The 134,992-nt window shown below is 42.4% G+C and overlaps 6 protein-coding genes and 1 long non-coding RNA gene across 9 annotated transcripts in view; 2 read left to right on the top strand and 5 right to left on the bottom strand.

Moving 5' to 3' along the window:
- Positions 1-22,148: 22,148 nt before the first annotated feature.
- LOC116925172 (zinc finger homeobox protein 3) lies at positions 22,149-107,983 on the bottom strand. The gene is given in 10 exon segments (XM_045175728.1): positions 22,149-25,881; positions 25,883-29,174; positions 32,266-35,623; positions 49,391-49,465; positions 58,310-58,450; positions 79,334-79,423; positions 107,146-107,231; positions 107,294-107,408; positions 107,474-107,528; positions 107,666-107,983. Coding segments are annotated over 3 exon segments (10,230 nt in total). The 5' UTR covers positions 35,471-35,623; positions 49,391-49,465; positions 58,310-58,450; positions 79,334-79,423; positions 107,146-107,231; positions 107,294-107,408; positions 107,474-107,528; positions 107,666-107,983.
- Positions 107,984-108,351: 368 nt separating this feature from the next.
- LOC116925171 lies at positions 108,352-109,206 on the top strand. The gene is made up of 2 exons (XR_006648048.1): positions 108,352-108,587; positions 108,660-109,206. It is a non-coding gene; the product is annotated as an uncharacterized LOC116925171 (long non-coding RNA).
- A 1,036-nt stretch (positions 109,207-110,242) lies between these two features.
- On the bottom strand, positions 110,243-122,689 carry LOC116925159 (protein APCDD1). 2 transcript variants are annotated; one of them, XM_032931800.2, is made up of 10 exons: positions 122,594-122,689; positions 122,292-122,504; positions 118,392-118,632; positions 115,553-115,648; positions 115,292-115,459; positions 113,830-114,409; positions 112,257-112,437; positions 111,958-112,193; positions 111,756-111,864; positions 110,243-111,395 (listed from the first exon to the last, which is right to left on the bottom strand). In XM_032931800.2, exons 3-10 carry the CDS (start codon positions 118,601-118,603, stop codon positions 111,064-111,066), a joined length of 1,914 nt encoding a protein of 637 aa, XP_032787691.2. In that variant the 5' UTR covers positions 118,604-118,632; positions 122,292-122,504; positions 122,594-122,689; the 3' UTR covers positions 110,243-111,063. The 2 variants fall into 2 exon arrangements, with proteins under 2 accessions (XP_032787691.2, XP_032787690.2); XM_032931799.2 differs by lacking the exons at positions 122,292-122,504; positions 122,594-122,689 and adding an exon at positions 120,225-120,590.
- A 29-nt stretch (positions 122,690-122,718) lies between these two features.
- LOC116925155 (splicing factor 3B subunit 3) lies at positions 122,719-131,834 on the top strand. Its single transcript, XM_045175236.1, has 16 exons — positions 122,719-122,877; positions 123,193-123,473; positions 123,532-123,702; positions 123,880-124,156; positions 124,269-124,419; positions 124,627-124,868; positions 125,035-125,213; positions 125,275-125,430; positions 125,689-125,840; positions 125,901-126,056; positions 126,121-126,276; positions 126,459-127,372; positions 127,533-127,911; positions 128,072-128,419; positions 128,487-128,663; positions 128,743-131,834. Exons 2-15 carry the CDS (start codon positions 123,248-123,250, stop codon positions 128,625-128,627), a joined length of 3,648 nt encoding a protein of 1,215 aa, XP_045031171.1. The 5' UTR covers positions 122,719-122,877; positions 123,193-123,247; the 3' UTR covers positions 128,628-128,663; positions 128,743-131,834.
- Positions 128,618-129,718, bottom strand: LOC116925164 (C-reactive protein 1.4). The gene is made up of 3 exons (XM_032931806.2): positions 129,576-129,718; positions 129,411-129,516; positions 128,618-129,331 (listed from the first exon to the last, which is right to left on the bottom strand). The coding sequence occupies exons 1-3, from the start codon at positions 129,696-129,698 to the stop codon at positions 128,739-128,741; spliced, it is 822 nt and encodes a 273-aa protein (XP_032787697.2). The 5' UTR covers positions 129,699-129,718; the 3' UTR covers positions 128,618-128,738.
- Positions 129,916-134,049, bottom strand: LOC116925157 (integrin beta-PS). Of its 2 annotated transcripts, none has more exons than XM_032931789.2 (20): positions 133,707-134,049; positions 133,419-133,632; positions 133,125-133,351; positions 132,993-133,053; positions 132,851-132,902; positions 132,736-132,787; positions 132,606-132,672; positions 132,279-132,554; positions 132,050-132,205; positions 131,852-131,980; positions 131,557-131,788; positions 131,457-131,487; positions 131,280-131,394; positions 131,150-131,216; positions 130,988-131,085; positions 130,803-130,914; positions 130,585-130,734; positions 130,470-130,502; positions 130,288-130,394; positions 129,916-130,223 (listed from the first exon to the last, which is right to left on the bottom strand). In XM_032931789.2, the coding sequence occupies exons 3-20, from the start codon at positions 133,280-133,282 to the stop codon at positions 130,149-130,151; spliced, it is 1,971 nt and encodes a 656-aa protein (XP_032787680.2). In that variant the 5' UTR covers positions 133,283-133,351; positions 133,419-133,632; positions 133,707-134,049; the 3' UTR covers positions 129,916-130,148. The 2 variants fall into 2 exon arrangements, with proteins under 2 accessions (XP_032787680.2, XP_032787679.2); XM_032931788.2 differs by having other exon boundaries at positions 131,144-131,216; positions 133,707-134,046.
- A 31-nt stretch (positions 134,050-134,080) lies between these two features.
- LOC116925162 (oplophorus-luciferin 2-monooxygenase non-catalytic subunit) overlaps positions 134,081-134,992 on the bottom strand; it is a 1,174-nt gene continuing 262 nt past the window's right edge. The window contains exons 1-2 of the mRNA XM_032931804.2: positions 134,483-134,992; positions 134,081-134,399 (exon numbers count right to left, since the gene is read on the bottom strand). The exon at positions 134,483-134,992 is cut by the window's right edge and continues 262 nt beyond it. Coding sequence (XP_032787695.2) covers positions 134,365-134,399; positions 134,483-134,992 — 545 coding nt within the window. The 3' untranslated portion in view covers positions 134,081-134,364. The remainder of the gene's footprint in view (positions 134,400-134,482) is intronic.

Raw genomic sequence — 134,992 nt, 5'->3', positions numbered from 1 at the left:
ATTTGAATCTCCGCGACTTTTTCACGATGAATTTAGCCCATTTAAATAATAAAAAGGAAAACCTTCGTTCAGTCGAATTCGAACTGCTCTGGTGAATCAACATGGCTATAATCAAACTATGACGTGATAATGAAAATGAGAGATGGTGGGTGTCGAGCAGCCTGTTGACGAAATAATGACCCATGTTGTTTTGTTTTTCTTTAAGTCATCAGAAAGAGAGAGAGAGATAGAGAGAGCGAGAAACACTGAATGTCAGCCATGGAATCCCAAGGCTCTGGGGTCGTGTATACATAACCACAGAGACATACACACACGCACTCTCACACACACACACACAAAAAGACACACACAGAGTTTTCTTAATTTGAAATCGAAAAAAACAAAAAAACAAACGACGAAACAAAATGTTGTCTGGGAATGAAAACGTTTGCTCAAAATGTCTTGCGAGAAAATCGGCAGGATTCCGCCCACTTTGTTTTCTTTCGGGGAAATATTTTGGAACACAAACTTGGCGCCACTCTACGTACACACACACGCATACTGTACAACACACCACCTCGTCGGGAATGCTCTCTCATGTGTCCGTTACACATAATAATACAAAGAAAGAATGTTCCAGCGAAGGGATGTCTTACGTGACAGAGAGACTATGTGTTTTCATTTTCTTCTTTTCACTTTGATGTTGATGTGTTGTTGTCGTCATCAGAAAGGCTTTATTTGATAGGAACTTGAGTATCCAGGTGAGGTAGCCTTGGATAATGATCATCATCATCGTCGTAAAAATAATAATAATAATAAAAGACGAACGATTGTGTCAAGAAAATTAACACGACAAAAATGTTTCAAAAAAAGGACGAAAAAAAGAAAAAAAAATGATAACAGGAGAGAGAACAAAGAACGTGGAAACCACCAAAACGTCAGTAAATACAACAGTTGTATAAATAAATAGTCGTAACTGCTACTCCGATTCACGCAAATCGCAAAACGCTGCGCATCACATGACATCCTCCTTTGTAGTCATGGGATTTTTTCTTACATCAGACGGACATTTTCCATAAGCCCTTTGCTATTTCTACTCGTAAACGGAATGGCAGCAAATAGAGGAATGAATCATCAGTCGCTTTAATTTCTTCTTCTCTCCGTGTGTTTGCAGGCAGCGTCTCAAGTGCTCGCGTCATCAACAGAGACGCACACATAGTGAGGAAAGAGAAATACGAACGCCGATTTAAAGCAAACAATTTGTAGTGGCAACGCTGTTGCTGGATATTATTGCTGATGGCGCCACTTTTGAATTTCCTTCTCTCTCTTGCCCCCAAAAGAAAATCAATTGGCATTTCGGGAGTTAAAAAGCGAAAAATAACAAACAAAAACAACAACCACAATTTTTTTGTTTCTTTTTCGTGTGTATAATAACGAGAGATGGCGTCACGACAGCTCCAACAAGACGACAGTGAGAAAGAGAGAGAGAACGAAGATAATTTCGACCGAAAAAAAAGTACTGATTTTTCTTTTGTTACGTTCACAAATAATTTGAAAAAAAAATATCCAAATAAAAAAACGACAAGAAAACAAAAACACGAGAAATAACAAGAGACGGAAAAATCGGGAAATTCATCGTCTTTTGCTTTTCTCCACTCTCGTTTCCTCTTTAAACAAAAAAGCTTCAATATTTCAAAATGATTCCTTTTTTTTGTTTTGTTTTGTTTTGTTTTTGCTTCTCTTCTTTTCTTCTTCTTCGATAACAAGGCTTTCGACGTAGGAACGTTCGTTCGTGGTGCTTGTGGACAAAGCAATAGGCGTTGTATAATAATATATTCAGAGATAAATGGGATCATTGGGGGAGGGACCATGGGAGGGTAAAAATGGGGGGAGGGTATTTTTTTTTTCAAAAAAAAAAAAAATTCTTGTATCGCAAAATAAAATAAAAATCGTATCGCCTCGATCGCAAATTGTGGGGAAAATTTCCATTTTCGTGCCCCCCGCTGCGAATGATATGACGACAGGAGCAAAACATTTGTGGTGGGAGGACTTTTTCATGAATGATAATCGCATAAGATTCGAATGAGCCGCCGGTTCCCCATTACTCATCTTTCGTCTTCATCACCCAAGATATTTTGCCAATTTTCAAATCATAAAAAAGAAAAGAGAGAGAATGAGCAAATCGAGGGGGTGGGGGTGTCGTGTCAACAAAATCGTGGGAAAAAAATCGATGAGGGAATTTCAACAAAAATATGAAATGAAAATTCAAAGAACGAGAGATTTGCACGCAGACATACAGCAAATATGTGTAAAATAAAAACACAGAAATCTAGGGTCATTTGGGCGGGACGGGAGGGGGGACTCGTGTCAAAGAAAAAAACAAATGTTTCTTTTCCTTCCATAAAAATTAATGAACAGACGATGACATCAAGGACGACCAATAAAAACAAAAAATTTGGGTGGAAAGAAAATGCCTTGATTTTTTTTTTGTTTTTTTTTCATTTTTTTTTTTAAATATTATTAATTATTATTATTATTAATTATTATATATGTATGTACTGGTTATCACTACGTGAAATAGGAACCATGTGAGAATATATCCGGAGCTATGGCCAGGTTAAGCGACGACCATTGGAAGTGGCGGAGACCCAAAAGAAAAAACTGGGGGAAAAAACGTTCCAGTCTCTTAGTTCCAGCACATCAACGTCCGTCCGTTTACTCCAGCTCATAGCCCGGAATATTGTAATGGAGGGAAGGGTTATAGAGTAGTAGTAGTAGTAGTAGTAGTGGTAGTAGTATATAGGAGTAATAGAGTGCCAAACACACACACATATACATTAGACACACACACACACAGGTAAAACAGACACGGCTGACACGCACACGAAAACTAGAGAGCGAGCGTTCCAGAGTTTGGTTGGGACTCGTGAAAGCGGCAAAAACACTGCAATTGTCTCTTTCCAGTTGCCTCGTACAACATCTCACAAACGAAGATTAAAAACGTCGTCGATGAATTTCTAATTTCTTGGTCACATTCGATGGTGTTCGTCATAATCGGTAGGGGATTCGCCATCAAAGACTCCGTCCCACTTTACTGTCCGTAGGTAGCGGCTTTGCGCTGGGCGATGTTGGCGTTTGTGTCGCAATCTCCGCTGTTATTTTTGCCTCCGAAGGATGGCGCGACTGTCGATCCGGGTCCGGTCGTGGCCTGGGCCAGGGCCGTCAACTGCTTGACCACATCCTCGATCTGCGAACTGGAGTCCGCTCGACGGAGAATTGGCTTGCATCGGTGGAAGAAGAGGCAGCTGATCCTCGGCCGACCTGCTGGATGTCGAGGTGGCGTTTCCGTTGACCATATTGCCCGTCAACTTGGCCGCCTGGCGTCGATGAGGCTCGCCGTTGAGGTGATTGCGCAATTCAGCCAAGGTGGGGCACTTCTCTTCGCAGGCCATGCACTCGTGTTGCAGCAAAACCAACCGAGTGGCTCCACCGCTGGAAGCTGCAGACGACTCGGCCGTCTGAGGGCAGCCGGCCCTTTGGTGTTGAACGACGGCAACTTCCGAGCCGTACAGCGTTTGGCAGGCTTTGCACAAGACGCCTACATCCGTCGAATGAGTCCGGATGAATTTCATTTCTGTCGATGTCAAATGGTCGGCCAGTGAAGATCGAGTGCTACCATCCAGCGTGAAACGCGCCTCAGATACTCCCGACTCCGAGAAGGTCTTGGCAATTTGCTGAAGGGCTGCTGGACTCCTCTGGAGCATGGCCAGCAGATAGTTCTCACCACCTTGACCCCACATTCCTCCTGGACCTATCGAAAGAGAGCCAAATAAAGAAACACGTTGAATATTCAATTCGACATTCGGATGTGAAAGAGCTCGTCTGACGTCATTCAACCGGATTTATAAAAAAAAAAAAAAGGCGTCCAATCAGCTTAACGCTAAACTAAACTTTTTTTCTTCTTGTTCTAGCAATCAGACAGTAATGTGGGGAAAAGTGGACACGGTATCCCATTACTTCAATATAACAAAAGACGTACGTCATACGTATACACCGCACCACTTTACTTAATGGGGAAAATCCGGCGTCCGCCTTTTTTTTCTTCTTCTTTTTCCAGGCAACGGAATAGAACGTAGCCACGGGGGGAGTATTTAACAAATGAAAGAAGACGAGCTTATTTTTCTTTTTGAAGCAACGACGGAAAAGAATGAGAGCGTGCGTTAAAAGAAGAATAAATAATAGAAGAAAGAGGTCATCGGCTTTTATAACTTAATGATGAAGAATGGGTTCTCCAACTGTAGTAGCAAAGTCGGCCGTCTTCATTCAATTTCTGGCTATTGAGAAAACGAAGACACACAAAAGACAACTCGTTCTGATTGCAATTAATTACAAAAGCCCAAACTGCGCCGGGCTTCTAGGGCGGCCAACAACGACACACACACACGTACATCTTATGTAGCCTTGATAGATTTATTAAGTCAACTAAAGTATATAGTACAGTACGTATAGAATGAAGGGCGCGCTGGATCGTGAGCAAATTGGACGTTCGGACGACCCGACGTGGTCCGTCTTCATTAGACGCTAAGGAAGCGGGCAGAAAAGAAAGAAAAAAAAAGAAAAAGTGCGGATGAGGGCGGGGCAAATTCGTGACAAGGATGTGTCATCAACACGATTCGATCTGCACGGGCCCAGCTGTAACCACTGCTGGACCCATGGTCGTCTTGATTAGTCAATAACCCAACAAATTGAAATAAGGATTGTCAGTTTCGAGTTTGTTCCATCAAGCAAAAGAAATAAGTAAATACAAATCAAATAAAAAAAAGGCCGTTTTCATTTGAAACCATGGCCACCACGATCGCTAATTAACCACATCCGCGTTCTTTCATTCCAACCCCCATTTTTCGTTTTTTCTTCGATTAATCTCTTGTGTGTTAAGATATGAAACAAGTGGAACTCGTCTGGAACTGTTGGGTGAATTTCTCTGTTGCAGAACAAATTCCGTATGGCCAGCAGACAATGAGAGACGGACGGTGAGAAAAGGAGGATGAAGTCGTTGGTCGATTGACGACAAAGAGATATACGACATCCCAGTGAATACGTGGACATTACACAGGATATGCATTAGTGCTCGAGTTAATGACAATCGTCATTACACCGCACGTTTGACATTCCCGAGCCGCGCTACGCTTTTTATGTGCGCCATGACGTCACCACAACCGACGCCGCTAGGGTTAGCTGCGTGTCACGCAATCCAAGCGGATGCGGCCAGCCATCGCACTGGGCGGCGATTTTAAAAACAGGGGGCCCTTTTTTCTTAGTCCTGACGCATGAACAATTAATCAAAAAGAAAAAGAAAAAAAAGAATGAATCAACCGGAAATTCTTCCGTTCATTTTCCAAGTTGATTGAATGATTCAATCGACAAGAGTCAGGACCACAACGGCCGTTCACCAAGCCCCTTCGGTCCTATAGTTAGGAGCAGTAAATACAATCCAACTCTTCATGTAATCTATGCGAGTGAAACGGAGAAATGCTATCAATTGAGGATGTAGTGGTGTGCCTCCCCTCTTTCGTAAAGCTCTCGTTTTTCTTTCCCTTTTTTAAATGCGCGATAAAGAGTAGGCCTTACCCACATACATCCAATCCATTCCAGACACTACATAAAAGAGCCTCCCCCCAGTCTGTACTAGGTACACTCCACACGAAAAGAAAAGAAAGGTCGATGTTATTATCACATAGATTGGAGGCCTAATGAACGCCAGCGAACGGCGAATAACAAAAGAGGGAAAAGATGGAAGGAAGAAGTATATATATATATACGTTTCTTCTCAATGTGTATTCGCCTTATTTCCATCACGTTGGCGAGCGACTGGAGCAAGCCAACAGAATGAAAAGCGATAAGAGAGAGAGAGAAAAGAGATCTATTGAGAGTGCACAGTCAATGGGACTAGAGTTCTTATATACGCCGCGCTTTTGATGTAATATGCACGTTCCAGTGCACATCGGGGTCACGCCCGATGGCGCTGCTAATCATTTCTGACTGAAAAAAAAAAAAAAACGGACCATAAGACGAGACAAGAGAGAAATGAGAGTCCAGTCTGACAAGGGTCTGTACGTAATTAGCTCGATGACAGTTGTCCCCCATCTTCTTGTTCTCTCGTCCAATTGCGATGCATATATAGAAGAGAGGGAACTCTGCCTGCATTTTGGCCCCCCTCTCGTCATGTGGATGAATGAACAATTTCTTAATTAAGCGTGTACGTTAGATCTATTGTTTATGTATAATCATCTTTCCGCCTGAAAAGTGTGCAATTCGATCTGTGCCCTTTTTTCTTCTTCTTGCGGTTCCGGTTTGGGTCGTTAAAATAACCAGAGACTTTGAACAAGTCTCCGATTGCACTTGGTATATAACTGCTGCTAGTTCACCTATCGGCTAAGAAAATAGGAGCTTAGCCTCTAAATGAAAAGCTTCTCCTTGGCAACAACAAAAGATTCCCCAATCTTGTTTCTTTTACACTGTCAGAATGCAAGAAAGAAAAAATAGAGCAGTCGATTCCTGGTAAACCGCAAATTCAAACAATCATCGCAACATGTTTTTCTTTTTTCTTTTCTAACGTACTATTGGGGATGAGTCGATCGGTTATTGAAGTGCCCATCACGTGTCTGCGTACTAAACAATTCATTTGATTCTCTGGGAACGAAAAAGGCTGGACAAAAAAAAAAAAGAAATGAGGGAAAAAAAAACTTGAAAATCGGGGAATGATCCCACGGCCAGAACAAAACGATCGGCTGCACACATGAGAAGAGCTTCTCTCTTTTCTCTTTTTAGTTTATCCCGGGGAAAAAAAAAGGAAAACAGATAAGAGAAAAAAGGGACAAGAACAAAAAAAAAAAAAGCATTGAATCACCCCACTATCAAAGAAACAAAACGAAACAGAACACACACACAAAAAAAAGCTGCTACTGTATACACACATTCTGTCTCTCTCTCTCTCGTATATATATAAAGTTCCACATGTGTGTGATACGGATCACACAAAAATGGGGGAATAACAAAAATCTAAAAAAAATAAAATAAAATAGGGGTTAGAAAAAGAAAGAACGGAAGGGAGACCATTAAGCACCGCTCACGTAAGAAGGGCGTCTGTTCCCTATTTTTTTTTCTGGGGGGAGTTGAACATATATATGCATTGATACAGTGGGTGTAGGGTATAGAGAGAAAAAAAAATACATATCCAGGAAAGAGGGATTTGTATATTATGTAAGGAAAGAGAGAAGAAAAAAAATATATTTTAGAATTAGTAACGAAGGGGGTTACTTTGTGCATCGAAAAATTATAATACTATACAGAATGGGAATCGAAAATGTCACTTTGTTCACCCCCTACCCTTCAACTTGGAAAAGAAACCGTTGTGAATATTCTTTGTATTCTTAAAAAAAAAAAAAAAAAAGATTTTGTCCTCATCTTATTTCCCTTTTTTTGGGGGGGGGGGGTAGAAATAGGGGAAACGTTAGCTGCCGTAGATGGAGGGGTTGACCGCACTGCGTAGCTTTTATTATAGTATTTATATCATTCTAATTTAGGAATGCAGTCGATCAAAGTCTGACATTTATTGGAAAAAAAAAAATGAGTTGAAACTACTTTTCGCGTGATTGACACACACGACATTAATGGCAGTACTCATTGGACTACGAATCCCGAGATTGCAATCTCGATCGACAGCTGTCCATAAATTAAAAATAAAATACATTTTCGGCTAAAATTCGGGACCATCCTGATGCGTTTAAACTATTCACATTTTGCGCACCGGTTTCCGTTAGTTAAATAATGTTTTGAAATATTCATCGTAATCTGACATGCTTCATGAATCTCGAGCTAAACAGCTAAAAACGACTGTTTAAAGCAATAACTTGAGGGAAAAAAACGGTCGCTTGTCAAAAAAATTTTTTTCTAAACAGAGGGGGGAGGGCATCTAAACAAAACACCCCAAGGAAAAGAGCGACTGCAATCCATAGTAAAGAAAAAAAAAAAAATCAAAAGGCAACAACGGCAGCAGATGTGTCACCTTTTGCTTGTACAAGTTTAGCGGGCGGTATCAATAAGAAAAAAAGGCAACAAGGGTCCACAGAAGAAGAAGAAAAAAAAAAAGAGGTTGAAGGTGAAGAAGCCGATGGGGGGAGGGGGACTTTTACCTCAAAATGCCATCAAAGTAGGGGACGTATATATATATCTTAACAGAAAATAAAGGCCTCCTTCCTTAAAGAAAATAGAATTTCTGAACAAAAGCGCGAATGCAAGGCAAAAAAATAAAACTTCTTTTCTTTGAACGGAGGAAAATAAAGTAGTAATCGTAAAAATAAAAGAGCAAAGATTCTGTGTCCAGGTGCTGGTAGTGTTGTGTCGGCAGTGTGTGTTCTATTGGTACGCGCAGGTATAAGGAACATGCGCGCGCGCGATTATAAGGAGGGGATTTTCGAAAACGATTAATGACACAGTTTACTACTTTCTTTCCTCCCTTTAAATCATACAACTTTTTCCTTTTTTTTTGAATAATAGAATTTAAAAAAAAAAAACGCGATACGGTGTGTGGGTGGAGTGAAGAAAATACACAAGTAAAAAGCAGATGGAAATTTTGTTCTTTCATCACAGAGGCCCATTAGTTCCAGAGTCTTTTAGGCCGAAACTGAAGAGTGACACCTCCACAGAAATGAATTCTTTTAGCTGTATGGCATATTGCCGGTTCACATGGTGTCAAGCTCATCATTTTCAAAAATAAAAGGCGCTTCCCATCGGAATCAATCAGAAAGCGCAAGACAGAGGCCTTGCAGGATAATGCGGAAACATTGGAATATATAAATTAAAAAAAATAATAATAATAATCAGTGAGACCTGAGCAATCGCATCGTCCAACGCGGTCGTGAGCGGACCGCTACGGTCGCTCACATACATATTTATGCATACATACACTATCCATTGGAATGCAGTTTGATTGACCGCGGTGACATGAATATTCAAATGACTCTCAACAGCAAGAGACGAGACCAACAAAAGCTTTTTTCTTTCTTCTCTCTCGATGGAATTTGCAATCAAGTTCTTTTCTTTTGCCCTCTCCCATTTTCCTTTTTTTTTTTTAAGTTTTGGTTAAAAATTCTATTCTTCCTATTTGGCTTGTTCGGTGGCGCTGCATGCGGCCGCAATTGACAAAAAAGCAAAAAGAAAGAAACGAACGCGGAGCGATCCTTTCCGTGAGTTGCCTCTAGTTTTGTGTCCTTGTTTAACAATCACACAAACACTAGCAACAATGAGAGACCCCCGACAGAAATTCAACGAACGAGATACACACGTAACATTGAATGAATATGCTAATCGTTCTCCTTGCGGATCGGCACGCGCTATACCCGAAATATTCTAATCATCATATGGGATGAAGCCCACCAATAAAAAAGAAAAAAATAAAAATAAAAAAAAGAGTGTTTAATTATTTGAAAGATCACGTGGATTATTGCCGTGTATATTTCCGAGAGAAAATGGACAGCTGTTTGGATTGTTCCAACATTTCTGTTCTCTATTGAGCTGGTATGCGGGATGACGAGGAGAGGCAAGAAGGTGGTTTTTATATGTATGCGCTTCGTGTGTTCTTTATCAACGTAGGTATTGCTCACACACACACACACACATACACACAGAGAGAAAGAGAGAGACTCACTGTCGGGGGTTGACTGTTGTGAGAGAAGAGTCCGGACGTAAAAGGAGTCATCCACAGCGAGGGGGTTTCTTTTTTTTCTCTCTCTCTCTCTCTCTGTTTCTCGACATTTTGGCCTTGTAAGTTGGCATATACAGGTAACAAACAACCACGTCCAGAAAGCTTTTGCGATGTGGTTGTTTGATAGTCGAGACAGAGAGAGAGAGAGAGGCCCATCTCAAGGATTGAAAGCTGCGGGAAAAGAGTGGGGTCCACCTTCTTCTTCTACTTTTTATATACATCCTCCCTCACTTATGGCATGCACCATGCAGCGCGGCCGGCCGCTTGACAGCGCTGCTTAACCTTTGCCCTGCCTGCCCGTCCATCTTTCTCTTTTCTCTCATTCTCACATTTTCTTTTTCTACTTTTTTATTTTATTTATTTATCTCCCCTTTTTTTTTAAGACGAAAAAGATAAATAAATATGTGTATAATAAATACTTTTTAACGGTGAGATCTAGACACAAAAAAAACGAAACGTTCCCAAATTTCTCATCTTTCAAAATAAAAATAAAAATACGAACAAAAGAAAAGTTTTTCTTTTAAAAAATCTCGTTGTGTCCCTGTTATCTCGCCCTATATCGCAAGAATCGCGTCTTTTCTAGTCATTTCCAACGCATTAAACATGCTCGATCAAAATCAATAGAGTTCGCACACACACACACAAGACAATTGAAAAAAAAAGAAAAGAAAATATATCAAAGTAAACAAAAAAAAAAAAAAGGAGAATACTGTGGCACTAAATCTTTGGCCGACTGGCGGCTTGATTTCCGCGTTTTTTATACGTATATACATACAGTATCTATAAAATATAAAATGGCTTTAAAAGGAAGTCCCGGAGAAGGGTCGCATAAACACACGCAGCGCTGATGCAAAACGTTTCTCTTTTTTTTTTTCTTTCTTTTTATCCTCCAATTCTAAACTGTCCCTAAGCAAAAAGAAAAAAAAAAAAAGTTACTGCCAAATAGCGTCGTAAAAAATTATTATGGCAAGGGAATTTCAATGCTTCAACGGTCAGTTCTCTACCAGTGTTTTTGTTGTTACACTACGCGCACAATTTTGTCTCCCCCCCCACTTCCATCAGAAAAAGGTCACAGATAAAAAAAAAGAGTTGCCTTTGATTTTTTCACACAGAAAAATCACAAACAAAAAAAAAAAAAACGAGTCGAATTTGGTTTTCTTGCTGAATGGGCAATGAATGTGTGGTAGATGCTACGTGGATCCCATGCCGTGCCGTTCGACTTGAATGGCAGGTTTTCTTCTGGGGTTCTCCTCTTGGAATTGTGTGAAGGGCGCAGAGGGGCCGCAAGAAGAAAGGCAGGAAACTCGAGGAATTTGCATGCCATTTCCACACAAAAGAAAAATAAGAAGAGGGGGGACCCCACGGTAGGCTACGCATTTAGTCTTTTTAGTGTGTGCGAGTTGGCGGACCTGAATGTGTCGAGCAGAAGCTCACGAGGGTCGACAGACACAAGAGTGGCATACAAGTTGGAAGCAGTACTTTGTTGGCTGCGCATGAAAGACGGACAAGAATAAAAGAGAGTCCAGCCGGATATATATATATATTATAATGGCCGTGTTCGAGACACAAGAACAGGCAAAATCAGGAAGGAGAAAATATTAAAAAAAAAGGAAGAAATGAAATTTAAAATAAATTTTAAAAAAAGGGGGGAGGAAGAAAGGCTTCTTTACTAAAAGCATTCGACTACGATGGCTGAGATAAAAGAAGAGAAAACCAGCAATTTCAATCAAAAGAAGTAACATTCTATTTCCTTCATTTCCTTTCGTTGTCTGACGAAAAATAAAGAAATCGCCAGTCTTTTCCCTTTGAACTTTTTCCCTTGAAAAAAATCAAATCCAAACAGAAATCACGCAATCAAACGACCACCGAGTGAGAGAAAAAATAAATAAATAAGAAAAGACTTCGATAAATGTCAACCAGACAAAACACATAGAAAAAAAAGGTCATTGTCGCTCCTTTCTACCCTGCAAAAATTGGAAACCCATCGACGCGTTTCTTCAATGCGTGTCGTCCTCTCATTTATCCACATCAACCAGTGACACACATCAGTGGCATACCGGTTCTTTTTTTTAAAAATTCAAAATAAAAAGAGAGAAAGAAATCCCCCAAAAGAACATTTTCTCTATTGCAATGACCTTCTTTTCACAAATGACTTTTCTCTCAACTTGGGTCTTTTGTGTGTGCGTCCAACACCGTGGGTTAAATGGTGTGAAGTGTACTTATACATGGTAGCAAAGGTAAACGGTAATGGACAGCGTATATAGATTTTGTACCCTCCAACAATTGACTGCCCCGTCCCTCCTTTAACCCCTCAGCTGTGCTGACCAAGGAAAAAATCTTGACCGCCTTTCATTAATGAAAGTCGAAAAACGCCGATTGTCCCCCCCTTAAGGGGTCACACCTGGGCCGACACAATGATGTTGACCTTTCCCTTCGTTTGATGTTTCACGTACACAGACACACAGGGCATACAAGTTTTCCGACAGCATCGACCTCACTGCGCTTTCATACTCGAGGGACACGTCATGGATGGGAGAGACCCCCAACAACCGAGAACAAGCAAATATATATATATATATATATAAAGGCATCTATTTATAAGAGAGGATTGTGATTGTGTGGCGGTGGCGGCGCGGAAGCTTTTTCCAACAAGAAACATTTTCATAAAACGGTTTATACCACTAAGATGTAGGAGAAGCTTTGAGAGAATTATTATTGACCATATTCTTTTTTTTTTTTTCTTTTAAAGGAAGGGGGGAGGATAGTCGTGTTTAGCTTGAACACCTGAAGAAGGAAAAAAACAAAATAAAAATCACACAAAACGACTCGAGACTGGCCCGCCTGAGAAAACTCCGCCTCTCGGTCACAATTCTCAACACACACACACAAAGACCTTGCTCGGCTATAGAGGAGAAGGCAAGACATCTAACAAGAGCAAAAACATTAAAAAAGAGTCCGTGAACTTGTTGTTTGTTGTTTGTGAAAAAAAAAAACAAGTTTGCTGCTAGATGAGAAAACGGTACAGCCTAGTTTAGCCTCCTCCCATTTTTGGCGCCTCTCTCCATCCGCCCCGTTTGAAATCCATCACAGTCGAATGGAAGAGGAACCAAGAAAACAAGACATCCCTCTCCTTTTCCTACACAGCACTTGCAACTTTATTCATCTGAATTTTTTTTTTTTTTGAATTATTATTATTTTAAAAACCAGAGTTATAAAAGAAAAATGGCTATAAACATCAGAGCAGCGCACGTCTCTTTTAGCTAAAAGAAAAAAAAAATTGATGTAAATGGAAAGGAGCAGCGCCTGTCGGCCTACATTTTCTGATCGAAAAGAATTTGTACGAACGTTTAAAGATAACGTCATCGACCTTTTTTGTTTTCTTTTTCTTTTCCCCTTGGCTTTCCTCTCTTGTCGATAGGCTCGATACGATTGACCGGACTGTGACGTGACCGAGACGGGATGGGGTCTGATCAAATTTCTCTGATAAAAAAAAGAAAAAAAAAGAGACAAGTTTCTGGACTCGTTTAGCTAAAAGAATGGAACACTTGCGCACGCTGTGTTTGTCCAGTAAAATATAAAAAAAAATAAAAATGAAACAGTTTTTTTTTTTTCAAGCGGTTTTTGTTTTGTCTAGTCTTGCTCCCCTTTTCTGTTAACCACTTAACACGCACACAAACTAAACAAGGCAATAGACAGTCTAAAAACTGGAACATGTGTGACGACTCAAAATGCGGCAACCCCCTCCCCTCACGCACCAAAACCGCAGACAAGTGGACCGACGCCATTGAAAAATGAACGTCCAGTTGTCGCTGTAGAAAAACGGATCGATCATTCGATGAAAGTTACAAACTGAAAAATGCTTAGATTCCGAAGGAAGACAAAGAAAATGTCGGTCACATTGCCCTTCTCGAAGTCGCCCACTTTTGTTCTCATTATAAACATGTTTTAAAACAAAAATTGACGCAAAATCAAATGAGCTGGAATGTGCGGAAATGAAGACCTTTTTCGTGTTTTCCATCGGACGCTTTTGTTTCTCGATGAAACAATACACACTCGGATATATAGGGACAGATTCGATTGAGATAGGGGCGCCATTACATATTGCATGAGATATCAACATGGATAACGACACGGCAAAAGCCAAAACAAACGCAACCGCCCCAAAAACAAAAGGCCAATCCAACAACGAAACCTGTTGAATTATTACGTTTCCTACGAATGGCCTTAGAAAAAACACAATTTTTATATCATGTTGTCGGTATGTCAAGGTTCCATTTATCCAGTTTTGTTGTTGTTTGTTATCGTATCTTCGTTCACAGATCTCTGAAACTCTCCATCATTGATGAAGAGGATCGTTTCTCATTCAACAACAATCAGAAAAAGTTAAGGAATTTTAGAGGCTATTTTTTTTATTTTTTTTCAAAATTTCTCTGTGTGGTTTGATGAGAGAGTCGAAAAAGGAAAAAAAAATATCATCAAAACATGTGGGAAAAATAAGAGTTCTTTTGGGATGATGTCATGTGGAGAGAGAGAGAGAGAAAAAAGAAAGAGCAGATCGATCATTGAAATCGATATCCAAGGTATGTCTGTGTGTTTTGATGGCGAGGTATATAGGCGAGCATTGGGGGTCTCTGGCATTCCTTCGATTGTCTTCTTCTTCTTCTTCTTCTACCTTCATGCTCTTTCTCTGTTGTGTGAGCGCACACGAAATGTCGGTCTTGGAATTCTCCGCATACATTCTCTCCATCTCATTCTTATTTTTTTCGATCTCTCTCTCTCTCTCTCTCGACTTTTAAGATGATTGAAAAATCCTTCACATGTGGAGTATTGTCGACTTTTGGGAGGCAGCGAATGAGAGATCAAAAGGAGAGAGAAAAAAATGAAATAAAAAAAGAAGCTTGGAATAGCGATGGAAACAACATAGTTTCATCTCAATGGCTATTTTGTATCGTATCGTGCCGCCACTGATAGATTTCTGCCTATTCGTTGTAAAACGTGATTTCACCAAGGCCGTACTACTTACACACACACACACACACAAAAAGTAACATGTCGCCCTTTTTTTTTTCCTCTTTTCTCACCTTGCCCGCCTTCGTCCCTTTTAGCTACCCGCCGACAGAGAGGTGATGCAAGTGCTCGCCTCCGTCCCCCCCTCATGCCCGATACAAACACACGGGAATTAAAATAAAATAAAATAAAGACCGAGCGGCATTTTTCATTTTCAAATTCAACGAAGAAAAAAAATAAAATAAAATTTAAATAAAAATGAAGGAAACAGAGAGCTTTTTTCTTCCCTTGATGCTGAACTTCTTTCTATGGCCAAAGAGGTAAGAACGAGAGAAAAATATTAAATAAAAAAAAAAAATAAAATAAAGGGAGTTGAAGATTGATTGATAAGTCTCCTTTTTCTAACCAAAGTAGAGAGCTGCTCCAGCCCCCCTCAAAATGGCGGCCATTAGTCGTGACAATGAAAATGCACGCATTGGACCTCGTTCTCTCTCTCTTTTTTTTGTATAGATTCCCCTATTTCTTTTTCCCTATTTGATACACACACAAAAAGAAGAGAAAGAGATTTATAATACATATACACTATTTCAATTTTTACTTTAGTTTTTTTTTTATCTGTTACTTCTGATGGGGTAGAACATGTCTCTTTGACAATACCTGTCTCTCTCATCCTCCCCCCCACCGTCTATTTTCCACAGTCTACGGAGCTGTGTGCGTGTGTGTGTGTTCTTTAAATAAGTAAAAGTCTTGCTGCAAGACGAAGAAGCAAAGATGCATAAAGAGGATTAAGAAAAGAATACAAAAAAAAAAAAATGAAGGTTTTCCATCCCCTGTTTGTTGTACGAAGACAACCCTATACGTGAACGCTCGGAAATGGCTTTTATTTTGGTCTCTATTATTCAGTGTCTCCACAGCTGATTTTTTCTTTTTTCTCCACCCCCCAAAAAGGGGGGGAGACAAGGAACATGAACAGAAAAGAGAAGTGAAAAAGAGAGATGGCCTCTGCCAGGGACTGTACAGTCTCTATGTATAGAGCTTGCAAGTATACAATGGCACAGCATATACACACACACACAGACACACAACCTGTTTGGCATGTTAATGGACCGGACTGAAGGATAGGAGGAAGGTGCTAGAGAGAGAGAGAAAGAGAAAAAAGTGAGGAAATATCATAAAAAAATAAAAAATAAAAGATGGTGGAGGGAGGAAGAGAAAAGAAAGAGGTGGGGGAGGGAAATAAAGGTGAGTCCAGGTGTGAGCCCAGTGTGAGAGAATGACTGAATAGAGCGCACACACCAAGACTTGCTGCTGTTGCCAGTCGGTGGGGAAAACTGCGCTCGTTCGACACAGTAAAAAAAATGGAAAATAAAAAATACACACGAAATGCAAGAGATGAAGAATCAAAAGGGAAGGCAAACCGATTGGAAAGAGAGAGAGAGAGAGAGAAAGAAGGGCGAGGATAAAATACACGTACATGTACACAGCATCTTGGTGCGGTAGAGATATGCATGTATAGCTACGCGTGTGTGTGTGAGTGTGTAAAGAGAAACATAGCGATGGGATGTTGATGAAGCCGGCTTTTCTTCTTCAGAGTGTCTGCCCTGTGGCACTGATAATTGTCACTCGAAGAGACTCAAGGTATGCGCAGCCGTCCCCCACCCCGTTCCCCTTTTATTTCTCTCTCTCTGTTGAAACAACTTTTTTTCTCAAGATGCCGCCGCGCCATCGTCCTCTTCCCATAATTACAACAAGAGGTAAAAACCCATTCACCTGTGGAATTCGCCATGTCGATTGATGGCAGCGTTTCCAATCCTGCGTCCATCCAGCCGAAAATGAATGCACACACGGCAGAAGGAGGCGGGGCATTATTACTCAACAGCGCGGATAGAAAGAAAGGAATTGAAATCAAAAATAACCGAATGAAAAAATCAAAGTGGACGGAGATAATTCAATATTTGTTAGATTATGATTTTATTATTATTAGGGTATTGATCCGTCTTTCTTTTTCTCTCCCTCCCCCCAACCTCCATTCGGTTTACATGTCGCTGCAGCGTTTCGTGTAATCGATTCACGATTTCCCGTCAGGCTGGGCTAGCGCAGGTGGGCAGGAAGCATAGCCCTCCTATTTATTCCTCATTCTTCCTTCTTTCTTTCTTTCTTTTTATAAACGTTGCTCGGTTTGGAGCTTCAACGTCAATAAAAAATATTTAGAAAAACACAAATCGATGAGAAACAACTCGCCGTCACCTAAATTTACCCTTGTCCTTACGAAACAAGAAAAACTTTGTTCCAACTCCTCGAAGAAGGATTAAAAAAAAAAAAATAAAAATAATGCTTCGGTCATCACTTCACATTGATGGAATGAGGAAAGAATTTTCTTTCTTTTTTTTTTTTTTACGACTTTGAGGCCCTGATGATGTCGTAGAGAGTGATACCCTTCAATATGTACATGTTAGACTAATACGTGTATAGTTAATAGCTGGTAATAGTTAAATAATAATAATAAAATTTAAAAAAAAAAATAAAAAAGGACTAAGTTCCTGCAACCCGAGTTGGTCACGATCGCTCGGGTCCCTTTTGGTCATTATACAAAAAAAAAAAAAAAAGGAAAAGAACACGAAACGAGCAATGACGGCTAAAAAAAATTTTTCAAATTGAAAAGAATTTGAAAATTTCTTAAAGGGAGGAGGGGTTGCTTTTTTTTTTGGTGTGTGTAGAGTATCTTTCATACGTCGTAGCCATTTTCTTTTTTTTCCCTCTCTCTCTTTCTTTTCCTGTCTACAGAGAAAACGTTGAAGAATAAGTGAGAAGAGAGCAGGAGCTAAGGCGTTCACGGCAACACACGGCTCGTAATTACCGAGAGGTTCGGGCGTTAATTACGCAGAGCAAGACGAGGGGGCAGTACCAGCAGCCAAAAGCAAGCGGCTGAGTCAGGAAGAAGAAGAAGAAGAAGAAGAAAAAAAGGACCTTGTTGTTGGTGCGCTGATGTTTTTGTTCCACCATCGAGAAAAAGAAAAGAAAAAAAAAAAGAGGCACATGACCGGCGGAGGAGACACACAAGAGAGTAGAGAATGCATAATGAAGTTGAGAGGGGCAGAGAGAGGAAGGCGTGCAGTACAGGATATATTCGAAATATCCCATATAGACACACACACACACACACACACACACAGACACTATAAGAGAATATTAAATGAACACACAGACAAAAAGTGAGGGGAAATGAGTGGCGGTGACATGGCAGACTTTTCTTTTGCTGGACATTTTCGAGACGAAGGAGTTGAAGAAAAGAAGAAGAAAAATTATCCTGACAGCAGCCCACCATCTATAGTGTATCTACGCGTGTGTGTGTAGCATAAGGAGGGGAATTGTTATTAAGGCGGGCATAGTCTTTTGGCGCACTGTTGTATTTGAACAAGGAAACGGTGCTCGTCATGCTGACGTCATCTTTCTAAATTAATTAAGACCCCTGGTCACTACTATTGCGCCTTTTCGTTCTCTCTCTTAAACATCGACTTCTTCTGCTTGGCTTGCCCGCTCCGCCTCTCTCGTATCCCACAAACCATCGCCGGCGACGCCAACTCGACATAAACTGACGCAATCGACCAAATCTCTTTCCTCATTCGATTTCGCCCTCCTTCCATGGCCATGATTAACTCGAAAAAAACAAACAAAACAACAACATCAAAAAAAAAAAAGAGAGAGAGAACACATTCAATGGAGGACTTTTGAGACGCGTTTCGAACCGTGTGGCCCTCCCAATTGCGCAATCTACCGCTCTACCTTTGAAAGAGGAAAAAAACAAAAACAAAACATAATAAAGATTCTTTATCAAAGACAATTGGCGAAATACCAAACACGGGGGTGATGGAGGCTGGGAACGGAGACGGACGACAACGACGACGATGATGATTCCTAAGTCAGACCAAACGCCATTGTATGCGTCAGACGCTCGTTAAGGCTCGACAGCTTAAAAGCCAATGGAATGAGAGATAGCACTCGAGATAGAAAAGAGAAAAACTTGTTGATGTTTTTAATATCGTACTGTCTGCTCACGTTAGGGCACGGACGATCGAAAATAAAAAAGAAAAAGAAAAAAAAAACGTTGACGGGTTCCCAAATGACTCGAGCGAATCACAGCCTCTCCGACAGGTATTATACGATTTCCATAGTTTAAGGTATTTATTCCTTTCTTTGAATTTTTTTAAAAGAGGGAAAGATATTTTTTTTTTCTTACTTGGGGGAGTTTACGTTGATTTAAAAAATTCATCTAACGAAGAATGTCGATTTTATTTATTCAAAAAAAATATATTTCTTCTTTTTCTCTTCCAAATAGATAGATAGAGATAGGCAATATTATACGAAGAAGAAATGAATCAACACCTTAACGCATCGGAATTAAGATGGGTCGTTAAATATAGGGCGGGATTGCTGGAAAGTAAGAAAAAAGGCAACCAGCAGATGGTATAAGAAGAAGAAGAAGAAGAAGAAAAAAAGATGATGATGATGAGGGTTCTGCTTTCGCTGGCCCTGCAGCGCACCGTGTTTCCTTTTTCTGTTGTTGTTGTTGTTGTTTTGTTTTAGTTTTTTTGTGTGTGTGTGTGTGTGTAATGGTTAGATGCTTGCATGAAACATCTCTCCGGCTCACTCTTTAAAAATAAAAAAAAATAAGGTCTGGGCCCCTCATCACATGACTACCAAGACCGCCTTAGTCGTTGGGCTGGATGGTGTTGTTGTTGTTATATGGTACAACACTATACGCGATTGACCTCTCGCGATTGACCCGAGCACGTGCCCTGCAACTCTTAGTATGTGCCTACACGTATAGGGTCCAGCAGCGCGCGTGCGTACAACACACACATGGACAGATGGCCAGGTAGTAGGAAAAAAAAAAACAACAACAACAAAACACGCATGAAAATAAGAGGCCATTTTGAGAAAAAAAAAAAGAAAAGAAAAGAAAACGAGTTCTATATCCGAGTTCTCTCTCTCTCTGTGTGTGTTTGGACGATGCAACGGCTTGTAAAAGGTTAGGCAAGCGGCAGCAAGACGACCGTAATGAACTCAAGTCGGGACGGACTTGGCAGCGCAGCGGGAGACAAATGAAGGGAACGGTTATGATCGATGTCGAAAAGAGAACTCTGCCAGCACTGCGTTATGGCCTCTCTCTTTCGACGACGAGAGGAGAACAACAAAAATTGAGCAAGAAGCTGTGTGTGTATGTAGATATGCTCCGTTACACACAAGCTTATAGTATAAAGCCATCGCCATAGCCCCCAAAGAGCGTGACCTTTTAACGCACACACACAAAAGAAGAAGAAGAAAAACCCAAATAAATAAAACACGAAAAATTCCTCGAATTTCCATCGAGGTCCTGCGGATGATACATACGAAAGAGAATTCCAATCGATTCATCATTCCTTTTTCTTTTCCATCGCTCTTCTCGTCCAACGTTTTTTTTAGTTGAAACAAAAAGGCAGCGTCAAGGTGGTGCGCTCATTCAAACAAACAATGACCTGCATTCTTTTGATTCGTAGAAGGAGAAGCGCAAACGTCGGCCAGCAATGAAATAAGCAAAAAATAAAAAAAGGCTTCCATCAAAAGTTGCAAGTTGAGTACATTTTTTCTCTCTCTCTCTCTCTCTCTCATTCTTCATTTGACACGTACGCATAAAATATTGCGCGTGCGCACCCCGATACGATCTACGAGTTTGATTGTTTCTCTCTCTCTGTGTGTGTGTGTGTGTCTGTCTTATTATTTCAAAAAAAGAAAGAAAGAAAAAGAGAGTGGTGCCATTAGCGCCGCACCTTGATACGGACTCGGGCGCGAGCCGGAGCTTCTTCTTCTTCTAAAAGAGGAAGAAGAAAAAAAAATAAAATAAAAAGACGCACATAAACTAACCTCGGGCCACCCTCTTTCTCTGTGTCTTTTGCCCTCTTTTTTTCTAAAAAAAAAACAAAAAAAAACAAGTCAACGCGCGAAATGCAACGCTCCAAAATCAAATCAAAATTGTTTCTTTCAATAAAAACAAAACAAAAAGTTGAAATGAAAGAAAAAGGTTATTATTTTTTTCCCTTTCAAATCCCGTGAATCGTAGAGATATAAAACTACTATACAGTCAACGAATTGAAACAATCGAGGGACACACTCAGTTTCCTTGGTCGATGCCGAAGAAGGGGGGGGGATCGGGTGTGCCGCTCGAAAGAGGACGAAAGCGAAACAAGAGTTTGAACACAAGAGCCTTCAGTTTGACTTTTCTGTTACGCAATTAGTACAACGGCTGCTCTTTGAAAAATGTCGTTGTTACCGTTGTTAACGAAATAATAAAAAAAAAGAAGAACAAAACAAAACAGACCAAAAATAAAAATAAAGAGAAAGAGAAAGAGAAAGAAACAAAAAAAAAAACGCCGGTTTGTTGGTTGCATTTTGATTTCGATTTTATTTTCCTTTGAAAATTTTTTGGACGGGCATTTTTTTTTCAAGGGGTGGAGGGGGGACGGTGGGAAAACAATGACGTGTCGGCAGACGGGACCGAGTCAAAGTCGGGAAAACAAAAAAACAAAAAAAAAAGAGGAGACGAAATAAAACAAAATAAAAAAGAGAGGCATCTGAATCACTAGAATGATATGTATAAATACAAAACAATAAGAGAGGAAATAAAAATAAAAATGGAATCAAAGAAACTGAGGAAACGAGAGGGAGATGATCAAAAAGGCTATGGCCCATCTAAAATGCAACGGCCCAGGTGATGTAGTAAGACAAAACCACGACCACCCCCGCTGTCGTTCTGTGTTCTCTTCCTTATTCATTCATTCTTTTTTTTTTTTTTTTATTCCATTCGACTAAAAACATTTTTTTTTTTTTGCCCCACCAAAACGAGAAAACAAAAAAAAAAAAAAAGAAAAAAAAGAGGACGAAAACACAGGGGAGAGAAAAGAGAGAATAGAACGTGGTCGTTTTGGCTATACAGCTACGCGCGCCGATGCAATTAATTTATTCAAAATGCAGGAATCTCCCGCTAAGGAAAACTAATTAATCCCTCTCTACCTCCATCGGATTCCCCGTCTGCAGGTGTTTTTTTTTTTTTGTTGCCTTCGCCTACACACACACACATACCTCGTCTTATTCCAAAATAACAGATAGACACACACACACACACACACACAGAGGCAAATATCCAAAACGAATGGAAACAACAAGACAAATCTCTTTCATTTCCGCGTTTGTTTCGCTTCTTGCTGGACGGCCAGCACGAACCAAACGCCAAAAACAAACAACAAAAAACAAGATGACCGAAAATCGAGTGCCTCTTTCCGTCTTTTCAAAAAGCTAAAATTGACGGCCGATGGAAACGAACAAAGAAAAAACGCTGGCAACTACAGTGAGAATGAATGGGAAGTCAAGACTCACCGCCAGCCATGACGTTGGTGCTCGACTGTTGTTGCTGCTGCTGTTGCTGTTGCTGCGCGTTGTTGTACGACGAAGAGGCGGCTGCGGCGGCGGCTGCGGCCGCCAAAGCCGCAGCTGGAACACCGGCCGCTCCGTAGCCCATTCCGTACAGTTGGTGGAGGAGCAGCGCTTCCAGCTGGGCCGATTCGGCTGCGTTGCCGGGCGGCGAAGTCGTCGTCTCGGCGCTCGATCCGCCAGTGCCGACCGGCGTCGATGGCTCCTGACCGTCTTGCTGATGGCCAGAGCCGCTCTTCGATGGGCGGGCCGCCGATGTGGGCATGTCGTCGCCGTGTTTGGCCGACTGCTCGGCCACGTGAATCTTGACACGCTCGATGTGCTGATGCGTGAAAATGTGGTCCTGAACAGCGTACTTGTGCGAGTATTTAAAGTCGCAAAGGTCGCAGCCGTCGGGCTGTTTGGTGCCCAGGCTGTTCTCGATGCCGGACAAGTCGCCGGCCGCTTTCTGCGCGTTCAGCTTGTTCTTCTTCTCCTTGGCGCGCGCGTTTTGGAACCACACCTGCACGACGCGCTTGGGCAGGCCAATCTCGCGGCCGAGCGCTTCACACTCGGCCATGGTCGGCGTCTTGTAATCGGAAAAGAGCGACTTCATGACGCGCACCTGGACGGCGCTCATCTGAGTGCGGAATCGCTTGTTCTGGCCGCCGGACGCAGAGCCCGTCATGCTGGCATTGCCAGAGTTGCTCTGGTTGCCACCGCCCCCGCCGCCCATCTTGCCGTAGGGCATCGGAGAGGACGGATTGCTCTCGTCGAAATAGTCCATGTAGTGCTCCGACCGATTGTCGTCCGTCCCGACGTCCGACTGCATGGCGCTCTCCGGCCGGCCCTGAGTCAGACCTTGCGGCAGCGACAGGGGCCGGCTCAGATCTAGCGGAATGTCTCCCGTTGGATTGCCGGTCGACGGGCGCTGTTCGCTGTTGGCGGCCGCCGCCGCCGTCGTCGCGTTGGCCACCGCAACGGCCGACGAAGCTCCTCCGTTGTGGCCAGCGTTTCCGGCGCTGGCCAAATAGTCGCTGGCGTAACGTTTGAGGGCGTCCTCGGCTTTGCCCTCGAAGCCGGGCAGCGGGGCGACGAACCCCTGCGAGTAGAGGGACGAGAGCATCGAGAGCGAGGCCATCGACTGCTGGTAGTTGGAGACGGCCGAGAGCCTCTTGGTGAGCGCTTCCTGGATGGCGGCCGCCGAATTGGCCTCGGCCGCCGAGACCGACCCCGACTGGACAGAGTGGCTGGAACCTAAATGGGGAGACGAGCTTGTGTTCAGGTTCATTCCAGTGTCCGAGTCTTCGTCGGTCATGTCGGGCAGGGCGTCGATGTTGACTTCGCCTTTGGCCAACTGATCCGGATGACGACCGGCCAAATGAGACTCGAGAGCCGATTTGACTTTGAACAAGGCCGGACAAAAGGGACAACGCTTGTTGATGACCTGGGCGTGCGCCCGGAACTGACCTTTGCGCTCGCGGGCTCGCGTGTTCTGGAACCACACCTGGACGACGCGCTTCTTGAGGCCCACTTCGCGCGATATCGTCTCCAGCATCTTGCGAGACGGATTCGATTCCAGCTGGTACTGCTGGTACAGGAAGTCCAGCTGCTCGGGAAGGATCGTCGTCCTGAGGCGCTTGTCGCGCGGTTGCCCGTCTCCGTCCGTCCCGCCGCCTCCGCTTCCGCTGCCGCCGCATCCGCCAGCGCCTCCACCGCGATCTTCGTCGTCCTCGACCACCTCGTGCTTCCGCTTACTTCCAGACGGAATCAAAGAGCCGGCGGCCGATGGCGGAGTCATCTGACCGCTGCTCCCGGCGCTGACGGCCGGAAGGCTGGCCGACAGTTGGGCGGCAGCGGCCGCCACGACGGCCGCCTGATGCTGCTGGATCAAAGCGGCGTACTGATTCTCCATTCCGGCAGCCATTTTGGCCGCCGCGGCGCTTCCGGAGAACAGATCGGGATTCATGATGTGGACGATTTGATGTTCGCGCCACAAATCGAATCGGGAAAACGTCAGTCCGCATTGCTCGCAATGGAAGGCAGAATCGTTCTGCGACTGTTGTTGTTGTTGTTGCTGTTGTTGCTGCGTCGATGGTTGAGTTTGGAACTGCTCCGTCTGCTTGGGTGGTGGTGGTGGAGGAGGTGCACTGACGTTGGCTTCCGTCTTGATGACCGTCGTGGCAGATGATTTAGGCAAACTAGTCAAGAGCGGAGCGTTGCCGCAAGACGAGGCCGTTCCGCTCATGACGGACGCGTCCGCCAGCGAGCTGGAGTTGCTGTTGTCGTTGTCCGACGACGAGAAACAGGCAGCCGCCTGGGCGGCCGCTGCCTGGGCGACTGCCGATCGCTTGGCGTCCTCCTCTTTAAAGCAGTGAGTCTTCTGGTGGCGAATGAGTTCGTAGTAGCGCTGGAACACGAGCAGACACTTTTTGCACTGATAGTTGAGTCCCGGGGTGCGCTGGAAGCGACCCGAACCGTCGGCATCCGTTCCAGCTGCCGCTCCTCCGCCGCCCGACGTTCCGGAGCCCGGCGTGGCCGAGCCGGATGTGGAAGCCGGATCGCCGGCCCCGCCAGCCACGGCCGGTTGATTCTCGTAGACTTTGCGGGCCTTCTGGCGCGCGTTCTGGAACCACACCACAATCACCCTGGGCGAGAGGGAGAGCAGCTTCGACAGGTATTCGAGATCGTCGTCTTTCGGGTAGGCGTTGTTCTCAAAGAACTCTTGCAGCACCTTAATCTGATAGTCGGTGAAGCGCGTCCGGTTGGCGCGTTTGCCGGTCGACGATCCAGGGCCGCCTCCGCCGCTGCTCGAGTTGCCTCCTCCACCTCCTCCTCCTCCCCCACCCGGTGGGGTGAGAGGGGCCATGGGTAGCGGAGTCGACGTGGCGAAGAAATTGAACGGGCTCTGGTCGGTGCTCATGCGGCCCGGGCTCAAACCGGCCAATCCGGCGGCAGCGGGACTAGGTAGAGCCGATCCGCTCGTCGTCGGCCGAGGAGGGAACATGCCCCCACCGGCCGCCAGGTGACAGTTCTTCGTGTCCACGTTCAACTGGGAGCTGATGAGCGAGGCGAGCGAGAGGTTCGTCATGGGCGAGTTGCTGCGCATGTGGAACGGATGGCCGGGCGTCGTCGGCAAGAGCTGCGGAGTCGAACGGCTGGCCACGTCTTCGGCGCTAGTTTCCTGCGCTTCGTATACGGCTTCTTTCTTCACTTGAACCAGCTCGGCAGCAGGGGCAGCGATAGCGGCAGCAGGTGCAGCGGCTGAGGCCATCGTTGCCGCCACGGCGGCTGCGGCTGCGGACGCGGCGGCCGCGGCCGCCGTCTTGGCCGCTTTGCTGTTGATCGACGGCACTGGCCGCGTGCTGATCAACGCCCGCTGGATCTCCATTTGCTCTTCGGCCTTCAGTTGCGTCACTTTCGTCTCGCCCGTCTTCTCGTACTCCTCCAAATTGAGCGTCGTGCTGGGCGGGTTGCTGAAGTTGTAGGGCGAGTCTTTGTTGCGCTGGCGCTCTTTGAACAGCGTGTTGCGGAACCAATGTTTGATGACTTTGGGAGGCAGGCCCGACTGGCGCGCCATTTCGGCGATCGTCTCCTCCGACGGCGAATTGTTGATGTCGAAGTGGGCGCGCAGGATCTTGAGCTGGTCGTCGCTGATCCTCGTTCGGGCCCTCTTTTGCTGCTGGCCCGCTTTGTTGTTGTTGCTGCTGCTGTTGCTGATTGCTGGCCGCACTTCCTACCTGCGAAACGTTGGCCGACGAAGAGCCACCAGCAGCCGACTGTTGTTGTTGTTGTTGCTGCTGTTGTTGTTGCTGCTGCTGCTGCTGTTGTTGCTGGAGCATTTGCTGTTGCTGTTTGACGTATTGTCCGGCTTGCTGATCCATGGCCGATTGCAGATACGGGTTGTTCTGGGCAGCCTGCGCAGCCATGGCCGCCTGAATGGGATCGAAATGGCCAGCGGCCATCATGAACGGATTCATCAACGGTGGTTGCATGTTCATAGCGGCCAAAGCGGCGGCCGGCATGTTGAAACCCAGCCCGGCGGCACCGTGAAGGCCTAAACCGGCCAAGCCCATCATCATCGGGTTGAATTGCTGTTGAAGCTGCGACGCCAATCCCATGGCGTTCAGAACGCCCTGCATGTCGCTCATCTGCTGCGCCAATTGCGACTGCTGCATCTGGGCGGCCTGCTGGGCCTGAGCCTGGGCCGCCGACTCAACGGCACTGGTCGAAATCGGAGTAGACGAAGCCGTCCGCGGAGTGGGCGTGTTCTCGGGACGCGGAGTGGCTGACGTCGCCTTCACAGAGGCGGCCGCCGCCGCCGCCGACGACGACTCGACGGGCAAATCGGCCGTCGGTTCACGCTCGGGTCGATCGATATTGCCCGGCGGTGGGAGTCGTTCGACGGGCGACAAATGAGGCCCCACGCCGGCCGGAGTCGACGTCGACGTGTTATTCAAATTGGCCGTCCTCTTAATCTCGTCGGCGCACTGTTCGACGCAGTGGGGCGGAACCATCTGGCGATGGACCTCCTCGCTGTGCGCCTTCAGGACCCAAATGCTCGAGAAGCTCTTGTGGCAAAGCGGGCAGACGCAGCGCTGGATTTCGGGCGCCTTGTCCGTCCCCGATTGAGAGTCTTGCGTCTCCATGGCGTTCTCCTTGTTCTCTTCCTCGGCCGGATCGTTGCTGCTGGCCGTCGAACTGTTGAGATTGTTATTGACGCCAGATTGTTGTTGTTGTTGTTGCTGCTGCTGCTGCTCGTCGCCCCGTTGCAGTTGTTGTTGCTGCTGTTTCGGTTGGCCGGCGCCGCGCTGCTTCTGGTGGCACTCGTTGAATTGCATCACCAGCTCAAAGCCGTAACTGCCCAGCAGGTGTTTGAGCATGCGCGACGACCGCCGGGCGGGCAGGTTCAATTTGTTGTTGTTGTTGGCGTTGTCATCGGGTAGCGCAATGGGCGAATCGTCGGCCCGTTCGGCCGTCTTGACGCTGTTCTGCCAATTGCTGTCGGCATTGTTGAAGCCCACGGCAGAGTAGTACTGCTGGACCAGCTGCTGCTGCTGTTGCTGCTGGAATATTTGCTCGGCCGACAGGCCGTAAAGTTGTCCGAGGGCCATGGCCAATTGTTGTTGCTGCTGCTGGTGCTGCTGCTGCTGGTCCAGCCCGTTTTCAATGGCGATGGGGCTCGTCTTGCGACCGGGCAGTGCGGGCGATTCGGGCGAGCTCTGAATGGCGGCCGCGCCAGGTGCCGGTTGTTCGATCAACGGTCGAGTCAAGTCAATCTGTCCGGCGGCGGCCAACTCTTGGAGTTTGGACGCTCGCGTCTGATGGAGAACGGAGCGCAAGTGAATGTCGAGCGTGGAGCCTTGACTGTAGGCCACTTTGCATATGTTGCACTTCCACGGTTTGCTGTTGCTGTTGACGCCGCCGGCCGGCGACGACTCGCTGGCGTTTGCGGCGGCGGCTCCCGTCGAGCAGTTGGAACTGGCCGTGACGGGGCGTTCGGGTCTGGCGATCAACGGCGGCAGGGTGGGCGTGACTGGCGAGGCTGCGGCCGGTTCGGCCGCTCCGGTGATCGACGCGGCCCGTTTGAGCTTGTGCAAATGGCTGACGGAATTGTAGTGAACGAGCAAAATGTTTTTCTGCGTGAACGACTCCTTGCAGACGTCGCACTTGAAGGGCCGGTTCGGGTCCAGGTATTTCTCCATCGGGTAGTGCAGCTTCTCGCCCTTGCGGTGCTGCATCGTCTTGTTGTGACTAGTCAGATAGCTCTGCGACGTGAACGCCATCTTGCAGCGGTGGCACTTGTGCCGGCGCACCGGATCCGCGTACGTCTCCTCCGCCACAGAGGCGCTGTTGAGGTATTCTTCCAGCGGAGTTCCCTGGTGGACGGGCTCACCGTGACCAAAGCCGCCACCGCCACCATTATCACCTGCTCCTCTTCCTCCGGCCGCATTTCCGCCAGCCCCGCCCATCTTCTGGCTGTTGTGATGAAGCAGGCCGGAATCGCTACCCATTTGGTCGTGATCCATCTCTTCGCTCTCCTCTTGGCCTTCGTCCATGGTGTTGGCCAACAGGCCGGAGCTGTGAAGCAATCCGGAATCCTCCTGATCCATGTCGTCTTCGGCTCCAGACAGTTCGGCGGCGGCCGCCTGTTCGCGGCGCAAATACTCGCTAATGGCCGCTTCGCTGGCCTGGCCGGCCAAGCCGCTGAGCAGCAGCGGATGCGACAAGAGGCTCTGCCGCAGCACGTTGGCTTCTTCGTCCGTCAGCTCGGCGTGCGAGCTCTCCAAGTGCTTCTGCAGCGACAGGATGGAGCGGAAAGAGCGGCCGCAGAGCGGGCACTTTGTCGCGTCCCGGATGACGTGATATTGCGAGTGCAATTGCAACTTGTCCAGCGTTTTGAAGGCCAGCGAGCACTGCGGGCAGCGGTACTTGTAGGCGTGCCGCTCCGAGACGGTGGCGGCGGGGGGCACGACGGCCGCCTGTTGCTGGCCGCGCTGCTGTTGCTGGTGGACGTGAGGTGCGACGGGCGCGGGCGATTCGCTTTCGTCCTCGCCAGAGGTCGGCGATTCGTGCCTCGAATCTTCCTCAGGTCGGCAGAGTGCGTTGTTGTTACCTGGAGTTGGTGGCGGTGGCTGTCGTTGTTGCTGCTGCTGCTGCTGTTGTTGTTGCATGGCTGCGTTGAGCCAGTTGGCCTGTTCGACGAGCAGCATGAGCCGCTCCAATCCTTCGGCGTTGACATTGTGCACCGTGGCGGCGTGCTGCTCCACCTGAGCCCGGTCGGCGAAACGGTTCTGGCAGAGCGGGCAACTCACGCCCTGGTTGCCTTGTTCACTCGACGATTTGGCTTCGTTATTGTTGGTCACTTGTTCGCCTTGTTGTTGTTGTTGTTGTTGCTGCTGCTGTTGCAGAGCTTTCGTTGTTGACGCAGCAGCGGCGGCGGCCATGTCGTGCTCGGCCAGGAGGTGAGCTCGATCGGCTTCTATAACAAACACAGACGGGACGTAATTATTAGAACGATGCGCAACATTCGCGTGTGGCTATTGCTATGACGTCTCACGTCCGGTTCGAACCAAATAGTTTAATACGACTGTCTGTTTTGTGTGTGTATGTATGTTTTTTTTTTTTTTCCATTTTTACTTCGCCATCTTTTCTGATCAGAACATATGCTAATGTGTGAATATAATATTACGATAAAAATACATAAAAACTTGTCAAATAGGCCGCAGCTGGTTTCTGTCATTTTGATTGGACAAATAATACCCCACGCGTTTTTCCTTTTTTAAATGTATGTCACCGTCATTTGGTCGACAGATAAGTCACTCGTTAATTTATTAATTTTTCGGGGTGAAGGTGGGGCATTTCAAAGTCCCACACACTCGTGCAAAAGGGTCGCGATGAGTTTTGTTTTGTTTCTTAAAATATTCACAAAACAACAAAAAATCTCGAATGGAAACAGAGACAGACACACATTCGAGGATATGGCGTAGAGAAGGAGGTAAATTGTCGTTTGACCATATGAAGAAAAGCAGAGAGAAATACATACAGGTGACATGTCAATGCATCCATTAGTCATCCGACCAATCCGGTTCGCTATCTCCTATTTTTCTCAATTTCTCTCTGTCTCTCTTTTTATTTCTCTCTCGTGCGTCTCTCTTTCTCTCTCTCGCTCTCTGTCTGTCTGTCTGTGTGTGTGTGTAATCATCACATTGTATAGTCACCACCCCATCGGCTCGCTCTTTGTGAGTCTTTGAATAATAAGCGGGTTTGGTTGCCTTTTTTTCTCTCTCTCTCTCTCTGATTTTTCTTCGTCTTCTTGTCAAATGACGAGAAGAGCCACAGCAATTTGGGAGAAAAGTTGGAGGGTTCCAAAAGTAAGACTGAAAGAGAAGAAAGAGCAAAAAGAAAAAAAAAAAAAGAATAAAGAGGAAAAGACGAATTATTTATTCATTCGAGCTAGCCATCATCGTCGTATGGCGTAATAACAATCACAACTATTTAAAATAGAATAAAAGAAAAAAAAGAAGAGAATAGAGGAAGAGAGAGAGAGAGAGAGAGAGAGGGAGGAGAGCCTAAAGAACAGGATGATAATGAGCGGAGTCGAGGAAGGAGGGACACGACATGGCCTTGATTTCATTCCGGAATATCAAAACCGCACAACAAAAATTTGTATATGAAAAAAAAAAAAAAAAAGGGAGAGAGAGAGATAAAGATAGAGAAAAATAATTACAATCATTCTGAATAAATTTAAGAAAAAAAAAAAAATGAAATGAAATAAAGAGGAGGGGGGGAATGCGACGTTGCGCGCGAGTACTTTGCGGCCGGCCGCAAATGACTCATTCGTGATCCAATCCAAATGGTTTTTCTTTTGTGATTTCACGACTTGTCTGTCTAACCCCCCCCCCCTACCTCCTCCTCCTTTCCTCCCTCGCTATATCCCTCCACCTTTTTTGTTTGTCGAAATTACGATCTGACATGTATGTACGGTGCAAGTGGGTGGGTCGGCGGGTGGTTGATTCGCTGGGAAATATTACATGAATATTCACAAATGAACAAAAAAAAAAAAAAATCAAATCAAATCAAATCAATCGTGCCACGACCAAGTGGACTCACCGCACGGCACGCGCGCCTTAAAATGAAGGCCAACACGACGAGATCACGAAAATAAAAAAACAAAAAAAAAAACAAAAAAGCCAAGAAAAAGAAAATAAATAGATAAATAAATAAAAACAACACGAAGAAAGAAAGAAAGAAAAACGAAGAAGAAAAAAAAAAAAGGAGAGCGGAGCACATTAACATTTCATTTCATCATTCTGTCTCTCGAGTATGAGCGCGCACACGATAAATACCTGAAAAGTCTTAAGGAAACAAGGTGCATCGCTGCACAGATCGCTAGCGAGTAAAGAGAGATGGAGAGGAAAGGAGAGAAGGACGAGTCGTCTACGTATGCAGCTGGAGGCTATCACAACGGCTAGCAAAGACCCTCATCTTCTTCGTCTTCGTCTTCATCGTCCTCTTCTTCTTCTTCCTCCTCCTCCTCCCAGAGAGAGAGAGAGAGAGAGAGAGAAAAAGAAGCGCGAGAGAGGGGCTGAAAGAGGGAGCAAAGGGGGCAACTATAGCGTGCCAAATTACCGTGCGTGTCGAGCGGACCGCCATAAAATCAACACCCGGCCTTTTCCTCTTTTTTTTTTTTTTTTTTTTTTAAAGAAAAAGAAAAGACGCGGCTGAGCGCGCAACGTTTCCCTCAGGGCCTTCCCGAAAGAAATAAAAAGAAAACAAAAAATATGAAGGGAAAAAGGGGAAGAACGCCTCACACCAGCTCAACCACTGAACCTCCATAAATGTAAATATCGTCTAATAAATAATCAAAGGTGGGGTTGTGTTTCGCTTCCTATATTGTCGGACGGTACGATGAGAGGAAGGCATATATATATATATACATATCTATATGTATATATAAAGGAGAAAAGATAGAGAGAGAGAGTCATCTTTGACACCTTGTATATTATACATATCGGCGCGGCTCTTCTTCATTTTTCTACTTCCCGAAAAAGGGGGGGGGGAGGAGGTGGGCAGGAAAGGTGTTTAATTTTTCTGATATTTTATTTACGCATTTTTTTGTTTCGAAATTTTTTGAAAACCCGCATCCCCCCCCCACTTTTTTTCTTCTTCTTCTTCTTGTTGCTACTGTGTCAAATTTCAAATTGGCTCGCGCTAGAGGCCATCGCAATTTTTATTCCTTTTTACCTCTTTTGAATACCCAATCAACCCCCCCCAAAAAAAAAATTAAATATAATAAAATGAGGAGGTTGACCGGTGTGTAGGCTATTTTCAGCAAGTGTGTTGCTTGGTGTCTTAATAAAGACAACGATTGCGCAACTGAGAGGAGGAGGTAAGGAGTGGGGGCGGAGTCGAAAGATGTTACAGTGATTGAGATGGAACGCGTGTTGCCCCGTCTCTGTTGGGGTTCTGAACACGAAACACACACACACACACACACACACAAACACAAAACCGTAGGTCAAGTAAGTGCAAAAAAATAAATAAAAAAAGAAAAATAAAAAGAAACGTACCTGTTCCATTGGCTGACTGGACTTGGCTGACTGATGGCGCTCCTTCGTCATCCGAATCGGCGGCCGTTGGGACGGCGGCGAAAAGGTCGCGCAGTTCGAGCGGCGCGAGCATCGCCTCTTTGGGGCCGGCAGCGCTGCGTCGTTGAAGTTCGGCCAGCTGTTCGAGTTGACAGTGGCGCAGGGAGCGCGCGTGTTGGAGGAGGGCCGTCTTGTTGGGGCAGTCGAATTGGCACAGCCGACACTGGAACTGAACGGCACCGGCGCTCGACCTGGCCAAGGCTGCCGCCTCGTCGGAAGCAAAGCGGAAGAGCTCGACGGCCAGCTGATGGCGAGGACTGGCCGCGTGCACCTGCAGCTTGTGGACGCTGTTGGTGTAGTACTCGCACACGTTGCAGCGCAGCTGGACCGGGTTGGTCGTGCTCGTCACGTACTGCAACTTCCAGTCGTTGCGGGCGCCGCCCTCCTGGATGTGCGTGGCGTGCTGCAGCCGCTGCAAGTGCTTGTCCGTCTTGCAGTGCAACTGGAAATTGGCCTTGAGCGTCGTCTTGTAGGCGCACAAGCGGCACAGGTAATGGCCGCCAATGAGGAGGAGGGCCTCGTGCTCGCGCTGGCGCGATCGATCGGCCGCCACGTGCTGGCCAATCACTTCGGCCACGTCGCCGCTAAACACGCTGCACACCAGACACTGGAACACGTGCGACGGGTTGGCCTCCATCGGCTCCGGCAAGGGCTCCATCGTTTCGGGGTTGAGGCCCGGATCGAGCAGCGGGCCCACGCCGGCCATCGACTGTCCGGCACCGGCGGCGGCCGCCGCCCACGGCGACTGCGAATCCACCATTTGCCCGCCTTGTCCAGGCAGTTGCCCTCCCGTCATCATCTGGATGAAGAGCGCCTGCTGGTAGGCCATGTCGGCCAGCGCGGCCTCGGCTCCGCCGGCCGACGACTGCATGGCGACCGAAGACGGGTCGTGCTGCTGCAGGGCCGACAGCTGTTGCATGCGCTTGACGTTCTGCTGCAGCATGATCATGTTGTGCGTGTGCTTCTCGCTCGTCATGTGAATGCGCAAGTTGCGGCCCACGTTCGTCTCGTAGTTGCACACGTCGCAGCGGAACGTCGGCTTACTGGCCGGCGCCGCCAGTTTGGCCAACTGGCTCGACGGCACCGAACAAGAAGAGGTCAGGTTAGCCGGGCTGCCCGTCAAACTGTTGACGGCCGCCGCATTGTTGACAGCAGACTGCAGGGACGGGCTCTGCTGCTGATGGTGGTGCAACAGCGACGAGCCGGAGCTCGTCTTCGACGGCGACGTCAGCGACTCGGCGCTCGTGTTGTGAGCGCTCGCGCTTCCGCCTCCTACCCCGACTCCGACTCCTCCGCCAGCGCTTGCGGCGTTCGTCTGTTGCCCGTTGTGCTGCAGCTCCTGCGCGTTGTTCAGATGCTTGTCCGACTGCATGTGGATGCTCAAATTGCCTTTGGTCGTCGTAGAGTAGTTGCACACCTCGCAGCGGTACGGCTTGTATCCGCACGTGTACGTCTCGCCGCGCGCCAGCCGCGGGTGCGGCTGGCCCGTCAGGCAATACAGACACGACGTCTCGCTTTCCGGGTGCTTCTCCTTCATGTGGATCTCGAGCGTCTCCTGGTACTTGTAGTGCCAGTTGCATTTGGGGCATTTCAGCGTCTTGCACGAGTTGCGCGTGGCCAGCGCCATGGCCGCAGCGGCCGAACTGCTCAAGCCTGGACTCAACAGTCCCTGGACGACGTCGGGTTGTTGTTGCTGCTGCTGCTGTTGTTGTTGGTACATTTGTTGCTGCTGCAGCTGTTGACTGAAAAACGGGTTGCCGAAACTGGCGGCGGCCGCCGCGATCGACGCCATGCTGACGTTGGCCGGCGTCAGCTGGAGCTGCGGCGAAAGCGGAGACGGCGTCGCCGAACTGGCGGCAGACGGCGACGAGACGCTCGTTGGGCCGTTGTTGTTGTTGTTGCCATGGTTACCGACGGGACTGCTCGAACGGGGCCGATTGAACGAGACGGACGACGTCTCTTTCGTCTCAAACGACTCGTCGTTGTTGGCCGGCTCCGCTTTGATGATGTCGTCAACGTCCATGCCGTCGGCGGACGACGAGTGATTATTGTGACTGTTGCCGGGCTCTTGTTGCCCGGCTGTTAGCTGGCTGACGGGTGACGTGACCGGCTCGAGAAACGAAACGACCGGCTCTTTGCTCTTGCCGACCAGCTGGAGGATGGCCGACGTGTTGGCCTGGCCCAAGATGCGCTTCTCCTCGTCGTCCAGCCGGACGCCGTGCTCGGCCGTCGCGTGCGACACCAACGTCTTGGCCAGGCCGAACGACAGTTTGCACACGAAACACATGAGGATCGGTTTGATGGGCACCGACGAGTGGCTGCTGCAAGCGGCGAGCGAAAAAGCGGCAGGTACTGGCGCCTTGCTGTTCGAATCGCAATTGCGCCGCGCAGAGTAGACGCGGAAGCTGTGCATGACCGGCTCGGCCGCGTTGGCTCTCGCGCCGGCCGAATGTGTGCCACCGTCGTTGCCGGAGCACGCGCTGCTGCCTCCGTAGTAGGGATGCTGTTTAGCCTGCGGCCGGGAAACGTAGAGGGCGCTGGCAATTTGCGGCAGCGAAGCGGCCACGTCGTGCAAGTTCTGCGCCCCACGACGCCCGTCCACGATGGCGCCTTCCAGCTTGGGTAACCTGACGGGGATATCCTCCAAATCGCTCCCGCCTCCCTGGCTGTTCTCCTCGATGATGTAGGCAGATCCGTCCGGGTTGTAAACGATTTTGCCGTCGAAGCGTTCAACATCATCGTCGTCCTCGTCCTCGTCATCATCATCGTCGTCATCGTCGTCGGCCGCGGGGGCCGACCCATTGGCGTTGGCCGATGTTTTCGACGTCAGATTGGGCGTCGACGAGTTACTACTGTGGTGATGACTACCGTCTTCCAACTCCTCGTCTTCCTGACCAGAATCACAAGAGCCGGCCATGACGTCGCGAGCGTCGAGCCGGGCGTGGACTAGGGTCGTCTGCCCCGTGTCCATCGAATTAGGCGGCGGCGGCGTCGTCGTCTGTTGCGGCGCTACAGACGTCATGGCCGCCGTCGGCGAAGGTAAACTGAGGGCCGCAGAGGGGGTGGCAGAGGCCGTCGTCGCGTCCGAGTGGACCCGCGGACTAGGCACCGCTATCGACACATCCATTTCTTCTGTTTTGAATCGGGGAAGAAGAAGAAGAAAGAAGAAGACAAACAAATCCCTTTTCTTTCGCACCAATTCGATGATTGGTGTCCGTCTCTCTCTGGGTCTTCCTTTCCCGTTCTCGTCGTGCTTTACTTCACGCTACCACCTCATCACCTGAAATGACACACACACACACACAAATGAACGTTTTTTCGTTAGAACACAATTTTAGATTGGACTACATGTCGATGAAACAAATGAGTTTGAAAACAAGGCGGGAAAGACTGATTCGTCGGCTAGCTAACCTATAACTGGCCCGTGTGTCGTCAATTGTAACAAGAAAGAAAGAGAGAGAGAGAGAGTGAGAGAGAGTCATCTTGTTTCATCCAGTCTAAATAGACGACATCATTTTCTATTTGGACAGAGACACTTTTCTTTTTTGCGCCCTCACTTTGGGCGGGCGCTAAAAAAAAATAAATACGAGGAAATGCAAGTGATGAGAGCGACGCACAAAATAAAAGAAGAGTAAAAAAAAAAAATTAAAAAAGAAATAAAAATAAAATGAAGATGAGACGATGAGGAGGAGGAGGAGAGTAGGAGGAGGAAGGAGGTCTGCAGCAAATTGGATGCGGTGCGCGCGCCGCTGCAACACACACGCAGACAATCATCACGAGTACGGCGGCTCCCATTTAAATGTTTCTTAACGCCACGGCGGCGGCGCCTTGCCTTTTTTTTGTGTTTCTTTTTTTTTTTTTTGTTGCTCTTACTGCTGCTCTTGCGCCATAGCGCGCGTCTATGTACACATCGACTCTCTCCCATGATATATGGCTGGACACGGTGTGTGTGTGTGTGTGTGTGTGTGTATATATTCAGTATATATATATGTGTGTGTGTGTGTGTAATATAAACGAGCACTTGATGCCGTTTTGGTCGTCCGAATCGCCACCTGAAGGTGAACAAACGGAAAGAAAAGAGCCAACAATCAAGAATGAAAAGAATAATTACAGAATATATGCGCTTTCCCTCCATTTCAACCCACCCACCTCAATTCGACGTCGAAAAAAAAAAAATAAAAGAGCTCGGAGCACATCGAGCAAAGAAAAAGACACACACACACACACACGTACACAAGGAGAGGATTTGGCCAATCAAAATTAACAATTGACTTCCGGTTATTATTCCGTACCTCCCTACCACCACCACCTTCTCCTTTCTGGTGTTGCCCTTTTTTTTTTTAAATATATATTTCAAATTTCTCTTATCACGCGGCCGTTGACGACCGTCTCTCTTTTTTTTTTTATTCCTCCGCACCCCTCATTTTTTTTTTTTTGTTTCTGTTTAAAAATGTCTTAAATGCGCACACACACACACAAGACGAAAAAGAGAAAACCCGTCGGCGACAACGGCCTTCTATGCGTGTTGTCGTGTCTTTTTACCCGAAGGGGGCGACACTCGGGTTTTTTTTTCTTGGGGGCTTCCACAATTCCATCAAATGAATAAGAGAAGTGGGAAAGAAATAAAACAAAAACCAGAACCAAAGGAAAAAAAAAGAAGAAAATGATAATAATAATAATAAAACGGGGAGAAAACAAAACAAAGGAGCTACGACAAACGTCGGTCAAGAGAACAACAGAGCGTAACACATATAAAGCGAAAACGATGAGACGATTTTAAATAAAAAAGAAAGAAAAAACAAAAAAAAAAAACAGAAAACAAAATGTCGACTGTTTTATTATTATGACGACGATTCGACTCGACTCGGCTCTTTTTCGAGATGGCCAACGGATAAGACGGAAGCTGGAATGCGTTCGGCGAATAAAAAGAAAAAAGAAAAAAGAAAAGAAAACGGGCCGATTCAAAGTGGTCACACTACAACAACAATAACAACATCACGCCAAGTGCTCGGAAATGGACGGCCAACGTGTGGCACCTTTTCTCTTTCTCTAGCGAACGTTAACATTTTTTTGGTTTTGTTTTTGTTTGTTCTCTCTTTTTTAGCAGTTAGAGATAGTCACCTGTCACCGGCGTGTGTTGCCTCCAATTTGCGGGTACCAATCAAACGCCAAATGTAAAATACAAATCCTAATGAAAAGAGACGCCAACAAGTCAGGCGGCATTGCAATCGGCCGAAAATGGCCCACACACCACACACACACACACACACACACACGCACAAACACGGTTCACTTCCAATACGGAGAAATCAGAAGAAATTGCAACGCAAGCGATTCAAAAAAACCAAAAAAAAAAAAGGGACGGCGAACGCTGACCAACACAGTTGGTATTTGACACAATTTTTGCTTTTCTTTTCTTCTTTCTAACCACCCGATTGAGCTAAGCAAAGATGAGTCCAGACAAAAACTGATGGCACCTGGGTTACTATGACGTAGCAACTGATTTACATAATAAATGATTGAATCATTTTTAAATGGCAGACAGGTGCGTGCAATCAAGTGGATTCGTTTTTTTTTTCTTTTCTTTTCTTTTCCCTTTATATATATATAAAAAAAAGGGAATGAAAGAAAAAGAAAAAAAAAAAAAGAGAAATAAAAAGAAAAAAATAGCGCGACGCACTCGCAGGGCGCGCGAGAGCGAGGAGAGAGGGACGCACAACCCTAGTCGGGTTAGGGACTGGCAGTTTGACGAGTCCCCGCACGGGACAAAAGCAAAACTGAGAAGCAAAGCGCAGGTTAGTGGGCTAGGGGTAAGTTGGGTGGCGGCAGCGTTGACGTGATAGGGCTAGAGTGGGTGGGTGGGTGCGCACCAGCGTCTCGCATTGGCGTCGTCGTTATCATCAGCGTCGGTGGGCGGTATAGGCAAAAAGAGGAATGGGTGTGACATGCAGATGCGGGAGTCTGCAGTTGATGCCGCGCGCACCTCCTCCCCCCCCCCTCCTCTTAAAGACAAGACAACAAGAGCGAGCAAAGCAACGCGCCGAGACTAAAGCAGTGAGAAAGAGGGAAAGCGGAAATAAAAGAATTAAAAGAAGATGAAAAAAAAAAAAAAGGGGGGGAAGCAGAGCATGACATTGGAGGGAGGAGTTCTATCCTCCTTTTCTTATATCACCCCCCTTATCTTTTTCTTTCTCTTCTTCGTTGATTGTCTTTATCTTAAGGGGGGTGCCGGAAGTCTGCGCAGACTCCGAAAATGATTCCGTCTTTTTCCGGCACGCATCACGACAAGAAAGACTTGCTATACCTATACCACGACATCTGAACGTACCGACATTTTTATGCAGAACAACAACACATTTTTTTTTTTTTTAATGCTACCATTGCACGTTGCATCAGCGATTGGACAGAGACGAACGTTCATCCTCCCCCCCGCACGTTATCTCCACGCCCCAATATCGCCTATTCTCTTACAACCCTGCACGCTGCATCCATCCGACTTTAGCAGAGAGACAAATGCCAATGTCGCCATATTGAAGAAAAACAAACGAAGAACGTTTGAATTTGAATTGACGAAACCAAGAAAGACGACGCTGATTAATTACCCAACTGATTGTCTGTCTCGTAAAATGGCCTCCATCTTTTCCTGAATTTATTTTATTTTATTTTTTTTTTTTTTTTCGTTTTTAGTTTGAAAATAAGGAAAGAACAACACACACAAAAAAATCAGACAAATGACCGAAAGGTGGACGAAGGAAATGTCTTCGGAAAGTCATCCGTTTCCAACGACGGCAGCTCCCGCACAGATAAAAAGACATTTCGGTTGGGTAAGGTCGGCGGCCCAACAACGGCCGAGGCAAAGAAATCAAAGAAAATGAAGAAAAAAAAACAAAACAACTAAACTATTGTGAATGAATCTCACGTTCTCGTTGACGATTAAAGACTTGAAACTCTTTTTTGTTTTCTTTCTTTCTTTCTGTTGGCCGCTGCATTTGCGGCTTCTCTTTTCTTAGTTCTGAAACGCATTTTTGTTTTCAACTTTTTGGTCGACAAGCTAAAGTTCAACAAGACGAGAAAGCAAGTCCCAAAACTCTTGATTTCGTACAAGGCCTCATCCCTTCATTTTAGTTTAAAGATGTAAAAAGTAATGCGAGAGGTGGGGAAAAGGTGGATCGTCTCGTGCAGCACGTCGTTCCATTTTGTAAATAGATTGAATCTCGCCATTTCGGCTGTAAATCTACACATGTGTTCCCCGGGCTGTTTGGAATGTTGTTGTTCTGCTCGGCCATTGAGAAGCAAATGGGCGAGGGACGAACGAGAGCAGGCCCAAGAATTTCGCCAATCCCACCGTTTTCCACAGTGGCGCACAACAGGTATTTTGTGATTGTGAATCATTTCACTTGATTTTGCTCAGACAAAACAAAACAACAACTTTCAGGCAGAGTACAAGTCTTTTTTTCGAACAAATCTTACAACCCCCCCTCTCGGTGTGCGCAGCTCAACACAAAGAGAAACCAAGCAAGTCCAGGAGATCATTCGTTTTGAAAGAATGTCACGTTCTTCGTATACGATTTTCTGCGCGTCTCTCTCGTTTCTTTTCTTCTTTTTTTCTTCCGTTTTTTCAGTTTTCTACCACATTACTTGGATAAGCATCTCTCCCTCTCTCTCCCACAGCCTTCCGTTCTCTTTTTTTTTTTCATGTCATTTCATTTATACCTCCTTTTGATTTCTGGTCAAAGAGAAAAGGGGGAGAAGGAGAAGAAGAAGAAGAAGAAGAGGGGAATGAAAGAAAACAAAACGAGAAAATAGCGCACAGCTGAACGTAGAAAAAAGAAAAATAAAGGGAGACACGATATGACCGATGACCGGCACGTCGGTTGATGCTACGAGGAATCCATTCGATTGTGGAATTCCACCGACGAGAGAAAAATAAGGGAGAAAATATGTCTCTTGCCCATCCATCGTCTGTTGTACCTGTGCTTAGTGAAGGATCTCGTGAAGGGGCCACTACGTGAAATCAACATAATGGCGGTTGGGATTTTCACAGACAGCGCCACCGTTTCTTCTTCTTCTTTTTTTGGTGGGGGATTTAAAAAAAAAAGGAATCAAAAATGCATACGCATAGCTCTCCCTCGACACAGGCAAGAGATAGGAGATCAACTGCTCACTAGTGTGTCCTACCAGCATCATCAGCGACTCTCCAAAGAGGATTACACACACATATAAGGAGCTTTTGATTAATTATCCCGATCCAATCAATTCAGAGTGGCTCAACGGCTAACCCAAAAAAAAAAAAAAAACTCTAAATGCGCACATGACTGACTACTAGGCTATGACTTCGTGCTATCGTTTCCTTCAGTTATTCGGTCGTGGCGAAAGAAGACGAGAAAATGGGAGGCCGCAATGAAAATTCCTCCTCGATTCGCTTCTCGAAGGCAACAGAAAATGACGCATCTCATTAGTTTTTTTTTTGTTTTTTAAAATTCCATTTTGCCTTTCCAGTGTGCAAATTTTTCATCTGCCAACTGATCCAGGCATCGTCCTGGAATGTTTGATTCAAATGAGCGAAAGACAAACAAAAACAGGTCAGAGAGCCAAATTGAGGAATTGAATGCGACAAACAAGCGGCCGGCAATCGCACACATCGTTCAAAGGTTTGTACATTTCAGGCAAAGATAGCCAATAAGATAATTAGGTGAATCCAACGTGTAGCTATTGCACCCACCTCCCAGGTAGGCGAGAATGAATAATAAACGTGCAAGACAACCAGAAACTCCAGTTGTAAATATCGCTTTAAGACCGTTGTTATTACAGCGTATCAGAGGGCATTCGGGACTCGGCCGGTGACAGACAGGTGAAACGGTCAATTGGGACAAACGAAGCTTATTTTTTTTTTTTCATTTCTACATATAACTCGCATTTAACAATCGAGATAACGATGTTGGCTCAATTAGATATTTTGGATTCATTATCAATATGCTGTTTTTCTTGACCCTCCCAACTCGTGGCTTGTCTCACGTTACACACATCAGAGAGATTATCGACATAGGACTGGATGACACCGAGGCAGGGGGGAAAAGAGGGGGGTACACCTTGGCTACGTAAATCGCCTTTCCAACTAGTTCGATGATCGAGGCCGCCCCCTGATAAAAAAAAACTAACTGAAAATACTTCGGAACACATTTTTTTGAAAAAAATATATATATAATAATCAAAAACAATTTGAGAGGTGCGTGTGTCAGTGTGTGTGCGTAAGGGCCGTGAGCGTAATCTCTTGTTTTTTAATCCAGACAAGAGCTAAACTAAACCTGCCTCGTGTCCGCACGTAATTTATACCCAACCAACTTCTACTACCCACTGTTCTCCCCCCCCCCCATACTCCTCCTCCCCCTCCCCCCATCCCACCAAGAAATCAACCCGAGCAAGTCAACTCTACGTCAATCAACCAATAGCGATGCAATGCGGACTAATTTGAAAATGAAATAAAATGTCACCGGTCAACGGACTGTGGCGGAAAGTTTGGACGGCCATCATTTCGACATTTTCTCAAACAGAATTACGATGTTGTTTCAGTTGTCCTATTGTCATATTAACTATCCCGCTAGCCGACGTCGTTGCTCAATTTCCCTTTTCTTCTTGCTGACTTCCACGCCGTATCGATCTTTCGCAACGACCAATCGACATCGTTTCAACGGCAAAACTTTTAACGCTATTTCCAACTGTTCGTACCGTCCGCCCAAGCAATCGAATCGATACGACGTCGCTGAGTACATCGCGTAAAAGTAAACGATTTAGGCCTACGTGTACACCGCGTCCGTGTTTCGTCCGTTACTACGGATCGACTTTGATCGCATTTTTATTCTTTCTTACCCAACTCATCTAGAAATTTATTAACCAAAAACGTTAAGACCTTAAAAATTTGAAAAAAACAAAAATGAACCAATCATAAATGGTGGAAACCCGAATCCGACGGAACCGGTTCAAGTGGCTGGTGGTAGCTATGGTAGTAATGGCGGCGAGTTTATCTCATTTTTTTCCCCCTTTCTTCTTCTTTCCCTCTTTAAACATTTTTATGTAAAAAAAAACACAAAAACAAAATTCTTATTGTCTCGTTGGTTTGTCTGACAATTTTTTTCAGAGGCAAAGCCTAGACCAAAATGTTGCGTTTCAAGTCAGTAGTGTGCGCAGACTACCCCGGAAAGAGAGCCAGCAGCAGGGGGGGAGGAGGCGAAACACGCAGAAAAAAAAAATGGGGTCCAATCGACATTGAAAAGTCATCCAGAACGTTTGTTTTCGATATTTAAAAAAATAACAATAACAATAAAAATTGTAAATAATTTTTTTTTCTCCCTTGGAAAAATCCTATATGGCTGTGGTTGCACACAACGATAACCGAAAGAATCAGTTGACCAAAACGAATAGGAAAAAAAATAATAATAATAATAAATGTGATAATGAAGAAAAAAAAGAAAAACGAAATCAGGTGTACGGAATCGGAGGAAATGAAACAAATGTTTCAAGAAAAAAAAAGAAATAATAATAAACTGACCTTTGGCAGAGGCCAAGACGGTGTGGCGTGGCCGGACTCGTGCGGAAGCGCATTGACTCGCTCCAACACAAGACACCACACACACAACATACACTAACACATACACACACACCACTGACAAGACACTGTGGACACAAAACACTTGGCACGATCTCAGCACTTGGTTCGTTTTTTTTTTTTTCTTTTAATCCACAAAATGTTGGTCCATTCAAAAGAGAAAAAATTATAATGTGTTGTCTTGGGAGAGTTGTGTTTGTTTTTTTTAAGGGACCACCGATGAATCGAATACAAATCCGGTCAGCTGTTGGACCGATCCGCCGGTTGATGTTGGTTCAATAAAGTCGGCATCGTAATATTCCGATCCAATCAAAAAGACAATCAGAATTGAAATAAATAAAAATTTAAAAAAAAAAGAGAGTCTGATCTCAAGGTGGTCTGTTCTTGTCAACTTGTCAGCGATGCCATTCGTTACTGATTGGCCAACCGTAAACTTCTAGCCGACAGCCGAAAAGACTTTCACCGAAATTTCTGTTTTGCCAAGGAAAACACACAAATCACTTACAACATCACTTTGATTTGAGCGCGCACAAAACGCATATCGGTGTGATGAGTGTTTAAAAAAAACCAAACCAAACACAAAATTGTTTTCAATTTAAAGAGTTGCGAGCCTGAATTGCTTCTCTTTCAAACATAAAAATTGATTGGCAACTGTCAATGTCCTCGTCGAGTTTGTTTTTTTTTCTTTCAAATTTCTTTTCTGTTCAACACAAGAAATGAAGTTTCAATCGAATGTGCTGCTACTCTTATTATTCGTTTCCCCTCTCTCTTTCTCCTTTTTTCGATTGGCGGAGTGGTAAAAGAAGAGACCCCGTCACACAAACAAAAACAACTGAAATAATAACACACACACGGCGGTCGCAGCACAACCAGCACACTCACTCACACTCACACGACGGCAAAAAAATGACGCGGGTTGAGCGCGCGGGCGCGACACGACACGGCGAGGGTCACGGGCCGACTGACGGCTTGTCGGCCGGCTGACCACTTGCACCAAAAAGCGAAAAAGAGAAAAAGAAAAAGAAAAAAAAGAATACTCTCCGAGGTGGAAAAGAGGGAGGGAGGAAAACAGTCTCAACGCGGGGTGGTGCCCATACGCAAAAAGGAAGGAGGAGGACGAGTGGGTGGGTTAAAGGGGGAAACACGTACGGTACGGCGGTGGGGCTGCCTCGGCTTTGGCGTGCACCACCATACAGGCACCGTGTACCGAAGGCAAGGCAGAGGAGTAAAGGAGGAGGAGCTCAGGCTCCGCCTCTTTTTAAAAGCCACGATTCTTTTCTTCTTCCATTTCCCTACGGTGCGCCATGGATGCGTGTGTGTGTGTGTCTGTGTGTGTGGGGTATACTACGCACCGGAATCGAGAAGCAAAAGTGTTTCATACCCCCCCCACTCGCTACTACAACCCGAACGAGACGCTCATTTTATTTTATTTTTTTTCAATGCGCAGGCTCGATTCGCACGCCACCTGCCGGTGTACCGCCCACTTTTATCATCTTTGCTCTCTCCCTAATAAGAAAGAAAGAAAGAAAAGAAGCTAACCGCTACCATACACATGTACAGGTCGTCTTTATTACAGGTGTACGAGTTAAATAGGGAAGAAAAAAATGGGGGGGAGGGGGATGCAAATGTAAGGAAATATCTTTTGAATTCTCCGCCTTCATTTGATTCAGTGCTGGGAGGCGGATGACGACTGCCCCTCCCGTCACACGTCCACGAAAAAAAAAAGAAAGAAAAATTCGAATGGATGCAGCCCAAATGTACCGTACCCTATCCAACCTGCACATTGTCACCTGACTTTCTTCTACTTGTATGCGTGTGACCTCTATTGACCTCGTTTCTGTTTTTCTCACACCTGGACCCGGCTCTCTCCTGTCCACCCCCTCCTCTCAAAACACAGGTGTTCCCCATTTGGAAACAAAAAGAAAACCCTCAAAGAATTTGGATTGATTTCCCTTTTTTTTTTTTTTCTTCTCTCTTTTTCTCTTTTCTTTTCATCTTTCGATGTTCATTTGATTTGAACAAAAAAATAAAATAAAATAAAATTCAGGTATGCCATCTGAGAGACATGGGAAAAAATAAGAAAGGGGGGGGTGGTGAATGGAACAAACAAAAATGAAAAGCCATTGGAGAGCCAAGGAGAAGACGAAAGAAATGAATAAAACAAAAAAGGATTAAACAGTTAAGAAATGAACGAACGAATCAACGGGAAAAAACAAAACAAAAACGATCCAGCCTAGAAGCACATTAGCATTAGGGCGGATGGTATTTTTTTTTCTTTTTCTTTTTCTCCTTCAAATTGTTGGGATGCCAACCTCTGCTGCGTTAAATAGGTTTCAACAACGAAGAAACCCCCTGGAAAAAGCCAACCCATCCGTCCATCCGCACAGCCATGATCTATAAGGGAGGGAAAGAGCGGCTGTGGCATGTGCGGCTCCGTCCCAGAAGGCTAACCTACCACCCCCCGTCCACACAAACACGACAGATCTCCTTTTAACCTACTCTCTTCAAAACTTCTACATCCCACGAAAAAATATAATAAAATAAAAAAAATAAAATAAATAATAATAATAATAATAAATAAAAAGATTGGAAATCGAATGCAGCTCACCCCACTTTGTACCGTCGTAATAGTATCAATAATTTTTGTTAAATAAAAATAAATAAATAAATAAATAAATAGATCGGTTGGCCCAAACAGTCAAACATGTAGAGGACACGCTGAGAGACGGACCAGCCGCGTTCGCTGGAACGAAACGGAGAAACAAACAAATTGGCTCAAATAATAACGAGAGAGAAAGAAAATCTAAATTCAGATTCTCCATTTCGATTCAAATCGAAAACAATTCCGTTTTAATACAAGCAACATGTTCTCTCTCTCTGTGCGTGTGTGTGTGTGTGTGTGTGTGTGTGTCGGATGGCCCATTCTCATGTGGTCGTAGCCCTACAGCGTCGATCTCTCCCTCTCTTCTTGTTTAATGGATGATGCCCAGCACACACGACGTGATTCGATTCATCGCCTAATCGAGGAGCTGATGCTGAGCTCTGACGTGTGTGTGCAGCTTTGCTGCATAAAGACGAAAGAAGAAGAAGAAGAAGAAAACAACAAATTTAAAACGAAACCAAAGTTGGGAATGTGTGTTGTTGTTGTTGTGCTCTTTGGTTTCGGTCATCGTCAACGGGGGGTCTTCTCTCTTAGCTGACTCTCTCAGAAACGTCTATAGTCTGCCGTGTGTGTATGTCTGTGTCGTTGATCCTCCCGCCGATAGAGTTTGAATCGACAGAGACCCAGGCCTTTCTATCTCTCCCGTACCTCTGTGTGTGAGCGCGTCTTTTTTGCCTTCTCTTTCCTTCTTTTTTGTGCCCGTGTCCGTGTTATCGATCGCTCTTTCTTGTTTGATGGATGAGGCAGACAGGAGGACAGACAGTCTCTCTCTCTCCTTCTTTTTCGGTCACCGTTGGATAACACAAATGTAGCCTTATGCAACTCAGTTGAAGGTGCAGTGCACCGACGGTATCCCAGCCCCAAATACGTGGGGAGGAGGAGCCAAAGAGCGCGCAATTCGAAAAGAGGAACCCCCCACCCTTCATTTTTCCGCGAATTCCATTGCAACGGCGGAAAACGAAGACAAAAAATCAAACACGGTCGCATCGTTCAATGTTTCCTTCCATCCGAACGCAAGTCCAAAAACGCTCCAACTCAACAACAAAAAACAAACAAACACAAACAAACAAAACGGATAGAGATCTCGCAGTTAAGAGTGATTGTAGACAAGCCAAAATAATAATAATAAAAACAAAAAAATAGACAGATATTTCCGTTTAGTTTGAAACAAATAAATCTCGCCTTTCTTCGCTTCTTTTGCTCTCCTTTTTTTCTTCTTCTTGCACAGAGGGGTTCGTCTTCTTCAGCTGATTTACGCGTCACGAATAAAGACACAACGAGAAAGAATGGAAAAGAAAAAAAAAGAGCCCGAGGAAGCAAGACGCACAACACGAAAATGTACGTGTATGTATATATATAGGCTAACTGCTGGGCTGGCGTGAATTTATGAGGCAGGCAGGCGCGCAGGTCGGCGCGAGCTCGCCCAAAGGCATTTTCAACAAGGAAACCAACACATATTTAACGTTAAAAAAAAATAAAATAATAAAGGATCAAATAATAAAATACATATCCTCCACGCACACACACACACACACACCCAACCCAATCCATTTGGAAGTTAAATAATTTTCAAAAATACCAATAATAATAAAAAAAAAAAAATTCTTTAGGAGGAGGAATGAAGGGTTGGTTGTGTGGTGGTACACACAGACAACGATCTCCTCGGAATAAATCACGAAAGCCAGTCAAACGCCGAGTTATGTCTCTTAACAGCAGGTTCACGAAAACGATCCAATATGAAATCTGCTTGTTCCATCTTTTGTTCTCGTTCCCTCTCCCTGACTATTTGTTTTATTTCAACAGACGAATAAAACAAAAAATAAATAAATAAAAAAAAAAATCAAAGCTCTACATAGCAATCGTCATTTCCCACGTAGACTTTTCGATAATTTATCGATACGTATACATGCAATACCTTGAGGCGTGGTGGATTGGGCGCCGATTACATTTCGATTCCAAACCAAACAAAAACATTCTTCACACCGACTGGCAAATGTCCGTCTTCTGCAATACAGAAAAGACACACACACAACACGCTCGTGGGCGGGCAGATAGCAAAGAAAAGAGGAATCAAGGAGGGATCAAGAAAAAGAAAAAAAACAAACTCGAAAAGGCTAAAAGGGACTGACAGCTGAGGCGGTAACTGGGCGGCCATTAACAGGTCAGCCTCCCGCGCGCGGCTCCGGTCGTAAAAGTCCGCTACTACAGAAGAAAAAAAAAAAAGCTTTAAGACGGAAAGAAAGAAAAGGAAAAAGAAAAAAAAATCCCAAATGTCTCTCTACGCGTCTTGTGTGAGCGCATTCTTCCTTCCTTCCTTTCGTCCTTTTTTTTTTCCTTTTTTATTCCTGTGCGCAGGCAAAAATGAATTACGAGACGACACCACTATTACACTCGTATAACTACTACCGGCCAAAGATGAGAAAAATATCGCATTAATTCTTCATTTTCTCTTTAGTTTCCCGCTCGTCTCCAAAGAATAACACCGTTTCTTTTCTTCTATACTTTTCTCTCTCTTTACTGGACCTTTTTTTCTTTATAACCTTTCTTACATTTTCTTTTTCCCTCAACTTCTTCTTTTACCACACGCATCCGCACAAGGGAGGGAGGGGGAAAAAGGCAAGATGGAAAGTATTAAAAGACACATTTGTGTACGAATGTGTCTATGGTCCCATTTCCGGTGTTTTGTCGTCGGGTTTTTTTCTCATTGCGATTCGTTCATTCGTTGTCCAGTTAAACAAGAAAGAAAGAAAGAAAAAAAAAAATTAAATGAAAGAGCTGTTTCTCTCCTTTTTGTGTGTGTGTGTGTGTGTGAAGAGATCCGTGTTTAAAATAAAAAGAAAATCACGCAAAAAAAGGGGGAAAGAAAAACGAAAAAAATAAAAAGGGAAAATGGTTGACAACATATTACGTTATGATAAAAACGAATATCAAATTGATTTCAACCCTCAAGTTGTGCCATTCTCAGAGTGGGTGGGTGAGGGGGGAAAGAGAGGAAAAACAAAATATAATTTTCTTTTTTCTTTCGAACGTCGTGAATTTCATGTCGCGCAGTGAAGATGAGTCTCCCCAACGTCCCACCGTAAATGGCAAGACGGATAAAAGGGAAGAAGAAAAATGCAAATGTCTCTTCTCTTTCGTTCTTCGTGAGCGCTATTTGCCCGTCCATCCGTGCGAGCCCTCGGCTGTTTGCAATGGACGGGGAAAAAAACAAAAATAAAATAAAATAGACAAAAACAAACGACAACTTTGAAAATCCGCCATCGGCCTCTATGCGACCCTCTCCAATTTGTTCTGCAAACAGTGAAAATCAGTCGATTGTTTCTACCTCCTTTTCATCCTTTTTATTTCTTTCTCCTATTCCATTTCGTCATTCCTCTCCATCTATTATTTGTCGCCTTCTATTTTGTTGTTTCATTCTCCTTTATTTAATTCCCCCCCCCCCACCATGTCCGTCTGTGTGTGTGTGTGTCGTGTCGACGTGCCGCCCCAAACCGAAAAAGTCTCTGGCGGCAACAGCGGCGAAGAGCAATTAATCGCCAAAAGGTAAAGTAACAAAACACAAAACAAAAACGTTTCCCGGAGCATGTCACCGGTGTATACATTGCCCCTCGTCCTCAACTCTCTTCTCCCCCACCACCCTCCTTATGTGTGTGTGTGTTACCTAACCTTCCAAGAGGCCCTTCTTCTCTCTGGCATCTTGTAAAATGCGCAATTCAAACCTTAATGACAAGAGTGGCCAAATCTAAAAAAAAGCAAGACGGAAGAAAGAAAATAAAGCTTACCTTTTTTTTTTTAAATCTTTGGCGTATCGAGCGTAGCACTATTGCCTTGGTCCTTGGTCGCTTTCGTTTTATGACCTGAAATCAAAGGGGAGAACAAAAAATAAATAAATGAACTAAGAAAACTTGTGCGCAAACATTAAAAACGAACAGTGTTAAAATAATAAACAAAAAACAAAACACAAAAAAAAAAACATTTGAAAATTATGTCATCCCTTACATCTCATTTTAATTCAACAAGAAAAACAATAGAGTTCTTTGCTATCTCGCAATACAAGTCGGTTGGTTCGTAACTAGAGATTAAGCATGTCGCTGTACATAAAGAGGGGAGGGCGAGGGGATCGATAAAGGTCCAACCGAAATCTAAGCGACGTGTTTCTCTGCCAACAAACGTCGGAATTAGTACAACGACCAACCCAAAAACCATTTATGTAACAAAGAAGAAAAAAAAGGAAAACAAGAAAAGGAAAAACAGGGTCGCCGAGAAACAAACAAAAACAAACTACAAGCGATCGAGTCACAGATTGAATTAGACTGATGGTGTCCAGTTCACATCGGACAAGAAAGGTAAGAAAAGCAAGACACACACACACAGCAACAACAATAAGACAAAAAAAAATTACAGCCATGAACAGGCAAGTAAATCAAATGCAAGTTTTATTCAAATCAGAAGAATTAAAGAAAAAGAAAAAAAAAAAAATCGAAAAGAATTGAAGAATTAGAAGAAGAGAACGGTCGGCTTCTTCCTTTGTCTTTCAATTCCCGATAGCCCTCACGACGACCGACTACACACACGGACCATGTCCTTTTAGTTCTTGTCTCCAATATCGAAATCAAACAGCGGTACACACACGAACACAAATGAAGGAAAATCTTTTTTTTTTTTTGTTTTTCTCTTTCTGTCTTTTCTTTTCGAATCACAACTAAAAAGCCATCGGAGAGTAAATGTTACTGGTTTTCTTCCTTTTTCCCTCCCACTTTTTCAATTTCATTTGATTTATTTATTTCTTAGACAACAACAAGCCTTCCGGGTAAATTTGACTGTGGCTCTTTTTTTGTTATTTTTGTTCCGTGCCTATCGTTCCACAAATTCAAATTCAGAGAAAAATAACAAAAACGAGGGGTCAAGCGTTGCGCGCCTGTTAATGCCTGCTCACACACGTTCATCGGCCACCCCGCGTTCCACTCCACTGGCAATGATGATGTTTTTTTCGCATCGTCAATTTTGGAATCCATCCAACAAACAAGACGGAGATGAAAACCGTATATAAAGCGCAGAGACGGAAAAAAGGTTGTGAGGGACGGCAGAGAGCAAACAAAAAACAACAAAACCACGGCGCGCGGATGGGCCAGCAAAGTTTTTTTTTTTTAAAATAAGACGGACGCGAGACGATTCGGCGGCAACGACGGCGGACACCACGAAAGAGAAAAAGACTAAAAGGTTCCTTGTTTTGTTTTTTCTCCTGTCCATTATGAACCCCCACTAAAAAAATGTCGAGAAAGACTTTCTTAATTTTGTCTTTCTTCTTTGTTTAGCCTCCGTTTTTGAGAGACAACGAGCCTTTTAAATATGGTAGGGTCACTCATTTAGGACCCCCCTTACCATAATACTTCTTACCGAAAGCTTAGACGAAAAGGTTGGCGGCCGAGACACGACGGCACGAAGGCGACATCTACCTGTATCCATCTTTCCATTTAGCATTTTTCTATCTTTTCGGGGTTCTTTCTTTCCTTTTTTTAAAATGTTGTTTGCATGCAAAAAAACAAATGAGTAAAAAAATGCCAACGGCCTTTTTGTCTCGTTTACCTTTGGATCACGACGATATGATTCACACACAATAGATATACACACACACACACACACACCGGACGGATGGATGGATTGTATCGTGCTGTGGAATTTCCTCCCTCACGTCGGGCGAACAACCCCCCTCCGCTTTGAAGCGCGGTGACAAATCCTCAATAAGAAAATCTTTTTAAAATCTATTTTTATTATAATATGGCTCGGCAATGAAGCTGCTAGAAGAATTGATATGGAGAATAACCGAAAAATGAAGGTTACATGCATTTGTCGTCTTGGTCGCCGTCGAATAAAATATGCATATAATGTATAATTATTCAACAGATGACAATCACATGTATACAAATCTTTTTTGAATGATCGTTTTCTTGATTCCCCACCCCCCTCTCTCTCTCTCTCGCTTTATTCTTTGTTTTCAGAAACCTTGACGAGGAAAAAGAGTTAGCTGTTAAAAAAAGAAGAAAAAAGGGAATAAAAACGAAGGTGTTCCAATGGTATGTGATTGTGTCGCAACCGGTTTCTTTACCTTTTTTTTTTTTCAATTCCTTCCCTTCTTTTTGGCCGCACACGCACAAAGACACACACACACACACACACACCTCTCATCTCCACTCAAAAGAATCTTTCATCTCTCGTTATTTTCCAACTCCTCTTTTTTTTTCTTCCCTTCTTAAATCAATAAATAAATAATAAGAATATTAATTTAAAAATCAAAGAGAAATACAAGAACATCCGCTCACTGTCGCTTCCCTTCTACACGATCATCATTTTCTTCCAACCGTAAAGCAAATCACGCGATGCCGCCCTGCCCAAGTTTACACGTAACGCACACAGCATCCATCAAGAGACCAAAGAGAAGGAGAAAAACAATTTGAAAGATTTTTCTTTTCTAATGGGAAAATAGACACTGGTCCCTCTAGGTAGAGGACACATCCAATTTCTCCCCCCCTCCCTTATTTTTTTAGACAACGTTGCACCCTAAATATTACATAACAAAAGGACGCATGAAATAAACAAAATAACGTCTTTCTCCATTTTTTTCTTTCCCTTCTTCTTCCTATAATCATTTTCTTCTACTTTGGGATCGGACACCCCTCCATTTTGTGGAGAGCTTCAACGGTTTTCCCCCTCCTGACACACGGCCACTCATTTCCTGGGTGAGGTGGGACAACAACAACAACAACAACAAAAAAGTAGATTCTCCTTTTACTCGTTTAAGAAAAATAGCCAGCACCGTGTATGTGTGTGTGTGTATCTGTAGATTTTTCGTTTTTAAATAAAGAGAAGAGGATGGCTGCGTGTTATAGTGGAGTAATCCCTCACCCCCTCTGTTAGTCTCTCCCCCTGGTTTCGCTGTCGTCTTCTTTATGTGTGTGTCGCACTTAATCCTATTATGTGCGGACGGGTAGACGACCAACTTGCAAGTCTCTCTCTTTTTTTTTTGGTTAAATTCTGTTCACCTTTATTTTTTTTTAATTTCACTTATTTCAGTTGGTGTGAGCGACGCTGCTTCGTGGCAGCAACAACTGACGGAAGAACATCGCCTCGGGCAATCTTTACCTTGACGGAGCGCATATTATAACCATCGTGAACGCGTGCGCCAAATTTTATTTTCAATTTTTTTTTTGATTTTTTTTTTTTTAATCTTTGACGTACTATCCCCCCCGGTTAGTTTGGATGGTTAATTTTTGTGTGTGTGTTTTTCCCCCTTACTTTCGTTGAAGACCCGTGTGTCTTTATTTCATTTTTCTTTTTCTTTCTTTCATAGTATCAAAGATGTCGTCACCGGTTTGATGATCCCTCCACTGGTTACGCGTTCCATGTGTGCGTAATTGAAAATTCTACTAGTCGGCTCGTCTTTTACGGCGGGACTCCTCCTGCACCTCTATAAATGAAAAACTCTTTTTTCTTCTCATTTCTCAACAGATGAACACATAAGAGGCAACGCAGCGCAGAATGAGGATGGCAGTAGGTTTTAAGCGATAAAGGGAAAACACACACAGATCTAACAGCTGTCGAGGGGAGAACAAAAAAAACAAAACAAATGCTTTCTTCTCCAGGCATCTTGTTGCTTTTATAGATCCGAACGAGAAAAAAATAAAATAAAATAAAATAAAAAGAACTAAAAGGGGAAGAAGAAGAAGAGAATTCCGTTTCACTTTTTGTTACTCAACAGAATATTAGTGCAGGCAGTGCGCATCTCAAAAGCGATCAGACCCATTGGCACCGAGGCGGTCAGTGAACTGCCAACCAAAAATTACCATTTCCGAACTCCAAACAAATCAATTCATCGAAGAGACCGTCATCAAAACGGTGGACTTTTCCACGCCGTTTTTGTCGTTTAATTTGTTTACAGAACAAACAAAAAAAAAAACAAAAAACAAAAAAAAAAAGGCGAGGGGAGGGCGGAGCAGAGTGTTTCATCATCATCATTCGTGTATACGTTGGAGTCCGCGCGCGCACACGCTCCCGCCAGACATAATGATGCTACACTACCCCCTTATACTCTCCGCTCTTTCTCTCTCTCTCAAACTCATTATGCGCTTCACCCAATCCTCTTTGCTACCTACCGGATTTCATTACGCGGCTTGTTCCAACAGCAAAATGAACGCTAAAGCTCTCCCAACTGCCATTTTTATGCTGTTTCCTTTTGTTTGCGCATCGAAAAAAAAAAATTAAAATAATAATCTTCCATCTGCCTCGTTATTTGATTGACTCACGACGATAGGCACCCAGAGTTCAATAACACATTCCTATCGTAAAATACAATAAAAATTGATATCATTAAATAAACAAAGAAAAGAAGACTATAAAAGTTCGATAACCTTACGGGATGACGATATCATTAGTTGTGCTGCAGTGTAGAAAAAAAAAAAAAATGCTCCGCACATGTAATTTCCCTCCTTTTTTTTTCCCTATTTACCTAATTGCGTAGTCTTCTTATCTTGTTCCGAGACATTGCGGTAAAGACTTGGTGGTTCCTTCTTTTTTTTTTTACTTAATCCTCCAGATTTTTTTCTTTGAAAAAACTAAAACTAAAATGCTCTACGCCATGCCTCCCAAAAACGAAAGAAAGGTAAGAAAAGAAAAAAGAAAATAGAAAAAAAAACAAGTGACGATGGATGGAACATTTATCTGCCGACAGACGAGAGAGCTGCCAGCTCGGAATCGGTGGTGCGCGACGAACAATGCTGCACTCGTGCAAGCCCTATACACACGCTATATACTCTGCTACACACTGTGTCTACCGACTAACTGCACATGTATATCGATAGAGGCGGCAGTATTTATTTATTTATTTTTTGGTAGAATAAAAAAACAAAAAAACAAAAAAAAAAACGGCTTTCCTGTTTTAACCGCCCACCTAATCTTCTCGAATCGACGACTCCCTCTTTAGTTATTTCACATCAATTTTTGGGTTATTTTTATTGAATTTTTCTTTTTCTTTTCGTTTCTCGTTCACTAAAAGGAAAGGGGGAAAAGAAAAGAGAGAAAAGAAAAGCGGGTGATTGCTGTTTGTCGGCTTGTTTTCAACGACAGCCTGCAACGAACCAACAACGAACCGATTTCTTGTTCAAATAACAGTTAGCGTGCGTTACACATTGCAAGGAGGGCAGTTCCGCTTTGTCTGGATTTTTCGGGAGTGTCCCCTCCTTGCTTATTACTTTGAAAAATAGAAATAATCGAGAAAATAAAACAGAAAAAAAGACCTCTCCGTGTTCGGACGGGAACGAGTCTAAACACACAAAGAACAACTCGGAATAACAACAACGATAGTGGTAGGGATACGGGGTGGAGGTGGCCTTATTAAAAATCATTTGGGCAACAATCAGGCCCGAAGCGTAATTCATCTTCGTCTCCTCTTTTCTTTCAACTGACAGAGCAACGAGCGAAGCAAAAAGAGTCACCTTCTCCCACCTTCCTCGACAGTGGGAGGTAGGTGGAGGAGGAGATATCCACACATCCCCACACCACACACACACACACACACACACGAAAATAAAAAGGGAAATGTTATAATAATAATCTGAAACAGGTATATAGAAAGAAAAGAACTGACAGTGACGCCGACCGTCTGATTGCCATTGGCTTTTGCACTCTCTAATTATACCATGATTATTACTCTCTCTGTCTCTGCCTTGTATTCCTCGACTTGTTGTTCGTTCTGCTTCTAGATGAATCTGACGAGAGGCGAAACCTTTTCTTTACTTGCCCTACGTGTCTGTACCTTTTTTTTCTTTCCGACTTGTCACGAAAAATTTCAAACCCATAACGCAGGGCGCCTTTTCTTGTAACTGCTAATTACACACATCTACTCTTACCTTTTTTTCTTTTGGGGAACTAGAGGGGGGGGAGATCATTGGTTTGATGACGACACCCAAAAGATGTGGCATAATTAAGTTTTTTGCTTTTTTTTTTTCTGTATCTTGTTGTTGTTGTTGTTGTTTCCTGCGCATATTATAAGTAGAGGCACCAAACATAAGAACAGAGTAACGAGTGACACGACAGTTCCCCCTCCCTCCGATCTTGTTATTATCTATAGACTTTTGAATGTGTGTGTGTGTGTGTGTGTATGGCAAGTCCCTTTTGCGCATTTTCTCTCTTCATACAGCCAGGGACAGGTAAAGTTTAATTATCAAAAGAAAAGAAAGGAGGCCTCACTCTGTTCTAATTACACAGCTGCAGGGTCGCTCGGTCTGTGGGTTCATAGAAAGAAGAAAAAAAAAAGTTGTTTTTTCTTCGTCTTCAATTGTGGAGGGGGGGGGAGCAAAGTTTTTTTGATTGACATTTCTTTTGCGCTCGACATGTTTGGGAAAGTTCGTTTTCTTTCATCAAGAAAGACACACACACAAGACGTGAGGGGTAAATTAACATAATTCATTATTTGGTCGTTGATTAGTTCTTTGATTGAAAAAAAAAAGAAACATGAAGTCACGAATAAAATAATAACCCATCCAAAAAATTGTGTGCGGTGTGTGTGTGTCAAAAAGTCGCCTCCCCCCCACCCCCCACCTACCATGTATAAGAACGATGCGCGCACGGCCACAACGCACCACATTTATACTTTGTAATAAAGTTCTTTGATTCCCAATCAAAAAATGAAAAGAAAAAAAATAATGCTTGTACGTGAGAGAGAGAGAGAGAAACTACAATAACAACAGTGGCGTGCTGTGATGGTCATTCTCGTGAAAACTTTGCGTCTGTCTTTTTCAGCTTTGGCCCCCGTCTGTTTCATTTTTGTGTATGTTGTGCCCGCTGTCGCTCCCCCCCTTTCTCTCTCATAGTTTTACCAACTTTCAAAACCCTCATCACCTGGTCCTGTTTGATTAGAATGAAAAGAAGAAGAAAAAAAAAAAAACTTAAAAGAAAAAGAAAGAATCGCCCTTCGCTCAACTGTCGGGCAGCATGTTTTTTGCCTTGTGTTTCTAGCTACGTGTGTTATCATATATATTGTTTTTTTTTTTTGTTTTTGTTTAAAAGGGCATATAAAACTTGTGGTCTGGCTATATGCTGGACGCGTTCAAAGCTCACAAAAAAAAAAAAAAAAAAAATGAAAATAAACAAGAAAAAAAAAAAAGTTGGCCACCAATAACAAGCCGACCGTTGGAGGTCCGCTCGCTGGCGACGGCCGGTGGTGTGTGCACCGGGCAATCATCAACTGGACTTATCATATAAATATTATATTATATAGATAATATCGTGGTAATATTACCGTCCGTTTCTCTCATAGACCACGTATATAGAGAGGGATATCGACACGCTATAGTCAACTTTTCGAAACCCTTTAGTGCAGCAGCCCCCCCCCCACCCCGCATTTCTCCTTACCCCACCCTCTCTTTGTTCGGTAGCATTGCCACTCAAAAAGAAAACAAGTCTTCGTGATTCTCCATCAAGTTTAAACGGTGGAAATTGCTGGAAATGAATCAAACGAGCTTTTAAAAAATTGCGTCAGATATGAACAACGAAAAAGATAAAGGGGGGAAAACAAAACAAAAAATGATAGTTCACGCAGAGGAAATGTAATATTAGAAATGTGTGCACGGCCCAGTTCACGGATAGTGAACAAGTCGGTAACCATTCGGGTAATTTGAATAGACAATATGGACGCGGCCAGCGACCTACTACCGTGTGTTCTCTCTCAACGCATCAAAAGAAATACGCCAGACAATGTCTATGAACTGGACGCAACAATAGGAGAGACAAAAGAGTTCCAAAATAAAAAGCGGATAGCAAAAGACACAAGGTTTCCGATCACAACGTTACACAAACAAATGGCTACACATTTTCTACAAAACTGATTTCCTGTTCTCTCTCTCTCTCTCTCTCATTCGAATAGAAAAAAAAAAAATCTAATATAAAGCAGGGCCGCATATATCCCCTTCCTGTTCTTTGATTTCAGGACTCGAGCAGCAAATACGCACACAATCATAATCATCATCATCATCATAATATAATAATAAAGTCCATCCGCTTTATTTCATTTTAGCCAAACAATAAGTCCTCTTCTTTTCTTTTTTTTTTTTCGTCATGAATAAAAGAAAAAGAAAAGCTTTTTTTTTTTTTTTTAATCAAAAACCATTTCCAAAGAAGAATGTCATGCGCATAATTTCGACTCCCCGCTTTTCTTTTTTTTTTTTTTTGCTGATTGAGCAAGAAATAATTCACTTGCCAATAGTAGCAGCACTCTATTCATTTATCTAACCCGACGAGGGACCCATTTTCCTTTTTGTTTTCTGACTTTCATTCCCTTTTTTCTTAATATGCAAAATAGCGTTTTAAAAATGCAACCAGCATACATCCTCCACCTATTTGGTCGTGCTGTTATAATAATCATTTTTCTTTCTTAAGAGAAACCCCCCTCCCCCCCAAAATGGGAATCGAATAAATACAATGCAAAATAAAAATAAAACAAAAAAAAAAACGGGATGTTGGATGGTGTGATCAACGGATGCCATCACCAATCCCTCTCCCTTAAACCACCCACATTGTATCTTTTCAGAACATTGACCGAAATATCAAAGGGAATGTCTGCGACATATCGCAACGACGGCAAACACCAACAACAACAAAAAAGAAAGAAATAAAAAGCCAAAAATATTTTTGAAAAAAAAAAATCCTACCTTTTGTCCGTCGTAATCTGCTGCAAGTTTTCCGAGATTACGAATCACACGATCCAGCTGGGAAAGCGCTGCATCACGTGACGGCCAAATGGGGCGACTATTTAGTACGTGGCTGTCCCTCCGTTACCGATGGTAGATGTCCTAAAAAAAATAACAAAAAAGAAAAGAAAAGAAAAGAAAAAAATGAATCAAAATGGAAAAGCCACAATCAAATATTGACCAGAAAATATTCAAACACACAACAACATGAAAGTCTCTCTGCCGCTCTTTGACCCGTCTCTATCCGGAGTTTCAGATGTTTTCGGCGGGAGAGGGGGGATCCTCTTCATATTTCTTTGACTATCTAATGAGTATCTCTGCGAGAGACTGGGGCTGCCCTATGGAGATCAAACAGTCAGTTGCAGAACGCACCCGCACCCGACATGCATTTGATTAATGCACGATCATGTGTGTGTGTGTGTGCCTATGCCCTTGTAGTGTGCAGCGATCGTCATCTGCATCAATGTTCTATGCAACAATATGTTGTAATATTCAATGTGTTTGCCTACGCATATAAGTAGACCATGTATACATGTATCGACGGTGAGGGGTCACCGTGATCCACACGAAAATCAACATAGTATATAATATTCCCTTCATTTCTAATGCATATTCTCATCAACGGTATGAAAGCCAAAACAAACCCGCCTGACCAAAACCAAGAACTCATTGGCCGGGCGGAAAATTCGATTTCAAAATCTCTGTCCGATGTCAACACAATGTTCGGAGATCACAGAAATGACTTCTATATTTAGAAAAACAAACAAACTGAATCTCAAATTTAAAACTCGATGGGTGAATAAAAAACAAAAAACAAAATGACATTCAATTCAAATGGACAACGATTACTTCCTCAATCAAACACAATTGGAAAGCGCTAAAGGATTGACAAGAAAAAAGTGGCCTGTCCCGTCGTCGCGTTCGAGTTCATTCGCCTCAAACGGTGTCAAAAAAACGGAGTATTAAAAAAAAAAAATACACAAAAAGGAAATCGAGACTATAGAGGACATCAAAATAGAACGAATCTACTTGAAGAGCTATCTGGCAACAAGTTACGCCCTCCAGCACGAACGTCTAATTAGAGTTGTCTTCTTCTTTCGCAGCTGCCCTCCCTCAATCCAATTGTTACAAACTAATACAACATTTTCTTTGCTCTCGACAACCAAACCAAGGGCTTCGTTCAGGTGTTGATGAAATATCACCTGATCAAACACAACAGACCCCTCTAGACTGCCAGGAAATGCGAGACGTCCTCAACTGCACAAAGACGAGTTTAAAGAAGAAAAAAAATATATAAAAATAAAAAAATAAGCCTTCATCATCAACAGTCACGAAGAAACTGACTGCTGTTGGGCAAACATCCAAGAGATCATCGAGTCAACGAGTCACAGCTTTTGGGAAAATCCAGAGACACTGGGCACAACAAAAAAAAAACGCGCACTGTTTTGAAAATATCGTCTGTGTCCTTTTGCGTTTAGGAGTATCACTCTCATCTGTATACCTGGCGCTGTCTGGCGACGTTGATCAATGGCGTCGATTGGAATTCAAAAAGGAGAAACGGGCCACCCTTCCCTGATTAACCGTACGGGAAACGGAAAAATAAAATAAAAAAGGATACACAATGTGTTGAACAACAAACGCTCCAAAATAAGAATTGAAAAAAATAAAAATAAAAATAAAAATAAATAAATTGATTGTTGCGACACTATTATAATTTTGAAGAAGAGGGTGTTTGGAGGAATTATTGCGCAAGCATTCAACAGTGAGTCCCGTCCTCAATGAGTTCGCGGCCGGTGCGCCGCTTGCCCATAAACGGCGAGCATCGAAATTCGCAACACATGCAAATGAGCAGAAAGAAAAAGGCCACACTACAATGGCACGAAAGAGGCATTTTATTTTTTCTCTCTCGTTTTCACGGCGTCTTCTGAGAAGAAGAAGAAAATGTTGGCACATTTGTTTTGCGCTCCCTATACAAGTGGTTATTTGCTAAATAGAAGCGTCTTCCATCCATCTTTTTTCTTTCCTCCTATTCTTTCAAACCAATAAAGAAAAGAATTCCCCCCCAAAAAAAAGAGACGAATGGACCAAAGGGTAGAAGATACACATACAAAGTATTTATTCATTTGTTTGAATTCAATTCCACGGCAACGGTCAGAGTCAAGTCGGTTGAGAATTCAGCATCATTGCTCATCTGTTGAATGAGCAGACATTTCTTACTTCTTTATGTGCCTTCTCTCCTCCCCGAACTACGAGTGGGAGCAATGAACACCCCGAGCTCCTCTCGGGCATTTTTTTTTTTTTTGGGGGGGCAAGAATGAATGAACAGAAAGAATAAAAAAAAGGAGGAACGTAGAGAGTGAGATGATCGTGCTGGAACGGACTAGCCCAGCCAACCGTTTCGGAAAAAACAAACTGGCGGTCACGCAGCAGCCACGGCCCAAAAGAAAAGAAGAATATGAGACGAACGAGAGAGCTACTGGTTATGTGTGTGTGTGTGTGTGTTTTAGAAGCTTTAGACACATAGCCAAAATGAAAAAAATAAAAATAAAATAAAAAAGAGTCCGGACGACGACTCTCTCTCATCATCCATCATTGAATAGGGCAACAATTATGAAGCCCCCAATTTCCTGTTTGGCCAAGAGGGAGAAGCAAGAGCCCAAGAGAAAAGAGAGCTAAAGCTTTTATGCCTTTTTCTTATTTTTTCTGTCTCTTTATTGGACAGAGCTGACTTGGCAGCATTGTTGCCATTCCGTCCACCAGCCACCGAAAAAGAAAAAAAAACTGTTTTTTTCTTTTTTTTTTAATGGTCAATCGAGAAGAAGAAGAGGAAGAAGAAGAACGTCTACAGGAAAAATACCTTGCAACGTGCCGGACCACTAGCGGCCGTTTGGCCCGTTTTTGTGCGCTATGGTCGTGAGAACAGCGACAATACATCTAATGGCAACGCCATTCTCTATGCGCCCATCTTTCTTTCTTCACCAAATCCCACCACTTCTCAGCGTGTCCCTTGATCGGTGACGTCATTATCAACCTCCCCTCCTCCTTTCTTTGTTTAATCAATAGCCCCAACAACGACTAATTTGTCCCGACACACAAACAACACACACGAAACAAAAATATAAAATACTAAGCAGACCGGCGTATACTCATCGCTTTTTGTGCCCTTACTTTACACACTCGATCCCTGTAAACAAACGCACACACAAGCAAACAAAACATTACACAACACAAGAGTTCCCTGGCGATTAATTAGTCCTAACTCGTCGTCACACGTTGTTGTTTGGCTTTTTTTTTTTTCTTCTTCTTCTTTTTATGGTTGCCCTTTCCCATTTCATCATGAACCTCTTTTCATTTCCTTTCCAACCGCACATGTATAGACTATGTGCGCGTATTCCACGCCCTCGTCCCGCCCGTCATTTACCCAAGTTAGTTAGAAAAAGGTTAAGCTGATATAACACGATCCCGACGGACTTGTTAATACTCCATGTACTGTGTAGACGCACACAAGTCTCTCCCTCTCTTCATCCCCATTAGCGCCTACACCACACTACACCGAGATTCATCTCTCGGACACACACTTCCCTCCTCTTCCACCCCCCACCCTCGTTCTTTATGTTTCTCTCTTTTTTTTTTTCTTTTTCTTTTTGATTTTACGTGCAACTTCTTTCTCCCCTCTTTTACAATCTCTGCTGCTGACCCCAGCGACAGCATTATTAAAGTTGTTGTATATATATGTGTGTATATACGTACTCCCTATCTGTACTGCCATTTTATATTCCGTTCTCTCCGGCCTCCTACCCCCTCGACTACCCCTACTCCCCCTACTAGAAACGCTTTAGAAATTTCATACAGCCACGGGAGAGCGTCGCAACAGTGTTGAAGCGCTGACCGATGGTCTTCCTTCGCCCTCTGTTAATTAATCAATAACGCAATCGATATATCGACCCGCTTTTTCTTCTTCTTTTTCGAGCCCTCAACAACTCACGCACCAGAAAGCGGATAAGCTGTGAAATGAGTTTTAAAATAAATAAATAAATAAAAATAAAAATAAACAAGTAGTCCAGACATGTAAAAAAAAGAAAGAAAGAGAAAGAGAGAAAAAACTAAACAATGGCAGTGTAGGTCAGTCGATGATGGCGGCGATGTGGCAGAGTTATTACACTAATGCGACGATACTACTCCACACGTCACCGTCTCTTTTCCCAGTCGTTGTATTTACAAGTCCCCCCCCCCTCGGGTGCGCTTAATACTGTTAACGAGCAGCCTAGTAATTAATTACTCGAGGCACACTACTACTAATACTAGTGCTGGCACAAATGGACCGGCCACACCGGTTAATGGCTTCTCTTGTAGCTAAGGAGAGAATGAGAGAAAGGTCGTTATAGTCGCAGCGCTAAAGGAGAGGGTGGTCCTCTCTCTTCCTCCCTGTGTACACACACACACAGAGTTGTCCCAGTCTATAGTAAATGTGTATAGACTATATGTGATGTGTGTATCTAGTGGCGAAAAGTAAAGTCCAAAGAGAGAGAGAGAGAGAGGCCGAAAAGCGTGGAAAAGAGAAACTGTGTGTGCCGGCCCTTTTTGCTTTTACACTTCCACTCCACCTCCTACCAAAACCCCACCGTCCTCTGCCCCTCTTATTCCTCCATTTTTATACATGCGATGCGATCAATACTGGACGTTAGGCACAGTGAAAAAAATAATAAAATAAAAACAAAGCCAACCATATCTATTTCCCCCAACTGGTCTCCTATTTATTTTTTTGTGTGTGTGTGTATGTTCTCCCATTGAGCCAATGTTTCGCTTCGTTCCAAGGTGGGGTTTGATCGGTGCCAAGAGCGGGCAATCGACAACAACGGCAGACTCTGACTAGACTTAATAACACTAAACGGTAGACGACGATAACAAACAACGACGTGTCCAGTTGCCCAGCAATTCTTCTTTTGGTCAGTCACGCTCCATAGACATTCCAAAGCGGAACATTTAAATTTCGGTAAGGGCTCAATGCGTTGGAGGTGGAGTATCAATGTTTCTTCAACCAAAATTCAATCCCAAGAATTTATTAAAAAATCTATCGATTCTCTGACCTTTTTATCTAAATCGCCAACCCCCCCCCCCACCATTCCCAGCCCCAACTAAAAGTGACTCTTAGCTAACCCACCCCTCCTTCCCTAAGAGCTCCCAACGGCGTCACCAACCACCTCCCCCCAAAGTCAACGTCTAAAAACGCGCATCATTCACGCAGAGACACATACACAAACGAGTCACTACCCCGAGCCCATCATCAAGCGTCCGTCCAAACGGCAGACTTGGAAAGTTCATTAGGTAAGTCAATTCGAAAATTGCCGCTGTATAGAGTTAGGATTACAACGCGAAGCCAAGAGCGAAGGGTGCGAAACACGGTGTCACCGCTAACGAGAGGTCAAACATCAATAAAAAGACGAGTAAACGGAGAGGGGGATTGGGGGGCAATCGCATTACACATTTAGGTGATTCCACGGTCCCAAGACGAGCCCAATAGCCCTGCCCTGTTTCTCTTTCATTCAGGGGGAGAAAAGAGGTTAGCAAAACGTAGAGAATCAACAAGGTCAAATCCAGAACGTGTAACAAAAACACGGAGGGCAGTTAGAAATAAAAAAAAATAAAAATAATGTAGCCAAGCAGATCAAAGAGCAAACGAGCGGGGAATAAAAAAAAAAGAAAGAAAAACGTCAGCGACATCAAAGGCAACAAAAATATAAAAAGAAATTATAATAACAAGAAAAAGAGCTATGACGTCATTCATCGTGCGGTACACGAAAGGCAATCACAATCATTTTGGAGGGTAAGACACACACACACGCCTCCGCTCCTAGATGGAAAGTTCCTTCTCCCCATTTTCTCTTCAATTTCCTCGTGCTGATCAAGGAAACAAACAAGAGCCGAAAAGAAAGAAAACGAAACGAAAACAACTGCAATCGAAATAATAATATCATCAACGATACACATCAAGAGGAGGCTCCAAATTTCTCTCTTTCCTAAACCAGTAGAGGCCTCCTTTTACGCTTACAACAACGTAACCTATAACGCCAGCGATTGAGCGACGTCGTCGCGCACGACTATATCGTGAATTAGTGTGTGTGTGTGTGTGTGTGTGTATAGTGGGAGAAGAGGCCGATGATGGAAGCGTCGCGTGAGTGGCGCAAAACCCCCCAATTTTTTTATTTCTTTACTTATACTTTGAAGCTTCTCGCTTCTTTTTCCACAATTCATCGTCTTAAGATAACGACGTTTGGGGTACTATTGGATGCGTCACCCTGACATGGAGACAGACATTAGGGAGATGATGCGCCAAACCGACAAAGTCAAATGAAGGGTCGATTCAAAATGACGTGCCACCAGAGGTCAATCATATCATTTTCATATCGTCCCCTCTGTAAATAGGGTGTCATCAGGTGGGAGGGCCACTGTCAGTGCAAGAAAATGGCATCCAGAGTTTTGGAAACGTTTTAAAAGCGATATTGAATCAAAAACAAAAAGGACAAAAAATAAAAAAAATAAAATGGCGAAACAAGACATAAAATGGGAGATGGCATGCGTGACGCATCCGCCCGGAAGCGGCTGTAATAGGAGGGGGAATGGTACCTCACCTGACACAATCTCTGTCCTTGTTCGTGAATGCGATATCGCACATCAACTGCCATAACTTGTTTATTCTTTTTTGGCTTGGATTTACGAAAGAAAAATGCGTCAATCATGACTGTAGCTTCTACGCATTCGATAAACAAAAAATAAATAGCAAAAGTTGGGCTTTGCAAAATTATTGCGACTCCCATACACATTCCCCCACACACAGACACACACACACACGAGGGACAATTCACGTATTAAAAGGCGGAAAAGCGCAAAGGAGGGCAGATAAAGACCGACTGGAGGCGCCGGCGGCGCCTCGACACTGAAAGAGCACCGCGTCGTTACTCTTACGCCTTTTCTTTCTACATTGCGCCTTTTTTTTATTTCCTCCCTTTTTGTTATACATTTTTTTCTTCCCCCCTTTCGTTTTTCCTCCGTGTGCAACCGGACCGGCACACCTACACACCTGGCCAAACGTCCGCTGGTTGAGCCCCCCCCTCCACCTCAGCTCAGGGAGGACGACCACATCGATGAAACAGATGCACGGAAAACCAATCAAAGAAAAAAAACGAGCGTGGATAATGAATTCTGTTCTTCCTAAACAAACAAGCTAAACACGGTATGCATATTACAATCTACTCTATCGTACACCTTTCTATTTCGTCTATTGACAACAGCTGGTTTTCAATGTAGCCGTACACGCACACCAACATGGCGGCGGCAACTCGCGAGAAAACAATAAAACGGTTATCAATACAAAATAAGTAAAAACACACACACACACAAAAAAAGTGTACCGGAATAAGGCTCGTCCCTTTTCCGCCATTAACGAATGTCTCACACACACACACACACACACAAAAAGAAGAACAAAAAAATAAATAAATAAATAATAAACAAATAAAAGGTAAGAAAACAAAACAGATGGAAGCGAAAGAACAATGAGAATCCTTCGTGCAAACCGGCTTCGTTCGTTCATTCGTTCGGAATGCGGCAATCCATCAAATTAAGCTTTGACGTTGTATATAGCGGCATGGTGTGTATGTGCCTATATATACATATTATTCTGTCCTTTCGGGTATTGGCTGGTGCCATTGCAACGAGTTCCGTCACGACGACGCTCAGAAGAAACTGTTCGCCTTCAATGGCACCACCATCCCCCCCCCCCTCCCCCACGAATTTTTGTAACAAAACCTTCAAAACGATTCGATGACATTGTCATCGTGTGGCGTTTCCGATCAAACAATAGGCCGCCATTATAGTCACGACCAAACTACGCTATCAGTATACCGAGTGTATAAAAAAAAAAGCAAAAGAATCGATGTATCGTACCATAAAGTATGCGTACGTAACATTCCAGTTGTTGAATAAGCCCCAGACGCCAAGACTTATACCCCCCACCCCATTCCCTCGTCTTCTAGATGAATATAAAGGAAGTGCATCTCTCAGATTAGGACGAATGTCTGCATACTGATAAGACATTTCTTTCTTCATTTTTCCCTTTTTATTGTTGTTGAAAATCATTCGATTTTCAAACTCCCCAAATCGACCAACATTTTTTCGACGTCATTGGTCATGTGCACCGAGATTGAGACCTGGGATGATGAACCATCGACCAGAAAACAAATAAAAAGGAATTTCACTCCCAACAGACAAAAACGTACATGCAATCGGCCGGCAATTTCGGTCGTATCGAATATAGGGGAAGAAATAAGAGACGCCGTTCCAAATGCTGCAGCAATACCTACGACTATACTCTCTTGCTCTCTTATTTGATGTCCGCGATGGCGCCACACGCCGGTTGAATTAAAATTACACCCCGCTGAGAGCCGTAAAACGTACTCTGTTCCTTCCCTATTCTATTCCAATTCCGTGCCTACGTATATTTGTGGAGCACACACCCAAAAACGAAAAAGAAAAGAAAAAAAATGTATACATATATTGCGCGTTAATAATATCGACTGTTTTAGACAGAAAAAAGAAAACCATTTAAATAGGATGATGATGACCCCGGCTCGTCGCCACCATCACCAACACAGCCGCCCCTTTCCTCAATTCAAACAGTTCACTCTGTTCGCTGCAAGTTTTTATTTTTATTTTTTTCTTTCTTTCTTTCTGATTGTTATTTAATGTCCACATGATCCCCCTGAGCCATTTTTTTTCTGTTCCTCTCCGAGCGCGTCACACCTGAGGCGCACCTGTCCCGAGCGTGTACGTCGACTAGACCTATAGTCTTAATCAGACCTTTAACGTCCACGGGGTCGCGGGCGTCTCGGCGGCGACGACCCCACTGATGATGCACATCATCATCAGAGGCTGTTGTTGCTGCCTATTGCGTTTGTGTTTAGTCTCTCGCTATTTTATTCATTCCTCTTCCCCCCCTCTACCGGGGTCTGTCTACGTGTGTTTATGCATCTTTGCATGTGTGCCCCGCGCCAGCAGGTGATTAAAAATGTAATTTGATGACCTGGACCGCATGACCAGCCGACGGTAATGTTTCCAGAGTTATTCAAGCTACTAGACGTTAAGTAGGTTGATCGAGTATTCAGGTAATCACGGGGATAATCAGACACAAAAACTGAATTTCAGAGGACAAAAAGAAAGGAAAAAAAAAAAGGGCAGAAAACGAAAAGTAATCGGAATTCAATGTGCAGGGCGGTGTACACGGACCCCGGTGATTCAACTTCCTCATTTCGTTACTGCTGCCCTCTGCATGTAAGGAGGAAGACAACACACACACACACACACAAAAAAAAAGAGATGTTCAAGTTAATTGAATTATAGATCAGTGGCGGCCAATTCTCTTTGCTCCGTCTATATTAATCAACTAATCATCGGGGCCTCGTTTCTTAATTGATGATGGTCAACACAAGACTTTGTTTTTCCACCCAAGGGTAGTTGGGATCATCGCTCCCTTATTAATGAATGGCCGCTGATGGTACTCCACGACAGAAACTCGAAAAACAACGAAACTCGAATTGTTTTCATCATCCAGCAAACCAGGAGATGAATAAAACAAAAAAGAGTGCACTAAGGATAGTCAAAGAGAATAAATCAATCAATTGACGATTCATAGATAGGGTCCGCACAGGTCATAAACAAACGAAACTTCTTCTTTTTTGTTTTTCCTATTTCAAAAAGTGAATATAGACGACCATCAACTCTGTTGTTATTTGTCCAGACTTAGAAACAAAAAAAAAAAAAGGGAAAATGGATGCTGGAACAAAATGTACTCACAATGGTTTTCCCTTGTTTGTTTTTTCATGTAGATAGAGAAAGAAGAAAAGGGGTCGATCGGTCGGTCATTGCGCCGATGTAAATAAGGATGCAAAAGGGATGGGGTGACGGTTGAATCTATAATGCAATCGGGATAATCGATGTTCCCCCTTTTACTATAAGGAGCGTGTTGGATCGCTGTTGACCAACGTCCATCAACTCGAGAAGAGCTTCCACTACATTTCGAGAGAAGAAAACTTGCCTCTTGTCCTACTGCATTAGGAAAATGAGAGCAGAATATAAAAAAAAAAGAAGGCAATTCGGCTCCCAAGTTTCGTGTGGGTGAAACCAAAACTTACCAAGAGCATCTCCCTGCCATCTCGTGAACTTGATTAATCGTCAACAATCCAAAAACAGGCCAGGCTAAAAACTCAAACAGCACCGGTAGGGGCATCAAAGTCGAATCGAATTAAATCCCCCAGCTTTTTTACCTTCTATACCGTGTGCCTCTCGGACACAATTAGTTAATTCATGATGGAAAAAGAGAGAGAAAAGAATCAGAGACTCTTATACGACAACTAGTTGGGCCTATAAACAACCGTGTCTGCCAGCATTTGTCTATTTGACAAAGAGGGCAGCCAGTAGAGATAGACACGTGAATCGCTACAAGAGTGAAAGAAAAAGAGAGAAGAGTGAATCCAATTGAATATGTGTGTGTGTGTGTCGCAAGTCCAGTCCAGTCGACTGGGCGATTCAATGAATAATATAATCACAACTTGGAGGAGGGGGGGCTTACAGCAGATCGTCCGCTAGTTGGGAAAAACGCGGAACCGTTGACACGACAGATGTGCTTCCTCTACGCTTTCTACCCGATCAAACTTTACATATATACAATATGTAAGGACATTTTCAATCAATATCAGAAATCTATAAACATGCGCTGCAAACAGCCGGCCAAGCAAAGGTTTTTTTTTCTCCCCCGATTTCTACAGTTTAATAGGCCTATTCAACCAACAAACATTTTGTTTAAAAAAAAAGGGGTGAGATGAAGCCAGCCTGCGATGGCCAGAAATACAATTCGATCAAGTGGCGCTGATTTTTGACCCCCCCCCACTTTCCGCTAACTGTTTAACCCCAACTTTTTTCGATAATCAACCTAATGGCTCGACGCCTTGGCTTTTAGATATAGCGTAGATTCCCAACGTTGTACATGTAATGCAAGCACCGGTCTCCATGGGAATCAAGAGGGTCGACGCCATCGTGGGGCGCCACGTCCAGGGAAACAAATCGTTCCGATAACACGGCAGTAGTAGAGTGTGTATACGACGAGTATTATAATAAATACAGAAGGGTGATTTGGAATCCGGGCCAGTATAGATTAGGAGGATTGGATGAGTAAAGGTTAGAAAGAAGGGAGGAGGGGGATAGTTGCCTGGACTGTCAGGTCGAGACCCTGGTCACGCTTAAACACAGAGCAAAGGGGGGTCTGTCAATTACATCAGCAGCAACTGGTACGTAAAAATATAAATAGTAAATCACATCAATTCCTATTGATGTGAACGTGTAGAAACAACCTCCGCGTGTCTGTGTGTCTGTGTGTGTGTAAATAATAATTTATTGTACGAGAATTTGTGATAAAAAAAATAAAAGGCACTTTTTTTTTTTTTTTCATCTTTTCTCATTTTAATTTTATCCAAACGAGTTGACTTAACGACTGATTTCCCCTCCTTTGGTCGTATGTTTGACCGCTCCTAAACAGGGCTTCAACCGTGACGGATTTCTCCAACCAACCGATATTTTTCCGCATTTTCTTCCTTTCTTTTTAACTGTTGAACAACGTAAAAAGCCATACCCATTCGCAGTGGTATTAGAAGTGAGAAAAAAAAAAAAAGAAGCTTGTTTTTATACGTATCTATACGAGTGTGTCTATTGCAGTTGTTTTTATTCGTCGAATAAATCATCCTCTTCTATTCCTCCCTCATTTGAAAAAAAAAAAAGTTGTTTGGCACTGAAATGTTCGTACGAGGGAAAATATACTGTCACCATGTTTGGACAAAAAAAAAATTCGAAACGTTTAGTTTTTTACCGGAAAAGTGTCTCTGATTTCACGAGAGATCTGGTCGGAAAAAGCTAAACAAACAAAAGGAAAACATCTGAAAGAGGCAGGGAATACGATGCGACAAAAAACTTACGATTTTTTTTTTTCTTTTTTAAAGGTAAGAAATGTGTCATATGGGGACAAGTTTTCTAAAGAAAACAAAAATTCCAAATAGCGAAAAAAAAAAAAAAAAAGGAACAATAGCTTTAGAAAACTGTTTCCATAGCAACCCTGGGCGTTACGTCGAAAGACCCCCTCCCACTTTGAAAATAAGGGGGGAGTGTTACACATGTACGACAACCTCCCCCCCCCCCCACGCATAGTTTCGAGTTAAGAGTCTATTTCAATATCAAAGATATCGATTGGTTAAGAAAAGAAGAAGAAGAAAAAATATTTGTGTCGTCGCTGCTCATGTTGTTCATCGATGCCCTTCCAACATTTCTCGTTGGCGACATACGGCGATGGTTTTTAGTTTAGTCAGGCAGCATTTCACAATTCGTGGACAACGAAACGATGTTATAATAGATTTTCATCTGTTAAACTGTGGAATGTATGCGCGCCTCCTAGAAGAGCGGGCCCACACAAGAAAGGAGAGGAAGAAGATTCCTCATCTTTTTTGTTCGAGCGGCGATACAGAAAAAAGTCCCAGCAAAAGAAACAGAGAAAAAAAAAGATGGAAACCAACTGATTAGAAACCAAACCAACAGCAGCCACACATAACCAAAAAAACCACCATCTTTTTATTTTTATTATTTCGTGTGCGAGCTAAGATCCATGAGGCCCTTACACACATAGAAAGAAAAAAAGAGGGAGAAGACATTCCGATGATAGTACCAGATTATAATTTATACATCTGAGCGAACCGATCGGAACCGTGTTTTACCGTACACTTCCTCCGACGAGTCGGTACCAAATCATCACGTGATAAATTCTCGTCCATAATGTCTTGCTTCGTTTTTATTTCTAAACGCAATCGTAAAAATAGAAAAATAATAAAAAAAAGCCACACCTTAAAACGTGTGTGCGTGTATCGATTCGAATGAGTAAGACTCTTTTTTTCTCTCTCCACCGAAATAGAACCGATAGAGAAAAAAAAAAAAAGGCAAACAAGGAAATCCAATAAGAACCGTTTCCCTCGTTTGTTTCCCATTACGTATTTTCGTGCATGTCGAAAGCAAAATAGTTGACATTAGTCGTGATGGAAACGGCGAATGGGTTCAAACTCTTGCGACCGCTTGTGTAATAATGGGGGGGCGCGCCATTTCGAATCGGAGACAAGCGTCGACCAATCACAGTCTTATCTCGCCTTTAGGTTAAAAAAAATAACAAAATAAAATAACAAAAACAAAACAAAAAACCGACCCAAAATTCGAAAATTATACGGTACTTTACAGCTTTCGAATAAGTAAACAGAAACCATGTCCCTTTGCTCGTAACCCACCCGTCTTTCACCTCATCAAAGATTACAGCACCTCCCCCCCCCCACTCCTCCTCCCAAGAAGAAAAAAAAAGCAAATGATAATAACACGCAAGTCTATAAGCGTCGTTTTCAAAAATAACCATCGCTAAAAAGAAAGAAATCGTACCGCTGATACAACCATCATTTAGAACGCCATTCCCCGACAAAAAATGCAAAGCGTGTACAATTGTACAAAGAGAGAAAGAGAAAGAGAAAAGTAGGAAACAAGAGAAGAGACTTAAGGAAATGCAGCAAAGACGACACGAAAATTACGCGATGGGAAAATGAATAGAAACGCGCGGCATCTGTTTTTCCCCTGCGAGTTCCGTCATTCGGTTGTAACATCGCCCCTTTGCGATGCGACCCGTTCGCTTGATTGATCCCATTCAATAGTGGCAAGAAAGTATGCAGCACTCGGCAGAAGAAAGATTGGAAGAGAGACGAGCAAAATAAACGCATAAGCTGATCGTCTTCAAAGATGTGAACCTTTCTGATTGGCACCACACACTTTTTCAATGGCTTCCTTCTTTTTTCTTTTTCTTTCTTCCCCCATTTCCTCCTTTTTTTTTTTTTTTTCTTACGAAAATATAAAGTAGAGAAAGACAAGAGCTGAAATAGGCTATGCAATAGTACACCCTCCCTTTCTGTGCGCACTGGGGTCGCCGTCACAAAAGACAAACTGGCGACAAATCTTGTAGCGTGTATATATAATACTTATTGCTACACACTCTGATGGGCTAAGGGACAAGGAGAGTTTTTGGCCATCTTACCTTATCTTTTAGGAAAAAATACGTGCATCGAATGAAGAAAACAATAACGCCACATAAGAGAGAAAGAGGGGATATGGAGTGCTAGTATATTCTCGAGATGATGTACTGTATAAACCCAACACCGGAAATGTCGTTTTTCTGGCGACTGTTGTTAATTTTTTCTTGTGTCTGTGCGTGTGTGTGTGTGTGTGTGTTTAAGTGAAAAGTGGTTGCAGCTGCGCTTCGTTCTTGTATTATTATATAGTTAGTTTGTAATGTTTTTTTTTTTTTTTTCCTCTCTTTTACTGAAAGGAAAGGTCGCCATTATTGTCAATCTCAAATTCTTATTCTGTTTCATATGAAATCGTATATAAATACTTCCTTCAGGCTAAAATGTCTCTCCCCCTCTCTACAGCTCACAAATCCCCCCCACGAAATTATTTTCTATACATTCCAGAGAGAGAGAAAATAAAAAAATCCAAATGGATAGACATTGTGAAAACAGGGCGAGAAATTCTTCATTAACATGTGAAAGATATTCTTCCTCGTTCTGTTCTGTGTGTCACCCAGCATCACACAAAAGAATTTATTTTCTACAACGGTATCAGAAAAGAAAAAGGAAAAGAAAAAAAACGAGAGAAAATGTACACCTCAGTTGACAAAAGACGCACCGGGGCTTTTTTATTATTATTATTATTTTCTCTTGTTTTGTTCCTAATAAAACGATCCAGAAAGAAAAAAAGAAAACAGGGCGGGGATCAAAATCATCACCAAAAATGAATTGATCATTCGAAGCGATTAGTTCTCTCAGTTGATTTCAGGGAAAAGAAAAGCGTCCAATTCCCATTCAATTGCCATTAAACTTGGCTTGAAAATGGCGAAATAAAAAGATGAAGCCAAAATGAGTACCAGAAAGGCCATCGTAGCTCTGGCGTCGATGATGATTTCGACAGTTCCATAATGTGCGGATGCAACCAATTTACGACCGATCACCGTCTACCTCATTTTCTTCAATCAAGTTATGTACAGTTAAAAAAAAAAAAAACGTATACGTTATCCAAGTATATGGCTGAGGAGGTACCATACAAACGTCGCATTATGATCAAGGCACACACAAAAAAAAAAATTAAAGAAAAAAAAAACCCGGATCCACTCACAGCTGTTTTTTCTGGGTGGCACGCAGTGATTGTGGGCACGCTCGCACGCACCTCTCGTGCCATTAACCATCGGTCGTAAGAACATTTTTTTTTTTTCTTTCTTTTTAGTTTGTGAAACCAGACGCAAGGTTCACGTCAACGACACATTTCCAATAGATTTGGTTTTTGCAGATGTTCAAACGCAATAAAAAAAAAAAAAAGAAAAGATGGGGAATTGCTAATCAGTGAGAGCGGGCCGATCAAATTAGGTCATCCATTCATAATGGCATACCAACCAGAGAGCCTTTTCGGATGGCCAGAAACCCATGCCACACAAGAAGCGCAGAATGTTTGGAGAAAGAAAAAAAGAGAAAAGGTCAACAACATTTCCGAATTAAGATTTCATTCCCCCCCCCCTTTTTTTCTCTCTCTCTCTCAATTTCTGAATAGGGGAAAGAAAAAAAATCTTTGCAAGTGCCTATAGGTGCCCTTTGAAACGCGCGACATTGGCGGAGGCAAGTACATACGGATGTGGGTAAGGTTAGAAGATGCTTTACGCACATAGAGAACGGTTGTTTGTATTGGTGATGGAGTGTGATGGAACGCACGGTGCAAACGGGGCAGGCCGGACAAAACGCTTAATACCGCGGCTATATTGCACGTTTTTCTTCTTACCAATGACACAAAAGGCACATAATACCCCCATCTTTTCTCATTCGTCTCTTCCCTTTTTTTTCTTTTTGCGGATATAGTCTCTCAAGCTGAACAAACCATATTCATCCATCGGATGCCATTGGAGGCCAAGTGCGAGTCTCGCCAGGAGCTATACGACAAACCAGTAACAGCAACGTGAAGCGAAAAAAGAGAAAAAAAACCTTCCCCCCTCTCGTAAGAAAAAGACCTGGGCAACAACAACAACACGGTTCGTGGCGCTCGTGAATAAAAAAAAAAAAAAAAAATAAAGGACTGAAGAATCTGGAAGAGAAGGAGGTCCCCCGCTGAGATGTAGGGATCTCACCATGGTTCTTCTTCTTGCCAGGGTCTCTTCTTCTTGAGCAGTCGCTCGTTTCGAGCTTTCACAGATTATAAGCGATGGCATAACTCTCTCTCTCACGTGGCTTTGAATGAGAGAGCCAACCATCCAACTTGAACCTCAAGAAAAAGAGAGAAAATATGACAGTCTGATCATCATCGCCCCTCTCGCCAACCAATGGGTTTTTGCCTCCTTTTCATTTTCTTTTTTCCTTTTTTTCTTTTTAGACTATCCTCTTTGGCTGGTCGTCGTTAACGTTTTTGCCTCCTCTCCATCAAAATCATCAAAAGCTTTTCTTCTCTTTCTTGACGACTGCTGGTCCTGTCGATCTTTCGAAGACACGGGATTCTTCCTTTTCTTTATTTGGGAGTCGTGTTTTTCTTATTTCATTTCTTCTTTTTTTTTTCTTTCTCCCACACATACAACCCCCCCAAACGCCGATTGTGAGTGGTGGCCGAGCGCGCCACTCTCCGGCCTGTCCGTCAATCACAAACTTTGATTTTTCTTTTTATATTTCTCCAGTTTTTGACTTGGGGTGAAATGAAAGGGAGGAAAAGAAGAAGAAGAAAAAAAAAAATAGATTTTATTCTTCCTCTTCTTTGCACGTCACGTCTTCCTGTTGTTTGTTGTTGCTGATCGAACGTTAGGATCAAAACTCGAACGACAAGACATGTAAATGTTTAACATTTAACCGGCCAAACGAGGGACCACAAAGATCACTAAGATCTTTACCAGAGATCGAGTGATTGTGTCTCGTGCTTTCGCTAGTGGACAAGCACATGGACAATGTGTCAAATCGTTATTACTGCGAGAGAGCCTGACTATGCGGATATGATTCTCCAAAAAGAGTCCTGACATCCATTTGAACTTGGATGCATTCCTCAAGCAACAACAAGTAAACAAAAAAAAAAAAATCAAATGGCATCAGGAAATGCATTAAAAATAAGACGAAATGAAATCACAACAAGAAAAAAAAAATCAAAATTTACACGAAAAAACAGTTTGGAACCGGTAGTGTCAGATCACCTACAATCCACATGTTTTCCCCCAGTTACAAAAGAGAAGAAAAAAAAGAACAAAGCCAACACACGCCAGCGTTCGAATCGAATGGCAATTGGTCACGAACTGTTTGAATTTTATTAGTGGCAAGATCGAGCCACTCTGCAAGTCGAATGAATTTAAAAGCAAAAAAAAAAAAAAAAAGAAATAAATTTCAAGTAATAATAATGATAATAAATAAATGAGCAGAGAGAAAAAAAGGTGCAACAGACAACAAGAGAAAAGAGAGAAAGAGGCTTGGTGAATTGTAACTTGTCTTCTTTGCATTCGAAAAATATTTTTAAGAGAACGCGGGACGCCCGTTGTTGGAAATAAAATCGTACAATGTAGCGCATCATTTTCCAGTTAGAGCCTCTCGTACGCCATGCCACGTCCATTACCTAACCCCGTAGTAGGACGACTATTGTTTTTACGCTGTGCATAATGCGAGCAACAACCGGGGAAAAGGAAAAAAAGAAGAAGAAACGACGAGTGTGTAAGTCATCCGCTGCAACGGCCAGACGACTATTTCAGCGCCATTTTCAAACATTCCGATTGAATGGAATGCGCATAACGAAACAATCAACCAAACATCTACAAGAGAAGGGCAAACAAAAGTTGAAAACATTCGCCAAAAATGTATGCCAAACGCCCGACACAGAATGATTCCATCGTAACCTTCACGAAAAAGAAAAACTCCCAAGATCTCAAATAGTTTGAACGAACCGAGACAAAGATCCATCATCTGGCCGATGGATCGCGTTGATTATCGACAGCGTGTCACCGTTTTCTTTTCTTTTTTTTTCCCCTTTCCTACTTCTAAAGATACGAAATGCGGCGTGACAAGGTTTTTTTTTTATTTCTTCCTTTCCATCTTTCGCAGCAGCGGTCGGTCTCGCCCCATTGGTCCTCCTTCTAATCTAACGGATACGATCAGTTTCTCAACATCCTAGTAGAGGCCGCAAAGATTCCGCCGCCGCCGCAAAACACCAACATCTGTCGAGTTTATTTTCGACGGACCGAGAGATCATCAGCTCCGGTTCACAATCCATTAAACGACAGATAGGTGGATATAGAAAGGACATTGTCTCTTCAAATGAAGCTGACCCAACTGCACGCAGACGTACCAAGACCATAAGCCTCTAGTCAAAAGACCTTCCTCTTCCTTTCCAATCCGGATTACAATTTGCGTTCAGAAGGGACGATCCCACAGACGTAAAAAAGGCGGTGCCCTCCGCGAGAGTGATATAATCAAAAATGCGCAAAAAAAGGAAAAAAAAGGAGGCTAGAAACTAGACCCAATATGGTATTGTGTGGCATTTCTCTAGCTGCCTCGTTCCTTTATTTTCTTCTTCTTCTACTTTCCTATCAAACAAACGGTAAGAAGCAAAAGGCAAAGAGACGTAAGAAGAAGAAAAGAAACGAAAGAGCCAGTGGAATGCGGCAGTTCGTGCAGCACCATTATATGCCATCAAAAGCGACTGATAAGAAAAAGAAAACCTCAAGAACTGCGTGGATGTGTTGGATATTTAGAAGGAGGGAATAAGAAAACCCATATGTATCGAAGCTCAGCCAAGGCCCTCCACCCCCGACCCCCACTGGTGAGTGCTCTTTACAACTGAAATTCCTCGTATGGCCAATCACAGATTCTTCCAGGTCATTATCACTTTTTTTTTTTTCTTCCTCTTCTCCTTCTTATACATTTTTTTAAACAATTTTTTTTTTTACACATTTTCCAGAGATAGAGAGAAAAAAAAAAAAATCAGGTAAGACCAAGTCGTAAATGAAAACGACGTGGACGAGAACCTCTCCTCCCAGAAGAAAAAAAAAAAGCTGTCACTGATAGTCATCATTGAGAAAATCTTCTCTCTCTCACCTTTTCTTGTTGTTCTGTCCCTCTCCCACAACCTAACCTTCTCAGCTATCTCGTTAATCTAGTACTATCTTATTTGTGTTGTGTTTGTTTCATCTTTTTCTCCAACTCTCACACACACAAAACAGACTGAGAGCAAAAAAAAAAAAAAAAAAAAAGAAAAAAAAAAAAAAGAAAGAAAAGAAATATATATATATATGTATAAATAAAAACAGATAGATATATATTCCTTGTGACAGGACAATATATATTACCAAACGCGAAGCGAAACGCACGCGCGCGCGCAATCCATCGGCAAACGGCGCGGGGCCCGTCTCCTTCTCTCGATCATCTCCGCAGAGATGAAACGAACGTGACCCCCATCTCCCCACCGTGTCTTCCCGACCTTCCCTCTTCGTTTGAGGAGATGGAGACCCCCGACAGCGAATTCATGCGCTCTTTATAATACGAAAAGACGAAGAAATTAAAAAAAAACAAAATTAAAGAAAAACAGACGCAGCAAAAGAAAGCAAAACAACTCGTAGAAAAATTCAAAGTCAACCGCCAAGACAGACAACAAAAATCTAAATCCGGAAAAATGCAGATGGCGTGTAACACTTTTTTTTTAATAACGCCATTACTTCATTTCTTTTGATCGATCGGTAGTTGTCTCGTTATTATTTAACGCAAAAAAAGTGATGGAAACTCAATGCCTTTTTTTTTTAGTATTATTGTGAAAATCTCAAATGAGAAGAAAAAAATTGCCAAATAGGAATCAACAGATTTTTAGAAAGACGATGATCGTCTTGCGCATAATCAAAAGAAGAAAAGAAAATTTAAATTTTTAATGAGAGAAAACAAAACAAAAACCAAAAAAATAAATGCATAAAAAAAAGTCAGCAAGAGACACCTGGCGGTTGGATCACGTCCGCCATGGACCAAAGAAACGTACCTGATTTATTTCAGCGCAACAAAGAGATCTGGAACTGATTGTTCCGACATAACCCAATGATGAGAGAAAGATAGGTTCCAGAATACATGCCCGTATCAAGACTGGAACAAAAGGAAATGAAAAACTATGCACACACACACACAAATCCAAGTTGCACTGTTTTCCAGAATTCTTTATAAAACATCTGTTCCATCCATTCAGTCATCGAATCAAACTATGTGTGTGCTCAATAGAGCCCCTCGCAGAGGCACCCCTCCTTCCTACCCCCCTCCTCGTCATAGATACGAGAACTACACGGCACGATGGCAACAGGAGGACAATATTCTTGATCCGGACCGATGATGATTGATCCGCATCCGTTCTACTGTACGCCCCTGGCTCATCATCATCAACATCGTCTGCACCTACATCCTGTCCCAGAACGCTCTTTTTCTTTTTCCATCTTTCTATTCAACTCGAAATATTTTTTGGGAAGGGAGGGCAAGATTTCTTTTCAATCGCATCTTCCGTGAGAGACAGATAACAGGCAACGATTCGCCGTTACGATCCTTCAAAAACCAGAGACAAAAACAAAACGTAAATATCCGCGTAGCAAATCTCTTGTTCAACGTTCCCTAGCAGAATTGCGTTGATTCTTCTGTCCACCGCGTGTCCCTTTTTAAACGTTTCATGCGGAGGTCATAGAGAGAGTCTCGTTCCAGATAGGTAGACTTCCCATCACAGCGAATGCTTAATGCGAACGACTTGCACAACACAAACGCTCCCCCCCCTAAACCTCGTCCCCTACCCGACCAAAAAAAAAAGATTTATCGATAACAAGAATTTGATGGCGATTCTTACCTGTTGCGGCCAATAGGACGAGTAGTTCCAGCGGAAATGTTCCAGGGCAGGGTTGGTTTTCCAACTGCTCTCGTCTCGCTGACACCACACCTGAAAAATGAATTAAAAAAATTGATGATTAGTATAGTGAATAACTATAGTCCTATTCATTTAATTACACACTCGACTAAATTAAATCCTTATGACGTGAAAAATCGAATACTTTTGACGAGCTTACTAACGGGTCCGTTACGTAATCAAAAGATTAATCTCTCACGGAAAAGAAGACGGAAAAATTCACTCTGACGGGGGGTTTCAACGGGGTAAAAATAAAACTACAAAAACAAACGGATATCGCCAAAGCTTCGTGACAAGTGACCAGCGTATGTGTGTCCACTTCTTCATATCCTCTTTTTTTTTTTTTTTTTTTTAACTAATGGGATGACACACACGCGCATAAAGAACACATATAAATAGACAAGTGAAACTACGCGGACACAGAGCTAATAACCTCATTAGGGTCCCTTACTATCATCCGACATTCAAAGTGAGAGTAGCCTATTATCAATAGACACGTTCTTTTTTTTTCTTATTCTTAATTGGATCGCCTTAACGTCCGTCTTCTATTTTTTTTTTTTTCCTTTTTGTTTTTTTTTTGGTACTGTTGATTTGATTGTTACCAAAGCGTCAAGTGAAATGCAACTGTTATCCCTCCACGTTCAAGGTGAATTCTGTTCCATTTAAATGGCGATAAGAAAAACTCAAAACTTGAATTCCGACACACACAAAAAAACAAAAACAAACACTGTCACCAACACTTGACACTATTTGCAGTCGTCCCAAGTCGAGAATTCCACCGTGCAATTGTTTTCTACTCGTTTCTTATTCTCGACTGGGTTTCGGTGGGAGAAAAAGGGGGAAAAGCACGTGAGGCACACGCACACAAATCTGAAACCCATTCACAACCTCAAAAATAACAAACACCAATTTGCGCCAATGGGAGTGAAGTAGAAGAAGCAAAGGTCAAAATGAAAGATGTCAACCACTTTGCACCGTCAAACCCAGAAGAAAAAAAAAGGAAAGAAATATCTAAAAAAAAAAAGAGAAAAATAAACATAAACAAGGACGCAAAGGCTTGCGGGTATTATGGTAGTGTCTATGTTACGCGGGGTGGAGCGTCTTATGCTCGTTATACATATATACTGGCTCCCGACTTTGGCCGATCCCCGTCTCATATATGCACGGCAGGCTAGTCCTGAGAGCAGCACAGCTCGCGCCGCTCACGGAGTAAACTTACATGTTAGGTATCGATCACCGAGACGACGTCGTCGTCGTTGGCCTGGCCCGTCTCTTTCACGTCTTTTTTCCTTCCCCAAGTCCAGCCCCAAAACTACCATCGACTGCCTCCTCCTTTTTCCCTCCTATTCCCTCGCCTTGTTTCACAAATGAGGAGGAAAAAAGGGGGGACAGATTTTCAAGCAAACCCTTTTTCATGCGTCTCTCGGTGGGTCGAGTCTTCACCTACACCATCCAACACGGGCAGGCTATAAACTAATAAAGATCGGGAGGGATTTCGAAATGTTGCGCACACGAAACTTGATGCAATTTTTGATCAATGATTCTCAATGTATCGAAATCTCGGCATTACCTAAGCGAATCGCAGGATAATTCTACCACCACTAACAACATCCGGTGTGTGTGTGTGTGTGTGTGTGTGTGTGTGTGTAATCTGCGTTTGATTCGCTATCAGGATAGCGTCAACCATCCACATCGTCGTCTGAAAGTGGTGGAAAAGAAAGGAATAAAAAAAAAAAAAACTGGTCGGGCATTCCGAAAGCAAACAGAAATAAAAAGCTGATCTTTGGAATGAAAGAGAAATGTCTTTTCATCAACTGTACAACTCGTTTGTTTTGTGTTTTTTTGTTGTTGTTGTCAAGATTAGGTACGTACGTTAGCATAAGACTTGAAAAAAAAAACAAGTATCTGAATAATGTGCCCACTTGCAAAAAACAAAAAAACAAAATGCCTTTGACGCTATTGAGAAAGAGAGAAAGCCTGACAAGTTTTCTGTATTGCACACGTTTTTTTGTTTTTATCAATTTCCCAGAGAGTCAACCAGACATCAGGAATATAATAAATAAAAAGAAAAACACTAGAAATTCGAGAGACAGAGAGAGAGGGGGGAAAACAAAACAAGATCAATCAAACTTTTGCATGTAATACACAGTGAAATGTTACATTCCGCCACGTATTACATGTAAGAGTACAGGTACAGCTTGATGGAGCGTCAGATATTGGAAATAGTTGTAAACGAAAGAGGCCAAAAAAAAAGAAACATTTATTCGAAAAATGGGATGGAACACGCCACTCACGCATAGCCCAACATGGAAGAGGGACGCGAATATCGAATTCGAATATTTTGGAGATCTTTATTGCACGCAGCCTATTAAAATCCCCCCTTCCTGCACTCGAAAAAATATGAAATAATAAAAAAATGGAATGAAATAAACGAGGGGGGGGGGAACAAAATAGAGACTGTCTCGGTTTTCACGGACGCGGCAAATAGTTGGGTCGTGATTCCAACGACCCGAAAGACCCACACTATTAAGACGATTTACAACTGTATACAGTCACTAAATCGAAAGAATAAGAGAACAAGAAAACATACAACACACAAAAAAAGGGGGGTTGTCGAAACATTCCTGACAATTTGGCGCAGATTCAAAAATAAACGACGCCCTTTTAACGAGCCGTCCTTAATTTAACGGGCATCAAATTCTAATTAAACGCACGCATTTTTAAGAAACACGATCGCATTTCGTCCAACCATTTCTCACCAGAAGTAAAAAAATAAAATAAAATAAAACGTGGGTACTAAATGCGTCGTCACTCATCGAATCAAATGTCGCCAATAATAAAAGCCAATACAATGAGAAAGTTCTTTTTCAATTAACGATTTCAGATTTTAATTACAATTTTATGCATTCTTCTCTAATGCACATACGCGTTACTTCTTTCGATCGCAACTAGCAACCAACGACCAGAGTAGCGATGATCCATTATAATTATTAGAATCAACGAGGGGATGAGCTCGGTCGGTTGAGCTAAAAGCTTTTCCCGTTCGTTTCTATCTTTGCCGTATAGAAGGCTGAAAAGAAAAAGAGAGTGAAAGGGGTGGTCAGCCAGTCGACCAAGATGTCAACCTACCACTATACAAGACTTTACTATACTTCGTCTGAAAAAAAAAAAAGTACCCCTTATATACGTAGTCTAGTAAAAGAACCTTTGGCCTTCCGTGTGATGGATGACCCGGTGCGTCTCTCGGTGTCTATCGTCCACCGTGAAAGGGTTACCGAGTACCATCCCGTCTAATATCAAACTCTCCCCACCCGTATACTGTCTCTTGAGGCTTATTGGGAGCACTATCCTTCTTGTCATTGCATCTGAATAAAAAAACTAAGAAAAAAAAAATACTAGTAATGTTCCAGATCGTCAAGTCTCATTCAGATAGTATAGCGTTCCCGTCCTTACCTAATCACCATCATAAGCAACACACACGTGTCTCGGCTGCCGCCGTCGAAAAGGTGAACGTTATTTACAATCGTGTAGAAATCAAAAAAGAAAATCAAGAAGAAAAAAAAGAGCAAAAGTCCCACAAGTCACGCAAAACCTCTTTCCCAATCGGTTGGATACGTCGAGAAATCGTGTCCAAGTTGTAGGGTTCATATCAAGCCATATAATCATCCTACTAGTATTAGTCTGAGTTCAGTAGTAGTTGCATATAATATATACATTGGAAAAGAAAAAGTGACATCGTACAATGCCCGGGCCAAGTTTTCGACGCGGGACAGCACACGGCCGAATGTTGCATCAGAACGTTGACGTTTTATACCATTATATATAAAACTAAGATAGCAACCTTCTCTTTTCATATGAACATAAGACTGTGGATCCAGTTGACTTTCGATACAGTGACGGGGGAGGGGAGCGAATAAAAAGAAACCCCAGCCTATATAATATAAATGCAAATGAAGTGTATTATAAAAGAGAGTAGAAAAGTGCACACCGGCAACACTGGCTCGGCTTCTAAGCTGCTAGCGACACGCGTTTCTCTTTTATTTTCACAGATTATTATTACATTTTTTTTTTCTTGATCGCAGTGGCAAAAATTTATAGCTCGTCATCGCCCACCCTCTCCCACAAACCTCTAAAAGACCCCGCTTGGAAATGATAGACCAACTCGTTCAAAGCTTTTCTTTACAGTCAATATCAGCCACGCAAAAATAAAAAAACAAAAATTGAACGCGTAATGGGAAAAACAGAAGAGCTACGTTTGCTGGACGTGGGATTAATAAGTGGACCTTTTTTGTTTTCAATATGATTTACACACCTCTTAATTGGATGTACGCAAAGCAGGTGAGAGGCAAAATATGCAAACCCTATGATGCATGTGTGTACACCATATCACCTACTACTTGGAACTGACTGGCTTTTCTCTTGCATAACAAACAATTAGGCATTTTAAAAAAGAAGAGAAAAAAAAAAAAAAGGATGAACATACATCTACATCAAAAGCGAAAAAGGGGAGTGACCCTGGCGGATCGTCGCCCTGCTATAGTTGGATTGTTTCAGCGTGATAATCATTATTGATCGGTTATGTCGTTAAGTCTACCGTTGGCTATCGCGTGAAGTAGTAGCAAGTTTTTATTATTATATTAGTAACACCAGGATCTCTTTTTTTCAACTCTGCGTTCATGAAGCCCACTAATTTTTGGGAGCGACCACTACCTAACGATTTCACTAATTCCTGCCGGTGTGAACGTACAGCATCGCTAACGAAATTGTCACAAAAATGTCAAATGTCATCGACTTGGAAACGTGATGGAAGAAATTAGTCGCCATCTTAACCATCACGTCTCGGCCATACCACACAACCATTTTTTTAAAATCTCTTTTGATCGTCAATATAATACAGAAATCAACAAAAAAAAAAAGAGGGGGAGGGGGACGAGGAGCTAAAGTCTACCATACATAAAAATCTCAATACTGCCATTGTCAGTCCATCCATCTTGCATCTTTGTTGTCCGAACTATGCTGCACAGCCCGTAGATTGAATGTGTACATTTAATAATAATAACCCAGCGGAGAAGAAGAAGAAAAAAATGAGAAAGAAGGGCATTCAAGGGGTTTCGGCCATCATCATCATCATCGTCATGAACGAGTAGAAGGGAGAGAAGTCGCCCAACTGCAGCGGTCATCAAGTATTTGTATGAAATCATCGGCTTGGGACTTGCACACACACACACACACATACAAGAAGAGAACGGGAGGAAAAAGAGGGAGAAGAAGCCAAGGGGTCAGCGATTTTGCAGTCACGGCTAGCGGGCGCCCTCTGCTCTTGTCACATTCAAAATGAAGCGATTATTCTCCTCCTACCCTGCCATCGGCTCTTTTCGACTCGCCATTTTCTTTTGTGCTGGCCGGCACAACTTCGTCCACCCACCCATCTCCTTCAATTCACCTCCTCTAGTTCGATATCAATCGAAAACAGCAGCACCAATAACGCCACCCCAGCCCCCCACTCCCATTTCAATAAGGCGTAGGAGGTGGAATGGGGAGAACAGGAAGGAGGGAATCAAAAGCGAAAAAAGAATTTTCACATCCTGTGACGACGTCATCACGCAGCGCCGCTCAGCGGTCATTTTATTCATCCTCCATTTTCGCAGTTAGCTGTTCTGTAGTTAAAACGTTAAATACTCTATTGACAGAATAATAATAAAAAAGATATTCAAATTTCTCTCTTCCCCACGGCGATGATTCCAGCCATTTTTTTATTTTAAAAAGAAAAATCGTGGATGAAAATTGGCAATTAACAAACGAGCAAGAGGGGGAGGTCTATCATAGTAGTGTTCGATTAGCGAACGAACGCCAAATTCCATTTTCAACGTCATCCGTTCCGCCAATTAGTGAGCCTTAGCGTTTCACATCTAGCGAATTTTTTTCATTATTTCGTTCGTAATTTTCTACGCCTCTTCTACGTTCTCAAATGACTTTCACGTTTAACTTGTTAAACGAATTCTTTCGCTTTTAATGAATAATAACGACTCCGCCTTCGCCCTGATGGTTGATTGAATCGCAATCATCCGTTGATTGCCAATCATCGTTAAGAATCTAGCCCAGTCAATGTGATGAGTTTTTGCACCCATCGTTCTTTCGTTTTTTTTTTTTTTTACATCCAACCAAACGTCCCTTTAATTCGGATTCCAATTACTAGTTGATGCAAACGAGAATATAACTCGCGATATGAAAATAAAAACGAATCAAACGATTTTTAATTGAACGTTGATGTGAAAAATGCCGGCCCAATCTAGCGAAGGAGTCTGTTATTGATTCATCAGTAGACGAAGCACTACTTTCCGTTAATTCAAAATAAAAAAGGGAGAGATAAATATTTAAAAAAAAGATGATGAAAAGGAAATGCTTAAGGCTTTGCTACGGACTCGACATCATTTCATCACTTTCAGCCGCAGGCAGAATTTGATCAAATAACTTTGGCAAAAGAAAAGACGAGAAATAATGATAACACACCAGATGATGAAGAATAAAAAAAAAAAAAAAGCGGCCTCATTTACATTTAACAATATCTGACGAAAGACTAGCAAGTCGAGATCGATCAGCATTGTGCTCCTCCCGCGGCATTTCAACCAGACCAATTAGGACAGAGGAAGAAAAGATAAAGAAAGCGATTTATATTATATATACACGCACGTATAGATGAGACGTTGAAAAAAACATCCGACAGCCTACTGAACGCAGAAGAAGAGCGTCGGATCAATTGCTGGTGATTGAAAAATAGCGAGCGAGAAAATTGAGTAGAGCAACAGAGAAAACGAGCGATAAAAAAAATAATAATAATAAATGATAAGAGAGAGGAAGAATGGAAATAATATTAGCTCCGAGATAGACACAGGAAGCTTTAACGAAAAGAAAAAAAAAGAAATGAGCAGCTCAGCCAATTCATCCGAGCTCATTAACCGCTCAACGGAGCGAGCGGAGCAATCGTATATTCTATATAATATTCAAATGAGAAACGAACTGCGCCATCGAGATGCAAGAGGAGGGAGGAGAGGAACATGGTAGGAGGCATTATTTTTTTTTAGCTTCGTTTATAATGAGCGACATTGATCGTTTCACTTCCGCAATTATGACGTCATGAACGCAATTTATTTATTTTTTTCAGGATAGAAAGAAGGAAAAAGCGCAACAATCGTAAATATTTTTCAGTCGAAATGGACATTCGAAATTACCGCCTCGATAAGAAGACCTCTGGGGAATTTAGAACTACAACACCATCTAGTGGCAAACTTCTTTGAAAAGTATAATCAATTGACCAAGCCGTGATTCAAATAACAAAAGAAGATTGTTTCATCAAGATTAAATAGCGTGTATACGTTAGTGTGTCTTTTTGTAAAAAAATAAATAAAATAAAATATATATAAAAAAAAAAAAAGCTTTTCAAAGTTAAGAAATTAAAAGTTTTGGACCGAGCAATAAGTTCCACACGTCACTCGGTCATTTTTGTTCCATTTTTTTTGCCCCTCGAATCTTTTGATTACGGAAAGAATTTAAGCAGTTGCAATAAAACTTTTTCTCGTTTGAAGCAAAAGCAAAAAAAAAAAAAAAAATGAACTTTCCTGTTGAAAATACAAGAAACTAGAACTTCACTGATTGTCTCAAAGTAGAAAATTCAACAGCTTTCCAAGACAACTTGACTCGTACAACACTCACACATCACCATATCGAAAGATTTTAAATTTCACCAAGACAAGCAAAACCCAGTTCCAGCAACTGGGGGGGAAAAAAAGGGAGAGGTCTCATTATTCCAGAGTTGAAGTATAGAAAACTACATAAAAAGAGTGTGTTTATAATCAGGCAAGTGCCATCAAAGACGCAATTAGGCGCTCATCATCCCCACTAAAAGGACCCTACACAAATCCCAACTTTTTCTTCTTCGAAAAACATTCATCCTGTCATCAAGATTACCCAATTGTGTTTAACAATTACCAGCCTTCCATTGTTTCCCCCCACCCACCCCGTCACAGCATTTAATCCTCGAAAAATTATCAAACGTCGACATCGAACATTCATCAGGGTAATAAGGGCAACAATCTGACACGCTCATCCTCCCTGGACAAATATATCGTAGTTATATAGACTAGTAGTAGTAGAAGTACAGTATAAATGTCTCATTCCCGGCAGAATAATGGAAGCAAGCGGTACACACATACCCCCAAAACTTTTTTTTTTTCCCAACCTTTTCTCTCTCTCTTTTTTTTTTTCCCATCAGGACCTTTCATTCGACAAGAGGGAAAAAGAAACAACTTTCTTTTAAGTGAAGGAAAGGCCTGCCCCGTGTTGTTGTCTTGTTTGGCACAATACACCAGAGCAAAGCATCAGCATTTAATGATCGAATTTAATGGCGTCCAGTGTATCTATTTCTCACAACACCGGAGAAACCCAAGTTTGCCTCAATATCAATCTCCACCCTCCCTCTGGTTCGTTGTTCCTTAAAGAGCCAAAGATGAGAAATCACATCGTTTAAAAAGAAGCACCAAAAAAAAGGGGGGGAGATCAATAAAGTAATAACGAATGGACATAGGAGGGAGGATTCGCCGCTTATCGGACCAACAAATTCATCCCCGCCATGTACCAATTGATTTCACCATCACCATCCTCCCCTTTTCTTCAATTTAATTCAGCTATAATCAGTGAACTTCGTGAACTACGACAAAAAAATGGCTGAAGGTTTCCAATATATATTAAAAAAAAGAAAAGAAATGAAGCAAAATGGAAATGAGTTTGGGCGACAATTCCATCCAACATCCCGACTTTAACTTTCAATCAATCAATGATGGCTTTAGGGGGTGCCGACATAACCTATTTTGCATACATAAATGTATACGTACACACACAGAGACGACTTTTATGAAAAAGCAAAGAAAGAAAGAAAAAAAAAGTGAATCTGCTGGACTCAACTTCCGGACGCGTTCCCCACGCTGGCCACAACCTCATTTCCCTCTTTTATTCAACTCACCCCCTCTTTTTTTCTTCTTCTTCTTCTTTTCTTCAGTGCTAGAAATCACAGAGAATGTAATAAGTTGAGGGACGACGGGGTCACAGAAATTTCCCAAATTCAATATCTAAAACTTTATTTTTTTAAAACGCAGATCAGCACTATCAAAAATGGCCGTTCGATCAGATACGCACAATACGTCGTTATACATCTCGCTCTTTTTCACGTTCAATTTTTTTTTTCCCCAACTCACATCAGCAAAAGAGACGCTGTGATGTGGAACCATATCTTAAGTCCAGCAATGCAAGGAAAAAAGGCAAATGTCCTTCTTTCTTGAATTCATTTCCATATCACGTGTCACTGGGCAGAAGAAAAATAAACGACTGGACTAGAATTCTTTTTGTATATGCGCAGAGCAAATTTCCTTTGCCAAAAGCAGACAGCTGACTGGACAAAAAAAAAAAATAAAGTTACAAGTCCATCTCTCTCGCTTTTTTTACGGACTTGCACACACAGTCCAGTCAACTCTGAACGTCATGGAAAACCATCATCATATCAATTCAATTACAATAAGCGACAATCCAAGAGAAACAGAATAATAAAAAAAAAAAAAAGCCGCGTTGTCATGTCGCAATAAATAATGTTTTTGGGTTTCCTAATGAAATATTTAAAAGAAAAAGAAGGTTAGCAATAAGAGAGCCGTGTCACCCGGGCAACTTTTACACACCCCATTGTGCGCATGGATGACCTGGATATGGATGATGATAATCTGTACCAGCCAAGGTGTGTGCCAAGCAACTCATCACAACACCGGCTCATACAAAATTACACGCCCCCCCCCCAAAAAAAAATAAATAAATGATAATTAAAGATAAATGAGAAGAACGTAATTTCAACTTGTACAAGTCTTTCGTGAAATTCAATCAATCAAGATTTAACCAAAAAATTATTGCAATTGCATTTGCGGACGCAGGTGCCGCAGAAGACCGGCAGTCGCTAAGGGCGGGGACTGTTTCAAACGCTCCCTAGTTTGCAACTCGATTGGTCACAGGTTCACGGTCCATCAACGGACTTCCTCACGCAATTTCGGACAGCGTCTGCTAGACGGACCGTGACACCGTGACCTCCTCCACTCCTCTTTGGAAAAAAAAGGAACCTTTTGCTCAAGTTTGTTATTCGATGTGTAATCACCACGGACGGCTTGGCTGCCATTTAAAAAGTTGTAGGCCAAAAAAAGAGAAAAACTCGAAGCAACTTTTATTTTACGTGATGTTTTCAATGTTACAGAAAGGTCGGTATGGCAATCAAGAATCCCAGAACCATCGTGTACGAAGAGCAAGTAGAAACACACACCAAGTCGTCTGCTGTCATTTCCAAGTCACAGAGCCATGAATTGTTCACGGTGCGGATAAATCATGAAAAAAGCTATTAACCCGGAGGCTCTTCTCGTTGGCAAACTACAAATTACCGCATTAAAAAATTGACATCCTAGTTAGCGACGAGATGAGAAACGAACAAAACTAGAAACGATGGTCGAATTCGAGAGACTACACGCTGATGAATTGACGTCACACTTGAAGATTTTTTTTTTAAAGATTACCATTAGACCTATTCATTTTTTTTTTCTGTTGTTTGGGCGCAGAGTTGTACGTGATGTGTAAGGAGACGGCCCATTCTCTCTCGTCCAAAGTGATTAAGTTCAGACTCAAGTGGAGTCTGCCAACGGCCTATAGGGTCGCTATTAGGATCAGAGTCAAAAGTCACGAGCCTCACCGACAAGTGGATCCCGATCCTTTTGTCTCCTTTTATTAAAGGCCTAGCCCCCCCCCACCCCACCCCACTTTTTCCATCGCATCGTACGCGTGTGTGTCTTCATGCTCCTTCGACCGTAGCCATCGTCACTAATAATAGCCGCGTGTGGGCACACCGCTAGGCTTATTGTTATCGAGCACCAAAAAAAAAAAAAGAAAGATAGGCAGCTTCGTTTCTTTCTTTCGGCCAGAAAAGAGATTTTTTTTCTTCTTCTCGAAACGTCACGAGAGAAAATAAGAAAGAAGAGCGATCTATATACTTGAAACTCACAAAGGCGAGACAAGAGAGAGGGGTGGCGAGCACGCTTTGCATCTTCGTCCGAGTCTCCGTCCAGCCAGAGCAATAGCCTTAAATAAATAACCAAGCCAAACGAAGAAGAGGGGAAAGAAGGAAAAAAAAAAAAAAGGAATAAACTTTATTCCATCCATCATCCGGAAGGGGTATACATACTTTTTTTTTTTTTGCTTTTCCCCCTTGTATTTATTTTTTTATTCTGCAAAGCAGCGTCTTTCCCTTATTCTTTGTATTTCAATCACTCTGCACCATCTCTCTCCTACCCACCCATCGGCCGCCACCCTCTTTTTTTTGCTTCGTTTCCTTGACTCTTTGGACGAACGGACAACCACGGCCGGCCACGGGGCAACACAGCAAAAACGAGGCGAAGCTTTGTGTTGTCGGAGCGCATCATGGAAAATCCGGAATCAAAAGAAATGAAAATTTAAACCTATCCCTCCTCTCTCAACTCTCCTCCACCCAACCCCACATCTGCCACCCCACCCTCTTTCCCGATATACATGTAATAACGGATAGGGCTCGGAGCACGTCCACCTCGTCCGGCAGGCAGCTTTCCAATCTGATTATTTTTTATACAAAAAAAAAAGACGAAAAAAAAAAAATTTAAATATTTTCCCTCCACATTTCAATTCGCCTCTCAGCCACCCCACCCTTTTCTCTTTCATTTCCGATCGTTCCTTCTACATCCTCCCAGATCAAAGATGGCGCGTACGCTGCATGTCTCTCGCCATGGCTACTTGGATACTGCACGCATGCATAATTCAATTGATATGCACAATCACGATCCAATCTATAATACAGATACACAATCGAATGGTGTACGACTCGGCGTACACGTTGGGGCCGCCCAATTGAGTTTGACCACAAATATTGTCGTTGAGGCAAAGAAAAACAATTTCAATTACGGCTAGGTACGAAGCGTTCGATACCACATCAAGGGCGTTGGCTACCACTAACGGCATGCCGCTGACTACTGTTCAATTCAACATGTAAATTCATAAAGCACTTTCGTTTGGCTCGTTCGTTTTCACGATACCAACGTGATTGGGTCGCTATTAAAATCAACTCCCGTCACCAAACGCGATTGGCACATTTTAAAATCAACGGGGAATTTTGTTTTGCTCAAAATCTTCTCAATGGCGAACGAAAAACGCAACCATTTGATTCGCAAACAAGTCGAGCGAAAGCTTTTTCAAATGTAAATGCGAAACAAATCAATCAAGTTGACTTTGGTAGTTAATTTTGAAGAAAACTACTCGGGACAAAACGCGTAGGACGAAAGAACAAAAAGTTAATTTAACGGGGAAAAGCCAATTTCACGCGCTGCCCTTTCTTGAGAGAAGAAATTTATCAAACTGGCCAGTGCGTGCTGCACAACTTTTCAAAAGAAATAAAAAAAAAAAAGATAAACTTGAAAAAAAAAAGTCCCTCCGAGATCAAAAGAAGTTATAATATAAATGTCGCATGTGTGTACAATACGAACACATTTATATAAATATAAATGTAAAGAGGAAAAAAAAAAAAAAAAAGTATTTGGGAGGGGGGAATTGTATAGTGCAGTTTGGAAATGAAATTTGCGCGCACTACCGCCTTTCCATTCTTCTTTCCAAGCCCAGTCCCGGCTGTCTTCTCTGTGTGTGTGTGTCGAGTCCCGCGGGATTCTAACCTCCTCTCCCCCCCCCCAATTTTTTTTTACTTAAAGCCGACAACGTTGCTGTTCAAAGATCAAAAGAATTTGAATTATATTTCAAAATAACAAACCTTGCGCGTGCGATATTATAAGCCCCTCCTTTCGATATTTCCCCATTTGTTTCTTTTCATTCTTATTTTTTGTTCTCTCTCGATAACGAAGAGAAATGTCATGACGACCAGTCCAGTCTATCCGCCAGACGTATCCTCCCCCTCTCCAACCAAACAAAAAATAAAAAATAAAAAAAACACTGATATACGCAATATAAAGAGAGAAAAAAGAAGACCCTTTCAATTCCATGATGGCGGCGGCCAGGCGTTTCGTTTTAGCAAAGAAAAAAAAAACTCAAGCAGTTTAAAATAAAAAAAATATATATATAAAATACGTAAAGGAGGAGATGAAGAAAAAAAAAATCGAGTTAGTCCCGAGGAGAAAGGGACGGGGGGGAGTATTTTAAATAGGAGAGAGGACAAAACTCTGAGAGAAAGAGGGATGGGAAACAACATGCATGCAGAGTGGACTCTAATAAGAAATGTAACGAAGAGCGTAGAGATAGAGAGGACGCGGGAGGGACACAAGCCCTTTTGGGAGAAAGGGAGTTAAAGGGGTTGGGTGGAAGATGGGGGTCTTAAGCAAAGTGGGCGTCGGTGGGTGGCGTCCGTGAGCGCATGCTGAGTGCGGGTGGCTAATCAGACGAGGCCATTGGACCGTTTTCTCTATCCCAGTAGAATGAAGCACATACAGCACCAAAAAAAAAGGGTGAGGGAGAACTCCCACCCATGAAAGATATCCCCCCCCCCCTTTCTCTCCGTACCAGAAAAGGAGTATATGGCGACGACGCTTCAAGGTCCAATAAGCGAGCAGCTCTATGCACACAGCTGGCTATTTTCTCATTTCCACTTTCCTGTCTTTTTTTTTCTCTCTCTCTCTCTTCTCTTGGGCAACGCATATCCCCCCAACAAAAAAAAAGTATAGAGAATAAGAGAGAAAAAGATCAACATCAAAGATATCCACCGATCAATGCTTTTATAATATCCCATCGGCGCACAATCTCGCCCTACCCTCTTCCAATTCCAACGAAGACAATAGCAAAAAAAAAATAAAATAAAAGATTCTATTTTTAATAAATAAATTTCTATTAGAAATGCATACATGAAACCCCACCCTTTTGCTATTAAACAAAACAACAGCAACAAAAAAATGCGAACCTTGCGGCGTTCCAGAGTACCCCAATTTCTTAAGATACAGAACAATATTTACTCTGCGTACATACCTCGGTATGTAATAAGCCTTGTATATACGCAGCTCGCATATCATCGTGCATGCATTATTAAAATTAGATGCATAGTAGATCCATTCCCGTTCTTCAAACGTTTTTATTTTTTTTCGTCCGCAAATAAAACTCCAATTCAACAAAATGGGCAAAGGAGAAACAAAACTGAAAGCAAAAAACGTTATTATTGCAGAAGATTGGACGCAAGATGAGAACGATGGACGTCATCGACTCTGTAAGAAGCAGAAGGGAAGCCGAAAGAAAAAACACGGGCAGGGGCGCTGATGCATCATATAAAGACCGAAAGCGTATGGATCTATAACATCCGGGATGGACCTCTTCCTCGTCATCAGAAAAAAAAAAAAAAATGAAAGAAAAAAAAAACGACGCTACGAGTGGACTCAATGATTTCAACCCCCCAAAAAAGGGGGAAGACAAAATCTCCCCACAAAAAAAAAAAAAAAAAAAAGAGGGGAAGAATAAGCGACGCCATCAGAAAGAGGAAAAAAAAAAGTAAAAATCGAGCACATGGAGAAACAGAATAAACGTTACATAGTTTGTGTGTGTGTACGCGTTAGCCTATCTGCCTATAGGTAGAGATACTACCAACACGAGTAGTTATTCTACTAGCATCCTCCCACAGCGCTTTCTCCGATGCAATTCTCAGTTGGAAGGCAATCATCTCTCTTCTCTCACTTGTTTTTTTTTTCTTTCGTTCTTTCCTTCCTTCCTTCCTCTCCTAAAGATCCATATCATAGTCTCCGTTCGCTTTGTCGTGTGTAAGTGCTTCTTGGCTGCCATAGTAATATCGCCTATATATACGCCCTCCCAGGACTTGTCCGTAAGAAGATGATGAGGAACGAACGAAGGAAATTGGACTTGCGGCGTCGTGGCCCCCCCTCTCCTCTAATGCATCCCCTTCCCGATCAGATTAGTCATAAAGTATCGTCATCTCAGACACACGAACTGTCCTTCTTGCTGGGGGTATTATTATTCTTTTCCTTTTTTTTTTTTTTTTTGCTGTCGGGGTATCATCTTATTTGACGCGCGGTCCCACCCAATTTTTTGTTCTTTCGACCGCACTTTTACGAGTGGCAAAAAAAAAAAAGAGGGAAAGGCGATCCTCTTCACGACCATCTGCATCACGCTCTCACGACGTAGAAACGTTGCACTATACGAGGTGATAACCAACAATACGATCCTAATTGGCTTTCGGCCATTTTCCTCAGTGAGCGCATCATTCTCCCGGAGCGCACATGTGGTAAGAAATAAAAAAAAAAAAGAAAATAAAAGGATGACCCGTGATCCACTTGTTATTCACAAAAAAAAAAAGTTGGAATAAAAATTTACAAAAATAAAAAACAAGTCTCTGACACACACGCACACACATAAAAAAGCTATTAGCTCGTAACAGACGTCATCGAGTAGCAGCATATTAAAAAACAAAAAAAAATATGAAAAGGCACGAGCCTAATGCCAGCGTCTCTCAAATGATGAGAGCTCAGGATAAGATTGGGCAAAGAAATTTCATCAAGGGGGAAAGAAAAAATTCTCTTGTTGACGACGACACTCTCCGAGTCAACAGGGGACCGAGTCAACAGGAATTATCCTCCACTTCTTTTTCTCCTCGTTATTAATGAATACGAAATAATAAAAGAAAGGAGGGAAAACGGGGAGATAAAGGAGAAAATAAGCATGTGAAATAGTGAAAAAAAAAAAAAAAAGGAAAAGCTACATAGTCTAATAAAAAAGAACGCCAACAGAAGGAGGAGGAGTAGAACTCTGCCCCAATTAGGTTTGATGATGCGTTGATAGGAGACGAAAAGAAGCAAACTAGAGAAGCGGGGGCCACATCATCATCAAGTCGCAAGAGCCAATCAGCTCCGTCCGTGTAAATAAGAGCCAAAGCGTCGTCTACGCTCCTCTTCTTTTTTTTCCTTTTTTTATACAAAAATAATCATCAACCCCCTCCTTCGAATCTATTAGATGCGCGTCGTCAGCGTCTTCTACGTCGTGGCATTAATTGAGTTTGCCAGCGAGACGCCCTTGACGTATGCAAACTTTATTTCGTTTATTTTTTTCTTTTGCCCTTTTTCCGATAGAAAAAAGCGGCGCACGCGCGCTCATCTACACCAAATATGCAGATATTCCCCCCCCCTTTTTATTTTAATATTTATTGACGCGTTCCTTTTTTTTTTTTCTTCCAGAGAATCCTTTCCTCCAAAGAGTTTCTACGACAACGACGACCCTGGAGAGGATGCAAAGAGTGGATCCTGATCCCGTCTAATTGACATGGACTGATAATACCTGCTGCCACTTATCAAGTGGCGCCACCACCAACGCTCCCACCCAGTTTTCTTCTTTCCCTTTTCCCATTTCAAGTCGGGTCGTAGAATATAATGCGATATATCCATTGAAATGGATATAGACAAGACAAGACACAGACCGACCTGAATGACACAAGTTCACTTTGGTTTTTTCTTTTGTTTAGTCGCTGGAAATCAAAAAAAGGGGGCAAAAAGAGAGAGAAAGGAAAAAAACAAAAAAAAAACATTACACAACACGCGCATCCCCTATATATATAAATCAAGAACGTTATAGAGCTTCGACATTTGACTCGGCTCGCAATGTCTTTATTATCGCTTATCAGGCGATAGACTTTGCTACACGACCGCCACCGTTTTCTTTTTCTGATGGAAATAAATCGACCGATCGTTATTCTTCATCACAGAGCGAATCGAATGCAATCCCCGACAGCGACGACTCTTATCCCGCCACTCCAGCGTCCGATAATCAACGAGCAAAAAACATCTCCACAGTTTTCTTCTCTCATCTTGGCCTTTCAACCCTCCCCCACCTTATCTTTATTTATAGATAAAAATACATCGTAGATACATATTCGGTTTGATTCCTGTTGCAACGATCTCATCAACAACATCACGAGAACTTTTCCCATTTTTTTCTCTTTTTTAAACTCTTGATCGTGTCATCCATCTTAAATGTAACGCGAAACAAGTTGAGAAGCCGAGGGGTAGAAGACGAGCAAAGAAGAAAGTTGGACTCGAGTTTTTTTTAATGAGCTGCTGCCAGATGTCAACAACCCGGTTCCACATACTGAACACACACACACACACAGATGAAAAAAAAAAAAAGAAAAAAAGCGAGACCAGGAGCGATATGGCAAACTAGCTACTAATGAACTCGCCATGTCAACATCTTAGAGATCCCTTTATTCTCTCTACAGCGTCTGTGTTACTATACAAATTCGACTAGCTATTTTGTGTGTGTGTGTGTGGAGAGGGTGAACGAGGTTATTAGGAGCGTCGAGTTAATTTCAAAACACGCGCCTTTCTCTAATTGAAAGAAGAAAATGACGCCAAAAGATATGAAAGATACTCCCCCCTTTGACGCCTTCAACGACTTGACTTTTCAAACGAAAAGTCAAGATCTTGAATTTCCACAACCTAATTAAGCAAACTGAATTAACTTGCTCATCAAAAAGAAAAAAGAGTTTGGGTAGCGAGAGAAAAAAAAAACAAAAACACAGTGGCCTGAGTAAATATTTTTATGCATACACAAGTATTGGTGGGTGGGAGAGAGGGTGGTGGAATAAAGTTTATCGAACTCGATGTAAAAAAATAAAATAAAAATAAAAATGAGATCATTTCAAACTGCTTTTAGTTGCTGTGGAAACTGAAAGACGAGGGTTATCATAATGTATTGAGAGAGAGAGGAAAAAAAAGGAGAGGGTTAACTGACGTCGGCTGTGTGCACGACTCCCGCGGGAATCTTGATTCCTTTCTCTTTATTTTTTTCTGGGGGGTGGGGGGGGGGGTTACTGACTGTTTTGTTGACTTTTGCCGGCTCCCTTCGATATACAGAGACATTTGGTTTAGAGGGCACGAACTCGTCGTTTCCGTTGGATGGCAGTTGAGTGCAAGTAAAAAAAAATGGAGAAAAGAAAAAGAAAAAAACAGGGGATCGAGCAAATGAAACCTGCCACCCAGAAATGGCTCTTATAGAGAGACACTCTTATACGCTCCAGTCGTGTCAGCGTGACTGGCTCCCCCACCCGCACTTTTTTTTTTTTTTTCAAATCGGATTTGCAGTCTTCATAGACCGTAGACAATTTTTAGGCAGCCGACATGAATCATTCACATGATTCTTCTTCTTTTTCATCCGTCATTTGCTACTCTCTTGTTGTTGATGATTTGATTTTCATCCGGTCAAAATTGGAAAAGAATTATAGAAAAAAGAATTTTTTTTTTCTTTTAACTGGGTAACAAAGTCTATTCGGGGAGTTGCTGTACAAGCGAAATTCGAGACTTGAATGACCGTTTGATTTGCTGATGGCTTCAATCAAAAAGAAAATTTAGCAACGCTTTTATTTCTTTCACGCCCCCCCCCCCTCTGTATGTTTTTTCAATAGCGACCAATCAGTTTCACGCGTTTTTAACATCAGGGTACCCCTCTCTCGCCGTGAATCCCAAAAATGGACCTGCCCGTCTCATGATTTTCACGGCAGTTTGAACTATTAAAATACAAAAAAAAAAACTGTTTTATTGTAAATAACGCTTGCAGGTCGTTTGTTATTATTTTTCGTTGAACGCTAACCTTTTAGCAATCGTGGCAGTTTTGTTGTGGCCCCCTCTTTCACGAATATTTTATTTATCGACCATTAAAAGAGTTGTCCTTGTTGTTGTTGTATTATAATAATAACAATAAAAAAAAAAAAAGGGTAAAAAAAGCTACGACTTGCGGGTAGGGAAAAGCCGATGATTTATGCCATCATTTCCGCCATTTTACGATGGAAAAAACAAGATAAAAAAAAAAAAAAGTTTTGCGCTTATTTATTTTCTTCGTTTTGTGCGTGTGTGCGCCATCGCAACAATAAGATAAACAACTTTTCATTACTGCAATGGGTTAAAAGTTTGTCCATAAGGGACGAGGATAAATGCAAATAGGAAGGCCTCCAATCCTCTTACAAATGGAGGAAGAAAAAAAAATCGATTTCTCCTTTAGCCAAAGTAAAATTCAATGACGTCAATGGAGACCACTGGCCAATGGGGTCTTTTGATTCGAGATTGATGAGATTGGGGGAGGCCAAGAAAAAAAATCAAAGAGACAAAGGGATTTGGCAGATATTCTTGATTGAAAAAGAGGGAAAACAAAAACAAACGGTGGCTGGACCAATGAAAGGGCCGATGCTCTTGTGTGTACACGAGCGAAGGCAATCGATTCTTAATGAGACAAGGGCTGTGTGTGTTGTGTGTGTACATAGAGGCCCTCTCGTTTGTTTGGTTCGTGGGGATGTGTTTTATTTAAGTGAAATGATTGGATGGTGGATTGACTCTTTCACTTCTTATTTTGATTGCATTTTTCCTACCACAGCGCCAGATTTAAAGAAAAAGTGAAAAGACTGACTGAGGGGGAGAAACGACAATAAAAACAGGCAAGAGATTAAAAAAAAAAAAAAGGGAAAAAATCAGCTTTAGTTTTTTGCTTCGGACCGGCGACTCACTCGACTGGACGTGAAATATTAAGGGGGCAATCGCAATAGGCAGCAGCGAACGAAGAAGAAAAAAAAACTTGACGTAGCAAACACTAGCGTTTTTCGATCTTTTATTTAAACGGGGGAAAATATATTGGGAACTACATGCGGCTAGCCAAACTATTCCTTTATTCCTCATTCTGCACTGCACTGCCCTTAACCATGCGCTCCTCTATTTTATATTATTTTTTTTTTCTCCCCATCTTCCCAAACTCAATTATCGATTTCGATTTGCAGCTGGACGCCTCCTCTCCGTCGTTGTCCACATAACCAAAAAGAAAAAGAAAAAACGCCTATCCAATTTTTTTCTTTCCATCCTCCGTCCAGCGATCAATGTTTGCCTAGACTGATGCAGACCCCTTCTTTTCTGTCGTGCATGTATATTTACAGTAGACGGATGATGATGACAACGTCATTTTGTTCAACAAAAGGGGACAAAAAAAAAAGAAATGGCGGAATGATTTGCATTTGCCTTGGCATTCCGAACGTCCTCCATATATACATCGAAATCCGAGATATTCAAGATACAACCAAGCAAATAGCAAAAAGGAGACGAAGAATTGAGTTGTCGTCAGAGATACTCATTCTTTTGATACGTGAAATGAAACTAGAAAATGAGATCGTGAAATAAAATCCTCAAACGGACACGAGGAAATATCGTGCAATAGCAGCAAAAGACTTGGGGAAAAAGGAGGGAGCGTGTAAAGAGAGAGCTGCAGGGTTCTATTATTCGGTTTGACAACGAGAATGGCCCCTTGTTTCACCAGCCAATGAGCTTACACTGTGCAAAGAAAGAACAAAGATGGAGACTTTACTCTCAGACTCGTTCACTGCTCTCGCCTTTAAGAAAGTGGCACGCTCCGAATGCATAATTTGACGCGCGCCATCTCGCAATCCAATTTTCCCTTCGGGAGAGACCCCCACACGGAGCCGTGCGAGAGAGAGAGAGAGAGAGAGAGAGAGAAAAAAGACACACGGCATATATAGGCAAATTGAATCAGTCGCAGAGCCAAAGACCAGCAGCCACTCTCTAATGCATAGACGAAGACGAAAAAAAAAAAAGTCCGTTTCTCGACCCTCTCTCAACGACAAAATAATAAAATACATTAGGTATTCATAAAGCGGCTTGCATGTACTCCAGACATCACGTCTAGAAAATATACAGATATATGTACATTTATGCAATAGACTTATCGAGAGTCGAGTAATAAAACTTTTTCTTTTTTTTTTTTTGAATTTTTAACATCAATGATTTGAATGCTGCAGCTGATGAAATGCGTACAATCATCTAAACGCATTGTTAATAAACGAACAATTTTGCGATATGTCACCCCCTACGATTTGGACGATGACGATTGGCGAATTGTGTTTTTGGCGTAGTGGTTGTACCACAGTACAACTACCACTCCAATTGCATTCATAATGCGCAGGGCGATTTGTCTGTTGGCGAAAGAAAAGGGTGGAGCTCCGACGTCCAAAGGGAGGAGCCGGTGCGATATGGTAGCAGCGGTGGCGCTGTTAACGAATACTCCCATACCCACCCCTTTTTTGCTTCCGAATTATTATTATTATTATTATTATTTTATTTTATTTTTTTTTTCCTTTTCGCAAAGTAGAAACAAACTTTTTTCCCTCATTTTTTTTCCACTTCGATGAAGCTCAAAGCAATCAATCCCAAAGCTCCAGAAGCTAGGCGCCCCCATCTCGCATCCCACATTAAGACTCTCAATTTTTCTTGCGAATAAATAAAAGAATGGCGGCGATCCATCTCGCCAAAAGAGGGCCGGCGTCAAAAACGAAAAGAAATATCTTGGCTCCTGAGAGTTCGGTTTAAAATCGCACGTTTGTTATTGGCCGCCATACGTTATCAAACCAAATCAACTTAAATTTCCCCATCAAATTGCCTGACTCGTTTCCAATCAAAAACCTCAAAACGACATCCATATTTCCAGCAATACTCATAAAAAGACATATTATCCAAGAAAAAAGGGAGCTCTCCTTTTTTTTTTTCAAGGAGCGACCTAAATGGATGATCTTTGGGATCACGGTGTGAGTACAACTACAACAACTTGGTGTGTATCATCACCCAAGAAAAGAAAAAGAAAAAAAAGGCCTCTCTCGGCAGGCGATGATGACATCGTGGGCGCGACACACACACAAGCAGCAGACACGTATAATAAAACGTCGGTTCGGTAAAGCTCCGGCAATAAATTATAACCTTCCCTGCCTTCTTCCCCCTGTGAACAACCGTACAGTCTCTTTCTATACTCTCTGATGGAACGGATGAGAATATTACAAGAGCGAGGGTAGGGAATGGAGCAAAAAAAAAAAAAAACGGAACAAGAATATGGATGAAAGGAAACGAACCCCTGATACAAAAAATAAAAAAAAACAAACGAAAAAAACGACACACGTCGACTTATTACGTAGCGCCCGTGCCAAAGGGGCGTCAGTAGTGGGGGGAGAGGGAAAAAAAAAATAAAGGCGACTCTTCATCATCTGATGGATGGTAATTAATTACATTCAAGCTGTGTGTGTGTGTACGGAAACAACACGCACCACATCTCGTTATATATATTTTTTTTTTACGCGTTACGGGCATATATGAGGCCTACATTTATAATACACAAGAATCACCATCACAGACGTTGAAGGGAGAACCGTTTTTTTTTTTTTCTGGAACTTATTACCATGCATTCTACCTACACACACACACACGCGCGCGCGGACGACGGATTATAACAACGCAAGAGTGGGGGAGAGGAACGGGATAAAAAAAAAAAAGGGTCGGCTATTTAATCAAACAAACTTTTTTTTCTTTTCGTTTCCCATATAATTGGCAATTGATTTTTTTTTTTTCGGTCCTTCTAATAACTAACCCAAACCCCAGAGGAATTGTCTCATCTTTTGTTGATGATGAATCATACGCAGCATATGGAGAAGAAGAAAAAAATAAAGTCGAGTACACGGTCGAAGAGTGCGCACTGATTGGTATACCCTCTCTATTGTCTTTCCCATAGCAATCAAACCCCCCCCCACCCCGAAAAAAAAAGTCCTGACTTACAATAAAGGATTTACTCCGGGCTGTGTTCACTCATACAACGCAGAGACTCTTTGATTGCATAAGAACGGGACGGGTACCTTGATCTTATTCTCCCCAAAGAATCAACAAAAAAAAACTCATCTGCTTGTGTGTGTGTGTGTGTACGTAGACGGCAAATGACAAAAGAAGTTGTAATAGTCCTAGTTAAGAACGAGACAAGGTAGAAAGAAAAAAAAAAAACGGTCAGATCCGTCAATCTCGGGTATAACGTCATTCCCCCCTCCCCCCAAATGATCCAATTGTAACGACGTGAACTATTATACTAGCTTCGCTTACTTGGGATTTTTCTTTTTATGGTGATTTATACGATTCTAACGTGTTGGGTACTGCACACACACACACACAACAAACAAAGAAAAGAAGCTCCTCCATGAAATAAAAAGTATTATTATATAGTAGATGATGGTCCCCCCCCTCCTCCCGTCGGCTGCCCACTTCTCTTCTTTCGTGCAATGACTCCCACGTTGATTCGTTGGCCATGTCATAAACGGGAATTGGCTCCCTCGCCTCTTTTTCTTTTTCCTCCTTCACCCAGCGTCCATTTCTTATATGACACCATGGCTCCACCTTTAAGGGGCTACTACCCTTACACACACACACACAATCTCTCCGCCTTCTGTGTATCATATCATCCGAGACACACACAAAAAAAAAACCCAAACGAACGAAATGAGAGAAGGACCATAACCCACCCAAAAAAAAAGAGGAAAAAAAACCAAGAGGGGAAAGTATTACATTATACAAGTTTGATGATGAAAACGAAGAGAAACATCCAGATGGGTATTTTTTCCCCCCTCACTGTAATACAACATTATTCCATCCATGTTTTTTTTTTTTTGGGATCCCGTTGTCCAATACATCTCCCCCGAGCGGGCGCGAGCGTTTGTGTCTTTTAATGAGCTTTGACGTCATAACGGTGACACGTCATAGGGTAGACAACAACAAAAAAATAACGTAAAGAAGAGAATACACACAGAAAAAAATGGAACCCAAGAGAATAATAGGGGAGTGCAATATAACTCTAAACAAGAAAAAAAAAAAAAAAAAAGACCTCCCACTTCCCAATTGCTCATAGGTCTCTTTCATGTTTGCCTCCAAAACTCTATAATGTGTAATTCGAATACATGTTTGTTTTTTTCTTCTCCTGTGTACAACGTTATCGTCGTTGTTTGGAATTATTACAACAGCGCAGTCGATCGAAAGGTTACCGCCTTTAGGAGCCACGATTTTTTCTCATTTGCCTATGTTTCCTAGCTTATTCGTATATGACATGGCAAAACAAGCGAATTTGTACTACTGCATTTGTTTTATTTCAAGTTGTAAGTAAAAGACGAAGTCTATGATTATATCAAGGAAACGCTGGCGCGCGTGCGATCGATTTAAAACAGAGAAAAGTTGAAAAAGGATGAGAGATAGACAACGTATAGAAAAAAATAAATAAAACTACAAGAGCGAGCCATGCATGTCTGATTGGACGTCTAATATATAGATGTAGTCTTGGCTATTGACTTCTCCGGCCTCCTTTTATTCCCTCTTTTTTGTTTCGTTTTCTTTCGTAAAATTGGATTTTTAAAGTCAATGCAGAAAAAAAAAAGAAAAGCGAGACTTTCTTTGTTCAAGTTTCGAATGAGGACGCAAACAACGAGTTTAAGAAAGAAAAAAAAAAGGGGGAAACAAAGAACTCGGCGATGGGTATCGGACGCCAATCAAGAAAACGACGAACATGGCTCCTCCCTCTCAAAATAAAGATTCGACTTCATTAAAAAAAAAGAAAAAAAGAAAAAAAGACAATAAAGAAGAAAACAGAAGACACCATTATCAAATGGAAGACACTGCGTCGGAAACTCAACGCGTCTAAACACAAAAGGAACTTTTTCAAGTTTCAAGACGGCAGGCAGCCATCTTTCTTTTTTTACAATTATTACGTCCACACTTCCCTATAGCTCCTTCTTTTAATAATTGACAAACGACGAACAAAAGTCGTAAAGAAAAAAAAAAAGAAAATCAAAAGAAGCGAAGCTTTAATTAACGTTCCTTAGCAAACGGATTGTTTACTCGGCAACAACCAATGGAAACATTTTCCATCTTATTAATTTTTCCTTCTCTCTCGGGCGAGAATTCATCAACAACAGTTTCATCAAGTCGACGAGAAACGCACGCGAAGCAAAGCAACCAATCAACAACCAGCCTTGAAAGGAGAGAATAGAGGGGATCCACCATCTTTGTTTTACGATCCTCCGAGAAGAGTCCGCGCTCTGTTTTAATGACGACGCCCACCGCCACCTTTAGACACGATGCGTAATGAAGATGCTCCATAGAAAATGAAAAATCCGGGGGCATCATCACTGGCCATTGGAGCGGAGCCAATCAACAACGTCCTCACGCTCCCTGCCTTTTAATCCCTTCCCCTCAATCCATTCTATTTTGGAGCTCAACCCTTTTTCCCGATTTTTTCACGTCTCCCCCTTCCATCGCAAAGGGGTCCCAATGAACATCTCCGACCAATGCCCAGTGAGCTGCATGGCACGCACAATCGCAACCAATTATTTTCACGTCCCCCCCTTTCCCTTCGTTAGACAACAGCCACTTCATTTGCATATCCCTCGTCATCAATCCGCTCCCCATACCCCTTTTCTGTTAGACATAATGCACGCTCAACCGGTTGCAAAGAGGGATGACCGCGCCCCTTTCCCCCCTACCCTTCGACGAATAGGATTTACCAATTAAACAACCACAACTACCTGTTCGTATTTCAAATCAAACAGTTAATTAAGGGAAAAAGGTACCACGTGACTCGACCACAACAGAGGTAGCGTCGTCAATTACACAAAACATAAAAACCGATCGGCAAACGATGTAAACAGAAAACAAAACAAAAACAGGCAATGCTATATCGATCGTTCGGGTTAAAGAAACTCGTGTTGTAATCCTCTTGATACGCTCGCCTTTACGTATGCTCCTCTTTTGCTCGTGATATATCGTCTTTGATTGTGATCGTTGCCGCGACGCCGAGTAAGAGTTATTTCATCTCGTGGCCCTTCTTTTTACTTGTTCTCCCAGGGAGGCAAAGCGACACGTGTCAACTAATTGCCTCAACTCCTATCTAAGGATATACACCCCTCCCCTCAAACAAGAATGAAAAAAAAAAGGAAAAACTAAAGGATAGAGAGTTTTTGATGACAAAAGAGGACAAACTGACAGACGAAATGAGAGAATAGAGAAAGCGCTTCTTTACTTGTTCAGCAGAATAAGCCAACAACGTCAATCAACAGAAAGAAATCTTTCATCCAGTTACAAGAAAGTCACGATGTGCTGCATGGAAATCAAACGATCTCCCCCCGCCCCACCCCCCTACACTATTGCTCATCCGAAAAGCCTCCCGAGGCATTGAGAGAAAAAAAAAAGTTGACAATCGTCTGCTGCCTATATAAAGTAAAGGCGTGCAGCACGTTTTATATATAAAGTGTGAGAGATATGCACTAAAAAAAATAAAAGAGGGAAAAAAAAGCTGCCGGATTTCCCACAGGATTCGACCCTTCTCATCCAGCCGTCATCTCTCAAATCCATGAAAAAAAAAGAACTTTTGAAAAATCGATCTAAACAAGAACTCGATTCAAATAATGACTCACACATTGCCTTCGGTAATTCAAACATTAAACTCACCTACGAAATCAAACGTGATAGAACAGCATTTTTTTGGATGAGTTGACACACACACACTCCCCCTTTCTCTAACACGTTCATAAGAAAAATCTGATTGCCACTAGAGATCGCGCTATATCACCTGACAAGTCAAATGAAACCGAACCAATCGACACCCAAATTAGAAATAAAAAACATTTCACAAGAGACACACACGCGGGATTTTTTTTTCCATCCAAACCAGCCGACCGGGCCTATATTAATGAGCCCTAAAAAAAAAAAGGGTGGGATACTACTACACCCCGCATATGATGGAGAATCAAAAGAATTATACAACAACCGAAAAAAAAAAAAAAACTCGAGGCCTAGTTGAAGAGGGCCACCACCATTGCACACATGGAAACCAACTTGGCACGAGGTTCTTATATGCATACAACATCAACTGATGGTTAGAGGGGAGACAAAAAAAAATAGGCTGTATGTGTAGGGGAGAAAAAAAAAAAGCTGGTCCGTGCCGAACAAAAGCGTGCGGTACAGCAGCAGCTTCGCGTGTGTATGTTGTAGAGTAAAAAAAAAAAAATCGATGGCTTATTCTTTTCTCTTTGGAGACTCGAAAGGGGATAAAAAAAAAACCGTATTGATTGCTCTCGGGCGTGTGTAGGCCGAGGCCCGTCATCTTTAAAAGCCTCCACCCTCTCCTATTATTAAGCAACCCCCCCATCACTTCTCTACATTTTTTTTCACGATGATTTTTTTTTTTTTTCACTTGGGGATTTTTTTTTCTCCCCTCTACTTGCATTTTTATTTCACCCCCGCTCTATTGAAACCTCCCGTTGCTGATGTGCCGTCTGGTCCAGTGACGAGGGGAAGAGAGAAAATGAAAGAAAACTACAGGCCTATCCGCCAGTCATTATACAAGTACTTTTTTTTTACCCTCTTCTTAGTTCGTTTCTCTTTCTCTTCTTATTCTCCCCTTTTTTTTTCTAACTGTAGGCTGAAGTAAAAAAAAAAAAAAATACAAAAAAATAATCGATAACTGCAGCAGCAGATATAACGGTACATACACGCAACATCTGGAGGGAAGGGTATAGATTCAACATCACTCCCGAGCAAACGTGGCGCGCGTTCTGTTGTATATAACTGTATACACACCAGATCTTTTCTCTATAGACCTAACCCCTCGACTATTTCCAATCCAAATAAGCCTTGTCATTTTTTTCTACAATCCAAAGAGAGAAAAAAAGAAAAGAATGGAACTCGATAACAATCTTTAATCAGTAGCCCAATGAAGCAGCAGTACTACCAGCCTGATGCTGTGAATCAACCATGCGAGTGGCCTATGACAAAAAAAAAAAACCCACAGCATAGACAATAAGATCATTTTGATTGTCCTACCTTTTTGGATGATTAGCGGAACCACATCCATTGTGATTGTTGGGTGTGTGAGCTGGCTGGCACACAGCTGGTTGATCTAGGACTGGCTGAAAGACAAAGAAATAGTTAAGTTAAATGAAAGACTAAAGGATACTGAATGATTAATTACCATCAGTGAGGTTGATGATTTGCCAAAACCAAGGTGAGACATCAAGGGCTAGTTGGTATGCCAACGAACCATGATGAGGTCTCATCACCCAACCATCCAATGTCATCCATAATTCCTGTGGAAATAATTCGAAATATTATTCACGAGAATGATGATATTTAAGAACGAAAAGTATCTTACCAATGATCTCGCACTGTAAGTTCCATTTGGACACGTTTGATCCCATCACCCAAACCTATTCAATTAAAAACATGAAAATTACACCGCCAGAAACAAATAACTATGAAAACTAGAATAAAAACAACAAAAGCAACGACGGAATTAATTGAAACAACGAGAAACAGCAAAACAATGGAACGAAGAAAATACTACCAGATAGCACTTTGTTTAGGGGCACGTGCCACGAGCTTCCCGCCATTTTTTCTTGGCCCCAAAATAATTTGACCTGGTGCATTTGGTCGATCAGTTCAGCACAAATTCTTGGACACACACATTTTAATTGTTGGGTCGTTCAGGATAACGTAAAGTTTTAATTTTTGGGTTGTTCAGGATCACGTAAAGTTTTAATTGTTAGTATGTTCAGGATCAGGATCACGAGAAACGACATTCTCAACAAGGGGTTCAACGCAACAAAGGCGCGCAAAACACAAAGAAATTATCACCGCACATTAATAGATAAGTTGACCTCGCTGATCGCAGCAAACGACTGATCATTAAGAACACCTAATCGCCTGAGGAGATTTTTGATTACCCCTTCTTTTGAATTTCCGGTAATGCATCGCTGCCTAATCGACTTAAGTCTTTCTGCTGCCAATAAAAACAATTCATTAAGTAAAACAATATGGCAAAAATTCTTAAATTTAACTAAGTTTTTAAATAATTAAACAGATGTTGGACAATAAAACAACTGAAATTACCTGCATCATTGATAACAATTAAAAAAACTTTTTTCGTTTTTTTAGCCGTTAAAATCACATTTGACGTCGTCCATTTTTTTATTGCCAGCTGATTTGTGCACCAACTTCCAAAAACGTTTGTTTTTTATGATTTTCCTATAAGGCCAAACAACCAAAAATGGCACATACACTACTAGGCAAAATCATGACATATCTTTTGCTTTTTTATTTTTGCTTTCATGTTCAACATTAAATTTGTACTGCTTTGTGAATAGAAACGAGACGGGGGGAAAAAGGCGAAAAAATTCGTCAGCTGCAAATGGCCTCGACAACGCCGTGTGCATCATGGAGTGTTGCAACTTCATGACGACTGACGTCAGACTTTCAATAGCGAAAATGTAACTGCTGCAGAGGTTACGTATGATGGATATGTATATTTTATTTTGAAGCTGTTTTTTATTTCATTGCAGAAGTGTAATCAGACCGGTCAAACTCACACTCTTTCCACAAATGGTATATGGATGTCAAAAAGAAATCATTGGCCATGACAGTGAGCCACGCATGCTTATTACAGCAGACGTTTCTACTCTTTTTTTTAGAAATCTGTCGGAACCAAACACCACTCAATTTTGTTTGTTTGCTTGCAAGTTGTTTTTTTTTTATTTTTTTTATTTTAGAGGAAATGATAAATATTTATTCCGATCCATCACATAGACGTCGCTGGTGTGCCAGAGTGTTTGTGATATTAGTACTGGTCGAATTGAGCTGAATCAGAAACACAGCTGGCGTTGAATTCGTCAAATTACGTGATGGTCAAATCGATGGCCACTCCTCTATATGCAATCTACTCAACATGCTTGGCAAAGACATCAGCAATCTTTCACGACGGGGAGTTTTCACTTATTTTCACACATCATTTACAACCACGATGGTCAATATGAAAAATGTCGGAAAAACATGTTTAATTTGATATGACGATGGTGGAACCAAAAGTTTGACATGGAATGGAAATATCTTTTTACTGAGAAAGAATTTACTTCTCGTGAGGTTTTTGGCATTTGTCGATCGTTTCCTGTTACATGACGACAGTAAAACAATGAACTGCAATCAGTAGAATAATACCACTTGATGAGAACAACCCGAAAAAGAACTAGCAAGCTGAGTGAATGTCTGATTTGACTCTGGGGGACTCTGATCTGTTTGATGATTTTATGCTTCAATCAAGTTCAAAGAGAATTCGGCAGTTTTAGACTATTTTTCTGCGATTGAAGTGAAATTACTGAATTTCCCTTGGAGCAAGCCAATAACGAGCTGGAACTATAAGGGGAAACCGCAACAACAAATGAGGAGAACGCCATCGGACAGATTGAAGATGGCCAGTAGTTGTATGATTTCTGATTCTACCTTGCCGTATAATGTATGCAATTCATGAATTGTTTAGTCTTAAATTGATTTAAGAATTGAAACAATTATTTTGTTTTACGAAATAATTTTATAAAAATGCGCCTAAACAGTTTCTACAATCCACGCCATCTAACGGGTGATGAAATAAAAAATGTTTCAGCGTTTCTTAGATGATGGAGTTCTTATAGTAGAACTAATAACTCGACATAATTATTAACTACTAAAATAAAAATCGAGTTTTTTAGCACTGGATCCTTGATTGGCTAAAGAGTTTTCCCACAGAAATGCTGTTGCAAGACAATGAAGTTGCAGAATCAAACAGACCATAATTCATATTGTTAAGCTAATAAAATAATTCGAAACATCCTGCAATTTTTTTTTCTGGGTTATCTAATTCCAAAATATTGCGATTGGAAAAGAAAACTAATTTTAAGAAATAGACAAAGTTGTTATTAAGACCGCTAGGTGGCAGCACTTGCTTAGGCTCATAAATTCTACAAATTTTTCCTTTGCATTTTGGTTAGGTCCTTTAGTGACAAACACAGAATAAAAATATTCATATAATTCATAATCTAGTGTCACCTAGTTGCTGTCGAAATTTCTGATTTACCGCTATTAATTTATCGGTAGAAATTAAACATATGACGCATTTTTCTTTTTTGTTTATCTATTTTTTTTTTCGCGATACAAGAGAAAATGAATTTTTTTCCTTAAAATTTGGTTACACGAATGGAAGTGAATGCACTAGTCTGTTATATGTGTGCGGAGGTGCAAAAGAATGGCGCGACGACCAACAACAAAATCCAGATTATGAAATTGAAGCTTAAAAAAAACAAAAAAACACTTGCATATACAGACGGGTGGCAACAAATAAATGAAGTGGGAAAAGCATCTAATCTTACCAACTCGACTAAACAATTTTGATTTCTCTTATTCCCGTGTTTTGTTGGTTAAAAATAATCAAAAAGAAAGACTGGGCTCAATTGAGGGGTGTACACAAAATGATTTCGGATCAAAACAAAATGACAACGTTGAAGACGGCGTTGTTGGGAAAAATCGTTGCACAAAAATTACGTGGACAAGAATTACATTGAATAGAACGGGTAGGAAATAAAATATGGAGAAGCATGTGTTTTGTGAAGCTGTTGGAAAAGTTTACTTTACGTTTGATCGCTTTCTAATACGACAATTAAATGCACATGTAATGTTTCTATGTACACGTAGAGGTTAAGCGATTTACGCCCGTTAAGTTCCCAGACTGTTTAGACGCACGACAATGTTATATATAGATACAAGATAAAACGGCAATCAAAAGACAATAACGGACGATACAACATTGAATGTAAGAAGAAAAAAAGTTATTTTTTTTCAAATATTGATTAATTATTGTTTTATAAAAGAAAAAGGATTGTTTGAAGTAACAACAAAAGATGTTGATAGAAAAAAAGAAAAGAAAAACAAAGGTAGTATTTAAAATTGAAGAAGGTAGATGGCGTTGGCGAGTGTTAAAGCCCCCCAAAACACGCAACTGAACGTGACAGATGACGATCCGCTCGAGTCTCCCGATACTCTGGCGTGCGGGATTATCGGCCCCAATTCGTTGGAAGCGTCATTGACGCTACCCAAATACTCCCAAATGCTTTGGCACTGCTGCAGAGGCGGTAGATAAGACGTCGGGCGGATAAGGTCGAGCTCCGTCGTAGACCCCGATTTGGGCGGCGTTCGAGGCTCGCTGGGATTCTCGGCAATTCCGAAATACAAAAGCGGATGCCCGATGCCGTTAACATCCATTTTCAACAAGTCTGTGTTTTTTCAAGGGGAAAACGAAAAATAAATTAACTTTTTTTTTTCCTTTTTCCTTACGTTTTATCAGTTTCCTTTGCTCTTTGTTATTCTTCTCTTTATCTTTTTTTTTTTTCAAACGAAAGAGGGATCTCGCATTTCCACTCGAGAAATTCCAACGTTTAGTCAAGAGAGAAAGACTACAAAGATTGTATTTATTTTTTTAAGGATGGCGTCTTAAGTGGTGCATTCATCTCGATGCCCCATTTATCGTCAGATATTATAACAACCCCACCCTGATTATTTATCGACTGAACGGGCCATCCTTAAAAAGAGGCGTCGACGCCCTGGAAGATGGTAAGATGTGCTCATTATATTACCATTGGCTACCGTGGGTACTCGAATTCCCAGGCCAATACAGCCGCCGGTGTGCGTGACGTCTTGCGGTCGGTCCACTCTCCAACTGCCATCCATGGCACATTGATTGCCCTGATTTTTAATTAAGAAAAAAAGAATCGGTTTAGACATTTTCTTTTTCTAAAATTTTAAATCATTATAATCGCCTCATGTTATGCAATGTACCTTAAGTCCGTTCAGGTTGCGAGCAGTGGGTTCATCGTGAACGGTAATGACGACCGATTGAACGAAAAAGTCAAACTCGGTGGCGCCTTGAACGCGGTCGGAATCAGTGCCAGGCAAATAATGACCTGCGGCTAAGACGGTCAGAGTCGCATTGGAGCAAACTGGATCGGCGAAATAGTGGAAAAGGGCCTGGAATGTCGGTGACGCGACAGCCGAATATTTTCCCGCGTTCAATCCTGTAGCAATTTACAAGTGAAATTGAGTTCAATCGATAGCAGTAAATTATGTTGGAGCATTACCATTTTGATGGTCGGTGAATTTCATTCGTCTCATTAGAAAAGTACCGATAGGTCTCGTTTCGCAAGACGAGCTGATCCAGTCGCCCATCGGATAGACGGGCAAACGGGGACGGGCGTGAAGGTGGGGCGGTGATTTGTCAGTGGACTTGGCTACCAGCCGACAAACGTGGCAGTCGTTTGCCTAAGAAGAAAAAAAATTGAAAAAGCAAAAAACAAAGAAAACTTTTCATTTCCCGACTATTGAATTGCAAATGAATTTCACGCTGCAACGATCGGAATTTTATGTGTAGCGTATTTTTTCGTATTTACATAAATCTTCCAAAAAAATGTAAGGAAGGAAAAACTAAAACAAAGGACATCCAAATTTGGACGGGAGCGATAAAAACAAAAACAAGGTTAGGTGGGACAGGTGGAAGATGCCAGGAAATCGGTTATTCCCATCTGATTGCCGTTTCTTAGCCGTTGACTAATGGACATTGAACACGCGAAACATAAGTCCACGCAACAACGAAAACAAAACACGACAAGAAACAAAGCAAAACAGGAAAAAAAAAGGTATAAGAAAACAATAAACGAATAGCCGTGGGAAGTGGTGTCGATTTCATCTCCATTTCTTACATTTATTCCCCTCCACCCTGATGTTTGGGACAAAGTCCAATATTAAAAATGCAAACATTGAAATCGATAATTTAAAGTGAACAGACACACACACAATGCGTCCCGCTGTTCTATGACTTTAAAAAAAAAAAAAAAAAAAAAGAGGCAAAAATAGAAAGAAAAAAAAAACAATAGGTGGAGCAGCGCACGCGGGTCGCATTCCCTTCGATAGTTTCTCCGCCTGCTCCGTTTGCTGACAGCGGGAGGTCATGCAGACCTTTTAATACATGAAGCCCCCCCTCTTTTTTTTCTTTTTTTTTTTCAATAGCCTTCCTGCTCATTCGTTGCCTCAACAGGGGAAAACAAAACAAAAAAGAAGCGACAAGAAGAAAATGGAGGCAAATAAAAGAATTCAAACAAGAGAAAAATGAAAAACAAGAGAAAATACATCCTGCTGGGTATTTGGTCGGTATTTGTTTTTCTTGTCCGATTCCCCTTTTGTTTGAAAATTCTTGTTCCTTGTTTTTTCAGCCTCCCTTGCGGAGAGAAGCCGTAGCGGAATTCTTTACATGGACCGAATTCACGCTGCGAAAAAAACAAAAAAAACTCCTCTTCTTCTTTTCTGTCTGGCGTCGGTACCACGTATAAATTCAACCCTATACGTCATATCCCCCCCTTCTCCTGGAACCACAAGACCCCCCTCTAAGACCCAAACTTTTTGGATTTTTTATAACGACGATGCAACCGACAGAGAAAATAATAATAAAAAAAACATACATGGGTAATAATCTCTTCCATATGGATGTTGTTCAGTAATTTTTAGACAGAAACACAAAAGACTAAATGGTTGGATTCCAGCGCTGTCAGCGACGGGATCGAGCGTGTAATTGCTTTATTATCGTTCAAATCTCGCGGTATTTATCTGTTCCCCCCCCCCCATCCCCTAGAACAAAAGGATAACGAGAAATACACTGACCTCCTGATGATCGTGACGAACAAGCGCCGGTTGATAGGAGGTGGGCCGGTAAGATGCCCGTTGTTCCAACTGTGGATGAATGTTACCTAAGAAAAGAAGCGTCTGCATTTGCTGGTCGGCTGACGGATGATGGAAATTCTTTTTCTTATCGCCCAATGGTAGATCCATGTGAGCCAAAAGATCCCTAGGACGGCGGACTGTCCTGATCAGTTGCAATTCGTGATAGACGGCGTGGAAAGCCGCCAGGCAATCAATTTCTTCCAGAGCTGCCATCTGATGGGCGGCCGTATCGGACGTTGCAAAGTCTGACGAAGACGCGTGATGATGATGCGAACCGTTGTGGGAGACGCGTTTGGAACGCTGATCCGCACCAGTGGAGCCGCCAACCTTGTTGCCACGACCGCTTCCATTACCGTGACGCTTGCCGTTGCTGGCCGTCATCCAGTGGCGATCAGACGGGCTTGATTTGGCGCTGCTTTGTTTCAGTTGGCCAGATTTACCTTCGCCGGAAACAGCGTAATTGTAAATCAGGTACTCTTTACGAACTCGCCAAGGGCGAGTAATGTACCCTGGACACGATCTATAGTCAGAAAAAAACAAAAACGTAAATAAAGCATGTCTTAATTTATGACTGGAAGAAATGGCACATTTCCAGCCCTCACACAAATCAAGTCATCCTTCTTCCTCTTTATCCATGCCTAATTACTTGATCGCTTATGGAGATGCTTAGCTCTTAAATATTTATGGCCATTTCGGAGAGCGTCCTTATCGACGGCCATATATTGATGCGTTATCTCAAATATGGTTTAACTACACTGGATTCACTTAAACATAAAATGAATTCTTGTTGAAAACCTCTAGTTTAACAACTGCCCCATTCAAAAAAATACTCAACATCTACCGTCCATAAATAAAGGTTAAAGAAAAAAAAAAAAAAGAAGAGCTAAGTGAAACAAACCAAAATATCCGGGCTCTAGTTGAAAAAAAACCCAGGTATATAGACATAAACCTATTTGGCTTTTTCTTTTAACTTGAAACCCAGTGCAAACACGCGATGTCTTATAAGCTGTTGGCGTGCGAGCAGAGGCAGCTGCAAGTTTTTTCTTGAAAGAGATTTACTTAGCGGATAAATAATACAAGACCCAGTTTTTCTGGGTACACTTGTTTATCACACATTATCGTTTGCCACTAAAGAAAATTCTTTGCTGTTCACATTTTTTTCTGGAAACTATTGCCGGTCAAACTCATGCGCCATCCGTGTTATTTCTTCCCTTCGAAAGGAGGACTAACCGAATCAACACAAAGTGATGACAACAGCCACAAAGTGATTGTCAAACGGAGATAAGCGTTTTTTTTCTCTCTCTCTTTCTGAAGAGGGGAGATTTCTCCTATTTTGGAACACGACATGGAACACGGAATGTAAACAAAAGACAGACAGAAAAAAAAATGATGGTTCGTTTACCGATTGACTCTTTGCATGACTTCGTCGACGACGTCTTCGCTGTAGGCTACCAAATGCACTCGGTGTAGGGTGTACTCGGACTCTGCGGCGCCTGGAACGATCCACGAAGGCTCGCGCATTTGTAGCTGGCCTTTAGCCGTCAGCGTGTACACGGGCGTCGTGCACCATCTGAAATTTAAAAAAAAAAGAAAGGAAAATTAAAATGTGTACGTGATTGGATAATGCGATGTAAAAGGAACCAGTCGAGGCTGTCCAACTCACTCGTCACCGTAGAAATGTTGCAGCAATTTGAAACTGCCGTCGCGTTCGAATTGGTATTGGCGCAGGACGAATTCCGGGCCAGGTCTCGTTTCACATCTACAGAAACAGGGCACGCAATCAGTCATCGATCGATAAAACAAGAAAATTAACGTTCAACATAAATCGATCGCATTTCAAAAGTATTTCAACTTAATGTTGTTGTTGTTGTGGAGGGAAAAAATGCAGTCATTTAGATAGAAGTAATAGATTAAACAGCTCCTTTCCTTTGTTTTGTTTGTACATCTCCCCCCCCACCAAAAAAAGCCCATACACGAAAGAAAAACGAGCTTCTGTTTTATTTTCTTTAAAGCGAACGCGGTCAGGTATCGCTGTCCACTTTTTCTACAGCGCTTTGTTTCCCCTTTAAGAAATGGAAGCGTACATACATTTTTTCAAGGCGTCAAAACTTGGAGCATAACAGCTTTCCCGAGTTTTGACCACGATAAATAACTCTAGCGCTAGTTTCGTTTGCTGAAGGATGACTGTTTACTGAGACTAGACAGCATGCGCTGCCTGAAGAGAGGCTCTTTATCCAGGCCATTAGCCAGTGATGTTGTTTTGATCTGTTCGTGTCAAATCTATCTGTCTCGCATCACACACCCCAAGGTTTGTTGTGCCGCAATCCGGCCAGGACACAAAAAAAAGGGGGGAAGTTCCAGCTCGGCGAGAATTGTTTACATAAGACAAGCACAGTCGGAAATATTTTTGTGCAAGCTCGCACGTGATATACACGGCACAGCGGGGACATAGCCTTTCCTTTTTCTTTTTTTTTTTTGCTGTGTTGAACCCCTCAAGAAAGACACTCACACCAGCAGCCACCGGTGTATATAACACACACACACACGTACAAACAGTGCGGCGTGTGTGTAAACAGCAAACCCCCTCCTTAAAAGGGTTCGCTCGTTCGCTGTACAACCGAACACACATAAAAATACATGCAGGTTCCATCAACCCAAAATTTTCTTTCAATGGGTTTTTGTCTTGTCAAAAGGGTTCTTCCCTTATTTTCGTCCAATGTCCATATCGAAACTGATTGTGGCGTGTGTGACAAACAACCGAAAACGGTATGAAAAATGAGATTTCACGTGTGTCGGGGTAATTCCATTGTTGAATATTAAACAAGTCTAAATCAAAATGATATTAGAAAATTAATCAATTTCAACGAAACTGCCGCACGCGCAGAAATGAAAATCAAAACTTTGCGATGTTCAAAAAAAGTAAAAAAAAAAAACCTTTCATCGGTAATTTATGACATGCTTATTCAGATTGCCTTGGAACGCTCCTCTTGTGTGACCGCAGACCATGAAAAGAGAAAAGAGAATGGTGAATAAAGATGGTTTATAAGACCGTGGACCCATTCAAGAACCCACGCCATTCCAATCAGACATGGAGGGGAAAAGAGGGGTTCCAGTCAAACACTTCCAATACATTCCTGTGTATATGCTGTCTGTAAAACGCATCCAAGTCTCCCAAAATTCATGAACTGAGACAGCCATTGAAATGAGGGAAAAGATTTCTGCTAAAGCAATAAAGCGCATTCGTGACATGAAGGAAAATATGGAGGAGGACTCGAGTGACACGTCTTACAGTTTCCTTTCTTTTTGACTAACTCTACTGGAAATCTTAAAAAAGAAAAGGTTTTTTTTTTTTTTTACCCTCTTGGAAATAAAACTAAAGACAACCCTCAAAGAAAAGAACAGCTTCTGGAGACCACCTAAGGTATTAAAACTTAAAACCCCCAACCAACCCCCCCAATGTCTATTCGACTGCAGGGAACTTGACAACAAGAAACAGAACTAAAAGATAAGAGATAGAAACTTTCTTCCACTGTAATATAGTTCCATCTTTTCCTTTTGACAGCAGCAATTCAAAAGAAATGTTGCCACAGAAAATTCCATCTCAACATATTCTACACATTTAATTATTAGAAGAAGACCAACATCAAAATCAAATCACAATTCCATTTGACGTTCTCTTCCCACATCCCTTCGTCCCTGCCGGAAACGCACAAAACACAATAATACAATAAGACTTCATCACCGGTCCGCCTCTTATCGTCTCACTCCAGTCAACGGCAATTGACAGCTCTTGTCGCCTTCCCTATTTTCTACTGGTCTATAAAAGCTTCCCTCTCAATAACCTATTCCCCCACATACACCCCCGCACTCGTCCCGCTTAACGACGCAATCACACAAGCGGACTATATACGTTTGTGCGCCTGGATTTTGTTAGTCCAAAAAAGAAAAGCAGGCGCTGTGTGTCTCCCTCTATTCTCTGGTTTTCCTTTTAGGATGACATCCCCAGCTGTCACATGACAAAACAGTGAGGAGGAAAAAAAAAAAAAAGAGACAACGGCTGCTAACGAAAAACCGTGTCCAACCCAATAGTGTCAACCTCTCACACACACAATTCCCCTATCTCCCCCTTTTTTTTCGCGACATCCATTTCCTACTCACCGGATCTACTTGCTAGGGGTCGGCATTTGGCGGAAATCGAATCCGAAATGGTTTTCAGGGCAGCCTCAATGAAGGATGGCCAGAAGGGCGTATTGTTCACCATCGAATCGTATTACAAACTACTGGATGTCAGTTGTTCGACTAGTTTCTTGTTTCAACCCACGATAAGAAGGCGACAACGTGTTGCTTTTAATTACTCTGCATATGGCTTGGCGAAATGGCCAACAGCTCAAATAACAATAGGCGTTGACGACAAAAGTCTTCAGTCGCGCAGACACTATATCCGTGTGGAAGACACGACAAACTCCATAAAGAAAAGATGGCAATGAAGAATTTCAACTTACTCTTGCGAGACCCATAGACCTTTAATGTCCGGCGGGTAAGAAGCAAGAGCTGAGCGTTCACCGTTTTGGACCCGCCGGAAAGCGGCCGAACATTCGGGAAGAGATTCGTCCAACTCGAGCAGAAGATTGTTCATCAGGATGGATGATGATGGATTATTATCGACGCGATTACGATGTCTTCGTTCGGCCGACACCATTAGCGCCACCACCATCACCACAAGAAACACGAAGCCTCTCTGACCTGTAATTGTTCAAATATTGAATAACAAAAAAACAATTTAGATAAATGAAGGAAGGCATTAATCAACTGATGTGTACACAACTAGGATGACACTAAAAAGAGTGGGAAATTGTTGGATAAACACACGCGCCACAAAAATCGCTCAATACGTTAGGGTGCCAGGATTTGTCGCCGTTTGTTGACACAACTGTGTCTGTTCACTCCCCTCTCTGGTATTTCTCACCAACCCTCTTCGAACACCTCCCCATCAGCCCCCACATCATCGTCAAATCAGTTCTGTTCAGCAATAATATCGGCTTTTGCACTTAATGCTTTTGAATTACACCATTTTTTTTTATCGCGTCACCTAAGTCGGGATTTAACCAAAAGGAAGGTGGGCTGATATGAAAAAGAATCAATGTGAACGAGGATATTAAGCTTATCAGGACGTTTGTTGACGTCCGGTGTTGTCACCATGTCGCACCGCCGGCGCCTTGTCTGTTATGGGGTATCTTTACACTTTCTTTTATTTTTTTGTTTTTGCCGCAGTAACACCGAGAGTGCTGATACTAAAAAAAAAAAGGCGGCTGTAGTCTATGATGTGTCTCTGTAGACATTAAACCATGTAATATAGGGTTAACCATTGCGGAGGCGAATCCGCCGCTCTTTTCTTACGGAAACATTTTGTATTTTACGAGCCCGCGTTTTACCAAACATAACTTTAGATCCTTACATAAGGACATCAAAAAGATGAGCGTTGGGTGCAACGGCCAAGGGCAGAACGAATTGGTCGCACAAGGATCTACATCTCGGTCATTTATAGCTCGTGTAAATATAAACTTGTTCATGCTCTCTGGCAACAGCCAACGATGACACACACACACACACACGGTGGTATGAATATAGAACAATAATATGCCGATGCCGTCTACGTATAAAAATATTCGGTGAAATTCTTTTATACAGAAACGGGAGAGACAGTATATATTATTGTTGTTATGCAAAACAGGGATGAGTGTTTCCCTTTTTCTTCTTATTTTACAAAACGATAAATGCCGCCGGTTGGTAAACGATACATTCAATCCTGTCAAGGAGAGCGCGGACGGCAGAGACTTGCAATTTGTTTCCAATTCAAAACAAAACACAACAAAAACAAGTTTGTTTGTTTTCATATCGAAATGTGTCGTCGAATTTGAATACGGCGGAAAAAGCAATAATAAATGCAATATATCGGCTAGGCAAACAAAATTGAAACAATATGTACGTCCACGTACAAAATGTCAATTTCTTCTCCGAGTTAAAAAAGAAATGAGAAACAAAAAATGGGGGGGAACGAAGTATATTAAGAAATGAAAATGGGCAGGCGTAACTAATGCCAAGAAGGGAGTGGGACTTGAGTTGATACAAGGTAATGACCCGTGTGGTGACGGAATGAATAATTAAACGACGCGGAGGAAATAGCTACTGGGACAGGAAACACGAAAACAAAACATTTTTCTTTGACATGGGCGACAAATTCCCTCGTCCTCCCCACCCCCTCCATTTGCCAACAAAATCGAAATTTCGTTTGTTTTTCTTTAAATGTTAGAAATTAATTGCGACACGGACCGTACCGTTCATTCTCGAATGGGTTTGAAGAAAAGGTGCCACGTCGTCTTGTAAATTACTGGCTCACATTACACGCAACACTGGGAAGCTTTCAACAACTTGCGGACGTTGTTCAAAACAAAAGAAAATCGTCAGGGGCAGCCGGCATTAGCTGTAATGAAGAGCCGTTGACACACAAGACGTTGCACTCTGTCGTGATGACACACTGACACACACGCACCACAGATGAATGGGAGGAGAAAGAGCAGCCGTGTTCACAGGGCCATTAGTTAATAGTTCCAAAACACGCCCATTAACAAAATGAGAGAGTCGAACGAAAAGTTTAAAAAAAAAAAGAGAGAAAAAAAAAAGAAAGTAAAAAAGAAAAAAAAAAAAAAACCGGAAACAATTTTGAATGAGGGTAGGACCGGAGCGAACCTGGCTCTTTGACCACTGGCAGTCGACTGACTCTTGGCATAGGAGGACCCTGTGCTCTTATCAAGCTATCCCAACCGGTATATGTTTGAAAAAAGACTCTCTTTCTCTCAATCCCTCTCTCTATATACAATGTGTTTTTGTGTTACCTCCTTTAGCCACAGGAAAATTTGATTGTATTCAAATAAATGTAATGCACAGCCAGTGACGATTGCCGCATCGATCTTGCCGTTTGAATGAAGCATTCCATTCAAACCCATATTTATATTTTGGTCATAGGCTGACAAAGCCGCTGCCTTGTGTAGCGATACACCGACGACGTGGCTGAGTGTTTTGAAACGAATATCGAGAGCTAAAAAAAATCGAAAAAAAAATTTTTTTTAGGTTGAAATCAATCTTCGTGTTTGCTGCTGGGGGTGTGGGCTAGTCGCGTGTTGCCGACGCTGGCCAGTTTACCTCGTTATTATGCGACCCCCCATCAATTTCTGTATGAATTTGGTTGGGTGGAAACGCTGACATTTGTGACAGCCGTAGAATGTTAAACGCACAAACGACTTGAGAAGATATCCATCTGTTGGCTTTGTTTTTTCCCCCCACGGATTGATTCTCTTTGTTTTCGGGACTGATGCAAGAGCCAGCAGCGAATACGTCACAGCGGGAAACGAACCTCCACGAACAGTTTTCCCGAATTCGTTGCATCGTTTTGATTTTCTATACGTAGCTTTGTGTGTGTGGTGAAACTAGAAAAATGATATAGCTCCTCTTAAAACTGTCTTCTTCATATTGATCGATATCTTGTTATTAAAATGAATCTGACGCAAGGCCTTGATATATGTGTGATCCTTTAGAACACCACTTGTGAAATGGACGCCATTTCTGCATGCTGGAATCCTCGTTTCAATATACAAATCCTTTCTTTCTAATCGACCGAGTCTTGACAATCAAAGTTTGATTACGGCAATAAGTAATCCATCGATCGAGATGAACACTTGTTTCTTTCCTCGTTCGATTTGAATTAGAAAAAGAAACAAGTCGCCTGGTTTCGAAATTCAGTTGATGCATTTACATGAAACGATTACGGTGTTTTATTTACTTTCTCTTAGTTTTAGTGGACTGTCTTGGCCACACTGAGACAAGTGGATTTGAGAAAGATAGTAAATATTTATGCCTGGCGATTCAATCTCTTGATCGAGACATTTTGGCAAAAGTGCAAATGTGTGGCCAACACAGGCGTTTCCCACATCTTTTGCAATTTTGCTGCCAATTTCTCATCAACAGTTTGATTATTCTAACGGATAAACATAATAATGAAACCATGGGTTGATATTCGGGGCATTAATTACCCGCATAATATAGCTGATTCTGTGATTTCTACACAAACTGGGAAAAATCAACGTATCAAGTAGTTCGGTTCTGGCATCCATCACCGTGAGTGTTAACGTCCTTTAAATGATCTTTTTTCTACATTTTTTTTCCTTTTTTCTGTTTTCTAAGTTGGCATGGAAACTGGAATTTCATCACATGTGGCACAGCAGTTGCAGCATATATTATTGTGGGGACTCAATATCGCGCCCGATCACTTTATCTCAACACATTTATGACACTACAGAAGTGTAATCCCCTGTTGTTGCCAACTAAAAATTTCAAAATCCACTTACTTTAAGAATGAGGTCGTAGAATCCGATGAATTTCCCCATTGCTTTTGGAATACTGCAAAAAATGCCTTTCATACAATGCAAAGGCAGACAAATTCTTCAAACTGTAAACGTTTCCAACAAGTTCCATTCACTACTTCGAAACAGAAAGACTTGGTTTCACGCAGAGTCGACAGATCTCTTTATGGTGATCTTGGATTACTATAAAGACGTTTTCTTGATTTCACATTTCAGAAAAAAACCGATTAGTTTGTTATCATTGAGTTTTCGTGTGTCTTTACTTTTAATTCATTATAATGACTTACTTTTTAAATCGTCGCCATTTCAACTTGGTCTGGCCGTCTAGCGAATGTGGCGCCAATACCACATGAGTTAAAGTGGGCAAGCATTGATAAACAAGACAGCAAGTACGTGTGTTTAGGGAAAACTGGAAAGCGAGTCATCTTCAGATCCTTAAAATTGTTGCCTATCACACAATGCCCGAGAACTCGAACCCTAAACATCGAGCGGGACGCCGGCTTCAGAAATCCACAGCTCATCATTTTCATTTGCTGTGCTTTTCATCATGGAAAATCTTTAGCATCCAAAGGTAAATTAATTCACCATACGTTATTTCCATCTTGTTATGTTCATAGATATGCATTGTTGAACATGTTTTCAAGTCGTTGATTTTTTTGTGAAGTAGCTGTCTCATGCTAGAAAGCATGTCTCAACTTTAAAATGCTTTGCCGTGTGAGTACAAAGTTATGCATTGTTAGGATGTTGTCAATCCCCTAACTTTACTGCCTTTCTGTCACTTAAGATTGGTGGTTATACATAGGGGAGAAATTATGCTTCAAATGTGTGTAACATTGTCAAAGACTTGTTTGACAAATGTAAGATTTTATCTGATAACATTTTCTAGGTGATGCACGGGTAGCAATTCAAGTTCTGGATTGGACAAATCAACTTGAAACAAAATGTATCTGTACAATTTAACCCTGCAGCGTGCCACTGGCATCATCCAGGCGGTTCAGGGGAACTTCAGTGGTGGCAAGCAGCAGGAAATCATCATTGCCCGTGGGAAGGTGCTTGAAATAGTGAAACCAGACCCCAACACTGGTAAGGTGCACATACTTCTCAGTCAAGAGGTGTTTGGAATCATCAGATCGATCATTAGTTTCCGACTGACAGGGGGAAACAAGGGTAAGTTTTTCTATCTCTAACTATCTGGAATCTTATTAATATTATCCTTTGTTTTTAGATTATGTTGTGGTTGGATCTGACTCTGGTCGAATTGTCATCCTGGAATATAATGCTGCTAAAAACGTGTTCGAGAAGGTCCACCAAGAGACGTACGGGAAGAGCGGTTGTCGTCGTATTGTTCCCGGACAGTATTTAGCTATCGATCCTAAAGGTCGTGCCGTTATGATCAGTAAGTTTCTGTTTTTCACTAGATTTTAATTGTTTGAAATGATGAGTTACGTAAATTATGTCTTCTTTCCCCATCTGAGAAAGAAATGCAGTACATCTAACGTTTAACTGAGGGTTTAAAATTGACGTCTTTATTTTCCGTCTGGTTCCGCCCTCTAATTTTTCTTTTACTTTTCAGGCGCCATTGAAAAGCAGAAGCTAGTTTACATTCTGAACCGAGATGCCCAAGCACATTTGACCATTTCTTCACCTCTTGAGGCTCACAAGTCCAACACACTTGTTTACAATATCGTAGGTGTCGATGTCGGGTTTGAGAATCCAGTATTCGCTTGTTTGGAAATGGATTATGAGGAAGCTGACGCAGACCCTACTGGAGAAGCGGCTCAGAAAACACAACAAACCCTGACGTTTTACGAACTCGATCTTGGGCTTAATCACGTCGTGAGGAAATACAGGTTAGCCATTTTATTCTTGGAATACGGGGGGCATCGTCTGTCTCAAATGTCATTGCTGATAACCACATTCGACTATGGAGGATAATTCTGATGGACGTTATTTTCTTAACAGTGAGCCCTTAGAAGAACACGCAAATTTCTTGATCACCGTTCCGGGTGGTAATGATGGTCCTTCGGGTGTCCTGGTTTGTTCTGAGAACTACATTACCTACAAGAATTTGGGGGAGCAGCACGATATTCGTTGTCCAATCCCAAGGAGAAGGGTACGCTTACTTGTTTTCTGTGCATAAATGGCGCGCGGTATCTCCAGCCGTTGTCCTATACACGTGCTGGTCGACTAGTGCCTATAGACTAGGAGAAGTTTGCATCGTTGGACTGCGATGTGCATATTCCATGCCGTCCTGGAATAAACCTCCAACAGTCTTTATTGCTTATTATTCGTCATGTATTGATGTCCGTATTCTTTTTAGAATGACCTGGACGATCCTGAGCGGGGCATGATATTTGTCTGTTCAGCGTCGCATCGCACCAAGGCCATGTTCTTCTTCCTTGTCCAAACGGAACAGGGCGACATTTTCAAGATTACTATGGACATGGACGAGGAGGTTGTGAGGGAGTTGAAAATCAAGTACTTCGATACCGTTCCCGTTTCTTCCAGCATGTGCGTGTTGAAAACTGGATTTCTCTTCGTGGCCTCCGAGTTTGGCAACCAGTAAGTTCTCTTGATGAGTTCAATTTATTAATTGCAAAATGATGTATTTTGTCATCCGTGTTTCACCTGAGATAACACATTGATTATAACTTTTGACTCTGATGTGAAGTTTTAATAAGTTAGAATGCCTTGTTTCTTACGTAAACTTACCAGTTTTACTTGGCAGTTACCTTTATCAGATTGCCCATTTGGGGGACGACGACGATGAACCAGAGTTCAGCTCGAATATACCATTAGAAGAGGGTGATACGTTCTTTTTTGCTCCAAGACCGTTGAAGAACTTGGTTTTGGTGGATGAGATGGAGTCTTTGTCCCCTGTTTTGGCCTGCCACATTGCTGATCTTGGTGGGTGTAGAGTGCTTTCCTATGTCTTGGGTGTGTTAACTGTTCATTTTCCCCTCTTTAGCGAATGAAGATACGCCTCAGCTGTATGCACTGTGCGGTAGAAGTGCCCGTTCTTCTCTGCGTGTATTGCGTCATGGGTTGGAAGTGTCTGAGATGGCCGTCTCTGAACTTCCTGGTAACCCTAACGCAGTGTGGACTGTCAGAAAACGCGCCGACGGTAATTCTTATTTTGTGTTGTGCTCATCGCGCGTGTCACATTGTGGCGCGGGCGTGGGCGACTGGTGGTTGGACCATAGTTCAAACGCCAGTCTTTTTACTGTTTTCAGGTTAGCCTTGATCTTCTCTGGAACCTAGTGGAGTAATGCTTCAGTTCACTTACTCAGCTGTACACCTCCCCCTTTGATCTTGCTTTAATATTACTTACTGTGATTACCGTTTGGATTTTCACTAACTTTTCGTCCAATTATATCCGCAGACGAGTTCGATGCTTACATTGTTGTCTCATTCGTGAATGCCACGCTGGTGTTGTCTATCGGTGAGACGGTCGAGGAAGTGACGGATTCTGGGTTTTTGGGAACTACCCCGACCCTTGGTTGTTCTTCTTTGGGGGATAATGCACTGCTTCAGGTAACTACATCTAGGTCGTTTATTTCTTTTTTCTGTATCATGTCTACAGTAATCTAATAGGTCTATCCCGAAGGAATCCGGCACATTCGAGCAGACAGGAGGATCAATGAGTGGAAGTCTCCTGGCAAGCGAGCTATTTCCCGATGTGCTGTCAACCAACGCCAGGTTGTCATATCTTTGGCTGGTGGGGAGCTAGTTTACTTCGAGATGGATCCAGTAAGGTTTTAGCATGCGATTACTATTTCTCGTTTTTAACGTTTTGTTTTTTCTTCTTTCGTAGACCGGCCAATTGAATGAATATACGGAACGTAAGGAAATGACGGCGGAGGTCGTCTGTATGGCTTTGGCCAATGTCCCATCGGGCGAGCAGAGATCACGTTTCTTGGCTGTCGGTTTGGCAGACAACACTGTCCGTGTGATCTCATTGGATCCTAATGTGAGTTTCCTTTTAGTTTGCTATTTATCTGTCTAATATGATGAGAACCAAGGCTAGAGATTTGAAGATTCAAATGATTCTCTTGAAAATTTCCCATTCTCGTTCAGTACTGAAATTTTGAGTTCTTACATGATGTATTTTATTCTGGAGACTTTCCCTAACCTGTTTCCTATTTTTCACAGGATTGTCTTACGCCGCTGAGTATGCAAGCGTTGCCAGCTACCCCAGAATCTCTATGTATTGTGGAGATGGGTGGTCATGATAAGGATGCAGAGAGCACGGGGACTTCCGGTCAGCTTTTCCTTAATATCGGTCTGCAGAACGGTGTTTTGTTGAGGACTGTTTTGGATCCGGTGACGGGGGATTTAGCTGACACCAGAACACGGTACCTTGGCTCAAGACCAGTTAAACTCTTCCGCGTCATGACACAAAACCACGAGGCTGTTCTTGCTATTTCTTCACGTACCTGGTTGAGCTACTACTTTCAGAACAGGTTTCATCTTGCACCGTTGTCATATGATTCGTTGGAGTTTGCATCAGGCTTCGCATCTGAACAGTGTCCCGAAGGCGTGGTCGCCATTGCGTCAAACACTCTTCGGATTTTGGCATTGGAGAAGTTGGGTGCTGTCTTCAACCAAGTTTCATATCCACTAGAGTATACACCCAGAAAATTCGTTGTACATGACTCGGGGCGTATGATAATCATTGAGACGGATCATAATGCTTACACCGAAGAAACGAAACTTGAAAAGAAACAGCAGATAGCCCAAGAAATGAGGGATGCTGCTGATGAGGAGGAACAAGAATTGGCTCATCAAATGGCTGATGCTTTTTTAAATGAAGAATTACCAGAGAGCGAATTTGGGGCTCCTAAAGCTGGCGCTGGAATGTGGGCATCTATCATCCGTATTATGGATCCTACTAGCGGCAACTCTCTACACGTCATTCGTTTGCCACAGAATGAGGCTGCATTGAGTATTGGGCTTGCGCGTTTTATGAACCAAGATCCAGAAGATTATTTTGTGCTGGTTGGTGTTGCCAAAGATCTTAAGTTGAATCCCAAACAATGTGACGGAGGTTTCATCTACACATACAAGTAAGTTTTCTAATGTAATCTTTTTGCTCTTTAATTTAGTGATGATAAGAGCAACTTCTGATTATTTGGATGAAAACGTTCTGCAGTGCTGAATGTTAATGTAGAAAGTAATTTTCTATGTTTGTGCAAATCTTTCATTGTATCAACTTTGTTCTTGCAGGTTAATCAACGATTGGTCGGCACTCGAATTAGTTCACAAAACACCGGTTGAAGATACTCCCTACGCTATATGCGCCTATCAGGGCCGAGTTCTAATCGGTGTCGGCCGGCTGTTGAGGCTTTACGACATGGGCAAAAAGAAGTTGCTGAGGAAGTGCGAGAATAAACATTTGCCCAGCTGCGTCGTTAACATCCAAGCTCTTGGTCAGCGGGTGTACGTGGGTGATGTCCAGGAGAGTATCCACTTCGTCCGCTATAAACGCATGGAAAATCAGCTGATCATCTTTGCCGATGATACACATCCGCGCTATGTCACGACCATGTGTCTGTTGGATTATGACACTGTTGCTGTGGCGGACAAATTCGGCAACGTTTCTGTGGTAATTAATGCGTTTTGGTTAATAATTATATTTCCATGATGGTTTTAACATGTTAGACTACTGATCTACAATGATTATAATCTGTTGCTGATAATTCTTTAGTTATTAAGTTATTGTCCATGGAAAGACGGGGATTATAAATTATTTCTTATTTTAAAAGTTGCGGTTGCCACCACGGACTTCAGATGATGTCGATGAGGACCCTACGGGAAACAAATCTTTCTGGGATCGTGGTGTTCTTAACGGAGCGTCCAACAAGACCGAAGTATTATGTAATATCCATATAGGCGAGACCGCCCTATCTCTGCAGAGGGCGACACTCATTCCTGGCGGGTCAGAATCACTTGTCTACACGACGCTGTCTGGTTCTATAGGAGTTCTGGTTCCTTTCACATCAAGAGAGGATCATGATTTTTTCCAGGCCCTAGAAATGCACTTAAGGACTGAAAATCCACCATTGTGTGGACGCGATCATTTAGCGTTTAGATCCTTCTATTTCCCAGTCAAGGTAATATTTTGCTTGTACGTTCACACATGCAAAAATTTATTTATTTATTTTTTTCTGTATCAAACAGAACGTAATCGACGGCGATCTCTGCGAACAGTTCAACTCGATCGATTCAAGTAAACAAAAGGCGGTAGCCGACGATCTCGACCGCGCTCCAAATGAAGTGTCTAAGAAACTAGAAGACATTCGTACACGATATGCTTTTTAAAACCTTTGTAATGTAAAATGTTGGCGGAATACAACGGTTCGTATCACGTCTACAATTTTATATATTTGTTTATTAAACAGAAATCACGCTTTGCTTTCGTTCGTGTTAAACTTAGAAGTCACCACACGACGGCTTGGCCTGTGCCATGATAGTACCGCCCGTTAGTTCGATTTGTGTGACGCCCCAGGCTACAATATCTCCCAGGGGCTGGTTAAAACAGTCGACACTCTCAGGATTTATTTCCCATACATTGCCTTCGATGTCGCTTGTCAGTTTTGTACCCAAGATCTCACCTTTGAGGTTCCCACTAGCTCCAAGACTTTGAATGTCATGGCGTAACGGTCGGCTGTCAAAGAACATGAGGGTCATTTCTCCTTCGACTACCGCCGACGACTGGAATCCACCAGGGCGATCTGGACTGAAGTCAAAATTATTCTGTTGCTGTCCAAAAACAACAGTACCGCCTCCTGGAATCAACAGAGGGCGTCCAGTATCGTCGAATCCTTGTCCAATTAATTCGCCGTCAACATAGAGAAGCCAACGTCCGGATGAGCCTTCCCAGGAATGGCACAAATGGTACCAGTGGTGATAAGCTATGTTATATGGCACCGAATATACTTCCTTTCCGCTGATGGCCATGCGGATCTGTAGTCCGAAAATTGTCGGCTCGATCCATGTTGCGATTGCAACTGGATCGTTGGGAGCTATTTTCATTGGAATTAACGTTAACATTCAAATTTCAAATTTTATGTTTTTATTATTCGTAGTATGAGATGCAATTACCGGCGTATGAGAAAGTTGATTGGCGAGTTGTGGTATTGACTGATTTCAACCAGTAACACACGGTAAAATCTTGGAGATTAGGCACAGAAGTAAAGAATTCTACAAGCTGACAAATCATTTTTATTAATAGAAAATTTGCACATTTTTTTAATGGAACGTTTTTACCTGTATGTTTCGCCGATCGTCTCGAGTTCTTTGAGTAAGGACTACCTTCGTAGGCGATAGCGAAGCGTTTTGTGCTATGCAAATCGCTAAAATAATCAGCAATCGCGTGGTACATTTGCTCATTGTAGTCTACTAGTCTTTAGCACTTGCTCTTGTATCAACGGTAGCACATATGAAACGGGTAGGACATCCGCCCTTCTATATACTGCATACCCAGCATACCGGCTCTTTGTAGCACTTAATTATTCTGATCACGCCCATTCGGTTACGACAAGATTTTGGGTTTTCCCAGCATGGTTGAGTGCTTCTCAGGTTTTTTTTTATTTGTCTAACATTTTCATGCTGTTAAAAGATTCTTCTGTTCATGTATTCATATACACATCGACAAGCAAACGATAAAGAAGTGTTGTTAACTGTAGTGAAAGCTGTTAGTTTGGGGATTTTCCTGTATGGGTTTTTTTCTTTGGGAGAGGGTCACTCTGTCAGCAATATCTTCTTGAAATTGTGACAGACTCAAGGATGGAACTTACGTAGAGAAAGTTATTTACGCGGATAAAATGTCTTCACTTAACTTCAGTTCTCGGAACCTGTTGTGTAAGCAGGATTTAAAAAGACAGTGGTGGGTTGCTTGTAGATTGGATTTTCTCCCTATCGTCATTGACAGATGAAACTAGAACTTGATAAGCAACTTCATAAACAGGATTTTTTATACCCGCGGCCACTTGGCTAGCTCACGATCACGAAGAAATTTTGCATATTCTAGGCGATCATGGATCGTTGTTAGGATTTTCCACAAAAGCAGAAGGAGGAGACCAATAGCTAAATTGGAGGAGCCAAAAGGAAATCTTATTGAAACGTCAGGCAAATTAAATATTTCAAAGTAAAAGCATTTACCCAATATAGCGCCGGAAACGCCACTTACTATGGCTGGGAAAAAAACAATAAAAAACGTGGTTCAACATAAACTTTCGACCGTTTAAACTAACTAATAAAATTAGCTGGTGCATACCAATGACATTGGGTGGTTCCGAACATTCGCCCTTCTCACCGACAGGAATGACAGACTCCATTTTCAGTCGGTTATGAATAAAAAAGAAATTGCAATACAATCCGTCTTGATACTGCTGGAAAGAGCAGATTTGATCGCCTTCTTTGGTTTCTTCATTTAGATTGACAATTAACATCCATAGAATCACTTTACTTAAGCGACATGGTTACAAAACAAACCTTTGATTTCTTTGACTAACGAAACATCGAATTCACAGCCACGGCAGTCATATTCGGCTAATGGTCCGGTTTTAAAAGCTTTGCACTGGACACATTCTTTCAGTTCTTTACACTGTTTTGGTCCGCAGTTGAGAATTTTTCTGTTAAAAATTATCTACTAATTTTATGTAAATTAAGCAGGTTACCGGTGGGATTTCACAGAAATTTCCGGTATAAGGATCTCCGTCTTTTGTTTTGTTGCACAAGCATTTACCGCAGTTGCAAGTTCCACGGCCAGAACACACTGTAGAAAGATTTGAATGTCGCGTATTATAGAGAATAATAATTAACAGGAATATTACTTGCACCCTGGGCTATTCCAGATTCATAACAAGTTTCTTGGCTTTTGGGACATTTAGTTTGGCAACTGTTACCCTATTCGATAAACATTGTCATTAATTTTCCTGTCTAGTATTCATGGTTTACCAGTTTTCCAACCTGCCATCCAGGTTTACATTCACAAACTCCTCCACCATTACAAGGACAGGTACCCTGTTCGGGCCCAGAGCAGACTTGTTCGTTGATGGGCGAAACCGGACAAGCAAAGTCATCACTAATAACAATCAGAGCGCAACATTAAAAGATTAAAAGGATAAATGTTCTATCCCGTCTTACCATTCACAATAATCACCCCAAACTTTCCTACCTAGTTTCATAAAGAAACAGAAAACAAGCTAAATTTTTTAACTTTGTTTCTATAGTTAATTGGTTTTACCAGGAGGCGAGTGGCAATTGCATGCCGCATCGCATATGCAGCTTCCTCGACCACTGCAATTAGGAAACGATGAAGTATTTCCTTGATGTGGTGGTTTACAGCCCTTGGCTAAAGGGTTTGGTTTTCGTGCATTACCACCTTCACACTCGCATGAAGAACCTGAGAAATCCGGGTCGCAGACACAATAACCACACATGTATTGACCTGCACCACTGCATTCACTCCGCGTAGTCTACGAATATTGGAAAGATTCAAGTTATTGTTTACACTTAAATTTTGTGAAACATTATCTCACCGACTGGTCCTTTCCCTCACAAGGACATTGACAGATCACATCCAATCCAACCGTTACTACTTCATTCACACCAACCGGGAAGAATTCGATCACTTCTTCAAAATTGCTTCGTCGAGGACACGACTTCACCTGCAAAAGAATTAAAATTGATCACAAGACCATTTGTATTTATTTTCAAGGGAAATGGTAGACACTTACAATGATGGTTACGTCAAACGTCACCGTTGATCCAGTCTTGATTCCATCGCAACGGTTTGTGTTAATGGGTTGACCATTACTGGAACATGAGGACGAGTAGCTGACACTGACGTATTCTGATGCTCTGTGTGTTAATTTCACTGATGAACTAATTTTCTGCTTACAAAAACGTCAGCGTCATACTGAAGGAAGTACAAGAAGAAAAAATAATAATAATAAAACTACTTACATTATACTGATCTTGAACAAGAGCTACAATGTTGGCCGAATCGTTGGTCAATTCTCCCACTGAGGCTCCCAAAAGTCGTAAACTAAGATCACGATAGGTCATAACCATAGAACCCGGTACCGCGAAAATAACATTCATGGAATTGTTGGCGATTTGACGGCTTATCTGGGCCATGCTTGGATAGTCCAACCAGCGAAAATGGTCGTAATAAAATCGGCCATCTCCATCCTGTAGGACGTGGCAGCTCTCATCATTGGGTAACGAGATTCCTGCCAACTACAAATAAGGCTAGCATACATGCCCTTTATCACTGCAATAGCATAATACCTTTCCATCTCCTGCAAGATGGTAAGGGGCATCCGTTGAAAAAATTATTAAACGATGAGAATTGCTCCTACGTGAAAAAAACATGGATTCATTCAAACATTTGGAGGCTACTACCCGCCAAGGACATTACCTCCAGCCAATTTCTTGAGTGCAGACGACTGCCTGCATTAAGGCCTCCAGACCTAGCAAGCAAACACGTGGTTTGGAATTCGCAAGTAAAAGATTTCAAAGTGCATATATACAACCTCCTTCTGGTGAATCCAAGTTGTCGAAAGTGGGAGCACTATTAACCTGCAGCTGTATCGCCGATAAAAGTAATTTCAAGAAAACTATTCCATCTTCTTTATTTATTTGCTATTTTCTATGGCGTTTGGGGTTCATACTTACAGCAAACGTAGTGGCATCTTTCGATAGTTTCATGTGGTGTCGAAACAAGTATGGCTTCAATCTGTTAGACCGAGGATTGTTTGAAATAATGTTGTAAAAGTCTGTAGCACTGTAGACGCGTTGACTACTTACGGTTGCATTTCGTTGGCAAAAGGACTGATGGGCTTGTCGATAAACGAACCAAACCCCATTCTGAAGTCTGTAGTGATGTTTCGCATTGCGTCGGCCAATGAGGCTGCCAAATTGACCAGTTTTTCTTTGCTAGCTTTCATCGACGTAGAAAGGTCCATAATATAATATAGGTCCACTGGGTATCCTGGATACCCGCCTAAACTTGATTTGAAAGTTGACTGGCTTATCTGAAAGAAATATTGAATGCCTCTAATGTCATTTTATTGCTGCAGCTTCCAATGAGTGTAATCTTACGTGGACTCGTTTTAACTAAAATTTTTTGCGGTTTCAGTTGATTTCCACTCCCTTCCTGTCCCAGAGCTTCATCTTTGATTGTCTCAATCGTTGTGTTGATAGTCGAGTATATTATCGAACCACTGCAACTTTCTTCCAGCAAATGGTCGTCATTTGAATTGAACCAGTCAACAGGGTTACATCGAGCTAATGTTTTTCCGTTATTTAAAAAATTCTGCCAAGAAACGAACCTCGTTGAGAAAAAAGTAGTAGCTTTTTTATTTACCGATCACATGGAAAGTTTTTTACCTTTTTTGAGCACCAGGCACATCCTGCCAGTTGAAGACATTCGCTACAAGTCGTGTAACCGATGCAGCGATTTTTTTCGGAAAGGCTTCGGGGCATGATGTCTGATCGTTGAGCTTCTGTCCATTTGAATAGATAAAATCCCAATAGTACTAAAAGCTTAAACAAAAGTAACATCTTCAACGGCCAATTTTACAAAGAGACTCAGGCGACGTAATGATTAGCTTTTGCGCTTGTTACAGCTTGCTGTCACTACAGGAAGGAAGCGGTTAACCCAAGTTTTTGTCACATTTCAAAACATTGTTGTCATTTCCCCCGGAATTCGGATGTCGTCAATGCTCATTTTTGTTTTGTTTTTGTTTTGACACAAAGGAAAATTTTTAGTTGCTTAGTGTATTTAATTTTTGAAGGTCCCGTCACGAGTAATTCAACACGATGTTAGCAATTTTGTAGGTAATAGTTTGGATCCAAATTAGTCAGACGAGTCCCGTTAACGCACCGAGCGTCATTAGCGACAGTTAAATAGGCAGAATTTGTTACAACCCAGGCAACTTCGCAGCCGCACACCAGTGGATTGCCATCCAAAAGCAATTTCCCCGATGGCATTAGTGACTGAATGACCCCCTCGAAAGAAGCTTGATCCAGAACGCTGATGTAGTTGTTAACAAGTTGGACTTGATGTCGCTGATGACACTCCTAATTAGAAACAGGGAAAAATCAAGCGCGTTCGTTGTTGATTAGATGATTTTGTTATACTTGATAAAGCCCTATTTGTTTACCTGTTATCCAGTTTGGCTGAACAGTATCGATAAGATTGCTTGATAAGTCAACTTGGGTTATACTAGCCGCAAGAGACATCAACCCAGAAGAAAGGGACTCTATTTTATTGTGACCAAGATACAATTGCGAAAGGCTGGCTAACGAAGAGAACGAATTTCCAGCCAGACTTGCAATAACACTTCCGTCTAAATTTAGAAGCGTGAGAGCAGGGAGAGTACCCAGAGGCGGCAGAGCTGCTAGAAAATCACTTCGGAGCGTGACAGACGTTAGCGATGAGCTAGACAATGTGCCCGATAGCACCATACTGTAGCCCGAAAGTTCTAGGCTGGTCAGTAAATTATAGCCTTGTAGATTTGCGAAATTGAATGTCCAATCGTCTGTGTCTTGCCTGACAGTAAGCGATCTTAGATTACTTGAAGATGAGGAAAGAATGCCAGTATTGTCGAACGATGTCAAACGGTTGTTTAAAAAGCTAATAATCTCGAAAGATTTCCCATTAAATACGTCGT

Source organism: Daphnia magna, linkage group LG6 (assembly GCF_020631705.1).
Source record: "Daphnia magna isolate NIES linkage group LG6, ASM2063170v1.1, whole genome shotgun sequence".
Taxonomy (NCBI): Eukaryota; Metazoa; Arthropoda; class Branchiopoda; order Diplostraca; family Daphniidae; genus Daphnia; species Daphnia magna.
This window is presented reverse-complemented; position numbering and strand designations above follow the sequence as displayed.

Excerpts from the sequence above, each read along its gene's own strand:
- LOC116925164 (XM_032931806.2), bottom strand. The coding sequence starts at position 129,698 with ATGAGCAAATGTACCACGCGATTGCTGATTATTTTAGCGATTTGCATA. Across the intron at positions 129,517-129,575 it reads ACGATCGGCGAAACATACAG|CTTGTAGAATTCTTTACTTC; the intron begins GTAAAAACGTTC and ends ATGATTTGTCAG. Across the intron at positions 129,332-129,410 it reads ATCAACTTTCTCATACGCCG|CTCCCAACGATCCAGTTGCA; the intron begins GTAATTGCATCT and ends CAATGAAAATAG.
- LOC116925155 (XM_045175236.1), top strand. The coding sequence starts at position 123,248 with ATGTATCTGTACAATTTAACCCTGCAGCGTGCCACTGGCATCATCCAG. Across the intron at positions 123,703-123,879 it reads AGGTCGTGCCGTTATGATCA|GCGCCATTGAAAAGCAGAAG; the intron begins GTAAGTTTCTGT and ends TTTACTTTTCAG. Across the intron at positions 127,373-127,532 it reads GGTTTCATCTACACATACAA|GTTAATCAACGATTGGTCGG; the intron begins GTAAGTTTTCTA and ends TTGTTCTTGCAG.
- LOC116925159 (XM_032931799.2), bottom strand. Across the intron at positions 115,460-115,552 it reads CAACATTTCTACGGTGACGA|ATGGTGCACGACGCCCGTGT; the intron begins GTGAGTTGGACA and ends TTTAAATTTCAG. Across the intron at positions 111,396-111,755 it reads AGTACCCACGGTAGCCAATG|ACTTGTTGAAAATGGATGTT; the intron begins GTAATATAATGA and ends GAAAAAACACAG.
- LOC116925157 (XM_032931788.2), bottom strand. The coding sequence starts at position 133,282 with ATGGACCTTTCTACGTCGATGAAAGCTAGCAAAGAAAAACTGGTCAAT. Across the intron at positions 132,903-132,992 it reads AAGATGCCACTACGTTTGCT|CTGCAGGTTAATAGTGCTCC; the intron begins GTAAGTATGAAC and ends TCGGCGATACAG. Across the intron at positions 130,395-130,469 it reads CGTTTCCGGCGCTATATTGG|CTATTGGTCTCCTCCTTCTG; the intron begins GTAAATGCTTTT and ends CCTCCAATTTAG.